The sequence below is a fragment of the Durio zibethinus genome, chromosome 2, assembly GCF_047325235.1.
Source record: "Durio zibethinus cultivar Kanyao isolate XHJ-2024 chromosome 2, ASM4732523v1, whole genome shotgun sequence".
NCBI lineage: Eukaryota > Viridiplantae > Streptophyta > Magnoliopsida > Malvales > Malvaceae > Durio > Durio zibethinus.
The window spans coordinates 36,655,963-36,799,064 of NC_143163.1; the positions used below are offsets into that span (position 1 = coordinate 36,655,963).

The window sequence follows — 143,102 nt, forward strand, 5'->3', positions numbered from 1 at the left end:
CCAAAAGAAAAAAAAAATTCCTGGAATATCAATTTAATGAAGGGTAAAGAAAAGCTTTTTAAAGTAAAAAATGTAAAAAATAACAATAAAAATTCAGTTTAGCATTTGCATTTCTAGAAGACATTCTTTCCTTTAACTTAAGATGTAGAATATGCTATTCTCTCAGTCTACATTTATGCATTCACTGACAGAAGAAAAGAACACCAGGAAAGAGAAAAAAATTTATAGATGCAATTTTTTTAATGCTTTTTGGCTTCTTTCATTCTTTCTATTTTCCTTATATTCTTTTGCATTATAGGCTTAAATGGGGTTGTGCTTTTCATGAACAGGTGTTGAAGTGAAAACACTATGCAAACTAGACCTGTTGTAAGGCAAGTAGGCTTAAAAGGCACAGATATTCCCTGTTACTACTGGTCATAAGAGCCGCGTTGTGTGTGGAAACTAGCTATACAAACCAAGTCACCTTCCATGAACTGGTTGGAATTTAAAAAGTTGGAACCCAAAACCAACATTGCACTCAAGCTCATAAAGAAAAGCTGGCAAAAGAAAAATATCAGGAAGAGAGACGTAGAGAGAAATTAAGATGTGTGGGTTCTCTAGTGTACCTTGAGGAAATCAGATTCTTCCACTGAATATTTTAAAGAGTTGAGGTTGTAAAGATCATGTGGCAGAGAGAAGGTTGTGGATTGAGCCTGCTGAGAGTGAGACTGGGTGTGCTCCCATAGGAAAGCACCATTACTTTCCTTTATTCCCTTATGCACAGCCATGGTCTGCAGATAATCATCAAAAGAGTACGGATTTGAGACTGTCTCACATATTCCTTGGCTGCATTGCAGATTCTGATCAGAGCTTGATCTTCTGGTGTCGATTCTAGCTCTAAGGGAGGATTAAAAAAGAAAGAAATGAAATCAAACAAAAAGAATTTTAGAGGAAAAAGAAAAAGTAGTAGCTGAAAAGAAAAGATCATGCAATACAATCTTTTTTTGTTTGTTTCTTGCACTACACTCTCAACTTTTTTTATATATTTGTAAAGTCTGTACCCATGAGGGATAAAGCTAAGCTGACCTTTTTGAAGAAAGTGGACCGTAGATCAAATGGGAATCTGATTCTTCAATGGTTTTTGAAGTTGAGTTAAAACCCATATCATTTACTTCATCAACACATCCATCATGGTTCTCAAAAGATTGTCTTCTGCGATGGGTTGAGCTCCTTTCTGTCATTGAGAACCCCACCACACCAACACAGAAAGCAACCAAAGATACATGTTAGCTAGAGGAAACCAAAAGTTCAAAGTAATAATAATGAAAAAGAAAGAGTCAATGAAGTTTGGGTTTCAATCTTGGTTTATGATAACATGCATGCATTATTTATTCATGTTTAAGAAAAAAAGGGTAAAAAGGATGTTGCCATTTTTCATGGTTTGATTTGATTCAGAAAACATTTAGAAACAGCTACAGTCAAGGAATTGGGGTTATGGGTTTCATCAGACATTCCAATAGTAGACGATTTGCAAGTAAACAAGTTAATAGCTGTTCTCATCTGTTTTGGTATCAAGTGAATAAGAGAGAAAGAAGATAATAAATGAAGTGATACATCTACTCTTTACCAAAAAATATATAGGTGTGGGAGTATGATCTTTAATATTTAACACCAAAAGGCAAACCATTAGAAGAAAGTACCATGGAACGTCAGTCTTTAATGCAAAAACACACATACTGATGAATAATAAACAGCTCAATAGTTAAAAATTGAAAATTGAAAAAGCTATTAAAACAACAGACGCTTTTAAAAGGAGATTTAGAAATACTTGTGATAGTGCATATTGGAAAGGAGACAAAAAAGAGCTCTTGATACCTTGTCTGCCGAGATCACTTCTCATGCTCCGATACATCTGGTTAGAAGGAAAGGGAAACCCATGTGAACAAAACGATCAAGCGACAAAGAAAGATAATATTTAAAAACAGTTTTAAAGAAAATAGAGATTTGAAGGATAAGGCATCAAGACAAGGGAAGATCATAAACAAATCAAAACGATAGAAAAAGTGGGGAAAAAGAAAAGGAAATATCAACCTGAAGATGGCTTTTTACATGTGAAATGGTGAGTCCTTTCACATCCATCAGTTGAAGAACAAGTTTTGGCGTAGCTTCTGGCAGACAAGTCGAAGCCAACGGAAAAATAAAAAAGGCCATTAATTAGCTCAAAGACCAAAAGATACAAGCTGAAGAAGACAAAGAAAAAGGTAGAGAAAAGAAACAACAAAAGAAAAACTTACTGTCTTGACCACCAAGCCTTTCGATGGCATTAACAAAACAGTGATGAAGTTCAGGCGTCCATCTTAAACGAGGCACTTTTGATCTTATATACTGCCTCACTGTACCACTCCTCCCACAACTACCCATTTCCTCCTTTCTTTCAACCTCCTCCAAAATTCTTTCTTTCTTAGATTATCAGAAAAAAAACCTCAAATGGGTACCCCAAAGTCACTCCTTTTTGCCCAAAGGTATTATCCTTTCAGAACTTTCACTAAGATTCTCCCCAAAGAAATACGATCACTTGCAATAAACAAAGAAAGACTAAACAAAACTTAAAACAAAGGGACCTATCTTTCAGGGTTTTGTGCTATTTATTTTTTTTGAACTCGTGGTTCTTTCACGATTGTTGAAATTGTCTTTAGGCACAAACCAGCGATAAAACACAAGAAACAAATATAAAGAGACCAACCAAGGGAAAGAGAAAGAGGGAAAAGAGAGATCACAAGACAAGGAACAGACGAAGCTGTAAATTCCTTAAGGAGCACTGATAATACCTGCCTACTGTTGGCTTTGTTCTGTTTCTATACTCTATAATCTCTGCACACTTTTCAGAGATAAAAATCGAAAGACCGAAAGAAAAAGACTTTCAAACCCCAAAAATTAAACAAAAAATGAAAATCCCATCACGAGTTTCTGATCTGCCTTCCCTTAAATCATTACCCCTACCCAACTGCCTTACTTTGACCTTTGCCTCCTTCTCTCTCTCTCTCGCTGAATATATCAAGAGCTATCAGCTATAATTTCATACAATAACACAAAATATTTATATATTATTCTTTTTATTGTAGTACTGCCAACGTCGTCATGATCACAAAAAGGCCCCATGAAAATATACATATATAATTTTCTCTTCTTGCTTTTTTTTCTTGGGACAGATTTTATTTTTCCACAGCAAGGGAGAGGGACACGGTTTAGGACACCCCTTTGACTGTGCTGCCATTAAGGAAAGCTAGTACCATTTTTTCTGGCATACTTGCTTTAAAATGACGGTTTTACCCTCTTTTAAGACAGACATTAAGGTTTTATTTGAGTACGTCTGACCATTTCAGTTGGTATATGTTTTATATATATAATATAACCATTTTTATATTATAATTTATATTATAAAATATTAAATATATTTTTATTTTTATTTAATTTATATATAATTTTTGTTAAAATTTTAAATTATATTATTTTTATATTTTTATCATATCATTTTTAATAATAAACGCCTCTAAAATTATCATGTTTGTACCCTTAATAAGATTTAACTTGAAGTCCAAAGTGATTGGATTATGAATAGTAGTAAATAGTAATTTCCTTATGGGTTATGCCCTTAAATGGTAGGCAATAGGCTAAAAATAGTAAGAACAGTGGTGCTAGTCCTGGAGAGGGAAGACCAGAATTATTTAACCTAACCGTGGAAAAAAAACATAAAAATCCCCGATACCAAAAACAACGATGAGAGCTTAGGGTTTTTTTTTTTTTCCTTTTGATTGATGAGAAATTTAATAATACTAAAAAAACATTTATTTTGATAAAATATTAAGGTCAATGCAGAATACAGCATGTATTAATAAGGTTTTTTTTTTTTTCTTGGATGACACGTGCAGTTTCCGCATTTTTCAACTCACCATCTTAACTAGAGGCGCGTGGTGTATACTTGGCAATGGTAAATCAAAATACAAAATTTTTTGTTTATATAATCAACGATATCTCTAAACTTTGTTCAATTTAATTTTTTTAACAATTTTAAAAATACATTTCTTTGACATTAATTTATTGCATTTTTAAATTTTATTCCCAATGCTTTTTATATAAAAATAAATTCTTAATTAACAGAAAAATATGACTTCTCTAATTATCATTAATAATATTAAATACAAAAATTTATTGACAAATCAAAAAATTAATTTAAAGTATATACTCAACTTGGATTAATTTTGAATACATGTAAAGCTGAATAAGTGATATGTGAGTTTTTAGGGTAATTAATCAAATAGAAATTTTTTATTCAAAACATGAAAGTAATATGTTTTATAATTAAACATCCATGGGATTTATTTATTCCGATTTGCATGACTAAAAGAAATGCACCATCTATAATTTAATATGTAATTCAATCTCCAAAATTTAAAAAATGTTCAATCGATTTCATTCTTTTAACATATAATTAATAATTGAAAATAATTAAAAAGATGTGGACTCAAGTGTTGTGAATGACACTTAATTTTTTATAATAAAAGATATAAAATTGAGCACCATAAAAAAAAATCGAATAAAACTTTTTAAATCAGTTAATATATTTACTTACTAATGAGCCAAATACTGAACAAAAAATTTCGGTTATCTTACAAATAAGTGGTTAATTCAATTTATTAATATCATTTTTTATATAAAAAAATATTAAAAATTTTGTTGACGGTCATTTATTGAAGTAATTTTGAATATATAATTTACAATCATCTATTTAAATTATCATATACGATATATCTATTTTGATTTTGATAATTGAATAATTTATCTATATTAAAATTTTTTTTCATTAAAAAAAATTCGGTTACCTTATTGCGAAAAAAAATCTTAATGTACCAAATAATTTTTTTAACCAAAAAGGAAAATAATAAAAAAAAATGCATGTATCTATTTATCAAAATACAACTTAAAGAGGAGCAACATTTCCAGGAACCTTGTGATACATTGAAAAGAGTGCTAAATTTTTAGTTAATAATCAAGATCTAAATTATAAACAATTGTAATTATATATAAAAAAAAAAAAGACAATACTAGGCAATTTATCATTATAACTCTAAAAATAATATAACTACATAGGCATAACCCAAATTGAGTTAGGCTTGTAGATAATTTTTTTTTTTAAATTTGAATTCGATATATTATTTAATTAATAAATATTTTTTTTATTTATTTTAAAATATTAAATAATAATAATTTAACTTTTAATATTAAAAAAATTAATTCTTTAAAATGGGCAAAGTTTTAGACAAATTTTAAGAATCAATTGTACTTGATTTGATTTATTGATATATCTAAATAAAACTATTATAATCTCTTCAATATCGATGGATTTAATTTTTTATTTTAAAATTGATTTTATAGTGTTGATGAAGTCTTATCTTAATGATAAATAAGAGGTTTTAGTCAACAATGATATAATTTGTCGCTAATTTTAAATATAAAAAATTAAATCTTAGAAGTTTCAAACCATGTGGAATTTGAATAAATCCATATTTCTTTGTATAAACTTGATAAAAAAGTGCTAAATTGTAAATAGAATGTAAATATTTAAAAAAAAAAAATGGAAATGGACAAAGTCAACAATAGAGACAAATTTGACGTGAAAGCCCAAAGAAGACAAATGTCGTGGATGGTAGGAAAGATCTATACCGTCAATTTTCCAAATAGCGTTGCAAAGGAACCGGATCTCGAAGAAAAAATCAACGGTGATGGAGTGAGAGAGAGGAACACGTAAGTGGGAGCAGCTGATAAATAGGTTTCCGTATATGGAATTTTGGGAATAAGGAAAATTTAGATTGAGAATTGAGTCCCTCATTTATCAAATCAATCACGTTATTTCCAGTACTTTACTTTTCCTTGTGGAGCCGGTGCCGACTATTGGACAAACAGCAACATTTCCTATACCATTGTAATTCACCAATTTTTTTCCCTTTTTCTTTTTATATTAATTCACCAAAAATTTAATAATAATCGAAAATACCCTCCTCATATTATAAAAAATAGCATCCTTCAAGAATATTAGATAATTTTTTTCTAATGTAATATGTTTAGCATATTCATAAATCCTAAAGCATCCTTTACTTTTCTTATATTTGATATTAGCTTTTTGTTAATACATTGAAATTAGCTATCAATTATTGAATTTAATATAAAAATATTTTATAAATAATAAATTAACTAACCTTAAATATGCTCTTAAAATCTCGTCAATAAAACTCATACTTAAATTTCAAACGATTTAAGTTAATATAAAGAGTAATATAATTATTTATTCCTAAATGTTTTGAAAATATTTTTATATTTATTAATATAGTAGTAGAAAAAGTACTCTATTTCATCTAAACTTCAAACGGCTTGGTTTTAATCATATTAATGGTTCCAAATTATTGATTAATAAGGAATCAAAGTCAATATACTATTGAATCACGAATTATTATAGTTCTTAAATATGATTTTTTTTAATTTATTCAAAAATAATTCACGGAATTATTTTTAAAAAATGATGTGTAAAATGTAATAATTAAGATTAAGAAGATTCGATTAATAATTTGAGACAATATATATATATTTATTCGAGAGAGATCGTAGTTTAAAAATATGAAAAAAAATTTTAAATATTAAATATTAAATTTTATTTTTTAAAATAATTATATAAATTAATTAAAATTTTTTAAGATCTTATGTCAAAATAATTTATCTTGAATTAATCAAATTCTCTACTCACTTAACGTGTGTCAATGGTACTTGAGAGGATAAGTAATTCAAATTGATTAGGACAACATTATCAACATCAATTAAAAAAATTCCACGAAATTGATCAATTAATTCAAGCTTTAACTCACGAGTTTATCTAACAGGATTGACAATAAAATTATGCTTGCATAAAACCTATCTCAAATGATGTCTCGATTCAGACAATTCACACCTAAAAAATTTTTTCTGCCACAATGAACTCAATCTATGTGCAATTTAATCCTATCATCAAACAAATCCATTAACCAAGCCGACAAAAAATCAAATCCCTGTTTCGTTGACACTTATATTTAACATTTTTATCACTAATAAATATATGATTTATTAATAAAATATTAAAAATTTAACTTTGACAATTTCAAAAAAAAAAAAAAGACATTTCGGCTGTTGAGCTACTTAGCTGGAAATTAGTAGCTTGTTTTCTTCCTTCTAAGAGCCGGTTAGGGTTAAAAGTATAGTATATTCTTATGATGTATAAACATATCATAATTAATGTTTTATATGATATTATAATGTAAAAAAAAAAAAAAACGCCTTGCAATATTTTCAGACAGAAAATAATGTGGAATGTGTATTAGATAAAAAATAAATAAAAGATTTTGTTAACAAATTGTTTAAGAGTATTTTTTTTAAGATTATTATATTAGATAAATTTTTATCAATATATTAAATTTTATCAAATTAACTATCAATTATTATATTAAAAATAAAAATTTAAATAGAAAAAAAATTTTGATAAAAAAAATTTAAAAATAGATAAATTATTCAAAATTTTAAATAAAAATAAGATTATCGTATTTAATAATTTAAAATAAATAGTTACAAATTATATATTTAAGATGATCATAAATATAATTTAAACTTAAAATCTATTAATTAAAAAGATTAATTTTAATTAATTATTTATTAATAAATAAAGAAATATTAATCAATGTCTAATGACATTTGTTAAAATACTGCATTAAATACAAAATATTTGTTAATAGTACTTTGCCTACCATCCATTAAATACAAATATTTTTTTGAAATAATAAAGCAAGTAATTGAGAAGGGGAAGTTAATTTGTGAGAGCTGGGGCTGTCTGGGGGTGGGAGGACAAAACGCATTTACTAAATAAGCAGCTAAAACTGGCCCTACTGGCTACCCACAAGCCGAAGCCAAGGTACAATATGTCCCTCATCATGACCCGGACTGAGAGAATATCCATATATTTTCTGCATTCTTTCTGATTCTGCAACCCAAACCAAGAACGAATTATCATCACACTGTGCTGCACCCTTTCCCCCATTCTCTCTCCTCTCTTCTTCAATATATTTTCCTTGGGATACGCGCTACCTCCTGTCATGTACGTCCACGCGCATTCATAGTTCTTTATTCCTTTCTTTGCTTAGCAGTAGCTGCAAATACTTACAAAAGGGTTTCAACTGCAAGTCTGCTATCGCTTTTGTTTTTCGTTCATAGTAATTGCTTTGCTTCTCCTCTGAGCTTCAGCCCTAGGCTGGCTCTGTTTTCCTACACTTCGCCATGATTAGATGACTTAAGCTACGGCCCACGCCATGGCACACTTCCTCTCAGCTTTCATTCTATATATTCATGTAATTCGAATTACATTTTGCAGATTCGTTTTATAATTAAAAAAAATTCTTTTCAATGCTTTGGTAAGAAATAATCATTGGTGTTCATGACCTAAATTACGAATTTTATTTTAAATTGTTGTTTGTAAATAAAAAAATTATATATAGTAAATTTTAAATTATTTTATAAAAATTAAATTAAATTTCGAGATCAAATTACAGTTTCAACATGGAAGAAGTTTTTTTTTTTTTTTAAACAGAGTGATACATGTAAAATTGTCCCTCTTTATGAAGCTTTGAATCGAACGAATCTTTCTAAATTAAGTTCTCTTCGTCCATATATCATGTTGAGAATTTTTGTTAAAAGTAGTACTGTGTTTATTATTCCACTTTGATTACGGCTTGAGTTTTTAATGGCTTTATATTTATGTTGGCTTTTAAAATATAATTAATATCAGGAATGATACTTGAAGTAAATTGGTACTTCAACTGGGTTGTTTAATTTTAAATTTTTTTAATATAATTTATAAATTATAAATTTATTAATTAATATGATATTTAAATGATCATTTATTATTCATATATTATTATTTAAAATTAATAATATTAAAAATAAATATTATATTAATTAATAAATTTATAATTTAAATATTATATTAAATATTTTATTATAATTTATGAATCATTTATAAAATAATTATTTTAAGATATAATTTATTATTGTATCTCATTGTTTTGTTGTTTGTGACTTTTTATCACGTGATAAGTCTATTTGTTTTCGTTGTTTCGTTAGTATTGAATCTAGTCGTGTTAAATCTCAAAAATTTTGTTAAAATTTAAGCTGAAAATTTTCATTTATTTTTGTTAGATTTTGTTTATATAAAAAATATCATACAATCTAAAAATATACAAAAAAAATTATGAGTGTTTAAATTTAAATTTAAACTCATTAAATATTACTTATTTATAATGATTATATGAATTAATTAAATTAAATTTTAGATTAATTCATAATAAATTTTACAATAAATATTTAATAATTTTTTTCTTATTAACTTATTGGAACAGTAACTTGTTCTTATTAAACTATTGATAACAATGGAAAGAAAATTAAATTTGATTTATCAAGTTTTATGTCTTCTTTTTTTTCAAAAGTTTGTGATTAAAGGCTGAAATCTTTCCCTCCTAAAAGTTTTTTCGATGCATTAATGAAAAAGAGTTAAATTTTAGAAACATAAGAAAAGAAAATGAATTAAAAATATTTATGACATTGAGAAATAGTAATCTAATTATAGTAATAGAAAATATCCTAAAAATCTATACATGAAAAAGAAAAGTTAAATAGATTTGATAATTAATATATTTATAGTGTATTTATTTTATATAAAATTATTTTATCATAATTTTTATTAACACGTTAAATATAAAATAATTTTATAATTTTTATCAAAATTATATACAAAATTTACTAAAATTTAAATAATATCAACTTTATATTTTTTTATTTCATTTTTATTTTATATTTAAAATTATTGAATTAAAAAAAAAAGGGTTGGGATGTCAATTTACAGCCAAAGTCATTGCTTCTCCACTTGTGAAGGAGAAAGAGGGAAGAAAACTAAAGCCACTTTATTGTTTGACTTTTGGTAGCCCCTTAAATAAATAATAAAAACACCAATCCAAAGTATTATTATTGTTTTTGTAGTACTCTCATCAGGGACATGATACCATACAAAAAGGACAAATGGATGATCTGCAGTCCACGTGTCATGATCTGGCCAATTGCTAGCCTGCCTGGAATCTGCATCTTTAAATTGTTTACGTGTCATTTTTGTTGAGACAGAAAGGCACCAATAAGAACCTTTAATACAATTGTATTTTTTAAGATCATTATTATATGCACACTATTATTAATATTTTAAAAATTCACAAATAAATTTTAAAAAATTAATATATATTTTTAGTATATAGTAAATTTCTTTAGTTTAATACTAAAATATATTAAATTTTAATAAAAATAAAAATAATTGATATATTATCAAAAATAATTTTTAATTTCACAATGAAAATTAAGAGTTTAATTATTTTTTATTTTTTAAATATATTATAAAAAAATATGTATCAAATTGAAAAGCATATATTAAATGTTGTGCAACTTTCACAGTCCCAACACAAAGAAACAAAAGAAAAATCAAAACGAGAATCACAATTGGTTGTGGTGAGCAATGATGAAGATTTAACTTCACAGAGAAAGCAAAGAATGAATCAGAAAGAGAAGACAAAAGTATTATAAATGAAAATAAGAGTATTTATTTGAGCAATTGCAGTCCTTTCTCTTCACCTTAATTTCACAAGCCCCGGCACCGTAAGAAACAGAAATACCAGTACTACCAATTCCAAATATCAATGAAGAAAACTTAAAAAAAAAAAAAAAGTAAACAGGTAATTGGCTTGCAGAAGGAATAATTATTATGACAGGGGAAAGAAAAAAAATTGGCAGAATCGTATCTGCAGAAAGAATGATGGAAATTCCTGCCAGAAATGGAGTGATTTCAATTTTGGCCGAAAGGGTTCTCAGGAAAGGTCCAAAGAAACCCACCAAATAAAAACAACCCCCAATTTATTATCGATCTGGGCATCGAAAACTGCATGTATAATGTCAAAAAAAAAAAAAAAAAGCAATGAAGAGTTGGGGATTGGGATTGGGGGGTGGGGCTTCGAGGCCGCCGGGTAGTTTTGGCGTGTGTTGCAGCACAAACGGTTGTACATTGCATTTCTGTTTGGTTTTGCCTCGAAGAATGTGTTGAGGAAAGAAACTCTGTTTACCCGATTAAAAATTTGTTTTTTTTATGAAATATGGGGGAATGAAATATCAGAACGTTTTGTGTTGGCTGCTACTGAATCTATTGACTGATGAGTGATGACCCCATATAATAAATAATACTGTGCTTTTGCATTCTCTTTGAAATTTTTTTTTTTTAATTTGAAGATATAATACTTTCTTAATGCATTTAAAATTTTATTTTGAAAGTACTTTTTATGTTATAAAAATAGAATTTTGACTGATAAAATTTTTAATTTTTAGATTAAATTTTAAATATAATAATTGAATTATTTTTTACAAATTTCAATTTTTAAGTAATTAATTGGTCACCATACTGCAATATTTTTATTTTTTTATTTTTTTCATTTCTTTTCACATTTGAGTTAAGCATGTAAATTTGTTAAATGGGAAGAACGTGTTAGAATTAAATAATTTTTATCATATTAAAATTTTAAAATGATTAATACGTTTATTTTTATTTTAAAAATATTTATGAAAAGTCTAGTCAAATCGGCGAGCTAGAGGAAGCAACGTGACGTAGACTACGTGTTTTCTCCAAATATCCATAACAATTTTGGTCATGTTGCAGCCATAGTCCAATCTCGTCAATCATTTCATCAAACTTTGTGAAAACAATTTCTAACACGGGAAAAATATTTTTCACTTTTAGTTTTAAATCTTTAAAATTTATTACTTCACTGGGAAATATTATCAAATGATTAAAACGTTAATTCTTATGTTAACGGAATGCGATATCCAGATAACGTTACATGACATGTTATATAGAAAAGCAATAATACTTCTCAGCATAAACTTTTTTAATTTTCAATTCTAAACATTTACAAATTATTATTTTAATCTTAAATATTATCATATGATTATATTGTTAATTCGTTACTAACCAAACAAATCTACTAAATAATGCACACGGAAAAATAACAATAACCAAGTCACATTACGTTGCATGCATATCATTTACTTAAGTTAAAATTTTCACTTATATCTATAAAATAAAAAGCCAGTGTATAAGATGAGTATGTTTAGTAGTGTTCTATTGTACATTTATCTTCTCTCACTAATAATATTGTTTGGGATCACAAAAATCAAAATAAATAATACTTTACAAATTAAAAGTACTTTGAAAACTTAAAATCATTTATTTATGATGTTTGGTTCGCAAAATCTTAATTTTCAAGAAAAAGTGTGGTATTTGAAAATTTTTGATATCTTGAGTTGTGCTTAATTTTTAGGACATTTTATAATTAGATTTACTTATTTAATTAGAGAATTTTGATTTGTTAATTCATGTATAATTACTATAATTAGGGATAGTAGTCTTATCTATACCCGATAGATTTCAACTTAACCTGACCCGACCTCTTTAGACCATTTTTTTTTAAATCGAATTTTGGGTCAAAGTTAGATTTTAGGCAAACCCACTCTCGACACGACTCGGTATATATATAAAAAATTTTAAATTATTTATTTAATTTAATATTTATATATATTTAATTTTTTATTTACATAAAAAAATATTTCATTAATTTTGGATCAGATTAAGTACGATTTTACATAATATCAAGTTGATTCAGGTTCGAATCTAAGAAAAATAAAAAAAATCATCTTGTTGGATTTGAGTATTATAAATATAAATGTTGGGTCGGGTTTGGAGTGAGCAAAAACCCTTCTTGATTTGATCCGTTGCTATCCTTAACTATAATATCATTGATAAGTTGTAGGCAACTTTTCATTTTGTTTTAATAAAAAAACTCAAACGACAAATGATATCTTTAACAAAAATTTTTTTAATTTTTTAATTAAATATATCCAATTATGGCATTTAACTAAACATTAAGTCGTAATTACTATATTAAAATATTTAAAAAATCAATTATGGTGTTTGAAAAAGCTAAACATCTTATATATTGTTATAAATATGTTGAAAAAAAGTATTAAATAAGACGTTTGTTCAAAAAAAAAACACCCTATTTATATTTATAAAAGATTATGGAAGATTATCTATCAAATATGGAGTTTGTAAAAAGAAAATGTCTTATTTGAATGAGTTTTGTAAATATGTTAGAAAAAGTATCAAATAAGGTATTTGTAAAAAAAAAAAATGAGCCTTATTTGATTAGGTCAAATAAGACGTCTGTTCAAAGAAACGTTTTATTTGATACTTTGATAAACAATTTTTAAAAAGTATCAAACAAGGTATTTATTCAAATAAAACACTTTAATTAATATAATTGAAGGCAATTTTTCTTTGAAACGTTTTAAATGATATTACCATATATTAAAATTGAATTAAAAATAAGATTTTTTTTTTGAGTTAAAATTGAATTCTAACTTACTTTTTAAAAAGGTAAAATAAATTTTTTATTTAGGTTAAATTTAAAAATAAGGTAACTTTATTCTTAAAATCTTAAAATATCATAAAAAAAGGTAAATTTTGTATTCCATGATTTTGGGTACTATTAAAATTTTGATACTTTTTTTCGTAATTAGATTATTTTGAACCAAACATAAAACAATAAATATCCGACGTTAAAATTTAAAAAAAAAATTATGAATTTATTCAAACCAAAGACTATTAAATTAAGCCAATTTCTTAATTGACTCAACTTCTTGTCAATGTCTCAAGAGAATCTTTTAGAACTAACAAAGATTAAGAATAAAAAACGTAATCATATAGCCTACGTATTCTTGATATTTTTCCTATTTACATTGATAATATGCTTTCTTTTTTTTTTTTAATTTGGAAAGTTTCACCATTACCATCCCCTTATTTCTGCCAAAAAAAAAAAGGAGAAAATTTCACATGCAAAAATGGTGGTTTGTCATTGCAGATTATGCAGTTGTTGAGAGTTGAAGATAGCCGACAGGCCATAAAATTAAGTGCAGACTCACCCAATTCTAAGAATCTCAAGTTCCCAAAGGTGCCAAAGTTTGAATATCTTTGCAACCTACTGACAACTGTTAAGTAGGCCGGTGAGAAATTAATAAGAGCAATACTAATTAATTTAATCCTATAATAATTTAAAGTGTTAGAAAAAATACATGCATCAGGCAATTCACCTTCTTTAGTTATACAATCTTACCTAACGAACTGAAATTTATTGAGCTGTCACTGCATATCAATATCAAGTCATCTGCAGTGTGGTATAATCACGAACTATTCACTCTTAATAGATGACAACAAATAAATTATTTAAAATTTAAATCTTAATATATGTTAAAAAAAAAAAAAAACATAGATGGAAAGTCGAAACTTCTAGTTGATGGTGTCACTCTAGGTCAAGTTTATGGAAAACATATTGTTTTAGACTTTAGCCCTTTAAATGTCTCAATAAAATGTTAAGGTTCACAAAATATTGTTTTAATCAAAGTCTACCAAATATGATAAAGAGTACATATATATATATATATATTACTCTTTATCATATAGTGTATATGATATTGTCTCAACCTAATTGCCTTTTTCTAATTTTTTTTTTTCTTAAACTAGGAATGTTGGTGTCCATGAAATTCCTATCTAGTAGATTTCCTGCTAACCTAATATAAATATCAAATGTCTCTCTTACATTCATTTATGAAGTCCTAATGAGTTGAAGACCATATTATTTATTAGGTCTTCTATCTTGTTTAAGCAATAGTAAGGCATATCTCGTTTAGGTAAATCTTTTTTAACTATATCTTTATTTCATATTTTCCGGCTACCTCATTGCATATATAATTTGATAACTTAACAAGTTTTTATTTTTTTTAAATATCTATCTTTAACCTTCGATTTTAATTTACTTAACTCATAAAATTACGTAAATAAATCCTCTCGAATTCGTTACTTCAAAGAATTTAACTAATATACATGATAAATGAGTTAATATTCAATTGGCACTTACAAGCTTATGTTTGATCTAACTATTATTAATTTTTTGAAGTAGAGATTCAATAATCAAATTATTTTTTCCCATTACGACTTGATGAGCTTTAATGATAGAACACTTTTTTTCTTCAAAAGCGTTTATTATAACCATGTGCAAAGGTTTTAAAGGAACCGCCGCCATAACACGCTGCAAAGCAAAAGATACTGATTAAGGAGAAAAATAAAAGCCCTACTAATTTATTTTATTCTACATTTATTGTGGAGAGCATATTAATGAGCATAAATACAAGGGTAAAAAAGACTTTTAAATAAAAATTTAATAATCATTTAAATTTTAAATATTTTATTATAATCAATTAAAGATTAAATTTTTTATTTTGAATCAATTCAATTCTTAAATATTTATTTTTATCTAATTTAATCCTTAAATATATTTTTTTATTCAATTAAACTCTAGATTATATGAAAACAATTAAATTTATATTTTAAAAAATTTAATTAATGAAAATAAATATTTAAAAATTAAATTAATTCACAAAAAATAGAGACTTTGATGATTATTAAATTTTAGTTCAAAATTTTTTTTGACTCGTTTGTCATGAATATAATCATGTAATTCATAAATAAATAAACAAATAAATAATCAGAGATATATATTTTTAGGGTTTGGTCTAAAAAAAGAAAGAAAACCCTTAACACATATATCCTACTGTAAGAAAGCTTACCTTTTCCTTTTGTCTACAACACCGCTATTTGAGGAAGTTGTGCGAAATGGACTTCTTCACCTACTTTTTTCCCAAAATTTATTTTTAAGCTTTTTCTTTAAAGGCTTCGACATCCCACGTACCCACGTGACCTTTTATGAATAATATGACCTGCTTCGCTAGTAAGGTTTGACATTCACTTGCTAAGCCATTTTTGTCAAAAAGATGGGTCATCTACAAAGCAAAAAAGGCAGTCACCCTCCATTATTTCCCCATTTCTACCTCGACTCAAGGTTTACCTAAAACATTTCAATAATCCTTGAAAGTGACAATGGAATTATGTCCCTTCTGCATATTCTTACACCTTTTTTAATACAGTGTATTCTCATATTTTATCGAAATTAAAATTTTTTGAATGATTTTAAAAACGTATTTTTTTCGTATTAGTTTGCAATGAAAATTTTACTCTTATGATGTTTTTTATATGAATTGAATCTTGATTAATAAAAAATTATTATCTTATGAATTAATTTTTTAAATTAATTATGGGTAAATTCTTACCATTTTCAAGCCTCTTATATAATTAATTTTTTATTTGTTTTGGTTTAGTCATTACATTATTTCTCATAACTTTAGTCAAATTAGGAAGTTAAGGAAAAAGGCAAGTAAATTTGACCAAATCTCTAATTTCTTATGTTTTGACCCTTAGGCAATTCCTTCAAACCCTCCGCATGATATCGTATTTTATAATCCTATTGGTTCGACTCAACCATTATTGTTCTTTCACGCATAATAATTTCACAATTAAAAACTAAAGCTTTGAAATATATGTATATATATATATATATATATATATTTTTTTTTTTTTTAACTTGGAGGAATTTACAATTTAGCTTTGACTGTTAGGTGTTTATTTATTATTATTTGTTTGTCTTTATTTGCATGGAAGCGTGAAGAAGAATTGGGAAAATATTAGTATATTTGCATATGTTTATTCTGATAAATCTAGGGAATGAACAATGATTGAAGAAGGGTTCCCACCATCTTGACTTTTTCTACCTCCAGGCACTGGATTAGGTAAAGTTTGAATAATTGTGTTACTTTTATTGATTGAAGTGCCTTTTTGGTCATGCATATCATGAGTAAAGTTTTGCCAAGTTTTTGGTTTTTACATTACTTACTGTTTTGAAGAATTCTTCAGGCTTCAGCTGCACTGCCATGAATATATTAATTCATGGTTAGGACCATAATACACACACACATAAATATATATGTTTTTGGGGTTTTTGAGGTAGAGTTGTGTTGTAGCTAGCTGGTGAGCATATGTTGTAATTTCATGTCAAGATTCATGATCAAAATGCTTAGAATTTAACATTGGTCATCAAGCATTAATTACATTGGACATTTTTTCTGTTATTTCTTATCCAAAAAAGTGACTTTTTGAACATTCCTTTCAAATAAATATTGATTATCACTCTCAATTACAAAAAGATGAAGACATTCTTGATCATTAGCAAAAATCAAAGTAATATCATCAGCACATAAAAAGCCAGAAAGTGCTTTTGAAATTTCTGGGTTTGATTTCAATTTAAACACTTTATTATGAGAATGAGAAATGGCACAAGGTTGTCATCCACCATGAGAAAGATTTACCTAGCTAGAGAATGATATGGGAAATGAACTTGATTTTTGCCAACCCCCCCGCCCCACTTTTTTCAACATGAAAAAAGCAATGAATTTGACCAGTGAAAATGCATCTTTATATATATATATATATATATATATATATTACCGCCACATTAATTAAACACATGTTTTCATACATGTACACGTCTAATCGTTTTTATGTATAGAAAATTTTGTGCAGCACTTTCTTATTTGAAGTTTGAAAAGTAAATACTTAATTGAAAATCAAAACCAATGTACTGATGACTGTGGTTTGCATGACTAACATGCATATTTGATCATTTTAAAATATTTTTAGTCTAATAATTATTGATTGCATGACTTAAGTAATAAGATCGGTGATCAAATTGTAACTTTTTGTATTACACTAACGACAAAATTTTTTTTGAAAAAATTATAGTAATCACTGAAATTAAAAATTCGTATATTATATTAGAGATAATGTAATTACATAGATCCATATTTCTATAAGTCGAATTACATACATAAAATAGTGCGTCGATTATTCGAGCAAATCAAGAAAAAAATATAATAAGGTATTTGTACATTCCCAAATGGAGTAGGGAAAATATGATGATTGAAGAAAATAGGACCCATCTCCTTTGACTTTTCATCCTTGAAGACTGGAATTGTTTTAATTAATTAATATAAATAATTAATACAAGTAAAGATTGTTTGGTGTGTGTTGAATTTGATTTGTTTTCTAACCTCTTTTCATGCACGTAACCAGCCGTAAAAACCAAACAACCTGATTAATTATAAGTTTGGTTCTAGAAAATATCCACAAAAATCAAAGTGTTAGGTTATGTTTTCATTTTTGAAGGTTCCACATTGTTTCTCCAAAGCTAAAACTTCCAATCAATGCAAATTGAAATTCTCTTTATTATATATAAAATTCCTTACCATATGCGTGTTCCATACTTCCAAAATGCACATGTTCATGAATTGAATCAGATTCGATTGACTATTAAAATCTTTTATCCAAGATTTTTATTATTGTTAAAAAATATTAAATTTATATAAAAATTATTTATCAAATAGTGATTAAATCGAATCGAATTTAAATTTTAAAAATTATATTTAAAATTTTCATTCGATCTTGAACAGGTATATTATAAAATCCTTAACTTTATTTTATTTAAAAAGCATATTCATGGAATTTGACTTCTCTCTAATCCAACCTTGATGTTTATATTCTAACATTCCCTCCACAATTTTGTCTATTGTCACTTTTTAGCTAGCTGTTCTATTTTTTTTCCCTTTGGCATTGTCTAGAGATTACTTTTTGCTTCTTATTCAAAGATGTAACCCATTTTTCACGCTTGGGGGTGAACAATTTTCTGGATCACCCAATATTCACCTAACCATTAATGATTTTCCATGGACTTTACACAAATTTTAATGCATCATATATCATTTTCAAGCAATGCATCAGTCACCCTATAGGCTATTGTAGGATTCAATCTCTATATTTATGCCAATTCAACTTGAGTTTTTAAACTCAAAATTAACTTTAATTTAGTAGGAAAAAAAGATATGTTGACAAGTTTCAAATTGAATTTTAAGTAGAGAATATATATATTTATATAAATAATGAATGTATCAAATGCATAATTATGGTGGGCTGATGTTGGCATTTTTTCCTCAAAAGGAAAAGCATTTTGGAAAAAGGGGGATTCGGAAAGGTGGGCGATTAGGTAATAATGAGGCAATTTTAAAATAATATAAAGTTTGTTGATTTTTGTATTATATGCTAATAGTTACATAAACTATTAGTAAAAGATTAAAATTTTAATTTTAATAATTAAAATTTAAAATTTGATAAAATAAAAATGAATGTTGGGTGCATTAATACTCAGGTTCGAATCTTCCACCATCTCTTGTTGATAAAAAATCCTTAAGTTTGAAAAATTTATAGATAAAAGTTTAATGAATCCGTAAATGTTAATTAAGTGGATGATTTATTTTAACTTTAAAGATAAGATAATTTTTTATAATCTTAAATTTTTTTGGCATAAAAATAAAATTAAAAAATTTATATTACGGCTTGAATAATAATATAATCATTATGGAGTTTATTCTCAAGGGTATACAAAGCTAACTTTAGAAAAAACCAATATCTTTGTCGTCAAAAAAGTCGTGAGAAGTGACTTTACCAAATCTTCTTCACCCATTGCCATTTTTAAGCAAGAATTAGGATGATAATCAGACCAAAAGCGAACAAGGGAAAACAAATCACGTGTGGTGTGTCATTGAATACCATATACTTTGTGTGATATTATTTTCAATTTTCAACATTTCTCGAATACCAAAAAATATATATATAATAATAATAAGGTTGAATTTGAAGAAATCAGAAACTTTCACATTTGTCCTTTAGTTTTAGGATCGCCTCGTTGGAAGTCCGGAAATAAAAAATTGTTCTAATAAATAGTAATAATAATAAGAAGAATTAACAGTAAAATTGTAGCCATTCAACTGTTTGTCTGCCGACCTATCATGCAATAATGAAAGACATCAGTATTGGTTCCAAATTGAACAGTGGGCTAGATTGTAGGCATTCTATGAATGCGTGGCTTTTTCCTGCAACTTGCTTCTTAAATTATTCATTCCTTGAAAGAAAAGGGAGAATAAAAATGTGTTGAATTGATCGAAGTTCTAGCATTGTATTTAATTTAATTGACACGTTGTGCACTTTTCTTCCAAGGGGTACATCAAAGAGATGACACTTTTAAATTCTACAATTGTTTTCAATTGATTTACTCAATTATTTTTAAAAAATAATATTTAAAATTTAAATTCAAACATCTATAATATTTTTTCATATTATTAAATTGTAACATTTTTTGTATAAAAAATAAAAGAGAGACATCAAACGTTGGAATTTCAACCCCATCTTGGAAAATTTGAGATGGAACAAGTTGAGGTTTATAAGATTAAAAAATTACTTAACTTAAAATCTTTAAAGTACAAATGTAAGACATATATTTTTTTATATTTAAAATTATCAAAATTTAAATACTAATTACTAAAATTAAAAGTTTAACATTCTATATTAACATCGGGAAAAATGGTAATCATGGAGAGCAAGATGGTTAAATGCTAAAACTAGTCAAAATAGTCCTAGAAAACGCCCAGCCTTCATTGTTAGAAAACAATTGCCCAGTTTCCTCAAAGGGCCTCCAATCCACAAGCTACTAGCTAGTCATGAACGACCTAAAAAAATGATAATGAATTGGTGAAACGACAAATGCCCAATGTAGTTAAAGCTCCAAAGCCCAAAACCAGAAACAGTTTTGAAAATAAAACAAGAAACCAGACAAGGAACAGGGACGACCAAAAGAAGTAGAAAACAGTTGGCTACGTATCTGCTGGGTATCAGACTTTACCGACCCTCAAGACCCTAGCCTGTAGATAGAAGCGTCGAATTATTAACCAAATACTTGATTAGGTGATTTTAACTTCATTATCATTTCTTTGTCCATAACTCCAAAGTTCAGAGATGTCTAGTCGATCATAAGTCTCTTAACAAGATTAGACAAATTCGGGTTACCTTCCAGCATTCAAATGGCCTCAGCCCTCGTTAACAAACATTTCATTATCCTCTTATAGATTCCCTCTTACTTGGTCTAATGGTTGAGTCATAAACTTCCAGATTAGAGCCCCTATGCCCCTATTGATCTTTACCTTTAACAGGCACCTCAACTTCGCAGACCTTGTTCATTTTCTGCAATACAGAGCAGAACATATAAATTTGATGAACATGGTGACTGGGACCTAAACTGACCATGGTTATCGGCGAGTTCCTAAATATAAAAACGACTTGAAATACATTATCTCATATTTCTCATTTAAAACATGTAAGGTTCGTTATGCAGTTGCATTGAATATCTGTTGCAATTAACTTCAATTTGAGGCACATTTACCAAGTTGGTCAGTTGAGACCATCTTTACAAAATATGTGAAAAAAATCAACTTTGATGAGCACCTTTATTCCTAAACAAGGTTGAAGAGCTGATGAAAGAACAGAAACGAAATAGCATCATCCTTAACATTAATCCAGGACAAATAGTTTCAAATTTCCCTCAACGGTGACAAACATCAAACATCCGCCAAAGCAGTTTAAACCTTCCTGCCACATTTAAAACCAGGTATCATAAGCAGAACTCATGGAGAATGATATAGAAAACCATGAAATCAAAGAGCAATATGAAAACTAAAACCAAAAACCATATTAATCCAAAATCAAAAGATAATATCAGTGGAATGCATAACTAGCAACTAAATCTCAAGAAGATTAAGCCAACAAAATTCATCTAGACAGGATATAACACAATTGCAGTGCTTCCTTTGTCTCTTTATTCTTCTATATGAAACAACTATAGTGTCTTTTTCTTCGTAAAATCTTCTAGAAAAATGATTCTCAAATTTGGATAATCCATCTTGTTGCCTATGTATATGCATTGCACGCTAGAGTTTGCTCAGAGAATCTTTATTCTAATGGATATTAATGATGGTAACAATTGTGAGTATGGTATGACTGCGGGGAATTGTCTGTATGAACCACTAAAATAGCATGGCCAACACATCACACGCTTGTTCTCACCAAACCCAACATACCACAATACTACAATGTCTTCCATATTTTTCTCTTAACATAGCATTCACATTGTGGCTTTAATGAAACCGCAAAGCCAACTAATAGACCGCACCAGCTTCTCTGCTTAGAAAATAAGGGGCTGATGCAGCCTTTCAAGAGCATGAAGCTATAATCAAAACTTACATGACAGTCCCTTAGCATGGATGGAATACTTGGTATTTTTTTTTTTTGGTACATAGAATACTTGGTATTTGATACAACATTTCTAGCCATCATTAGCAATGGACTGGAAATTGGAGAATATGATGTTAAAAATGTGGGTAAGAAAGGAATTTCAACTTAATTACTGAGGCGCACTTGTGTATCCCTTGTAGCACATGAGGATCAAATTCCATAGTTCTCTAGCCGCCAAGCAATGACAGAACTACTGATGGCAAGCCCAACACCATTCTTTTTTACATGTACGGAAATTGATTAAAACTAATATTTCAACAAAAAGTATTTAAAACAGTGTTTTTATAATAAAAAGGAAGGGTTAAATATGAAAAGTGTCTAGAACTCCTTTTTCACTTGAATCAATCACTAAAAATGCTCAATGCTCAAAAAAACCAGAAGGCAAAAGAAAAAAAAGGAAAACTCTTTACGACTTAATGACCATTCCTTAAAAGATGCATGTGTATGTATCTCAGGATCCTAAAATAATCATCTGTCAAATCGTAATCAAACCATTATCAGATTCAGAGTAACCTGAGTAACTCTCAAAATCAACTAGGTACAGATTTCAGTGGCTCAGAATCCTCAATTTCTTCATTTTACCTTAACCCCCTACTGCACCCGATTGTGAAACCTTATTATTCCAATAGCTTCCCATCTATTCTATTTTCAAAACCTTAAGCAACCACTATAAAGTATTACCAGTTTCCATATGACACATCACCTCCTACTAAACCTTGTGCTTCATTTGTTATACCTTTCAGCAAGGTGTTTTATTTAGGAATTAACACGACTAAAAATGGTAGATCTAACACATTTGACTCTTTTTAATGCTTGTACCTATGAGTACTATAATGAGGAATGCGAAAAACAAAATAGATGAGTTTCACAAATGTCCAGTTATTAAGCTCCTAAAAGATCATATTTTGTTCCTTCCATTAAGTTTAAGATGTTTTTGATCTTTGAGAATTTTAAAAGATCATATTTTGCTCCTTCCATTAAGATTATTTTACTAATCAATTATTTTCTATAAAGATTCTTGTCAAGAAAAGGTTTCATCCTCTAAACATCGAAATTAAAGTACTTTAAAATGTTGACCAAGCATTTCCATCAGCTTAGAGGTTCAAGTCAGCACAATGTACTACAAATGATACCTAGTCCAAGCTCTTTACCATGTTTTTTTCCAGCTCAAAACACAAGGCTGCAACTTCATCAGGAACTTGAATTTAAAACAGCAACATCATTGAATTCACCAGCTCAGGCCTCCTGATATCTCACTTAAATTTTGAATTATACCAATACTACTTGAGGGAAAAAACCAAGAACAATCAAACTAGATGATAAAACAGAACTCAATTTAAGTAACTTGGGTGTTCTACTTTTATAAATCTGCATGTATAGCCACAATCAACATAGTTCCATTGGCTAAACCTACTAATTCATTGACATAAAAGAAAAGTACCTAAATATAAAAGCCAACTATTTTTGCATTCAAAACTACTTTCACTAGTCAAGATAACCCAAAAAAGTCCTTAAGGTAACTGAAAAAAGCACCACGTATATGTCCGATTGTTTGCAAAACATAATATGCAATCTCATTAATCAAGATTCAAAAAACACTTGCGAACATTAGCCATCAAAGGACTATTAATAGGCTTAATCAAACCCATTTTTTGAGGATGTACATCAGCGTGAAGTCCACAATGTGTGTTTTTCTCAATCTCGCTACAAGAACCCCCATGTTGTGGATAACACCAGAATATTCTAAACCGTTAAGCAACAACAACCTAATACCATTTCCAAAATCTTCTAAATGAAATGCTAAATCGAACACATTTCTATGGACTAATGGAACCTGAAGCAAAAACCTAGCAATAGGGGTACATTCCAGTTTCCCCTTTGTTCCCAATCAAATACCACAGGAACCAAACAAAATAAACCCCAAAATTACTGCACCCTGCTGTTAACAGACCAAAGAAAAAGAAGTTCCTTATTCGAAGACAGGAAACCAGCAAAAGCCTTAAAAGTATTGACAATGGACTGCCAGATTTTCAAGAAATGCATTAATTTCACATACAACAAGAAAAAAGAAAACGGTAATCGCTTCAATTCGATACTAACACCAAACAGGAAATTTCTGTTGAACATTTAGCAGCAAACACTTTATTAAAACAAAGCCCTAAAAACAGTTAATAAGATAAAAAAATCCCCCGATCATTCAATAGCCATCAGGTCAATTGAAAAACCCAACAAACAAAACTTAAACTAGCTAAAAACCGATAAATTTTCTAACTTTAAAACACTTAATCTAAAATCAAAGAACCCATCAACAGATAATGCAGAAAAACATCAATCGAAAAAAATCCATTGACTAAAATCATCCAAACCCCCCCCCCCCCCAAAAAAAAAAAGAAGAAATGAAAATTTGACTGACCATGGAGGTAGCTTAAGCATTAGCAGTTTTGGGAATGAGAGGAATAGAGCCGCCTTGTTTCCCAGCCTGTTTCAGCTTGGCCTCTTCCTCACGAATCTTCTGCATCTGCAGCATCCGCTCCATGACGAGCTCGTACTCGCACTTCTCGTAGGAGTGGCGTTCGATCTCGCATTTCCAAGGTAAGTAAAACTCCGCTTGGCGACACTTGTTGAGTGGGATGAGAAGGTGGGCGCATTGGTCTCGGTATGGGATGGGGACCTTGTTCTCCACCATCTCTTCCTGGGTTGCTATCATCTTCTTCGATGAACCCTCCACTTCCATTTTTTCTCTCTTTGCTTTGATTGGAGTAAAAAATGTTGGTTAGGAATGAAAATGCTTTGTCGGGGCTTTTTTTTTGGCTTTTCTCGGACTCTCCGGGCTTGGTCGAATGACTTCGGCTCTCGTGTTCTAATTCTTTTACATTTGCAATGCTTTTGTTCTTTTGGTGTTACTAGGGGTGTAAATGATACATTAGTACTCGCAAGCTACTCGGGTTCGATTCGAAAAAAACTCGAATTCGATTCGATTATTGTCGAGTCGAGCTCGAGCTCGAGTAGCTCGACTTACCGATCGAGCCGAATTCGAGTATTCTTATATCTGACTCGAGTAGCTCGCGAGCCTAATCGAGCTTTTATATTTAAATATATTTTTATTTTTTTTAATTAATAAAATATTTCGAATCCGAGTTCGAGTTCGAGTTCGAGCATGAATAATCGAACTCTTGTCGAGTATACGAATCGAGCTTATTTTTACATATTAATCGAGCTTAATCGAGCGAGCTCGAGTAGCTCGAATTCGATCACGAATCGAGCTCGAGCTTGAAAAATAAAACTCGATCGAGCTCGAGCCGAGTATCGAGCCCGGAGTTGTGAGTCGAGCTCGAGCTCGAGCTTCTCACTACTCGGCTCGGCTCGGCTCGTTTACAGCCCTAGGTGTTACTATGAATGGTGCGCGGTAAAGCAGTAATTTTAGATGCGCTAACTTTCTATCCTTGCCATTTAGGATAAATTAACCACTCATTTGTTTTTAACCAAGACTCCGCTTGTTTGGGGAAAAATAATTTTTGTATTTTTAGATATTTATCTGACAAAAAATTAATTAGTTAAAAAAATGATTTATTAATTAATGAAAAATAATGTTATTTTTTAAAAAATTGTTTTAGAATTTTGAAAAAAAAAAGATATTTTTCGAAAAAAAATGTTTATGAGTAAAATTATTGATCAATGATTTTGAGCATAATTTTACTTATTAATAAATAATATTATAATCTATTAATAAATAATATTATATTAATTAATAAATATTATTAATAAATATATTTTAATATATTACTAAATAATATGAAGAATAATAAATAGTTTTATTTTAATTATTTTTTATATTACCATAATATTTTAATATTAAATATTATTATTAAAATATAATTATTTTTTAGTATTAATAATTTTAATAATAAATAATTTCAATATACTTTAATAATAAATATTTTTTAATATTTTAATAATTATATTAATATTATTTTAAAAAATTTTAGAAAACAACCAAATAATAAAAAATATTTTTCATTAATTCATTCAAACAACATAAATTTTTTTTCAATTCAAAAAATATAAATATTTCAAAAATTATTTTTCAAAAATGATTTTCCACAAAACAAATAAAATTTAAATTTAAAAAACACTATCTAAAAAAAATATGTCTAACTCTTGCTAATTAAAAAAAAATGTTTACAATGTCGGAGCATTTGATTAAGTTATTAATGTATTTTTTCATATTAGATAGCAAGATTCGAATCATCTTTCTTCATTGTCCCTTCAATTAGAGATTGAATGAAAAAAATCCATTAAACCACTAAACCTTAAGGCAATTAATTGTTAGTTTGAGATAGTTAATTGTCCTATTTAACGTAAAATTAAAATATAAGTAGATAATAAATTGTTTTAGTATAAAATTAAAATATAAAATATTTTTTATTTATGACAATAATTCGTCATATTTAATTTTATTGTTACAACCAAATAAATATTATCATTATTAATTTTAATTTCATCATTTTAAACTTAATTTTATCGTTATAATATCTAATCTAATCTCTCAATTTAAAAAATTTGATCCTTAAAAATTTGGAGTAGATAAATTACTTAATCTCACAGGTAAGTTGCTCCAACTCTAAGATAGAGCTTAGATGTTGGGATAGGTCTCTCCATTACCATACTTCATTCCATACTTGCTCAAATTACAATACCTTGTTCTACACCATATGAAGTGAGAAGGTAGTTGGTTGTTAAAAGGTTGGTTACAATGACAAAATGAAATGCACATTTACACATGTTTTAAAAGAAGATTCTATCAACAAAGCATTACCAGCTTCTACTTTGGAAGTAGTTGTTGAGAATGTAAAGAGTGCCTAAGGTTAAAAAACAAACACCCTTTCAAAGAGCCCGTTTAAGTTAGCATTAACAAAAGTTCATGAGATTTGAGTTGTTCATATATATAACATGTTTGGTTACAACCAAGTTTCTGTGTATGTAATGGACCAAGGAGTTGATAAGCATGATGTTGTGCAGAATTCATCTGCAAAGCGGTTGGTCCCAACGGGTCTTTTTTTTTTTTTTTTTTTAGTTTAACTCAGAAAATTTGAACAAATTTAAGCCAAATTGACATTTACTGCATCATTATTCTATTCCAAATTAAGTAAATCCGGAATGAATTCTTTGATTCGCAGGATGATTGGCAAAGTTGCAGTCATAACTGGTGGTGCAAGAGGAATTGGAGCTGCCACAGCAAAATTATTTGCTGAAAATGGAGCTTATGTTGTCATTGCTGACATATTGGATGAACTAGGGGCCATGCTTGCTGACTCCATTGGAGGTCGCTACATTCATTGCGATGTAGCCAAGGAAGATGATGTGGAATCAGCTATCCAACTTGCCCTAACATGGAAAGGGAAACTAGACATACTGTTCAGCAATGCTGGCTTTGGCGGTCCTTCAGGCAGCATAACCAGCCTTGACATGGAGCAAGTGAAACATCTGATCTCAGTCAATCTGCTTGGGAATGTGCACGGAATCAAGCATGCATCGCGAGCAATGTTGAAATGCCGTACAAAAGGTTCCATCATATGCACGTCAAGCTCTGCGGCCGTCATGGGAGGGCTAGCATCTCACCCTTACTCCTTGTCAAAAGCCGGTATCATTGGATTGATGAGAACTGCTGCGTGTGAGTTAGGCTTGCATGGAATTCGTGTGAATTGCGTTTCTCCTCATGGTGTCCCAACAGATATGCTTGTTAGTGGTTATAGAATTTTCCGGGGGAATGAAACAACGCCTGAGCAAGTGAGTAAACTTGTTGGTGAAGAGGGCAGCTTATTACGTGGGAGAGCTGCAACTGTAGAAGATGTAGCGCAAGCTGTACTGTTCCTTGCCTCTGATGATGCTGGATTCATAACAGCACATAATCTTGTTCTTGACGGGGGATATACTTCTGCTTGCAACACACTGAGTTTCATCTACCAATAGCAGAGAATTGGGAAAGGGAAAAATGCAGCACACAAGTTGCAACTTATGTCATACTTCAACTCTTAAAACTATCTAGTAAACAAGCAAGAATGCCCACACCAGTAATCAAACCATAATAGTTGTACTACATCTATATTAACTTTGAGAATCGACACAGAAAAGAAAAGCAAGATTTATTACTTTAAGAAGTCTTTTCATCCTATAATACAAACAGTTTGTTCCAATATGGAAGGATGGCTTCTAATTGAAAAGCAAGCAGTACTCGTGTACAATACGTGGGAATCTGCCCAGAGTACGAAGTAAGATTAATGCTTTCAGACGCAATTCATTTAATCCAATAAGATACAAACAGTTGCTTTTGAGGCGGAAATATTGAAATGTATGCAGTTTCCATGTACAATAACATTTCAGCTGAATTTCTCTCCATAAGAGAAGGAACCTTAAGTGGACTTCTTCTGCTTGTACTTCATAGCGCAGACAGTGTACACTAACATGTTTAAGAAGCTGAGACCAGCCAAGAGCCAGAAGAAATAGTCGAGATGACCCTTATTCAGGTTATCTGGTATCCAACCAGTCTGCCCACCCTTTGTTGTGAAGTAAGTTACAAGAGTCAGAATAAAAGAACTCAGGTAATTCCCCAAAGATGTAGTTAGAAGTGAAAGTGCACTACATAAACTTCGCATGGCATCAGGAGACTGATCATAGAAGAACTCAAGCTGTCCAATAAATGTGCAGACCTCTGCAGCACCCAACAAGAAATATTGAGGTATTTGCCACAAAATGCTAAGTGGTACAGCAACCGATTTATCAACCAACCCTAGCTCTTTTGCAAGCTGCAGTCTCCTGATCTCCACCACAGCAGCAGCTGACATACATAGGACAGAAATAAAGAGACCAATTCCCATACGCTGCAACTCTGAGAAGCCCCTCTCCTTGCCTGTGAACTTCCTTGCAATTGGGACAATGATCCTATCATAGATGGGAACCCAAAAAATGACACTGATAACATCAAAAGTTGAGAGAGAAGCAGGAGGAATAGTGAAAGAACCAATTGAAGTGTCCATCATCATCCCTTGTTCCACAAACATAGTTGACATTTGGGCATATACAGCAGAGAAGACAATTCCAGTAGCCCATATGGGAAACATGCGGATCAAGATTTTCAATTCCTCCACTTGTGTTACAGTGCAAAGCCTCCATGGGTTTGAGAAGTCCCCACTTTTGATCTCAGCATCAGTGACTATGGCAGCTTTATCTAGGCACCTGCAACAAGATGGATTTAGCAAAACTAGCAATGAAAGAAACTATATGGCTGTTAGGACTTTATGTCTGTTGAAAAAAAGAAACAGGGATTTCAAGACATGTTTTGTTTGAAACTTCAATGAACCTAAATAAGTAACCAACACGTCCACAGATTAAAGTCGCTTAAATCAGTTATAATTTCCAAAATATATCAGATGAAACTTTCACTGTAATAAGTGTATCAGCAAGTCAAGAATAACTTCTAGAAGATAATCAGAACATGCACTACAGTGGATTTATTTTGTTAAAAAATGTGGGGCTACAAGAAAAGAAAATTAGAACTAGAATTAAGAAAAAGGAATCAATGCATCAAGCAGCAGCCGAGCTAAATATTATCCATCATAATTCCACTAGTTCTCCTCACCTTTCCCTGGATAAATATGCATGGGTAAAACCATCCTTTTATACCATGTTTTTTATATAGTGAGTTTGTTCCTTAACAATTCAAGTTATCAATTATCACAATATGTATAATATAAGCTGAACATGCAGAATTTAACATATGAGAGAAAGCTCCTCTGTAGCAGAGGCTTCCAATATCATTCGGCACGAAATGGTAAAAGTGAAAGGAAAAGATAGAGAAGAAACACGAGATTATTAAGGATATTAACTCCCATGGACATTGAAGACTACACAAGGTGTTTGGAAGAGTCATCAAATTGATATCAGGATATTTCTGCAGAGATAATCAATCAGTGTTTCAATACCTAAATTGGTTACTTATCATCCATTAAGGATTCCCTTATTACATTAGTTTTGTCTAAACAGATAGAAAATAAATCAATCTCAATAATTTCATTGGATTTCAAAAAAAATAATAATAATGAATTTTTTCTTCAGTAAAACATGAGGAGAAATTGATATGAATCATTCAGAACTTAGAAAATTCATTCAGGAAATGTAGAAGAGATTTACTTCAACTCATCACTGTGCTCCAGTTTCCGACTTCCTTCAATGGCAGAGCATTTGTCACCTGTTTCATACAGGAGACTACTGTCTTCGGGTACCTTCAGATTCCATTTATGAAATGATGCAACCAAAACCTGACACATTCTTGTAATAGGGCTTCCTCCAGGTCTTTGAAATCTATAGAGAGGTGTGCCTAAGAAAAAACTAGCAATAGCAAGGCCCATAAACAATGCTGGAATGCCAAATCCAAGACCCCATCCAGCATTGTCCTGAATCCACACCAGAAGACTGCTTGATATCAGAGCGCCAATGTTGATAGAAAAATAGAACCAGTTGAAAAAGGACCCCTTCTTCACCCTTTCTTTGCGATCAGTATCATCAAACTGATCTGCCCCAAATGATGAGACACACGGTTTGATTCCACCAGTCCCTAATGCAATCAGATACAGACCGAAGAAAAATACTGCATACTGAGCTGGAGTAGCTGAGGGACATATAGAACCCACACATTCAGCAGGTTTCAGTGCAGGAATTGAAGCTGAGAGGGTCAATGTACACATTCCCTATATTAAATACTAACTGTGTTATTCAATGCATCCCAAAACGAATAACTCAATATAAGAAACAAAATTCATTAGTCAAGAGTATGATCATGATCGCAAATTGATGTTCTCATGTAGCCAAAAAGCAAATGCTCTACCACGTGCAGTGATGGAAGAGACAAAAAAAAACAAGTTATGAATTCCTTCAAATATGTTACAAATCCTCTGAAATTTTCTGTAAAAATGGTAATTAAATCTTTGAAAAGAAGCCAAAAAGTTTTCTCCATGAATTAAACACTGAAGATACTCACCAGGAAACTACTAGCAATAAAACAGGAGAATTATGAATTTGAATTGCATGTGATGAAAGCTCAAGGAAAAAACTAGGGTTAACAGTATAATGTAAGTTGTGAAATACACAATGTCAAAGGAACAGTGACCAAAAGCTCTATTGCAGCTGGCTCAACTTCATAATAACTACTTGAACATAATAAAGCAACAATTACACTATCACATCATATAGATTAATCTAGATATATAACTAATTGCATAAAATTAATAAGCATCAAAAGCAGAAAAGTTAGTGATTTGATTAAATTATATTACAATGAAGTAAATGGTGGAGAAAGCGGCGATTGTCCAATATCTTCCCCAATAAGCATCTGCTAAGATAGCTCCAATGAGAGGTGTAAGGTAGCAAGTTCCTTGCCAAGTGGTCACATTTCTTGCAGCTGATACATTTCCTTCGTGCAGTTTCTTGGTCAGGTAAGTCACAAGATTAGTTGCTATCCCATAATAAGCTAATCGTTCACAGCATTCATTACCTATAATTCCATATTAGAAATTGTCAGAAACAACATAAGCTTACTCAAATAAAACCCATTTAAAAGAAAAAAAAATTTAAAGATAAGAAAAGATAAATTTATAATTCACCCAAAATGAAAGGGCATGCTTTCCAGTTTCCAGTATTCTGCTTCAAAACAGGATTTCCATGATAATCAACAGAGCCATCCCCGGTGTAAGGTCCACTGCTTTCATCCTGGTAATACAAGATATTAAAACATTAATACCAACATAAATTCCAAGACAAAGATTTTAACAGGAAACGAAAACAAACCCAGAATTTTGTTCAATGTTAAGGTGTATGTGACCAAATTATCAAAAGTCTAAAACAACCAAAAATTAAAGATCAAGGGAAGACAGAGAAGCCTGAAAAACAGGAGAAAAAGATAAGAGTAAAAACCTGAACAAGTCCAGCTTCCAAAAGCGATCTTTCTTCGTCGGCAGATCCCATGATTGTTTTGTCACTGAATCAATCAAAGTCTAAAGATTCAAAACACCCAAAACAGATAGGAGACCAGACAAGATTCTAAAGATTAGGATACCAGACAAGATGTACCTATGGAAAAATAGATGAATTGGGTAAAGAAATCTTGATGGCTGATGTAAAACATTGTGGGTTCCACGCTTAAAATGCGTACAAGGATTTACCTTCTAAGATCGGTAACGTCGGTCAAACACTTTTGGTTTTCTTTGATTCGAGAAACCAGAGGAAAGTTAGTTGGGCCCATACCAGAAATATCACTGCTAGATCCACGGGCCTTTAACCCAATCTCAACAATTTCTTCGTCTTGGGTTGAGATGTTCAAGGCCTGAGCCCTACTTTTATGACGAGCCACCTCTATTCTAAATTTCCAATGAAGGAATAAAAAAAAAAAAAAAAAAAAAAAACCTAGCTAACAACTATTGGATATGTATCCCACTACCACCTCCTAAACATAAAGTACAATATGTTTTATATAATTTTAAAATTATTTTAAAGTTTATTTAATTTCACAAATAAATTTATACGATTTTAACGTGTCTAATTAATAATTGAATAATTAATTTTTAAAATTTTTTTGGTACATTAATATTTTAAATTCTTTAAATAAACATAAGTTATCTTTTAAATTTATTATCGATGTACGGAATTGTTCCATATAAACCTATTATTATCATCAAATAAAATTAAATATCTTTAAACTCTAAATTTAATACAATTAATTTATATAATTATTGATATTTAATAATTTTGAAATTCAAATTTTAATACATATAATTATTTTTCTCTATTATCCAACAACGGCATATTTTATAAAAAAACTAAATATCTTTTATTTTTATGGCAAAATATCTTTTATAAAGTCAATTATAATTAAACAAAATAGGTTTGACATTAAGATGGTTAGATGGTCGGTTTTATTAATTCAATCAAAAGGTTATAAAAACTAAATTAACTAAATTTGCAAATTGATAACCCGAACCAATTAAAAAACCACAACAATTGATTAATAGAATTTAGTCAATAATTGGTTAATTGAATTTAGTAGGTTAATTTGCTCAATTAATTTGGTTACCGAATTATCGAAAGTAAATGTTGGTAGGTGTTACCTTTAGCTAATTTATTCTTTCTATTTTATATTTAAAAATAAAAAATAAAACTTTAATTTAGGTAATTCACATTATTTGATTATGGGACTTCATAAACCAACTTCCAAAATAACTATAAATCAAATAATTAACCAAACTGTTGTAATTAAGTTTAATTGTAGTTAATTTGAGTTTAGCCTATCCACGCCTTTTTTTCTTTTACTTTTTTTTAATCTATCCTTAACCAAAAGTAGATGTTCTTGAACACTTCAAAAAATAATAAATAAAAATTATTTTAAAAAATTTGCTAAAACACCTTAAAATACATTCTTTTTATAGATAAAATTGATAAATCAATTATCAATCATATATATTACAAGTAAATATTCTTGAAAAAAATTTTGAATTTATTAAGTTGGGGGCATATAATAGTCAAAAGGATATAGTGATCTTTCCTACTCCTTCAATATTCAGTAGACAATTAGGAGAATCTTGGTCATTTATGCCGACTTGGCATGTTAGGTAAGTCTGATATCTCCAATGTCATTTTAGCTCAGCCCTATCCTAATTATCTCATTTTTGTCCCCATCAGTTCATCTATAAATATAGAGACTCAGGCACTATGAAGCGAGATTCATCTAACTCATACATTTCTCTCATTCCTACTTTTTAACCTCTTTTTCGGCCTGATCCTTATTAATTTAAGCATCAAAATGCAAACGCAAGAACACTCCCTGCCTTAGCCTCTAACTGTTCTTTTTTTTACCTTTATAGGAATACCTTCAAGTTAGAGCTTGGCACCAACATTTGGCGTGCTAGGTAAGGGCTCTAGCGTTTTCACATCAATCGAGTACAAAACAATGTCACCGAAAAAAAGAACCCAAAAGGAAGGAGAGACAGCTGCCCCTGCTAGAACAAAAACTCACCAAAGCTAGCATTTTGTTTGCCGCCTCAACTATAGGTGAGGCCAATCATGGAGCAATTTCAAACCCTGACCAAGCAAAAACAAGCTTTCAAACAGATGTTGCAAACTATAATCCCACTATAAGTCTCCAAAGTGCCAGACTTAGTCACACCAAACGAAAAAACTGTTATCAAGCAACTAAGCTACAAAGAGGTGGAAGCCACATTGGCCTTCAAAGAAGAAAAACACACCAATCCAACTCCTTACTGCCCCAGCCACAATTTTATAGATACCACAACCCAAAAATCTAAACAAACAGACCATGAACTTCAACCAAATAGAGATTTAGAAGCTCAGTTACAGGCCATGAGGAAGGAACTAAAAATGAAACCAGTAACATTTGAGGATGAGCTTAAGTTCCTAGAGACCTCACCCTTTATAAAAGAGATTGACAAAGCCATACCTCTCAAGAGATTTAAAATGCCAATCTTAGAGACATATGATGGTATTTTTGACCCTTTTGATTATTTGAAACTTTATAAAACTAACATAATGATACAAAGGGCAGACGAGGCTCTAATGTGCAAAGGTCTAGTCACTACTTTGAAAGGTGCAACTTGGTCTTGGTATAGCAGTTTGGAGCTAATGTTGATCACTACTTTCAATGAGCTCAGCCACTCATTCTTGTCCTAATTCGTGAATAGCTAAAGAGCTAAGAAAAAAACTCTAAGCTTGATGTCAATTCATCAAGGGCAAAATGAAAATTTAAAAAACTATATCACACGTTTTAACGTGAAAGCTTTACAGGTTAAGGACCTAGAATAAATGACCTATTGACTAGTGAACTCAATGATAATGAGTACCACTTAAAGTTGATATTGTCACTAGAGCCACCAAAAACTCTAGTCAACGTCTTACTAATAGTAGAGAAATATATCAACGTTGGAGCTACAATGAAAATAAACTAAGATGAGAGAGGTTCATCCTCCCTCATCAGTCATAAAAAAGGTAAAAAATTTTTACGATTCTCTCCCAAAAAAGAGACAACACAAGGCTAGAAGTCTTTATAAAGAAAGAAGTTACATTGCACTGAATACCTCCCGATAGAGGATTTTGATACAAATTGAAAGAAATCCCATCCTCAGATGGCTTAAGCCACTAAGACATAATACAAAATGGATTTAACCAAAAGATACGCTTTCCACTTAAATGTCAGCCATAATACAAAATACTATGTTAACTTGAAAAATGAGATTAAAGTTCTGATTAAGCGAGGTCAGCTGAAAAGTTTTGTCAGACAAAAAAAAATAAGATCAGTTTAGAAGAGACTATAAAAATGATCATATAATGCCCACTTGAGACAGAGAAAGAAGATTAGATTAAAAAAGAAGGGATGCCCAAGAAGAAGAGTTAAATAATAAAAAAAAAGTCAAGATGATAATAGTAGGCTAATTATCAGAATGATTAACATTATCATAGAAAGTAGCTCTACCTCGATAAAAAAAAAGTTTAACCCAGGCTTGTAATGGCAATAAGCACCTCGACTAAAAAATAAAAAGACTAAAGAGATGAGTCGATCTCATTCAACTCAAAAAATTTAAAGGGGATTCAACACCTACATGATGATGTCATAATGATCACAACCTTGGTATACAACTATGTGATCAAAAGAATCCTATTTGACAATGGAAGTTCGATCGATGTTATGTACTATGGCTATTTCAAGAAAATAAAAATCAGTAAATATCAGTTAAAATCGATCACTACAACACTAGTTGGATTTAAAAATGAATAGATGCCAATAAGATGAACCATCAAGCTCCGGATCTCCTTAGGAATAGAGCCAACAATGATTAACTCAGTTGTATTTATGATAGTAAATATCATATCTGTCTACAACATGATATTAGAACGACCTAGTAAGTCTGTTATATGGCTCATAGGTTCAGCTTCCTACTTAAAAGTGAAATTCTCGATGCCTGTAGGGGTTTAAAAAGTTTAAAAAATCCAGTCCACAACATGATAATGTTATATTACAATGATGAAGGTTAGGACTAAAAAGCAGATAGACAATTCCATGGATATCGAGGTGGAAAGTAAAAAGGAACCGACGAAAAAAACTAGTAAAAAGTAAGAGACTATTGATTTGAGCACAGAACGTAAGGTTGACCTAACAGAAACATGTTCTTAAGTCGCTCTGGGCTCTTAAGCTTTGCAAAAGTTCAATTTTGTTCTATTTTTAAAATTTTTTGAGATAATAATAAAAGTGATCAAGCTCTTAAGCTGGCACAAAAAATTAATATTACTTGGACCGAGCTAACACGTCGATTAAAATATAACATTAAATGAAGAATAACTTCATTTTTACTAATACATTCAATCATCACGTCGGGACCTATTTTCACAAAAAATGATCCTGACCTAATGGAACGAAAAGAGATAATTGATCAAAGATCAAACTCAGATGAAAACTAACTCGAGCCGGTTGAAGACCTCATGATAATTTTATTTTAAAATAATACTCTTAAAAAATACATGCAGATCGAATCCAAGCTCCAGCATAAGGATCAATTAATTCAACTTATAAAAGATAATATCGAGCTATTTGCCTAGACATTATTCGATATGCCCGAGATTGATACTGAGGTAATGGTCCATAGGCTACATAATAATCTCGAAGTCAAACTAGTTTGGCAAAAAAAAAACTTTTTACCCTTGAAAGACAATAAGCCATCGAGAAAAAGGTTGACAAATTATTACGAACTAGCTTTATCAATGAGGTTTACTACCCTGAGTGGATAGCCAATGTGGTTATGGTAAAAAAACACAGCAAAAAATGAAAAATGTGCATAGACTTTATTGACTTGAATAAGGCTTGTCTAAAGGATAGCTTCCTCTTTCTTAGTGTAAATCAGCTAGTGGATGATAGTGTCGAGCATTACCTATTTAGCTTCATGGATGTTTATTCTGACTACAATCAGATCAAAATATTGAAAGAAGATAAGGATAAAATAACTTTTATTATTGAAAAAGACCTATACTACTACAAGGTCATGCTTTTCGGATTGAAGAATGTAAGAGTAACTTACTAAAGATTGGTGAATAAGGTATTCAAAGACTAGATCAATCACAATATAGAGGTATATATAGACGACATGATAGTTAAGAGTAAAAGTTTGATTGAGCATCTGAAAGACCTTAGAAAAACCTTTAACATTCTGAGAAAGTAAAATATGAGAGTTAACCTGAGCAAATGTGCTTTTAATGTTACATTGAGCAAGTTTTTTGGCTACATGATCAATCAAAAGAGGATACAGGCAAACCTTAAGAAGGTTCAGACAATCTTAGAAATGAAAATGTTGACTTTGGTAAAATAGGTGCAAAGGTTAATAGATAGAATAACTGTGCTCAGTCGATTCATGTTTAGATCAATAGAATGATGTTTACCATTCTTCAAAACTCTCAAAAATATTTTTGACTTTAGATGGACTCCTTAATGCTAAAATGCTTTCGATGAACTTAAAGAGTTTTTATCCTTCTTATCTGTCTTATCAAAATTAAAGACTAATAAAATATTATACTTGTACTTGATCAACACAGATCAAGCTGTCAGCTCGATCTTAATTTTAAAAAAAAGAAAAAATAATGATCGATTTATTTTGTAAGTAAAGTATTGATAGAGCCTAAAGTTAATTACAATAATATAGAGAAATTAGTATATGCCATGGTCACTTCGATTAGAAAACTCAAGTCATACTTTCAAGCCCACACGATCTATGTCTTAATTGATCAGCCATTGAGGCAAGTCTTATAAAAGCCTGAAATATCAAAAAGGCTAATCAAATAGGTAGTAGAGCTCAACAAATTTGATTTATACTTTTTACCTAGATTGGCATTTAAAACACAAATACTGGTAGACTTTATAGGAAAAAGCACCTTGATACAATTAAAAAGACATCTTGAGAAAAGAAAAAAATTTTAGACAAAAATGATTGCAAGCTCTATGTTAACAGATCCATTACAAGCTAAGGCAAAGAAACTAGCCTTATTCTGATTAGTTTGGAAGGGTTACAATACTCATACACTTTGAGATTCAAGTTTAGAGCATCTAATAACGAAATAAAATATAAAAAATTAATAGTTGCCTAAGGTTGGCAACCGAGCTAAATGTTTAACACATAACTATTTATAGTGACTTCTAATTGGTGTTTGATCAAGGTAAATGGGAAGTTCGAAGCTCAAAAATGTGTAATTTAAAAGTATCTCGATAGAGAATAGCTGGTTTCATAAAAATTGAGGTAAAAAATTCAATAGCAAACTCTTTATCTAAGTTGGCTTCAAGAGCAGCAATGGAAAGCTTGGACCAAGTTTTAATAGAGCAACTAGTGCATAAAAGTATTGAAGATAAGCTCATGAGAGAGGTTACAGAAAAAGAAATATGGATGACGCTAATTAGAGCATACTTGACTACAGGAATGCTATCTAATGAAAGAGTTCAAGCTAAAGCACTGTAAAAAAGGCCTTTCGATACACAATGATTGAATGAAAACTATACAATAGATCTTTCAGTCTACCCTATTTGAGATGTGTTGATAAAAATGAGGTAAAATATGCCCTAAAAAATCTATGAAAAAATATGTAAAAATCACCTCAGACCTCAATCTTTAGCTTATAAAGTTTTGAGGCAGGGCTATTATTATCCCACTATTAAGAGGGATGCTACCAAACTGGTGAAGAAATGATACAAATGTCAAAAGTTTGCCTATATGCAATATCTCCCCTTAACTAAGCTCATTCTTATCATCAACCCATGGCTATTCATGTAATGAAATATGGATATCCTTAGATAATTCACCTCTATCATAGGTCAGAGAAGATTTGCCTTAGTGACAGTAGATTACTTCATAAAATGGTTAGAAGCTAAGGCTCTAGCCACTACCATAGAAACGTAAGTTAAAAAGTTTATATGAAAAAACATAGTTTGCATATTCGAGCTACCTCGGTCCATAATAATAGACAATAGTAAATAATTTGATAATCAAAGGTTTAGAAAATAGTGCTTAAATCTTCACATTAATCTCAGGTTCACGTCAGTTACCCACTTTCAGTCCAATGGTAGGTCGAAGCTACAAATAAGACAATATTAAAAGCTTTAAAAAAAAAAACTCAATGCAGCAAAATGAAAATGGTTCGATGAGCTATTAGAAGTTCTATGGGCCTTAAAAACAACCACAAAAGTCCCTACAAGTGAAACACTATTTCACTTGACATTTGAAATAGAAGTCATAGTGCTGGTTGAAATCGACCTGTGAAGTTTAAAAGTTGAATTGGCATCAAAAGAAAAAAAAATAAAGAGGCGATTAAGACCAACCTAAACCTCATTGAGAACAAAGTGACATAGCTCTGACTCGAGTTATAGCTTACTAGCAAAAGGTAGTTAGTTATTATAATAAGAGGGTTCAACGTAAATATATTAGTAAGGGTAACATGGTATTTAAAAAAGTTAAAGTTTCAAGAGAAGATGATCGAGGTGACAAGTTGACCTCAGTATGGGAAGGACCATATATTATTAAGGAGGTCATCCATGATGCAACCTATAAATTACAAAATCTAAATGACAATGTTGTCCTAAAGACATGAAATGCAAATATTCTAAAGGTCTATTATCAGTAGCTTGGTATAAACTGAGCTCACACTTGTACTATTTTATGAATGGTATTACCACCCAAATATGTGAAATATAAATAAACTCGATTACCAATAGATTAGAGCAAACTAAGCTTGCACTTATATTATTTTGTCCTAAAGATATAAAACATCACAAGATTGATTCTAACCGTGCTCACACTTTATGTATTTTTTTACGCGAACATATGAATTGAATTATCTTTAGTAAGCTCGTGTATAAATGATCTGAAGTCATTTGAAAAAATCTGACCTAAAATTCATAGTTACGTTAATTTGATCTAAAATAACTATGCAAGTCTACAGTCTAATAATATGCCTTTGGATCAGTAAACTATTTTCAAACTAACATAAATAAAAAAGAAACGATAGTAAAACTAAGTTAAATCTTAAAAAAAATTTCTTTTTTATTCCAATGTAACTAAGTTTATTAGTTTGAGTATAAGAGGTCTTCACAAAAACTTGACCTCAAAGTTAAAAAGTTTTATTAAATTCATTCATCAGTGGTAGCAATAGCAGTGGGAAGAGTACCCTCATCAATAGCAGTTGAAGGAATGCTCTTGTCAGCAGTAACGAGAGGCATGACCTCAGCTTTAACGACCTTTGCTTCTTCTTTCTCTATCCTTATGATGGCCTCTAACTTTTTTTTCAAGGTCTGATCTTTATTTTCTTTCTCTTTTTTTTTTCATCATTTTTTTTATCCTATTCAAGCTTATTCAAAATAGGCATTGATCTTATAATGTTGATATCAATATTAAAAATGTCGAGATTAAGAGAGGAGAATTTAAATTGCACCTTTTTTTAAACTAGCTAAAAGGCACCAAGAACATTCTTCTTAAAAAACTCTACCTTAACCTAGAGACACTCATCGGAGGCTTTATACTCCTCCACAGCCTTGATCTGTAGCTCTTTCTCTCTTTTGTCTCAAACCTCTAGCTTAGACCTCAGCTTTATAATTTTAGCCTGAGCATCATTTAGTTTCAGTTCGGCTTATTCTTTCATCGATTCAGTAGAAGCCTTATCTACTGAGACAACCTTCAACTTTACTGTCAGGTCATTTATTTTTCTTTTTAGCTCTTTTTTCTTCTTGTAGGATATAATAAGGCTTGATCTAACGCTACCCAATGCTTTTGACCTTTTCTTATGCTCATCAAGAAGTGCAACGATATCTTTCTCAGCTTTCAACATATGTTTTGTTGTAAAATAAGCATAATAGAAGGCTGACTATTGTTCTCCAGGGCTGAAGTGAAAATTTCTTCTAAACTGTACGAAAAGATCTTAAACTTAAAGAGATAAAAACAAAAATAATAAAAAAAAATCAAGCTGAGATCAAGAGATACTAACCAAAATGAGGAACTATAACTTTGTAGAACTTTTTAGCAACATCGGGGTTAAAAATAGGGTCATCTGTCAGAGTAAACTCTAACCTAACGATTATTCTTTTTGAGCTAGGTCTTAACACCTTAACTTCAGGGTTCTCAAGAGAAGTGGATAACACTTCTACTCGTAGTTTTTTGGCTAGAGAATCGCATTGACGATGATGTAGAAGATAGGTTCCTACCTACCTTAGCCTTTAATTTTTAACTTGAAAGAACGCAGGGTATAACCACACTGACTACTTTGTCTCCCCTACGCGATGAGACCCCAAGCTAGATTTTTTTTTCCTTTTTTGGGCTTTGGGGATGTTGATATAAGGTGACATTGAAATCTTCCCCAACTTCAGCTATATCTACAAAAACTGAGCTAATAGTTAGATGCAAAATCAACTTAAAACAAAACCTAAAGAGGTTTTCTCAAACTTACCCTAATACTTTGTACTGTTTATTACTTCTAGAGAGGTAAGTCCATGAGCATCAATAATAAGTTTCCTCTACATGTAAAATCTAAAATTTTATCTTGATCTGATAGATCAAAGATAGAAAGGACCATCAATGCATTTATAAAAAAATTAGATGTACTTTTTATTTCCCAAGCTTCAACCTTAGGCTCACCATCTTTATTGGCTTTTTATTTTTCAAAGCATAGGAAGAGTAGCTTCCAATTCTTTATTAAACTCAAACAATTGGTGAGAATCTTTTTATTTGGTTGAGTTATGATAAAAAATCACCTACTATCACTAGAATATTTTTTAAGAGAAAAGAAATCCCTGAATAGAAAAAAAAAAGGAAGAATATCTAAATGTTGACAAAGAATAATAAAAAAGACTATATGCCAAAAGAATTTGGGGTGAGCTGAGTAATGGTTAAGTTGTAATAATTAAAAATTGAAATGAATAAATGGTGAAGTGAAAACCTTAGATTGACTATGAACGAATCTTAATATATATATAGCTCTAGTCTATTAATGACTCGGTTCGAAGAATTCAACATTATTATACTGTACCCTTTTCTAGGAAAAAAATGGTACCCAGAGCTCGAACATGAAAAGCTGAGTACATGTTGGGATAATCTTTGAGATTTTTTATCTTTTAGCTTACTCATCACGTCTTTAGGGATCAAGTTAAGGTCACACGAAGTATATACAAGGACCTCAATGAGTTTGTCCTACTCTATAAGATTCTCTTCCTCATTATCATTTTTTTTATTGAGGTACTTCATTCCTCTTGTCCCTCATCAAAACCTTTATCGTCATAAGAATTTGACTCTTGGGTGAGAGATAGATCCTAAGAAAGAATAATGAATAAAAGTAGCTTGATCCTAGAAAAAAAAGATGAAGTAAAGACCCCTTAAGAGAGGATGTCAAAAAAAGTAGATTAATGAGAGAGAGTAGAAGTGGTACAAGGTGAAGAAAATTAAACCCCAGAATGAGAAATCCCTAAAGAAGAAAAAAAATCGACTATAGAAAATGGACTGAATTGAAAGATAAAAAAAGTAAGGAGATTTTAAAGTTTGAAATTGATCTAAACACACAACTCTTCAGTGTTCAAAACTCGCTCGCTTATTACAAGCATTCTCTTCATTATGTCGCTACCTTTCCTTAGACATCGAATTAAACCAATAGATTGTCTTCGTGTAGTTGCAGCTTTCAATAACAAGAAAGATCAGGTCATTATCCTGCTGCTTTTATTGACCTTCCTTTAGCTTTACCTTACAGCTCTCAGCCTTTTCAAAACTCATACTATAATACATAGTTAAAAATACGTATTGCAACGAGTATAGAAAAAACTTGAAAAACAAGAAAGCTATAGAGATAAAAAATTTTAGGTCAGATCGAGAGCAAAGAAAGTGAAAGATAAAAAGCTAAAGCCTTATCAATCTTTTTATATAGATGCACTTCAGCCCAGATAGACGATATGATCCTCACCATGTGTCAGAGCATGGGTGGATAGACATATTTTCGTCTTCCTACTTTAAATCGCCCGTTCAAACCATTTCTCTTTTCATTTAATGCTATCAGATTAGCCTAATCGGATGAACTCCATATTGATCCAGTCGAATCGAATAATTGTCATGGGGAAACCAAGAGTCCGATTCACTCTCAAAGTTTAAAACGAAGGCTCAAGTTTAAATTTTTGAAATAAAACACAAGTCTCACCACAGCCTTATGAACTCCAACTATAATCTCGTATCACCCTAGATAATTATCACCTCAGTAACCTTTAAATCGATTATGCACTCATCTTGAAATACATGCGTAAGATCATATAACTATCAGGTTGAACTGTAACTCAAAGATTATCATTGTTTAGAGTTGACCTCCCCTTATAACGTCGACCTTCGATGAAATACACAAACACTTACCCCACACGGGGGATGTCAATAACAAATTTGACAATCTGATGCTCAGACTGCTTAATGGGGGGACAAAGTGTTAAGGGCATATAATGGTCAAAAGGGTATAGTGATCTTTTTTCTTCATTCAATATTTAGCATACAATTAGGGATATCTTGGTCATTTATGCCGACCTAATATGTCAGGTTGGTCTAACACCTTTAGTGCCACCTCAGCTTGGTCCTATCTTAATTGTCCCCATTTTTATCCCCTTTAGTTCACTTGTAAATATAGAGACTTAGGCACTATAAAGTCGGTTCATCTAACTCATATTTTTCTTTCTTTTCTACTTTTTCAAATCCTTTCCAACCTAATCCTTATTGACTTGCGCATCGAAATGTAAATGTAAGGAACACCCCCTGTCTTTGCCCCTTAACCATCTTTTTTTTTTCCTTTAAAAAAATATTTTCAGGTCGAAGTTCGTCACTAACACATTATTTACTTAATTTATTTGAAAAGGACATTATATATTTAAAATTTTTTAAACTCTTAATTTTAATAATCTAATTAATATATATTTATCTAAATTACTTGTAATTTTTAAGAATCTGATTATCACGATTCTCGTACGAACTACTTGTATAATTCAAGACTACAGGTGATCCAATGCAAACCCTTAATCTGTATTTTCTTGAAATATTTTATTTTTTTTATTTTCATCATTTTTATTATGAATTACTTTTTTCATTTCAAATTATTTGAGTGCTATTGATTTTTATGGGATTGAAAAAAATTGATTTTAATATTAAAATTTTATTTTTTAATAAAATTAAAATTTCATGATCTTTAACGTAAAAAAATTATAAATATAATTTTAAATATAAAAAAGTAAAAATTTTAAATGTTTAAAAAATATAAAATTTTGAGACATTTTTAAAAAATGAAAAAAATAAAAAAGAGACGTGGGAATAGAATAAGGGGAGACTGCAATAACGCAAAATTGCGGGTTGCGGTCCAAAAATAGAATAAAAGGGAACCAGATTCGCCGCGTCCTAAGTATCAACTTCAACGCAAGGACGGTCCATGGACAGACAGCTGCCGGGTTCCTTTCATGTTTTTCCACCTTCCTAACGTTGATGTAGTAGCCCCTTTAACTTGAAACCGCGTTTTTGACTTTGCTCCACACCTTTTCTCCCTAAATACAACGGGCTGTAATCCTAAATAACGCCTTCAATTACGCTAAGCAAAACTTTACCTCTTTTTTCTAAAACCAAAAAAAAAAAAAAAGTTGAAACCTGGGTAGCATCAGATTCTTTAGTTTACCACTCCAACGACCTTCCATTTGTTTTCATTTTCTTTGGCACTACTCTTTCAACATGTAAAAGAGATTTTCTTTTATATATCTTGAGATGCTTGCATGGGGAGCTGAATTTATTATCTTAATTTGATCAAGCTATACTACTTTTTGAGATTTGAGAATTTCTTGCTTCACAAAAAGATTAGACATTGTCATAATTCATTTCTTGTCTTGCAAGATATTCTCAATAAAACAATCACGGCATTTATATTCTAATTTTGATTTTATTATTGAGTTAATTGAATTGATAAAAATTAAATATTTTATTTGTAAAATTTAAAATTGATTTTCGTTACTAATAATTATCTCGATGAACGAACCGTAAATTTTGATCGTGGAATAAAATAGTTTTCTTTCAACTATGTTTTTTAACCCAAAAAAACTATTCCTATTTCTATTTATCAATTCAAGGGGGAAAATGGTATTTTGAAACAAGAGAAAAGGTTTGTATATACATTTCCATGGTTTAACATGGAGGGACTTTTTGTAGTTCACTCATAATTAAAAAGGTTCAAAATTTTGAAATTTAATCTTGGTATGGAAGATTAATTTAACAATATTATAATAAATATAAATGGAGTTCCAACTTTGGTGAATCTTGTAGTATAATCATCATTCTTGTTAACGTTTGATGGTAAGGAAACCATGTTCTTTTGTCTAGAAAGAAGGAAGAAAATTAAAAGGTACAAATTTGAACGTGCTAAAGAGAGGGCAGTGGTGTGGATAAAGTGGGGTTGAATCATGGTTACGACTAAAAACTAACTGTCATCAAAATTTATGTTTTAATCACACTGCAAGTTCTACATAAATCATAAAAAAAAAAAAATTAAGAAAGCTAATAAGTTTATGATTTAAATTTCAATACGTGTAAGTTACAAATTTTTTTATCCTAAATTATAGTTTTACGTATATCAATTATCAAGCTAAATTCGAATATATTCTTAAGTTTTTACTTTAATTTTTAAAAATTTCTTTCCCAAAAGAAGCCAGAAACTATTTCCTATAGATATAAAAATGGTATTCTGGAAGGTGGAAGGCATTGTCAAAAGGTTAAAATTCCTTAATTGCATAATTCTGTCGGATTCTTCATGGTGTCTTATTTTATTACTATTATTATTAATCTATTCGTCACTAATTGCTATACTTTGGATTACTTTTTTTGGTGACTAAAAAAATATTTTTTTCGTTCTTTTTCTTTTTGTCTTCAAAGTCACAAATCACAATTGTTCCTATAATTTTGGAATACAAATATATTAATTTTGTCAAAATTTTACACGGAGACTTTGTGACCCTTTTGGAGTTGAGATTTTTCACTTGTTCACGGCATAACTATATTTTTATTGATTAAATCAATTTTTAAATTAATTTAAAGACTCATTTATATAAATTATGAGATTGATTTCGATGAAATTAAAAATAACAATAATAATAAAATTAGTTAATATAATAATGAGATTAATATAAGTTTTTGAGATAAATATTTGAATATAAAAAGTAACGGGGATGGGAATAATAATAAAAAATAACATAAAGGGTATTAAGTTAAAATTTTATGTAAAAAAGTTAAAATTATTTAGTATTTATAAATTAATAAGTAATTTAAAAGTTATTTAAAATATTTTTATGTTAAATAATAATTTATTGGTAAATAATTAAAATTTAATAAAAATAATAATATATCAAAAAAAATTTTTATTATATTAAATTAACAAAATTATTTTATATTTTTAAATAAAAATAAAATGAAAAAATTAAATTAAATTATAAATATACGTTTGTCTCTTTAATATAATGGAAAAGAAAAAAAAAAAAAAAAGATAAAAGCAGCCGAACGTTTACCCACTGAAACTAAAAACTCACATGAATAAAAGTTAATTTTTGCGCTGCACTTTAGACATCCAAAATGAAATTCAATGCATTTTGCACAATGTCACCTCACTCGGGTGCGTTTAAAACCAAATGCACCCTTAATTACCGGTCCAACTGACTTTTTGTTTTCCCCAAAAACTTTCTTCAATTTTAAGTTAGGGCGTGTTACGTTGAATGTTGACTAAAGAAAAAACATAAATTGTTCGTTCATATTTTTCAAAACTTTTGGCTTTGGACTACATGTTCAATGCCCTTGGGGAGCTATTTTTTGACTGGTTCAAGAGCCACACCCGGTTAAAAGAAATGATAGCATGAGCATGTGTAGTAGATCCTGTTTGGATGTCAGTTTCTTTTTATTTTTTAATGCATCTTTTAATCTTACCCTCCAGCCCCAAATTTGGCCTAATTGATCATCATTATTTCGCCCAGTTAGGAGCATAATTAAGCCATGTTGCATAGATTTGGAGAACAAACTAACCTAGCTAGGCTTAATAATTCATTATAAAAGAATTTAATGACTGTAATAAAAAAAATTTTAATTTTGTGTTTTATTTAGACTTGAAATAACATTCAACAAATTCAAAATCCTCTTAAAATTTTAATGGCAACTAGATTATTAGATTCGTTAGATTTGATGCGAAAAAATCTATTTAGATTGACTCGAAAAAAAATTACTAAACGAGAGCTAAAATTCTCTTTACACTACAAAAAAACTTAATTTATTATTGGGCTACAAGTTAATTCTCCTTTAGGTTAAAATAAGAAAAAACTTCTGAATTTTATTATCTTGTTAAGACAAATTTTTATAATTTTATTATACTCAAATAAATTATTAAATTTTAATCTGTATTCAAATAAATTTTTGTCATTTTAATTTGTATTTAAATAAATTTTTAACAAAAATTAATATTTTGTTTAAAATAAAAATATACTTGAGTACAAATCAAAAAATAAAATTTTATTTGAGTATAATAAAAATATAAAAATTTAGGAGCATTAAAGGATAATATTATGTAAATGACCTTTTAGGCCAAATATGGAATTTTAATACTAAAGTTAAACATAATTCTCCTCTAGTAAGGATTTTTTTTTTCTTTTAAGGAATATAAAAATAAAATACAATGAGACGACATGATCCAACCAAACGATGCTTTGGGGGGCAAAGAAGCCTCGTGCCATGGGCAGGAAAGTTCCTATACGTGGGAATCTGGGAATTAGCAAACCGAACGGTGGGCTGGAAATGGAACCTCCTTTTCCATGTATTCCTACTTTGGTTATTTCAAAACGTTTCAGTGGGTGGCTACCCAACGAGCGGAAACATCCTCCTGTCAGGGGTTCATATATAGGACCCCACCAGCGTTTAAACCACGCTGCGATGGCTTCGTTTGACTTCTGACCGATGCTAATCATGTATTGCCATGTGTTCTTTTTGCAACCAAAATACCCAAAAGGGTATTTTGTCATTCGTCAAATTCCGAACTTCTTTTCTTTGTGACCAATAATTGAAAACTTAACAGGGTCAAAATTGTGAAAATGCTGCTTTCTGTTTTGGAGAAATGGCCAAATGGGACAGAGTCTTTGCATACTGATTCCGCGATGCTTAGACATCCCTATAAATACCATTTGCCTCTCAATGCCTCCTTCACCAAGCAACAACAGCTTTAGCTTTACACAAGCTTCTTTGATCTCTCTGTTATTTTTTGAAGTACATTTCATTTATTTTTTTCGTGTTTTAATTTCTTAAGACATCAAACATGGTGCTATCTAAGATAGCTTCTCAAACTGATGTCTCAATTCACTCTACTTTTGCCTCTCGATATGTCCGAAACTCACTTCCCAGGTAATTAATCCCATGATATCCAACTTTGAATCCATGGATGCATAGCATAATATATGGCACTTTAAAAGGTCATTGATTTCATGGTGAAAAGTTTGGCTGATTTGTATGGAAAATATTGCAGGTTCAAGATGCCAGAGAACTCAATACCAAAAGAGGCTGCATATCAGATCATCAACGATGAGCTGATGCTTGATGGGAACCCAAGGTTGAACCTTGCCTCTTTTGTTACTACCTGGATGGAGCCTGAATGTGATAAGCTTATAATGGATGCCATTAACAAGAACTACGTTGACATGGATGAGTACCCTGTCACCACTGAGCTTCAGGTATATGTCTCTCTTCTTCTTCATCTTTTCATTTCCCCCCTTGTTTTTAGCAAATTTCTTTCAGCTTTTCTTGTAAGTACTTGGAATTCAATTTGTATTACAAACAACAACAAAGACCCAAAACAAGTTTTGGTTTTTTCCGCAATATATCAAGAAAAAATGAAGCAGCACTTGAATGGTCTTTGCCTTTTTGGTCGCAGTGTAAATCCAGTTGTAATGAACCAAAATAATTCTGGGAACAGAATTAATAAGTTTTACCGTTATAATTTATAAATGAAACATACTCCTGATAAAAAATTCAGTTTACTAAACGGTGAAAGTGTACTTTTGATGTAGAACCGTTGTGTGAACATGATAGCACATCTCTTCAATGCACCACTTGGAGACTCCGAGGCCGCTGTTGGAGTGGGAACAGTTGGGTCATCCGAGGCAATCATGTTGGCTGGCCTTGCTTTCAAGAGAAAGTGGCAAAACAAGCGTAAGGCTGAAGGCAAACCCTATGACAAACCCAATATCGTGACTGGAGCCAATGTTCAGGTGTGCTGGGAGAAATTTGCAAGGTACTTTGAAGTAGAATTGAAGGAAGTGAAGCTGAGGGAAGGATACTATGTGATGGACCCTGCCCAAGCTGTGGAAATGGTAGATGAAAACACCATCTGTGTAGCTGCTATATTGGGTTCCACCCTCAATGGAGAATTTGAAGATGTCAAGCTTCTAAATGATCTCTTGGTAGAAAAGAACAAGGAAACTGGGTGGGTACATATCGATTTTGAAGTAACATAAACTTCAATAATTTGAAATATCAAGTGCTAAATTTAATATATCTCCACTTATCTTTTCTGCAGATGGGATACCCCAATTCATGTTGATGCAGCTAGTGGTGGGTTTATTGCACCATTCTTGTACCCAGAACTTGAGTGGGACTTCAGGCTTCCCCTCGTGAAGAGCATTAATGTTAGTGGCCATAAATATGGTCTTGTCTATGCTGGCATTGGTTGGGTTATCTGGAGGAGCAAGGAAGACTTGCCTGAAGAACTTATTTTTCACATCAACTACCTTGGAGCTGATCAACCCACTTTCACTCTCAATTTCTCCAAAGGTGAATATTCCAATCCAATTTCCTTGATTCTCAAACTGTCGACACTTTTTTCCCCATTTACAATATATAGCAAAACCAACAATAAACTTGTGTATTTGTTGTCTGCAGGTTCTAGCCAAGTTATTGCTCAGTACTACCAACTAATCCGTTTGGGATGTGAGGTGAGAACCTAGTTATGGCTTTTAAGTATAAGAACGATCATTTCCAATATAAAATCTATTTAACCCAATTCAATTCAGTATGTGTTACTTTCAACATACCCATTAATGTGATGCAATGATGTTTTAACTACAGGGATACAGAAATGTCATGGAGAACTGTCATGAAAACGCTATGGTCCTGAAAGAAGGATTGGAGAAAACAGGGCGCTTTAACATTGTGTCAAAGGACAATGGGGTTCCTCTGGTGGCCTTTTCTCTCAAGGACAACAAGCGCCATGATGAGTTCGAGATATCTGAGATGTTGCGCCGGTATGGTTGGATTGTGCCTGCCTACACCATGCCAGCAGATGCTCAGCATATCACTGTGCTCCGTGTTGTCATCAGGGAAGACTTCTCCCGCACCTTAGCTGAGCGCCTTGTGCTTGACATCCAAAAGGTGCTCCATGAGCTGGATACGCTCCCTGCAAAGGTCAATGCCAAACTGGCTGTGGCTGTAGAAGAGAATGGCAAAAATGGCACAGTTAAGAAGACTGCCCTTGAGACCCAGAGGGAAATCACTGCTTACTGGAAGAAATATGTCAGTGACAGAAAAATTAACCAAACCCAAATTTGTTAGAACTTATTATAACACCCATACACACAATTTTCATCCCAACTTTTTTATTTTTGTTTTTTGCTTTGCCTTGTTTTTCCCCCATTATTTTTCAAGCTTCAGCATTTGAGCCAAGTGGCTAATGACTACCATTGAGTCCCTTTAAGCTAAACTACTAATGTAATCTATTGTTTTGTTTTGTAATTCTGAACCTCAGTGAGAGGTTTGACTTCAATACAATGAATCTGATTTAAGAAATTATGCAATTGATGGCTTACTTTTTTTTTAAAAAAAATGTTCCCTTTTTCTGTATATCATCCATCAAAATAATGCAGACAATCCTGCTAGCCTGCTACACAGTACACAGGGAGCTGCCAATGCTAATACAGCAGACCAAGAATAAAAACAGAGAAAATTACATAAAGATGAAAGGAGAAAACATGCAATCTAAAAATATAAGGTAGTGCAATATAGTATAAATTGGAGTAACCATAGTCTTCTTCTTTCTTAAGCATGGGATCTGAGGTAGAGTGGAATGGTGGATCTTCTGCATCTTTGATACACATTTAACAAGAATAACTGCCTCGCTTACAAAGTTGAAAAACCTAGAACTTAGTAATGACCACCATTAAAATTGGAACTGTCAATCCGACATCAAAAACTCACAACGCCACATAGGGGAGATAAGATAAACCCCCACAAAATGTGCGGTAAATGCATATAACCCCAAATTAAAAGATCAGACACAGTTAATCATATAAAGAAAGCTCATACTCTTGTTTATCCTCCCACCAAAAACCACCAAAGGAGATTATATATGAATGTTTAACAATGAACATCATGTAAACAAAAACTCTTAGCAAATAAGTAAACCCCCCCAAAAAATGTAGGACATTGAATATCATACCAATACTATAGTAGAGGATTAGCATCAATGCAACCATCCAGCTCTTGAACTTTCCAACACATAAATTCGATAGAATCCAAACGTCTTAAATAATAAAAAAATTCTTGAACTTTATCACTTTATTTAGATAAATTCATATATTTTTATTATTTTCAAAGAAATTTTTAACCTTTAATTTAAATTCAAATAAGGCCTTAACCTTTAATTTGTATAAAAAAAACCCTTAATTTTTAATTTATAAATAAATAAGCTCTTAACATAAACCAATCTTTCGTTTAAAGTAAATGTTTATATGGATATAAATTAAAATTTAAGGATTTATTTAGGTACAATAAAAATATAAAGACTTATTTAAGAAAAATAAAATAGTCTAGGGGCTTTTTTATTTTTAGTGTTTTAGCCAATCCAAAACTACATTATTTTATATCAAATGCCACCACAAGCATCCTGAGCTGAAAAGCCAAGTTTATGATTTATCTTCTCTTCTTGCTCCCTCTTCTTTGCATTGCTTAGCTTGGTACTTTTTATGGGGAGATGCAAGTCATAGACTTGGTCAATTGGTGAGCACAAGTACACATCTTAGCATATAAAAATATCCCAAGAGAAAATTAAAAAATTTTGAGATTCAAGTATCATAACATTTTCCTTCAATTATTAGTTCTAAATAGCACAGGCTTATCACAGCTCATCATTACTTCTTGTTAACAGCAAAACATTTTTAATTCTGTCATAAAGTGAAAGATTACAAGAATAAAGTAATGTAGGAAAAAAATAATAAACATAAAATTTAATTTAATTAGTTTATACATTTATATAAAATTTAAATTTCATCACCTGCATCTTTATCTCTACATTTATATCTCATTGTTGTTTAAGAGTGACGTATATGTGAGAGGAGTGACATTGTCACCACAACATACCACACACTTTATTTTTAATAGCTACTAAAATATCATAAAAAAAAAAAGAGAAAATTGAATTTAATATAATCCTTTATTATATGTTACACCATGCTTACATCACCACTTCAGTTGAACTGAAATGACCAATAAACATCGTTAACTCTCTGCCACTTTAAAGGTTTCAATTGTTCATGTTGATCAATGAATTATATTCAACCCGAGGTTTATTTTAGTTATTTTATACAATTATTTTTGAAAGTGATATTCCCTAATTTTGTGATTTAAATTTTAATATCCCTATTTTTTCGTATCCCTAAATTATGTTGTAAATATATATAAATATAAATATATATATATATATATATATTAACTTGGGGTACTACCAGCATTGTGAATGCCAATCTCATTTATTAATCTTTAATTCATAATTAATAAATCTATGCCATGTATACATTCCTTTATTTGCAACATACTTGATACATCTAATCTATAGATGATAGTGGAGCAAATTATTGAATGTGTCCAAGTATGCCAAAAAGTTAACTAAACGAAATTTTCGATACTCAAAAGTCTGAATGTTCACACTAATTTTTCATGCCACCTACCACAAGGTAATATAAAGAAGCGAACATGCCAGAAAATGACGATGGAAAGAGCATTCTATTTATGAACCAAAATCTGTGAATGTAGCAATCCTTTTAGTGGGAACATTCAAATATGGTTCAAAATCATTACATCTTGAATAAACTGGGGAAGAAGAAGAAGAAAAAGAAACCACAAAAGTCTTCCACGTTTCCCCCAACCGCCCCACTAAGCTCAAATCCAACCAGCCCACAATCATTTTTTTTTTTCATTTAATATATGTTGCAATGCCTGTATATATGTATCCATTGTTTCAATTGTCAGCATATTCAGTATTGAAAAGTGTGAATTTGCAGCAGGGATGGCTTTCAGCTTGAAACCTTATTTCCCTGTTGCTTTGTTTGTGTTTTATATAAGTTCCATGGTGTTCATTAAGTATGTTGAAGGAGCTGGAGAGTGTGGGAAGACCCCAATTAGTTCTGCTGCTGCAAGCTTAAGCCCATGCTTAGGTGCGGCTGGGAATGCAAAGGCAAAAGTTACACCTGCTTGCTGCTCCAAGGTTGGTGCCTTACTCAAGACTTCTCCAAGGTGCCTTTGTGCTATTTTGTTGTCACCATTGGCTAAGCAGGCGGGAATCAAACCTGGAATTGCCATTGGCATTCCCAAACGATGCAACATCAAGAACAGACAAGCTGGGAAAAAATGTGGAAGTAAGTAACCCCTCTTTTGGTCTTTATAGCTTTATGATCTTCAGTTTGGGTAAACTTTGTGTTACTAATTGGATATTAATAAACTCATCATAAGATGTTTGGGGCTAGCTGAAGAGTGGGGATGAGAATGTTTGTGGCCTTAATCATTCCAATAAATATTGAGGCTAACTAGTACAAAATTTGTGCACTTTTTCAGGGTATACAGTCCCATGAGAAACCAACCATGTTCGAGAAGAGAAGCATGGGTGAACTTGGTTCATACTTGTGTGTTAGCAGAGAGAGTTAATAAATAAAGTACTTCTGCATGGTTACTGCTGATTGATCCATTAAGCCAGTTGTTGATGTCTTTTAATGTAATCTTGAGAAGTAATTGCGTTTCATTATTACTTGAGCAAGTGTTGTTTTTATGCTCACTTTATATTAAATCAGTACTTCAAAAAATAAATTTCTCGCTCTCATACATGCATAGATTTTGCTCTCATTTCATAACTAATAAATCTTAAGTTTTACATTGAAGACTTTCAAGTTGAACTTTAAATTCTAAAAATTAAATGTTTCCTTACGAACTTTATATAAAATAACTGTGTTAATAATGACAAATTATAATTGTTAAATTGTACATGAACCTTCATATATGTTAATCCTAACTAAAGAAACAATTTGGATACCCACAAAGGCTTCAGCTGAATTGAAAAAAAGATGAGCTCCTTTTTCTTGTTAATTCATCTACTTTAATTTTTGCAAAGAGTATTTCACGAATAAAACTTTGAATGTATCAATTTGATATAAAACAATACATCTTAATTTAAAATTATGTGAAAATAAAATTAAATTAAGATGAAATTAAAAATAGCCTTGATCGCATTAAAAAAGTAATTTAGACAAAAATAAACAATATGAATAATAGATTTTTCTTCCATCATGTGTTGGGCTAAAAGGCTCCAATTCAATCACACCAGCGGAAACGAAATCAAACAATAAATCAAACAAACAAGAGACAATAATTTAACGTGGTTCGGTCTAACTGACCTACATCCACGAATGAGAAATAAGATCCACTAGTTGTAGAGAATTACAAACATACATCAAATCATTAACCTCATTCAACAATCAATACTCATAAGACACTCTCAATCTTCTCTAGTCCTATAGAGTATTCTCAACCCGAACAAACACAAACCCAAACCCTTGTGCACTCTTTCAACATAACCAAATACATACCCATATGCTCCCATACATCATACCTATGTGGACCCTCTCAGTCTCCTCTAGTCCACTCACAAACAAACATACACACCCATAAGACATAGAGTCTCAATACTCCTATACGGTTCTATCCCATAAAACCCTACAACTCTCTTACATCTTTTTCTCATATCAAACCCTGTAGAGACTTCACCTATTTATAACCATACAAACTTGCCCATTAAGAATCCCTCTCCTCTTAGAATTCTTTGCTTGTAAGTCAAACTTACCTATTAAGAATCCATTTCCTTTTAGAATTCTTCTCTTGCAAGTCAAACTTACCTATTAAGAATCCTCTTTCTCTTAAAATTCTTTTTTTGCAAGTTTTCTTGTCCATCAAGCAATATCTGACAAATCCCAAACAAATCTCTAACAAATCTCAAACAAATTTCTTATGAGATTTGAGTCAATATTCCCAACATCATGCTCTTCAATCGCATTCATATCCATACTGTAGGAGCGACTCCCTTCATCTAGTGACTATTGATACCGCTACTATTTCAAACTTTACCCAACAAGCAACAACTCTTTCTAAAGAAATCCTTTGTTTTATATTATTATTATTATTAAGTAAAAAAATATAATAATAATAATTCTTATTAGTGAAAGATTGGATTTGTTATTCCATATTTGCTTTTCGTGATAAAATAGTAATTGAAGTGGAGGGTTTCTTCAAACAATAAAGAATTAGCTTAATTATTCAATTAAATGATATTGAATATGTTTTTCATTTTTTCTTGAGAGGCAAGTGAGCTATTTTCTTCATAAAATTGTACTCAATTTCATATGTGATAATTTTACTAAGATCTCTTCTTTAATTGGGTAAAGAATTCGCATGAATCAAATTTTTTGAATAATATATCAAGAAAGAACTGTATTTGATTAAATAATGTATAATTAGTAAAAAGAGATTGATTTTTTAATAAGATATGGGATGCATCATCTCATGTAATGTGATTTGAGAGGAACAAACGAGGTAACATCAAATTCAACCCACATCAATCAAAACACAAATTAAATGTTAGAATATGCCTCACTCATATTTTCCCTAGCTTAGAGGACCATCACCATATTTTGGGCCTTCGACACTTTTGTTTTTCTTCCCCTTTTTATTCCCTTCACCTCATTCTTTTTCTCTTTGAAAACCCTTATTAAAATGCAATCGAAGAATATTCTCAAAACTATTAGATTATAAACTTTTTTTTCATCGGTTGTATGGACTCAACAATCATTACATTCCTCTATAGAAACAATTCTTACAAATTAACTTAGCTGGTAATAGGAATATTTCTTTGGTAAAAAAAGTTATAGTTTGGAGATAATAATATAAATTACATGTGTTAAAATTTGAATTTTAAATTTATTAAATTATATAAATTAAATAAAAAATATTTTTTATACATAAAAAATGATAACAGACGATAAAATTTAAATTTAAAATTTTTAAAATTTATATTTTATAAATAATTATATTAATAAATTGAGTTCAAAATATTTTGCTTTTGGGCAAATGAGTACATTCATTGTAATTAAGTGGTGATTCTTTTCCTATAAATTTAGTGAAGAATTCAGTGGATGGGATAAGTTGTTTAATTCGCTATGATCTGAATTCAAATTCAGCAGTCTCATAAAGACATAAGTAGCTGTTAGTTGTCCTAACAAAATAATTATTGCAATGTCTGTTTCATATTATAAATCAGTGCTTTAAAGCCAGGTGTCAATTATTAACCCCCACAACAGTTGAATACTTTTTAACTAAAACTAATTAAAAGGGTGTAATCCAGCTGTCAATGGGCCATTACCTTTCAATTGTGTTTGATTAATGCATTAGACAAAATTTCCAACTCAGGCCCATTTCCACCGTCTCATCAGAAATCAATATTTTTTGCAACACAAAACAATTCTTTTTTTTTTTTTTTTATAAAAAAAATATTTTAATTTCTTTTAAACTTTTTTTAAGAATTTTCTTATTTATATATTTAGAGAATTACGTGAAAGACATTAAATTCCAATCCTATAATTGATAATTACTTTTAAAAAATTTTGTTGCAATTTTAATTTATTATATTTATACTTATAATTAAAATTTCTTCGTCATTTTGAGAGAAAAATAGCTAATCCTAGGAGGAAAAATCATTGTCATATAACCATACTAAATAAAAAAAATTTTCGTTATTTTTTTCAAAAAATTTAAATGGATAAAAAGTAAAATAACTATGTAGTTTTCTTTTTTTTAAATAAATAACTATAATATTTAAATTCCAACATCATAGAAGCTTTTTCCACCTTCATATCAAACATCAATCAGAAATTCCACACACAAAATACAATGTGGGCAACACACATTTAGACAAAGTTTTTGGACCATCCAATTCCAAACTCCATGAAAGAAAATAAAAAGGTTTGGACCCACTTTTCTCCCACATCGATGCTTCACCTTCTGCTGCTTCTTTTTACTTGATGCTGAAATGCTACATGTTACCAATGGGCCCCACAAGCATGCCAAGAAGTGGACCCTACATTCATCCATTGGATCTATTGGGGAAAAAAAAAAACAACTATAGTGATTTTAGTAAGAGAGCCAAAGATATAAATAAACTTTAAACTTAACATGAGAGGTCCAAAATTAAAGAAAAATATTTAAATGATGTTTTTTAAATAAAATTTATAAATTTTTTTATTAAAATAATTAATTAAAATTTAAAATTGATAAATTGAAAGTTCATGATGTATAAATAAAGTGTATAAATTTTAAAAAATTTTAGTAAATTATGATATTTTTTTAGATAATCATTTGTAGTAAAAATTTTGATAAAATTTTTATTAATGAATAAGTACGGATTAAATTTGAGTTATAAATGATAGTTTTCATTTTTTATATATATTATTGATCTTCTCTTTGAATGCTATTAAACTATAGATTTTGATTTTTTAGTAAAATTTTGATTGAATCATATTTATTTAGAAATTTTATGAACTTTATCTAAAGAATTTCATTTAAGTATTTTATCCAAAATCAAGTATGATAATTTGTGTTCTATCGTATTTATTTTATATTAAATATGTATAAAATATAAAATTATTGATTATAATTTTTATTGACATATCAAATATAAAATAATTTTTTTATTTTTATTAAAATTTTAAATTATATAATTTTTAAATTATATTATTATATCATGTTTAAAATAATAAATTTACGGGCAAAATGTTGAAAATGTGCTAGGCAAAAATAAAAGGAAAAGTTCCCAAAAGGAGAAACGGTTGGTAACCGTATCAGAAGGAAGGGAAAAAAGAAAAAGCTGAAATTTGAATTATGTCTAGCCCTGTTTTTTGTCCCTTTTTTTTTAATCTCAAACAATCCCTTTGCTTTTACATGAAAAACAACAGCATATGATATCATAACTTTTGCAATTATTTAGTCCCCCATATACCAAACCCCACATATAAATCCCAATCCCAAGCAAGGCACAAGAACAGAAACCCAAAAAATTAAAAAATTAAAAAAAATTGAAAAAAAGTTTGATCCCATAATAATATTTTTTCCATATCCCAAGAAACACAAACTTTTGTCTCTCCATTGCCGTTGACTGACTCTCTGCTTCCTTCTACAACCATGTAATTTTCACCCTCCCCACTTTTTTTTCAAAAGCTCAACCCAATGAAACAATTACTGTAGGTTGAATCATTTTTTTTTCATGATTTTTAGGTATTTATAAGACACATCAACCCGAACAAACATGGGTGAGTTTCACTCTATGGCTTACACTATCAGCAGTCTCCATAGCCCTTCCCTAGGTTGGGATCTTCAAAACCTTGGAGTTCTCAACGCGGACATGTCTTTAGGTACATAACTCTTTCTCTCTTTATTGTCTTTGAGTTCTTTCACTGTTGTTGTCCGGGATTTTTTTTTTTTCTTGGATATGGGTTTGAAGTCTGGTTTTAGTTTAAAAGGGGCTTAACCCCATTTTGTTCTTCTGCATGTGAATGCAGTTATGGATGCAACTGCCCCATTCTTTCCACATCTAGACTCTGATCTCTCTTCTGGGTACCTGGAAGATGCCTTACTTGAATTCAGTGAACGGTACAAAAGAAGACGCCTGTTGTACAGTGATCATGATCAACCCAATGGCTTAAATGATCTTGCAATGGTAATTTTGGACTGTTTTCTTCTTCTTTTTTCAAATAAATAATGTTCTGAACTTGGCTAGCTTTATCAAACCATTTCAAAGAAATACCGACTGGTTTCACCGTTACTATTATTCAGAGCTACTGGAATTCTAGCTACAACTGGGGCCTTTCTGAGAATTTCAGCTGCATGAGCCAATTAACAAGCATTAATGGAGTTTCAGGTAATGACTTAACTATTCTTTTGCTCTTTTACTTACATCGTTACATATAAAATTATATACTCTAAACCCATCTAATCATTTAAAATCATTTAATAATGTTCTAGCATGTTTAATTTTGTGTTTTTTTTTTCTTTTAATTACCATATACTTTAGAAGAACCAATGAGCACATCTGTGAGCAGTGAAGAAGCAAACATTGTTACAGAGATAAAAACACCAGAAGAAGCAATATCATGCAGCCCTGAGGCTCTTGATGCATCATCCTCTTCTTACAAAGGATCAGTCAAGTCCAAATCCTTTTTTAACAAAGACAACCAATTTTCCACTGACCCCATATCTTCTTCTGGTAAATTCTCTTCCAATAATACAAATGAAATCCTTAGTATTTTATATGTTGTTGTTATTGTAGCTAAGTAACATTGAGTTTTTGATATGTTTAAGGAAGTGATGATAAGAAGAAGAAAAGGGTGATAACAAGGGTTGTGTATCCATTTGCATTAGTGAAGCCTGGAGGGATTGAAGGCGACATGACCCTAAACGACATTAATGAAAGGATTCTAATGCCACCAACAAGGCCAGTAAGGCACCCAGTGGGGGACTTTGCTTACAGGCCATGCGTATCTGCTGATGGTCCTGGCCTTTCTGGAAAAGCTGTGGTGGCCCTTACCAAAATACACACTCAAGGGAGAGGCACGATTACTATTATTAGAACCAAAGGTTAAGGAATTTTAGTCAATTGAATTCTGATACTGTTTGCTTTTACTTCAGCATAGCTCATGCTTTTGTTTGAAAATTGTATAGGAGGAAGGATGAATGAATCATGCATGAATGTAATATAATCCACTTTTTACACATTATGGTTACTATTATTTGTTGGATTTTGATGCTTAAATTAGTTTTCTACTTTTATGAGAAATCGATTTGATCTTTGAATCAAATGGAACGTGAAGGCGAAGCAATTAAAAAAGAAGGGTTAAAAAAGGACAAGAAGGAAAAAGAAATGGAATATAGAAGAAAAAAGAGAAGAAAAAGGAAAAGCCATCCAAAATTATTGTTTCCAATTTTTGATTGACAAAGACACCAGCCAAAGCCAATGCTAGCTTTCCCTGTATCATTATGAACCTTGACCAGGTTTGAAGGCAAGTGTGCTTGGCCAGATTCAGCTTCGGTTCAAAATCATCCAACATGCCAAGAAATCAAACCTACTTATTTCCGTAGGCCTGAGAACATTGACCTGAGAAAGGTCGAAGCTTGGTTATAAATTAGATAATAATAGAAACAAGATAAGAACAGCATCTTTGCTACTTGTTAAATTGAGGATATATTCTTATGTTCTTTTAGGCCTTTTAGTTTTATACAAAGAACTTCAAGCAATCAGTAGATAGAATGAGTGAGTCCATTGTTGTCCTTGCCTTATTAATGACACAGAAAAGCATATAAATCCAAGAGTCATCCAATGATGTCAAAATTCTGGATCTCTGAAAGCTGCTATAATATTGCCATGTCGTGTAAGGCATGCATGTCCCTAGCTTGCATCAATTCGGGCTGTAATAAGTTGTAAATTCAAAGGTATTTTTCATTTTTCTGACTGTGAAACTCCGTATGCTTCTTGTTGCTGAATCTGCCCGAATTGTTTATGATAATGGAGAAGGAAATAACATAGCTGCAACAACGTCAAAAATGGTGTTAGGTACGTAGTGGCAAACATTAGTACAGCAATTATATCTTCTGCTTGATCCTGCTACTGTGCCACTGATCTAAATTTTGCTGTTTCCATTGTGAATAAACTAAACAATTACTACTACTAGAATTTTAGGGATACTGGGAAAATGGGTATCTTATAAAATTCATGAAATGCTCCAATCATTGGTCTAATGTCACTGTGGTTGTTTAACTTTAGCTCAAATTCTTCAATATCTACTGCCTACTGGGCAAGGGATTGTCTTCTTTTCCTTAGGTCAACACCAACCTATTTGAAACTTCACTTGTCCCCAGACAAGAACATGAAACATGGGTCCCAAAATGAAACCTAAAATGTTCCTACCCTCTCTTTGCTGTGACCTGCACCTTAAATCACCACCATTGAATACCTTGGACTTTTGCATGTGGGGAATTTCAGACAAATCCAACGGTGGTTATGGGAGGCAGAGCAACTAATGAGAATGAGAGAAGTCCTTTCTCACAGCTGTAAGGCAAAAAGTCCCACCTACGTGGTTGGAGAAAAAAAATGCTATCAGGCGTGACAAGGAAATGGAAAATAATGGAGATTTAGGGTTTTGTCTCTTTACAACATGCATGATTATAATTTTTTGTTTAGGTGAAGAAGCTTTTGACTTTTTAGGTCATACAGACAGGATACCTATCTCATTACAGTATCAGATTAGACAGACCCCATTCAGATTTTTCATAATTATTTTATTAATTTGAACTTTTAAACGTTTAACTAATTTACAGAAAAAAAAAATTATGATATTCTCATTGTTTAAAATAAAGTTAACTGGTCACTGTATCAGCATATTAAAAAATGGGATCTACGAAGAAAAAAGAAATGGATTGAACATTTACAAGAATTTCATGGATTTATCAGCTATCACTTTGTTATGGCATCTAGACAATTTTATTCATTCTTTTTTTTTCCTTTGATCAGGAAAAAATTTATTTTACTCTTCGTGATTTATATTAATTACACCTTTTACTCTTTCTTTTTTTTTTTGTTCTTTATTTGACAAAAGGGAAAAATATAAATGGAAAAGAAAATCCTAGGTAGACGTGAGAATATTTCTTGCTTTTGCCTTTTTCTTTTTTCCAAATCCCAAATTGTGATAGTTGGATTCTTTTCTGAGTTTTTTATTCAAAAAAAAGAATAAAATATTATTAATTTTATTAACTCCTACTGATTTATTTTTTTTGTTTAATTTCGTAGGGTGAATGACGTCATAAAAAAACCTGGTGACGTAAGATCCAACATTGAAAGGCCAGGCATGCATGAGCGCTAGTGAGTGAACTGACGACCCATTTTCGTATGATCATTGGCATCTTTTTTCCTTTTATAATAATTTAAAAACAAAAGTTAAAAGGGCTTTTATAAGCTAATTGACATGTAAATTATCGTTGGAAATTAATAAAATTAAAAAAAATATGGAGAGTATGCCAATTTTCGAGTCTAACTATACTTCTATATCCAAAAAGAAAGCATAGTCAAAGCTCCTCCACACACACAAAAACACTAAAAGCAACATAAATGAGATGACATAAAGGATCAAGTAGATGGGATACGAAAGAAATAGAGAAAGGTTATGTTTTTTTTATATAATTAAAAGTTTAAATGAGGGAATTTTTTTTATATAAGAGTTTGCAATTTGAAAATAAAAATTATAAATATTAAAATTCAAATTTTAAATTTATTTATCTTTTAAAAATAATTATATAAATCAACTGAATAATTTAAATTCAAATGTTATTTCATTTTAAAATCAGGTTATATCGTAAGTCTCAATAAATTTACATTAAATTTATAAATTATTCATTAGAAAAGATTGTTGACTGTTGAAATTGAATATTAATCTTATAAGCAAAATATTTATTTTTTTACCAACTCAAACAATTTATTAACAAATATTACATCTTTAAATAAATATGAAATTTTGATAAATTTTAAATTTTATATAACTGATTGAGCTAGACAAGGCAATGTAGCTCTATACTACAAACCTCACTCTCATTTGTAGTACTCCAACTCAAACTCTTCAAAAGAATTTCGAAGTTTTAACTATAGAGATATATAATATGGGAATCTAAAAATTTATTTTTTGCAGATTATTTTAATGTTTATATTTAATATATTATTAATATATAAATTTTATATATTAATAATGAATTAAATGATATCATCTATTAATCAAATAATACCATTTCATTAATGAATTTTTTTTTAAATAATATTAATTTTTATATATTTATTTTAAAAATTGATATTTACTCATTAATGAAATAATATCATTTGAGTTACTATCAGTATATAAAATTTATACATTATAATGTATCAAAAATAAATTTCTTTTAATCATTAAAATTATTTAAGATTAAATTTTAATCATTAAAATTATTTAAGATTAAATTTTAATCATTAAAATTAAGTTTAGTATTCTACAGACATTTGCCTCTTTTGAATATTTTGTAAAATTTCATGTAGTGTCAAGACTGTTGATTATATATTTTAAAAAATTAGTTATTGGATGGGCTTTAATAGGAGAAGGGTTTGCTCAAAATTTTAGTGAAAGCCCAACATAGTCCATAATAAGACCAACATCATAGGCTCAATTTCTTTTTACACTCCATTTATTAAGGTTACGATCCAAAAGCAGCAAGAAAAAAAATTACTTGTAAAATTTAGTTAAGAATTTTTTTTGTCAATAATTTTTTTATAATTTATAAATTTAATATAATATTTTTTGAAACTTACGATTTGTCATGATCTCGATTTGAAGAATCCTCTTTTACCCTAAACTTTTGTGGACCAAAATGAGAAAAAAAAAAGTTGGGATTGAGTTAATGTCAATTCACAATTGTATTTGTTAATTCAGTTTAAATTTTTTAAATGTGCCTTTACATTTGTGGTTACTCTTAAGTCTTACTTAATTAGGTTTTCATTAGAAAAAAAAAAGGAAAAAAATATAATTTTTAATTGATAAAATCTAAATTTTTATAAAGAAAAAAAAGTGAATAAGCATTCCAGCTGTTATTGATATCAATATGGATTGTGGAGGAGCTATAAATTCAACACTAATCCAATTCTACTAACAATTTCCCTTAATTGGTCAAGTCCTATGTATAACTTGTATGAGTTTGTTCCAATTCTATGTTGATTTGTTCAATTTATAATTTCCTAAATTAATTTATAGAAAATTGGAACTAGTAAAATGTTTATTCGTTTGCATTCATTTGAGCTAAAACAAGGTTTTCAAGGGTTAGGGTTAGCAAATTTTTTGGGAATAGATTTTTAGGTTTTTATTTTTTTTATTAGGGGGGAATGGCCCACCTTACGTGGCATAAAAAAATCAATGTCAACGTCACTTAAATCTTGCATAGAATGAAATTGTCAAATTAAAAAAAAAAAAAGGTTTAGTCACGTCACCAAAATTAATGTCACGCTAAAGTAGAGTTGACAATGTTATTAATTAGACTAACGTTATCAATTCGGATTGTGACTGGCTGAGACGAAAAGTAAAGGGAAAATTAAAAAAATGGAGAAAAAAATTGGAAGAAAATCAATAGGTCGGTTGGTCAATGATTAAGATTAATTTAATATATGGATAGATGCACATTTACAAAATTAAAAATACTACTTAAATAAATAAATAATCCTCTGTTTTCTTTCTGTTAATTTTAATTATTTAACGTGTGCATGGAATGAACAAATAGAATTCTCAAATAAATAATTCCTTTTTAAAAAAAATCCCAAATAATTAGTGCTGTTATCTTTGTTCACCAAAGCCCGGTCAAGCTCTAGTTATTGACCCTTGGTCAAAGCTCGACTTGTTCAAACGAAATCCCAGTCAATGGTCAAAAGATTCAATAAATTCAACTTCAAGTGCACATGCACTTATTTATCCAATTAAATTATGCCACCTTGCAACTTGACCCAATCATTCTTCTCCTAAGATACAAAATATTGCGGCTGTCGCACCCGATTGCAACCCCATACGATTTGCGTGCAGCACGCTTAGGTTTTTTTTAATTCCATTTTAAATTTTTAAAAAGTACAACTTTTTGAGTTGATTAATCAAGGAATGTGAATCTTATAATATTATTTTTTAGTATAATACAGAGATCACAGTTTATAATAAAGATTTATAATAAATAAATTTTAAATTTGTTAAATATTATTTTATTGTTTGAGTTTTCGAATCACGTTATAATAATATTTTCACATTAACATTTTTATTTTCATTATTATTATATTATTATTGCACAATTTTTTTTTTTTTCATGTGAAATTTTATTATTTCACATTAACATCATTACACGGTTGGAGCTTTCATGATAATATTTTAGAATTATAAAGTACTGTGGGCGAAGCGGAGGCTGCTCCCTCTGTTCTTGCAGCTATTTGACTTAATTTTTTTAATCAAAATCAAACGGAGTCCATTAAAAAAAAATCAGAACCAAGTTACAACCATTTGAACAACAGAGCAAAAGGAAGGAGAAAAAACTTCCAATGGCATCCAGCTCTGCTTATCCCCTGATCGAAACTATAACCTAGAACACACAAAAACTAATTAAACAGTAACAAAATTCCTCAAAATCTCCATTAAGTTGTACAACATTGAATTCGAGGGGCTCAAATACGAATGGAAAGACTGTTTTCTTTCTATAAAAGGAGCCATTATTGACATTTGAAAGAACTATCAGAAATAAAGAATATAAATTGATCAGAAGAATGGACTTTTCAGCTTGTAAAGCTTCCTCGGGAAGTTGGAAAGAAACCCATTTTCCATCTCTTCTGATCTTCACCCTTTGTTGAAAAATCATGACCTTCTTGTTTACTCTGCTAAAAAGAAGAGCTACGGAAGCTAAAACTAAGAAAAGGGTAGATGTTAATAAAAAAAAACTGTCGTGAAGCGAAGAATTCAAGAAGGAAACACCATGGAATTCGTATTTCTACTTTCTGAAGTATTGGGTTCATTGCAGCAGAAACAGGAAGAGAATAAAAGTCTGAGGACTCTCTTGAGGACTTGGCCACGCAAAGGAATCCAACGAGGGGCTTCGGCACTTGCTGCTGCACCACGTAGGGGATAAAGTCCAACCCTCGTGGCTGTGGCCGCTCTACAATGGTTAGTGGACGCAGCCATAATGAAAAGTGGGGGTGTTAAAAGTTAAAACTAGGAAAAGTGAGGAAGCAGTGCAGGAGCTTGGAAGGATCGAATGGTTGGAATTTTGTGGGAACAAACACAAATATATAGGAGCGAGGCCAAACCTAGTAAAGCGTGTAACCCAAGTGAATGTAACCGCGCTTATAATTTGTGAGATGTAGACTCATTCTTCACAGTTGAAACTTTGATCCAAACCCATCTATTTTCCTCAAATTCCCCTACTTCAACACCTTTAATAGCTTAAAGGTTCCAAGGCTATGACCAAGAGGACTACTTCCAATTGAACAGGTCCTCTCCTTTTCCCATCGAATTCCCAAATTTCCAAGCCAATCACAGGCTGATTTACACTGCTCGTTGGGACAAGTAAACCAAGGATACGTACCTTTAATTAATTTTGTGCAGGTTTCATACCCATATCATCCAACAGCAGCCCAACATGCCATTTTGAAGAGGTGATTTATCTTATCATGCCTGGCAACCACTAGCTTACTTTGGACCCTGCATTTCTCTCTTTTCCTTTTTTTTTTCCCCATTGTACATAAGGAAATCCAACAATCCCCCGGTTTTTTTTTTTTTTTTTAAGGTTCACATGGACAATATTGTTTCTATTAAACGTGATATTATTTTACATTTGTTATATATTTAATTTTTTATGATTTTATATTTAAATTAAAAATTTTATTTATTAAAAATTAATTTTAAATTAAATACTTATCACTTCCATCATTCTTCATAAAAATTAAAAAGAATTATTAAAAATCTATGTTCTACTCTGTTCACATCCAATTTTGGGATATTAAAAGAAGATTCATTTATATAATTAATCTAAACATATATAAGATATAATTTGATATTTGAGTTTATCAAAAATTGAACTTTGACTTAAGATTGTTTCATTTTTGAATTGAATGTTTATTTTCTAAATGTTACAAATTAAGTTTAAAAGGTGAGCATTTTATTTATGATTATACAACTTTCACTTTATAAATATTCATTTTGGATGGCTACAAAAAAAAAAAAGAAAAAGAAAGAGATAAGGCATTCAATTTAAGACAGGAATGAATGATTTTGAAGAGAAATATTCATTCGAACTTTGAATCTTAATCACATATAATAGGTAAGAATGAGAATATTTCACTTATAATTCTCTTTTATTATAATCTTACAATTAATCAATCACAAAAAAAAAAATTATATAAATCTATAACTTAAAAATATGAGCTTTACATAATTTTTTATGAATCCTACAAACTTTTAAATTTTAATTGATTAATTATATTACAATAATTATAAATGATATGCTCTCATTGTTATCATATATAATTTTCTTAGGAGAAATAAGAAGTATTGGGGTGCATGAACATCCATGCAAAATATTAACCTCCACCGTCTCATCAACATCGGCTTCTTATTGGAAGAAATTTTAGTTTAAATTCTTTTTTATTTTATAATTTATATTTATTATTAGTAAAAAAATAAAAATATTTTTTAAAAACTTCGAATAAAACAATTTTCTTATATATATTCTAATTAATTAAAAATTTTAAATAACTAGAGTCAAAATTTAAAATTTTTGACAAAAGAAAAATCAATAAGCAAAAAATTGATAGGTTCACACTTGTATATAACAAGTAGGGGAACATTTTCCTTCGGGAAGTAAAATCAATAGGAATTTATAAAAGCGACAGGTGCGAGTTTCGTTTCTTTACGATGTTTTTCGCTAACTAAAATCATTTTTAATGGAACTAATAATATAAAATACAACACGAATATAATATGAATAAAAGATAAAAAAATAATTCGATTTAAAATTTTAATAATAATTATAAATAGATTTAATAAAATAAAAAATATATATTTCATATTTTTGTGTTAATATGAATTATGATATATAATTTTTATGTAACATACAACATAAATACATGAATTTTAATATTTTACATAACACAAATACACCAAATCGCTAAATCTAATTTTTAGTCTGCTAGCTAGAGGCAGAAGCCAGATATCTTATTCTATTGCACATGAAGACACTTAGCAGCATTCTATGATGATGCAACAGTGCAGAAAGAAATCACACCGCGAGGACATAGACAAACCTTCAAGAAGCGTGGCGGAAAGATAATCTGCTAGGTGAATCAATACTTACCAGGATTTCATCATCCTAAGCAACAGATTCATCACTAGAATCATCATTTACATAACCCTCTTTTGTGTCTGAATCCTTCACCTGTTCTGGGGGAATCCGTCCTGTAAATTTTCTTGCTTCAAGATTCTTCCTTAGAGTAGCAGCTCCTTCTGATCTCACAGAAACAAGTGGATGGCCAGGATATGAAAGAACTCCTGGATATGACAGGCTGTGTGCTGGCTGAGATAGATTCATCCTTGATAAACTTCGGCTACGCCATTGCACATCAACCTTGCCATTGTAACAACAAAAATGCAGTTAGATCCAAAAAGAAAATCCTATAATATTAAGAAAGGAAACAGACTTCTGCCTGCTAGATATTTTGACTTAGAAGCAATCAATTCATCCACTTGACAATTGACATACCATGCCGCCGAAGATGCTTAATTGCATTGCTCTTGCAGACAATCTGTTGGGTTGTTGATCTGTTGCTCCATGATTTTGTGTATGTTGTCTTGCGTTGTAGAAATGTTCAGGCCAACTCATAAGACCTCCATGTTCTCTACTTACAGGTCTATGTGCACGGTTAAATGAGGATGAACTTCTCCGCAGAACAGTATCAGCTTCATGCATTAGAATATAAAAAAAAATTACTCTAGCTCGTCTCAACTTGATAAATTATGCTTCCTCTTGCCTCAGATTGATACCGGGATCGCTGATGAGAAACACTGCCTGTTGTAACACCTGGTTTCATTAAAAATCATCAGTCATACTTGGTTTTCTTTGCTGCAAAAGGAGTATATAAAACTTGAATTTATGAAACTGCAATTAAGTTCCATTTGGCCCAATTAATCTCACACAGGGGGGTTATATTCTGATGCTAATAAAAATTTCCATCATTAAATTCACTAAATGTCAAAGATGAATTAGATGATTCAACCTGGGCCATATTTTTAAGCATCACTCAACAATATACTTCCATTTCTCTGCATTCAAACGTCTGTGTAGTTCATTCTTTTATCACAGAACTCAAAATGGGTATTTGAAATTTAGGAATTTGTTTGTTTTCATATACAGAACATTTATTATTTTATTCATATTGAATCAGAGTGCTTGATAAATAATGTGTGATCTCCTTGATTCTGTTTATATCCCATTGCCAGCATCACTTTAGCAAATCTCCCAAACCAAGCTCAAGGGAACTATTTAAGGCCATATAAAGCCTTTTTTAACCTGCATACTTTGTTTGCTTCTAGATGACCTCCAAATCCCGGTGAAACCTTCATATATATTTCTTCTTCCAAATCACCATGTAAAAAAGCATTCTTTACATCAAATTGTTGAAGCTGCCAATTGTAATTTGCAACCAATGATAACAAAATCTTAACTGTATTCATCTTGGCAACTGGAGCAAAAGTTTCATGGTAATCCACTCCATAGGTTTGAGTATAGAATAAACATTTCATGATATCTTTTACATATTTTGCAATTTGCATTCTATAAGTGCGGTTAATTTGTGTGTCCAAGACGGCAATTGTGATCTATCAGTTATTCTATAAAATGGTCCTTGGTCAGAGCTTTAATTGGGATGCAATTATTGAATTTCTGGCCAAAGTCTCACTTGGAGCATAGGTATCATTCATTTTCCTTGAACAACTGTGACAGATGATTCCTGGTTTTAAGACCCTCTTATTGGTTTCAGTGTAGGCATCGGTATTGCTTTCAGGATGGCATCTGTTTTATGACTTGGGTTTATTTTCAATGATACAGTGATTGAGATTGCATTGACACTTGCTGTGAGCTACATTTTTTACTTCACTTTATGTTTCTCTCCTAACTTTTGGACACCCATTTGAAATCTCTTTTTAATTAGCATTTCAATTGCATACCCATTACTGCAACCTATTAGAAAACTATTAATGATAACTCAAGATTTAGCTCTTCAATCGGAATTATCATTAATAGTTTTCTAATAGGTTGCAGTAATGGGTATGTAATTGAAATGCTAATTAAAAAGAGTTTTCAAATGGGTGTCCAAAAGTTAGGAGAGAAACATACAGTGAAGTAAAAAATGTAGCTCACAGCAAGTGTCAATGCAATCTCAATCACTGTATCATTGAAAATAAACCCAAGCCATAAAACAGATGCCATCCCGAAAGCAATACCGATGCCTACACTGAAACCAAGAAGAGGGTCTTAAAATCACGTAATCATCTGTCACAGTTGTTCAAGGAAAATGAATGATACTTACGCTCCAAGTGAGACTTTGGCCAGAAATTCAATAATTGCATCCCAATTAAAGCTCTGACCAAAGACCATTTTATAGAATAACTGATAGACCACAATCGCTGTCCTGGACACACAAATTAACCGCACTTATAGAATGCAAATTGCAAAATATGTAAAAGATATCATGAAATGACATTCAAAGATTTGATTTATTTCAGCAACATGTTGGCTTCAAATAATCTGAAACAACAAGTAATACGTGGAGTGTTTTATACAGCATAATATGAAAAGATCAAAAAATAAGTTTCTTAGTAAGGAAAATACCCATCATTCATCAAGGATTCTCCTTCAATTATAGTGCTCAGTTTTTTGCTTGCACCAAGCTCCTTCAACAAAGCCACAACAGCCACAGGATCAGTAGCACTCAGAAGGCCCCCAAGCAACAGTGATATTTTCCAATTCCACTCATATGGAAAAGTGAGCTGCAAGGCAAATATAGCTACAGTAGCACATATAATATTTTTTGTAAATGAAAAAAATTTGTTTTGCAATATAAATAACATTTGCATAATTAATTATATATTTTTTGATGAATATAACTTAAATACTATTTAGATAAATTATTTATCATAATTGACACACACACACACACACATATATATATATATATAAATATATTAATTTAATAAAATTTTACTTACAAAATTCTTAAAAATAAATATAATATGTGAAAAAATATAATAAAAATTAACATTTTTAATTTTATTATTTACTTTTAATATGTTTAATTTTATCATTTACTTTTAATAAACAAATATATTTGATTTTTATTCATTATAATTTGAAAATTAAAAAATTATTCTTTTCTCACATACAATAAAAAAAAAAGAATGTAGATGATTATTTATTTTATTACTTCATTTTTTTTTTGTGTTAAAAAGCAGTTAAATCATTTAAGTATTGCAAGTTCAATATCTCATTATCCCTATAAGATCAGCTTGCATCAATCTAAACAAATTGTTATGAGAAATTAGAAGTTTAGCAATTTCAAACTCTCTAAAAGTAATTTATTTTATTTTTTACAAACTCGAAAATATATATATAAATATATATATATATATATATTATAATGATATTGCTTAGCACTCAAAGTGTTAATGTTCAATTATTAGATAAATAATGAAAATTTTCATGTATGAACCATAAGGGCAATATGATCACAAAGATTTTTGTTGGGGCAAAATTTTAAAATTTCAAAACTTTTGATTTTTTTTTATAATAAACCCAAAAGATTTTATGAACTCAGTCCGTCCCTGAGTTGATACACTTTTGGTGGCAAAAGGAATTAAAAATTAAATGAAACCTGTATCAAGCTGCAAAAACCCAGTTTGATTTGTAGAGAAGAAGGTTCATGATCGACTTCAAATAAACAAAGAAATTAAAAAGAAACCCATCAAAGTTCAGCTGATAATTCTACTTCTCCAGCCCTGATAATTTATGATTAAAAAAGAAGAAAATGAAAGTAGGAAGAGGTCGAACCGAGAGCGCCAAGGCCAATGCCAATGATGAGCAATGCGACCGACAGTATAAGGAACTCGGGTGCCACGGAGAAGATGTCTGGAAGCAATTCCCAACACCAAAGATAACCGCATCAACTGGGTCCGAATCCGATGATGAACTTGAAAACCCACTTTCATCTAACATTCTTAATGGAAACACGTACAGATTCTCCTCCACTTCCTCTATTTGATTACAGTTCAGATCATCTATTACCGCATACTTGTAATCTTTACTTATGCTAATAGAAAATTTCAGATAAGGTCAAAAACCACTTCCAAGATAGATTAATAGTTAGCAGCTTTGTTTTTTCTCTCACGTCTTTTATTATTTTTATTTTAATAAAATAAATTCGAATCCATTTCTCGGAACATGAAAATGGACAAAAAAAAACGTATGCCCAAAGATTATGGTTTTTTTTCTTTCGTTTTTATTATTTTTTTTACTTTTGTTTTGGGCGTTTTTATCATTTGGTTGGTTTTGGATAAGATTGAAAGAATCCTGTCTAATCGATTTTGATCTGTTACAATTTGTTAGGGTATTTATTTCTTAATTAAAATCGAGGTGAATTTTTTTAAATTAAAATCAAGTTAAATTGTTTTGTATATCTATTTTAAATTTTATAAAAATTATATATTTATTATTTATTTAATTTTATATGTGTCATGTATTAATAAAATTATTATTTAATATATCAATTTTAGAGATTAATTTAATCAAAAAACCATATTTATAAATAATTTAAATATAATTTATCATAATTACACTAAATTAAAATCATTAAATTAAATGTTAACTATCCCTTAAATTAATTGACATGTTATTAAAATTAACACTTAAAGATTACAAAAAGTTTTAGCTCATAATATATTTTTCAATTAAATATGTAATTGAATAGGGAGTTTAAAAATAGATTAAAAATTTCAAAAAAAATTATTAAATTAATTTTAAGTTGAGTCAAAATTGATTATCAAAAATAATAATATTAAAACAAAGTTAGATAAAATTATGAAGGAGTTAAGTAAAAAATTATTAAATTAATTTCAAGTTAAGTCAAGATTAATTATCAAAAATAATAATTTGATATTAAAATAAAATTAGATAAATTTATTAAAGCATTAAATCAAAATCAAAACAAGCATAAACTTATTCGTTGTCCTTTTACTAAAGATTAAAATTATAATAATAACCTAATAGAAGAGTAAACTTCACCAAAGATCGCTGAAAACCCATATCCCATCTAACTCATCCAACTTTAATTTGTATAATTGAAGCCATCAAATTTATTATTTTTACCAAAAGTAGTCGCTCTAATTAGTTTTACCCAAATTATTAAAAAAATGATGTCGTACGTTAGATACCACGTAATTTGCCGCATAAACTACTTAAAATTTTTTTTCTTTTTCCTCTAATTTTTTAACTTCCATTAAGGGTGAAAAAAAGTCAAAAAAAAATAAAAATCAATTCGAAATTATAGTATTTGAATTGTTTTTTTTTATTCAATGCCATCAAAATTGAATATTAAATATATATATATTATATTCGAATCAAACTTCAAATTAAAATGTAAAAAATAAAAAAAATTTAAATCAAATTATATATTTTTATTAATTTATATATATTTGTAAAATTTTTATAAAATAAAAATAATTATTTTATATATAAATCTATTTAAATATATTAAAATTATATTAAAATAATATATAAAAAAATTTAATCATTTTAAAACCGATAAACTAAATTGAATTAGTACAATTGAGTTTGGATCGGATCAATTTCAGAACAAAATCAATTTAGATTTGAATCGAATTTTAAAAATTTATAATACCATACATTATCCAAAAAAATCAAATCAAATTCAATTAAATCCGAACAATTATTATCCTTAGCTTTCACCATCTACCACGACCTAAAGTTGGCTAAATGCTTAATTTAAGATGTAACATTTAAGTATTTTTTCAATTAAGAATATCATTTTTTATTTAATTTAATATAGGATTAAACGTTTTTAAATTAATTCAAAATATGATTATACAATGGCGGTGCAATACATTCGTCGTTAACGGTTAGATTTTGCTGTTAAAATTTATTTTTTTATCATAAAAAACTTAATTACTTAAAAATAATAATAAAAAAAATTTCATGCATATCTTCTTTGTTTGCTTTCTTTTTCTTTTTCTTTTCCTTTCTTTTATCACATGATAGAGAAAACATGTTTAAGATTAGAGAGTTAGGCCAATTAAACCTTTTTAAGATTCAATCTAGTAGCTATGTTTCAAGGATAAGAAAAACCCAAATTAAACCTTTTTAAGATTGAACCTAAGAGCCACGATAAGAAAAACCCAACAATGGCACCATCATTTGATTACAGGCAAAAAGCATCCATAAAGGATCCCAATAATTATCAAAATGGAAAATCCAAACTGGTTAATGATCGAGCTAGAAGGTCCATTTAAAGACAATTTCTTTGTCGACAACGCCCCAATTGGAGGGTGAGAAAAAATAATGGCAAAAACGCAAAGCAACTTCCTTAGGTCTCCCTTAAAAGCTCACCATATTACTAGTTGCTTAACCTTAATTGCCTTTAAATTGATCAGTCTCGATTTAGCAATCTATTGCTTGCGTATAATTATTTTTGTAAAAAATCTTAAAATCATTTTTCTTTTGTATTTTGATACATATGATAGGCATAAAAGGGAATGAGAGAAGATTATAGCTAGGGTTTGAAGTTTGAAGTTTGAAATGAGCTAATGGCTAGGTTTTCTCTATTTGAATTTTTAAGTTGAATGTTTATGGGCAACCTCTTTATTCTGCAAAATTATTCTATGAAATTAAGGGCCAAAATAACTTTTCACTTTTGGTTTTTAGTTTTTAATTTTTAATTTTTGGTTATTTGCAATATATTTTTTATTTTTAAGTTATTAAATATTATTTAAAATATACTTTTATGTTAAAAATATAATTTTATCCTCGTTTCTAGTCACATAGTCTGTTTCACTCTATTTCAAGGTGTGTGTAGAGCATTACTGTGACGAAATTTTATTTTGAATTAATCTTAAAATATTTAATTTTACATTAAATTAAATTAAAAATAATATCCTTAATTAAAAAAACACTCAAATATTACATTTTAAATTAAGTATTTAGCCACCCAAAATCTATGCCCATCTACCATTACCCAAAGCTAATGCTCGTTTACTTACTACCCAACCCTTATACTACCCGTCACCACCTTAAAATCCAGTCCCCATACACAACCACCTATCATCATCAGCCTAGAGCAACCTACCATCCTATTGACAAACCTACAACCACCATTAAACACAATCCTTGAGCCCACTTGAACTAGCCCAACCCCATGCTAGCAACCTGCCATAATCAAACAACCTAAAAGTTGAATACCCAAATCATAACCCAAAAATTCCACCAATTTTCAATAACAAACACAAACATTAACACAAAATAATACAAAAATCAACATCATCTCTAAAAAAGAAACAACACAAGAATAATAGAAATTAAAATCACAACAGAAAAAAAAAAAAAAAGGAAGCTAAGGTTTTAAGTATTAGATTTTTTGAGAAAATCAAATTAGCAAGAGAAAATAGGAAAAAAAAAAAAAAGAAAGGATAGGTTGCTCTAGTCGGTGGCAGGAAAAGGAGCTGTAGCCTTAAGGTTTTAGATTACATTTAGGTCAATCTAACACTTTTTGCAAGAATTCAAACCGAAGACATTAAAGAAAAGGTTGAAAGTGGTTTGGAAAATGACGGTGGTCGAAAATTAATGTGGTGGTGGCCAAATTTTTCTGGGAGAAGATATTAAGAGACAATAAAATAGAGAGAGGAAAAAGTAAAATGAATAATTTTTTTCATTTATAAGTATAAAAATTTTATTTTGTCCAAAAAAATTTTTTGAAATCAAAGTAGCCATTCGGTAATAAATTAGATTTTGATTGAGGCCAAAATGAATAAAACCCATAATTTTAATTTTAATGTCATTTTAACTTGGATTTAAATTTTAATTTTTGTCTCTAACTTTATTTTGGATTGTAATTTTAATGATGATTTTTAGTCAACAGTCAAAGGATAAAATTAAAAAAAGAATCAGATGAACAAAAAGAATGGAAAGTTTGGAAATCATTTGATTTTACAATGAGAAATCAAAAGCTTATTATTGGATTGAATGATTTTTGAAATTTTTTTCTAATATTTTTTTAAATCACAAAAAATCAAATCATCACAGATTCAATTGAATTAATTAAAATAAATTAAATTCCTATATAAACTCATTCCAACACACAGCAAAGGGGGGAGAGTAATAATAATAAAAAATAAAAAAAAAAGAGAGAAGGATGAGTGGAAATTGTAATGGTTTGATTTTAGGGAATTTTGGAATTAGATATTGGGGACAGAATTCAGGGGTGAGTAAAAAAAAATTATTAGGATTCTTTTTCTTGATTTCAGAGTCATTTCAGAGTCCTTAGTTTTTGGGATTGTCTTTGGTAATCTATTATGAGGTTTTAGAAAAAGGGAGGGCCTTAACAACTGACTACCAGAGGAAAATCAAGGATTAAAATAGTTGAGTTGGCCTTGGCTTCTCACTAGCTCGTGGAGTAAGTTTGAAATTTGCTTTACATTATTTTTTAGCCCATTTCATTTGCCCGTACGTGGATATTTATATACCTATTTAATTATCTTAGATTATATTGGGCTTTTGCCCAATTTGTTTGGTAACTTTTATTTTTAGTTTTTTTTATATACCTATTTTTTTATGCATATTTAAAATAATTTTTTTTAACAAATTTATAAAATCTTATCAAATTATTAGAAAATTTAAATATTAAAATAAAATTTTATCAACATATTAAAAGATAATTTTATTTTTAAAATAAAATTTTATCAACATATTGAAGAATCTTATGAATTTTTAATAAAAATTAAATTAAAAAAAATAAAAATATTTTTCAAAAAGTTTTGTCAATAACCCTATAATTTTTAACAAAAATTAAGTTTCGAAAAAAAAGAAGAAAAAATAGTTTCTACAAAATCTTAACAACATATTATAAGATAATTTTGACAAAAAATTTTATCAACATATTGAAAGATATTTATAAAAATAAATTATTTTTATAAAAATTAGATTTTGAATCTTCGATTATGAAATTACTAAATGCGTTGTAAATAGTAATTTTTATGTAAATTTTTAGATGAAAAAATCTCTTTTAAATTTTGCCAACATATTGAAGAATTAGATAATAATTTTCAATGCAAATGTTTTAATTCTTGCTATCATAAATAAAAGTTTTTTACAAAAATTAAATAAATCTGATGATGAAATTTCTTCCAAACATGACAAATAATCTAATTGAATATTTCCAAAATGATAAAAATATTATTAAATTATTATCAACTTATTGAAATAATTTATGAAAAATTTTTAATGTTAAATTATTTGATAAATTTTAAATATGCTTGAAGGTTTTGATAACTTAAAATTAAACTATTACCATTATTTGGATGAGCATTATGAGCATGTTATAATTTTTTTTACGTATAATCATATTTTTGAATTTAATTATAATTTCAGATATAAAAATCTATCATTTAAATATATATAAGTTAATCTTGAATTTTTTTTTAAATAAGACAAATTCAATCAAGTGATTAATTGCATTTAAATATAAAAGATTGATGATAACATTATAAATCGATGTTTAACTATATGTCTATAAATTTATATATTATGATAATAAAGATTTAATTAGTTGATATAGAAATTGATATCGATGCTGATATGGCAGCCATGTAAAATTTTTTGGTCATATTTTGGATTGAATTTGTCGTGGTGACTTTTTTGTACAAAGAATAAAATACGGCGACTTCAACTATACAAATTAAATTTTGGTGAGTTACATGCGATGTGTGTGAAAGTTGAGTAACCCCTGAAATTTATTCCGTACAATTTTAAGAAAAAATATATTTTCTCCACGTTTCTTATTAATTTTGGTAAAATTTTATTTACTTTTTATTTTAAAATTTATTTATATAATAAATATTTTAATAATTGCATTTAAGTAAATTTTAAATTTACTTTATTGGATTAAACAAAAGGATAATAACTGAATTGTATATCTAAAAATAATTTAGTAAAATTTTTTGGTATTTTATATGCAAAATATTTATATAAAGTGTAATATACTTGCTTTTCTTAAAACTATTCCCTGCAATGCTTTAGTTAATTTTGAATGAGTTCATCTAGATTTACATTTTATCAATACTCGTAACTTATCAATAATGAAGTAATTTGTTAATAAAATATTATTAAACTTTTAATTTTAATAATTAAAATTCAAACTCTCTTTCAAATAAAATTTTAAAAAATTAACGTATGAAATAATATATATATATATATATATAACATTCATAATTATTTTTTACGTTTTTAAATCTAAATTTTTTTCCCTCGTATACTTAGAGCGAATTTATTGGGTTACAAAATTTAAAATTCTTGTCTGCAGAGTATATTTATAAAAATTAATAAATTAATTGTTAAAAATATATATCAAATTTGTCTAATTTTATTTATGACATTTGATAAAATTCATCTTTCATATGAAATAATAATTTTTTAAAAACAATATATATATATATATATTAACTATTGCTTATTGTACAAAGTTAATGATAGTTATACTATTTTTTGCCAATAAAAAGGGATCAAAGTTTGAATTTTGAACTTTGTAAAATATATTGAATTAAGGAGGCGTTTGATTTACAGATTCTTAAATTTTGAAAGAAAAATGATTTTGGAAAAAGTAATATTGAAGAAAAATGTAAAATTTTTGTATTTATTTAGAGGAATATAAGATTACCTAATAAAACTTTTTATTATATTATTTTTAATAATACATGAATAATACATAATATTTATAATATATGACACGTAAGCAACACGTTATTTTTGTTGATATTAAATAATTTTGAAAAATAATTTATTTTTCATATTTTTAACAAAAATTACATTTTTATTTTAAAATATTATTTTTTTAATTATGAAAAATATATTTTTTTGAAATTTTAACAAAAATTACTTTTTTTATTTTAAAAACATCATTTTTATTGAATTAAAATTTTTTTATATTTTCAATAAAAATCATATTTTTAATCGTAGCTTTTGTTAAGAATTTTAGTAACACTATGTATTTGCTTAAAATATCAAAAAGACTATTTTTTTACATAAAAATGTAATATTGGTTGAAATTATGAAAATTTGAAAAATAAATTTTCTAATAATATATCAATAAGCAACATATAAAAAATAAAATTTAATTTTTTCATAATATATTTTTAACAAAGATCACATTTTTAATCTTAAAAATGTAATTTTTGTTAAAAATATCATAAAGATCACATTTTAATTTAAAAAACGTGATCTCTACTTAAATATATTAAAAAATTATTTTCATATTATTTTATAAAAAATTATTATATTTTTAAGATAAATAATATTATTATATAATTTCAAAATACAATTAAGTAATTAAGTGAGGATAAATATGAAAAAAATTTACTTTTTTTTATGAAGTTTAAAAAAATCTCATGGAAAGAGGAATTTATATTTTCTTGCTTTCCCCTTTTGAATATTATTAAAAATCTTAAAAATCATTAAATTCACATTCCGTGAATTAAATTAAAAAAAATTAAATTACAATAAAAAAGATTCCATCAAATAATCTTTTTTTTTTCTTAACCAAACTCCTCTACGTGTAAAAGAATTAAATTTGATTTATTTATATATTTTTTAACTCATATCAAAATGGCAAGATAATTGAACATAAATTTAGTATTTGCATTTAAAAAGTTTTTTGCTTTTTCCAGCAACTTTTCATTGACTGACAATTACTAGCACGCCATAAATAAAGATATGATGTACTTGTGATACGCCCTTTTTTCTTTTGCTTTTTTGTTCATTCAAATTCATTTTTTTATTTTATAATATTTAGTGTGGTTAATAATAACCATTGAAAATCAATATTATAAAATTTTAAAAATTCAAAATAAAATAACTAAAATTTTTTCTCCTTATTTTAAATATAAAATAACTATTTTTTTCAATATTATAAAAAATTAAAATTATACATATGAATTCATGAGTGCATTTTTCATATATTAGTGGTGAAATTTTTTAATTTTATAAGTGAAGTTAAAAAATTATTATATTTTTTAAAATTAATTTTTAAAATTTTTTAATATATCTATAATATATGTCATCTTGTTAATCTCTTTTGTAAAATCTAAAATTTTTAATGGATTGAATAAAATAGTTTTTCATAAATTCAAAAGACTTAAATTATACAAAATCCCACTTTTTAATGATACGTTTATTTTTTAAATATATTTTACATGTCATTTTATTAAATTTATTTATGAAATTTAAAAAATTTACTAATTATAAATAAAATAAATTTTCAAAGTATATTTTTTAAAAATTTAAATATTAATTTTAATAAAATTAAATCAGTATAAAATTTTTATTAAAATTTTTAATTATAATTATAATAATATTTATTTATTATTTTTATTTTATGGCAACCGATCTCATTGCTTGGAGCGTAAAATTTTCATCGTTGTTTGGACTTTAATTATATTTTATTTACAAAACGACGATGACGCCGTCCCAAAATTTTAAAACATTGATTGCTTTCGAGTAATCTGAACCTCTTTTTTTTTTTTTAATTAAAAAAAATCACTATCAAAATCGAATCAAGTTAATAGTTTTATCTTCTTAAAAAGAAAAAAAAATATTTTTTTTCCACTTGAACCAGTTGATATTATAAATAATTTTTAACATCTTTGTTTGGTGGCGTATCAAAGTAGCTAAGGTTCATAGATACTGTTCCTTTGGTGTAAGCTCAATACAAAGCCACCGAATCATGTTTTAAGATTTCATCATTTCCTTTTCAAAGAATAAATGCCAAATACCAATCTTGGCCTTTTTTACTTTACATTATAAAATTTTCTTTGACCGACAAATTATTTTTGTTGTGATGATAGTTTTATTTACATCAACATATTGTATATGGAAGCCATTTAAAAAAAATTGTGTGGCATGAAACCTCCCCTTTTTAATCTTATTTGTGTTACAAAGATGAAAAAAACGGTTTCAATACATTTAAGCATTTAGCTTAATGATAAATACATGTATTCTTTACGTAACCAGTTGAGTTCAAAATCTTATCTTCCAAAATTGTACCACCTCATTTGTAGAGAAATATTTTCACTGATTTCGGTTCGTCCGTCCCATCCTTTATTAGATATGTTTTTATATATGCATATAATTTGTATTTAATACAGTATTAATATATAAATTTTGTATATTATTAATTAATTAAATAATAATATTTTGTTAATAAGGTAAATTATATGATTTTTTATTAATAAGTAATTTTTTTTAATATTAATTTTTTATATATTTATTGTAAAGATTAATATTTATTGATTAATTAAATGACATTATTTGATCAATTGATAATATATAAATTTTATAATAAAAGATCTCGAAATTTTAAATCATGGGTGAATTTGATTCAATTTTATATTTATTCAATTGAAATATATTTTTAATTTAAAAATAAAATTCTAAATTTTTTTTTAAAATTCATGATACAAAAATTAGAGGTAACTAATAAATATAATAACTAAATGGATATGTAATAACATTATAATTCGCATTGTGGAGTTTTTTTTTTTTTTTTTTTTAAATGTAAATGGTGGAGCTTTTTTTTTTTTTTGGTATTAAGAGGACATTATTTGAAGATGGGGAAGAAATTGAAATGTCAAGATTAGAATAATAAATCTATTGAATAATAATTTTGGAGTTTGGATTGCATATATATATATTTATATATATATGTAAAAAACTTAAATGAAATATTTTATGTAAAATTGGTAAATTTTTTTAATATAAATGATTTAATTAAGACTTTGATAGAAAATTTAAATTGATAGGTTGACAATTTTTAATGAAAAAAATAATAATATATTAAAAAATTATTGAAAATAATATTTATAATTTAAATTTGATGAATATTTATTTAATAATAGAATTTTTATTAAAATTTTAACTAAAAATGACTATATATTTTATGAAATAACTAAAAATAATTATCTAAAAAATATATAAAAATTTATTAAAATTTTATACATTTAATTTACATAACAAAATTTATTAATTTTAATTTTTAATTTAATTTAATATTTTTAATAAAAAATTTCACAAACCTACCCCAAAAAATTTTATGGCGCAGTTAAATTTTAGAAATTTTGACTTCATATGACTTTTGTTATTTTCTGTTGTCCAATATGAGTTTAGATTGGGTTTGGACGCTGATTTTTACTGGGTTTGTGTCTTTTGTTGGACTTTTGCCTACCCCTTGTCCACTTCTTGTCCTTTTAGGGCCTTTGTTTTCTCTATTCTAGTTAATGAATAAAAAAACCCAAAAAAGAAAAAGGATAAAAGGTTTTTAATTTTATATATTTAGTTCATTCATATTTTTTTCTACACTCCAAAATTTCACACTTTCTCTCTCCCTTCCTCTCCTCATCCAACCTTCCCACCCACAATGAAAAACATCGGCAATTGTCCGGCGTTTCTAATCCTCGGAGTTTTAGTCCTCTGTTGTCTTTCCCATGTTAGATCCGACGCCTCCGATCACCGTTACAAAGACGGAGAAGCTGTCCCTCTCTACGCCAATAAAGTAGGCCCTTTCCACAACCCCAGGTAACCCTATCATTCCCCCTTCGCTTTCACTAGATCTGATTTTGGATCCGAACTTATTCATCTTTCCGATCCCGACTCATAAGACCGCGTTTGCAACAGTAAACTCAAATCTAATTACATTTAACACCTTTCTTTTTTATTTATTCTTAAAATTAACATGTTTTAATTTGGTTGTTTTGTTTGATTCCAGTGAAACCTATCGTTACTTTGATCTGCCCTTCTGTTCTCCAGGTTCTTTTTTTCATTTTAATTTTAATTTTTTAAAATTTAGATTTAATGAAATGTATTGATTTTTCGATGGAATTTAGATCATGTAAAGGAGAAGAAAGAAGCATTAGGTGAGGTTTTGAATGGAGATCGACTCGTTAGTGCTCCTTATAAACTGAATTTTAGAGAGGAAAAAGATTCTTCTGTTGTCTGTAAGAAGAAGCTTTCCAAAGATGAGGTTGCCTTTTTTCGAAAGGCGGTTGACAAGGATTATTATTTTCAAATGTACTATGATGATTTGCCTATATGGGGTTTTATTGGAAAAGTTGATAAGGAAGGAAAAGCTGATCCCAGCGAGTACAAGTATTTCCTTTACAAGCATATCCAGTTTGATATTCTTTATAACAAGGATCGTGTTATTGAGATTAGTGCAAAGATGGATCCTCATTCCCTCGTGGATTTGACTGAGGATAAGGAAGTTGATGCTGAGTTTATGTATACTGCCAAATGGAAGGAAACTGATACTCCTTTCGAGAAGAGGATGGATAAGTACTCCATGTCTTCTTCTTTGCCTCATCATTTGGAGATTCATTGGTTTTCGATTATCAACTCTTGTGTGACGGTTCTCCTTTTGACCGGTTTCCTTGCAACAATTCTCATGCGGGTCTTGAAGAATGATTTCATTAAGTGAGATCCATTAAATCTATTTGTATATATTTCTCATACTTTTAGTTCCATTTTGATTGCTGGCTGCAATAAATATCTGTTTCTTTTATGAAAGGTATGGTCAAGATGAAGAAGCGGCTGATGACCAAGAAGAGACTGGATGGAAGTATATTCATGGAGATGTATTCCGGTTCCCAAAGTACAAATCTTTGTTTGCTGCTGCTCTTGGATCTGGAACACAGCTGTTCACTTTGTAAGGATCCCACTTATTCTGTTTTTATGTTTTTTTTCTTTTAGATTTGTGAAATTACAGTTATTGCATTGTGATCTATATGTCAATTATTGATTCTCCTCTCTCTAATTTCTTTTGAACCCTTGTGTTTTTATCAGAACGGTTTTCATTTTTATGCTTGCATTGGTTGGTGTGTTTTATCCGTACAACCGAGGAGCTTTGTTTACTGCCCTGGTGGTAATATATGCACTCACGTCAGGAATTGCAGGATATACAGCAACTTCTTTCTACTGTCAGCTTGAAGGAAAAAACTGGGTATGTTTAGATGGATTTTGTCTTCTAGCATGAGATGATAATGATTCTTCTAATAGTTAGTCTTCTAAGTGGACTAATTTATGTATATGATTTCTTGGATTCACAGGTTAGGAATCTGTTATTGACTGGCTGCCTTTTCTGTGGGCCCTTGTTTCTCACATTCTGCTTCCTTAACACAGTTGCTATTGTGTACAGTGCAACTGCCGCACTGCCTTTTGGAACTATTGTAGTAATAGTCCTCATATGGACACTAGTGACATCTCCATTGCTTGTTCTGGGTGGTATTGCTGGCAAAAATAGCAAGGTTGAGTTCCAAGCTCCTTGCCGCACCACAAAGTATCCTCGAGAGATTCCACCGTTGCCTTGGTACAGGAGTGCCATTCCTCAGATGGCAATGGCTGGATTTCTTCCATTTAGTGCTATCTACATTGAGCTTTACTACATATTTGCCAGTGTCTGGGGCCACAGGATCTATACCATATACAGCATCTTGTTTATTGTCTTTATCATCCTTCTCATTGTCACTGCTTTTATAACTGTGGCTTTGACATATTTCCAACTTGCTGCTGAAGATCATGAATGGTGGTGGAGGTACATAAGTTATCTAATTCTGCATTCATCTCTCCATTGCCTTTTGCCGTAAACTTTTGAAATAATATAAAATTTGGAATTTCTTAAACTTTTGAAATAATATGAAATTTGGAATTTCTTACTATATCTCACTTCTCCCCTACTGCTTCCAGTTTGTGGTTCATGACAAGTAAATTCTCTTGCGTTTTGAGGACAATTGTATGTAGTTTAAGAATTGTCAAAAGAATTTGGCTTTAGTTGACTTTATGTTTTCTGTAAAGGGAAATTGAATGCCTGAGTTTTCCTGAGAATTTTTTTTTCATCTTGTGTTTATTTAGAATGAATAAAAAGAATGAAGAGACTTTTATAGTTTTTAATGGCACTAGGTTATCTGCAGGTTAGTTGATATGTATTTCTGCTAAATTAAAGGAATATTTTCGCTTGTTTTGGATTATCTATTTGCTAAAATTAGCAGGGATTTTTGTAATCAGATTTGTGGTAGCTTGGGGTTTGTTCATTGGTTCTTTACCTTATCATTTTTAGGTTGTTTAATCTGTTCGATTAGAAAATTTTTCATATTCAGTTGAAATTTAGATAAAGGATTTGTTAGCTGATAATACTTTGAATGACATTAAGGGTTAAATTGTTTCATTTTACTGATCTGGGTCCTTAATTTGTCGCAGGTCTTTCCTCTGTGGTGGATCAACTGGTCTCTTTATCTATGCCTACTGCTTGTACTATTACCATGCCCGATCAGATATGTCTGGTTTTATGCAAACATCGTTCTTCTTTGGTTACATGGCCTGCATCTGCTATGGATTCTTCCTCATGCTTGGCACAGTGGGATTCCGTGCCTCGCTACTCTTTGTTCGTCACATATACAGGTCTATCAAGTGCGAGTAGTGGGCTTAGTTGTCCTTGCCGTGTCCATGAATTCTGTCATAGAAAAGTCTATGATTTTTGTTGGAAATCAGCTCGAAGAGTGCCATGGTTTGACTATGCCTAATGGGAGATCTGCGAGATCTGGCATGTGGGTGGCATAGCCATTGGAGAGCTTTTAGGCATCGTGTTTATTAATATTTGGTTTGTATGTAACCAGGAGACAGATTTGTGTAGGATGCTATTATTTTTATACCTCTTAACCTAAAAAAAAGAACCTTCGTTTGATTATGTTTATGTTATAGCTCCGCCTCGAGGCCTTTAAGGGCGCTCAATAAATACGGAGGGAGCTACCTTTGCGCTGAGGAAGGCGACTGAGCATGTCCAATTGTTACAAGCTCGATAACCAATCAAATATTTCAACGTTCTCCTTCATTCTATCTTTGTCGAGGCCCTTTGTAATCACACTAGTCCCTTGCTCATAAACCCATCTTAGCGAAATCTGCTATATGTAGATATGTTAACAACAAAAGTACTGCTGCTGCTGCAGAAAGATGCATGAAAAATTAAGACGGTCTATTTCAATGATTCGAAAGATGAGGAAAAGGAACAAGGGACTTAGCCCAAATGGCTCATTGACCTTGGTTTTCAGCAAGGTTGAAATATCCATAATCTTGGGGTTTGAACCTTGCAAAATTTTCTGCCCTAATTTTTCCTAGGCTTTGACCTCTTATGTATTGAAAAAAAAAAGAAAAAAAAGAAAGGAAAAGGAAACTTGGGCAGCTCTTTTCCCTTTAGCCTCGGCACTCTTTTAAAACATCAGAGTCGAGAATCCTGTTATCTCCCCGTATTTGTGCCATTTGAGGCCAGAGGGGAATGGGCAGAAACAAGAATGCACTTGGCCTTGCAGAACTTCATCAGCTCCATCCGCAGCCCAAGTGGGTTCATCCCCACCTTTAAACAAAGCAAAAACGTACATATTCTAAATCGTTCTTACTGGTAATTATATACATCCATATATATATATATTATTGGTGTTGATATTACTAACTGGTTCTGTCTTGCTTAGACAAAAGTCGTGTTTCATTATCCATAACCATAAACATCTAACCTAAGATCCCACTCAATAGGGGACTAGAAAAAAGCCTCTCAGGCCAATGGACTGCTTTGTTTCTTTCTTCCATGGTTGTTTACAGGGTCGCATCATCATAGATTTGACTAAACCTCTATTCTAGATGAGTGCAATACCTCATAGACACATGGTTCAATTCCTTCATTCTGGCGTGAGGTGGAGAGATGCTAGAAATTAGAACATATTTGAACTCTCACTTATCAATTCAACTATATAGTTTTGTTTAGAAGGCTGTTTCTTATTTTAATAAAGTATTAATCAAGAGTCTTTTTTGTTTATAGTTTCAATCCGAGAAACTCCCTTTAGTATTTTTCCTTTCAAGTTCGCACATTATAGAGCATATTCAACATTAAATCCTAGTGGTCAGCTATTACTCTGAAGCTTTTAAGATCAGTGATTCTATAATTGGTAAAATGCCAGAAAATAGACATTGAACAGTGAGTCTCATCTGTCAAATGCAGTTGGCATTGAACTAAACACATTCAATACCAACTGTATGAGTCTTTGGCAATGGCCACAATGCCATGGAGGTTGTTTATTGCTTCTTCGACACACAATAATAATATGCCATTACCTTAATAATACAATTCAACAGATGAAAATAGAAGAAGAGATTACAGCATGCTTACCTGATTGACGGCTGGAGGGGTTTTGCTCAAGGAAAGGATTTTTTCAAGCTTTTTGGGGGAGAAGTTAGAGACGCCAATGGCTTTGGTGAGCCTGAGAAGTTGACGCTCTTCCATGGCACTCCAAACTGACTTGATATCAATGGGAAATACTTCTTTCGGAATTGGAACCCGACTCACCTCTTTCCTGAACTTTAATGGGCAGTGTATCAGATAAAGATCAAGATATTCTAGCTGAAGATTCCTGCCAAACACAAAATTATAAAGAGTGAACAACAAAAGGGTGATCTTCAATTTTGAGTTTGCAAATGTAGATTGTTACTTGAGACTCATTTTAATCGCGGGGATGACTAAGTCTTGTTCAGCAAAGGTGCACCATAGCTTGGAAGTGATAAAGAGTTCATCACGGGACTTGATGAGGCCAATGTTCAAGGCCTCAGCAATTGCTTCTCCAAGTGGCTGCTTTGACTCGTATATGAATTGAAGCTGTAGGCGATAGCCAGCTTTGATTGCCTCAAGAATCGCTGATTTTATGGTTTCTGCATCTGCTGGCGGATAGGATGCTGTGCCCATGCCAATCACTGGCATGCCCAGGCCACAGGAGCCAAATGAAACCTCTGGAACTTTAATCTCCATAATTTTGGCTTATGATTAGACTTTGATGTTTAATGATTGGAATCAGCACCTAAATATGATAATTTACACCATTAGGCCTATTTAGGTGCATTAATTACACCATTGATTTTGCATTAATTATGATAATTTAGGTTTTATATAATTACATTCACAATCATACAGTTTCGATAACATTAAATAATTATTGTTTGATATAGAAACAAACTAATTAAGTAAATTAACCTACAAATTAAAGCAACACACATGTAATACATCTAGAGAACATCCAACATAAAGATGCATAGTGGCGTAAGAACTTAGATATGGTGTGAAGAATTCTCAATAATATTGGACCGACTGTTCATGTCAAATATCCTCAGCGTCAAGCTCAAGCAGCCAATCATGAGGTCCAAAAACAGATGCAAATGTAATTCCTTTGCGTTGAGGAAGCTGACTTATCTTGTTGGACTCCTCTTCAGTTAATGACCAGTTAAAGATGTCCAGGTTCTGTCTCATTCTCTCCTTGTTGAAGCTTTTTGGTACAGAGCTCACCCCCTGCTCATATAGCCATCTCAAGGAAATCTGCCAAACCATGCTCCAATTCATTTTCCCTTTCTTTCATTTATATTAATTTTATAAATATTGCATGCATGTTGTTTGAATAATAATGTAATTAAAACCCACCTGAGCAGTGGTTTTTCCTTTAGCCTTGGCAATGTCTTGAAGCACATCACACTCCAAAACTCTGTTGTCTCCCCATTTAGTATTGGATGCACCCAATGGTGAGTAAGCTATGACATGAATACCCTTTGCCTTGCAAAACTCCCTCAATTTCTTTTGCTGCCAAAGTGGATTCATCTCCACCTGAAAAAAGAATGGGCAATTACAATTGGAATCTCATCAAAATGATTAATTGTTGAGGCCATATTTACTCACTTGATTAACAGCAGGAGGAATATTGGCAGTGGATAGGAGCTTCTCAAGGTGCTTAGAAGAGAAATTGCTGACTCCAATGGCCTTTGTGAGGCCAAGGTTCTTGCATTCTTCCATTCCTTCCCAGACTGATTTGATGTCTAAGGGAAATATATGCTCCTTTTTGACAGGCATTTGATGTACCTCTTCACTCAGTTTCAATGGCCAATGTATAAGGTACATATCAAGATAGTCCAATTGAAGATTCCTGAGTATACAACAAAAAGACCAAGTGTATATAATGCAATTTTTTTGAGCAACACACTATCTCAAAAGATGCAGGTAATTAACTTAATTCAGTTTGTTTGAATTTAATGTCAAAACAACTTTCCACCAAACAGGCAAGCTAATTAAAGCAAAAACCTATGAGTTCTTTATATGTATATATGTAAACTGTAATTTAAAGGTAAGAAAAATTATTACAAATATTAAAATTAATTTGAATAAAAATTTTCTAGATATCATCTTTTAAAAATAATTTATAAATTAATTGGACTAAATCTTGAATCCATGAGCTCGTCTTCATGTTTTGAGTATTAATAAATGATGAATTATTACTAAATAAATATCAGCATTGACCTGATATATTATTTCAAAAAAAAAAAAAAAACTTATAAGTTGTTGGATGTCCAAGAGCCTAATTAGGGTTGTGCTTATACTTATGTCAGCAGAGTGTTTGGTCGAAAATATTATTTAATTTAAAATTTATATTAATATAAAAACATTTTTAATATTTATAAATTGGATGATTACGTCCATATTGGGTTTAAAAAAGTATCTTCCCCAGTATAGGCGAGGCTCGGCCTGAACCCAGTTCATGGATCCCTTTACTTAGTCAAGGATGGTCAAATTACTGAAGAAAATTATGAAGCTAAGCTATTAAAATTAGCCTGTTGCGCAGTTCTATATATGCTTAATTCACCATGTTTCTAAATAGAATTAGAACAAAACTGCAAATTTCTAACCTATGATCATTTGGAAAGCAACGGTACCTGAGGCTCATTTTGATTTCAGGCACGATGAGTTCCTTCTCAGCAGAGCTGCACCACAGCTTGGAGCAAATATAGAGTTCTTCTCTAGACTTTATAAGACCAAGACGCAGCGCCTCGGCAATTGCTTCCCCTAGAGGCTGCTCCGTTCGGTACATAGAGGCCGTGTCAAAGTGGCGGTAACCTGCCCTGATCGCTTCGATGATCGCAGCCTTCGTCGCTTCATGACCAGCAGGTGGGGATGACGAAGTTCCCATGCCGATGACTGGAATGGTAATTAAGTCATCGCCAGAGCTTAGAGCGACTCCAGGTACTACAGTTGCCATTCGTTATCACTTCTTCTTTGTACTTCAGTCTATTGAATATTTGCACTTACACAATCACACCAAAGCATCATTTTATAGTCAGTTTTAATTCGAATTTCATAAAATAAAGACTGGTAAATGTTCCATCACTGTATTGACTAAATTTTATCCAATTAACAGTATAGATGAGGGGAACCTAATTTGAAGTTCTAGAAGGCATTTAGCTTGCCGTTTAAGGATTGCTGATTGACCTTAATCCAAGGGCTAAGTATTTTATACACTTCTTTTTCATACTCTTGCATTTCTACACCTGATTTTTAATTTTACATGTCACCGTCTCCCTGTCATATTTTATTTTCATTTTTTTTGTCTTTTTTATTTCATTAAAAAGCCCCACCTAACTCTTCGTTCAATAATTTAATATTAGAATTACTATTTTATACATTAATTATAGAATTTTAAATTTTACAAACCGCATTATTCATTTATTAATTTAACAAAAAATTGTTAAAATATGTTCTGAAGTAGATGAACAAGTATCAATTTTTTCAAGTTATAAAATTAAAAAACTTTATTATATTCTTAGTCTAATATTGATCTTACACAGACTGGAAGCGGTTATTTTCAATGTCGATTGCTTGTAAAGATCATACTCTAAAAGCTTGTTGATAAGAAAATTCAAAGATGAAGATTGAAAATTAAATGGTCAAGGAACTTAGGCTAAGCGAATAAATGGGTAAGTGCAAATGGTCAAGGAACTTAACCACTACATGCAAGCACACATTAACTTATTCAATTCAACAAGGGCAATTGTTAAAAAATGCCTAGTGGCACTGGTTAACGTTATATATATATAAGGAAATAATTAAACATGTAATAATGAATTATCTATTCTTGATTGGTTAAATTATTTTAAGGAATGAAACGTGTAATAGTTGCTAAAAATGTATTAAAAATAATGAATTAAATATAAATCTTTAATTAGTATGTAAAAGAATAATATTAAAAAAAACAATGCATTAATTAGTTTGGTAGTATTGATAAGATTTTTGCCTGGCTCTGGCTATTAGTATCTGGTCAAGGATATTGACAGCTATGGTAGACTTAGAAGTTAGAGCCAAAATGCAGGAAACCAATCATCCAGAGTTCTCTAACGTTTCACATCAAAGCATACCAACTTTTCCTCCCGTTTCAGGTGATCAGAAAGGCATTCCCCGTTTAGGCTTGGGAACAGCGTCCGAGGGCCCTCTTGGTGCCTCCGTCGAAATCGTGAAAGAAGCCATTCTCCAAGCAATCAAACATGGCTACCGTCACTTTGATACGGCTCCTATTTACCAAACCGAGAAGCTTTTAGGCGAAGCAATATCAGATGCTCTTCGACTAGGGTTAATCAAATCCCGAGATGAACTGTTTATCACTTCCAAGCTATGGTGCAGCGATGCGCACCATGACCGTGTCCTCCCAGCACTCCAACAAACACTCAAGTATTGACATTCCAAGCACCTGCTTTAATACTTGGTTCACTCGATTGATTTTTTATAATTTGTTTTTAAATAAATGATAAAAATATCGATTAAACAGAGTCTTAATTTTTATTATTTTTAATGGGATTGTAATTTCCACAGTAATCTGAAGCTGGAGTACCTTGATTTGTATCTTATTCACTGGCCTGTGAGCGTGAGGTCAGGTGATCAATATGAGTTGCCTATTAAGAAGGAAGACATTGTTCCTATAGATCCAAAATCTGTATGGGAAGCAATGGAGCAGTGTGAAGAGCTTGGCCTAACAAAATCGATAGGAGTAAGCAACTTTTCATGCAAGAAACTCCAAACTATCCTTTCCACCGCCAAAATCCCACCTGTGGTGAACCAAGTGAGCCACTTTTCGACTTTTTATTTTGTTTCATTTGCTTGATGTTTTAATTAAAATGGTGATTAAGACATTAATTGTTTTTAACAACTCTCTGTACATGGATGATAAATGATGGATATATTTGTGTTATTGTATGGTATGAAAGGTGGAGATGAACCCAATGTGGCAGCAAAAGAAACTGAGAAAGTTCTGCGAGGAGAAGGGAATACGTATCATGGCTTACTCTCCTTTGGGGGCAGCAAATCGGGTCATGGAATGTGAGCTACTCAAAGAAATTGCCCAAGCCAAGGGAAAATCAATTGCTCAGGTAGTATATATAAACCCCAAACACAATCTCCTTTCTTTTTTTTTTTCAATTTTTTTTTTTCAATTTATTTAAGTTCACAAGTGTAATGTGTGTATGTAAAATTAAAAAAAAAAAAAAGAAATAGCTTCATGACTTAGTTACAAAATGCCACCTCCTTTAAGCTTATTTCATCTCCACCAATTGATGTGTGGAAAGGAATTAATCAAAATAAACTTAGGATATCTATAAACTTGAATATTTGGTTCAATGATAAAATTAGAATTTTTGAATTAGGCTTCCTTTCATTACTATTTTGTTTATTACTTCCGACATATTAATCACTACCATTCACACGCGTAGAATTTATCCATGAATTATGAAGTTTAATTATAAATAATGATTAGAACTATATTAAGAAAATAGACAAAAGGAAACATAGAGGAGCCAACCCCTCTTCCCCCCATTGAAAAAAAAATAGACAAGCATACAAGTTTGCTCAGTTTAAAAACGTCTAATTAATAAGCAGATGTTTAATTTGCGAAATGACATGATCAGGTTTGTTTGAGATGGGCATACGAAGAAGGAGTATGTGTACTTGTAAAGAGCTTCAATAAGGAAAGGATGAAAGAGAACCTTGATATTTTTAATTGGAAGCTGAGCCCTGAGGAGTCACACAAAATAAGCCTACTTCCACAGCGCAAAGGATTTACAGGTGAGGGATTTATCTCAGATGATGGTCCTTACAAGTCTCTTGAACAGCTTTGGGATGGAGAGATTTGATTATCTTGGATTGGAAATAAACGAATTGGATATTTAGTTCCTAGTTGGTTAGTATCCAATATGAAGAATGAGAATTATTATTCTTAGGAAACTTCACAGTTATCCAAGTTCTTGAGGCAACTTATCAGGTTTACAATTTACAAAACTTGGAAATTATGGAATCTGTTGGTATCAATAAATGGATTTTTATGCAACTTGAATTGTCTCTAGAGTCGAATATATTCTATAATCTTTGTTTGACAGACCACTTGTTGAGTATAATATCTCGAGAGTGAAGTTTATCCTACTCATTTTTTTATATTCAAGGTTGTCAAGATTTGGATTTTGATTACTGAACTCCAGAGTTCACTATAACACCAAATTACGCAACTGTTAGCCTACTCATTTTGCTACTAAACCTAGTATTTTCAAATTAGTGTGCTTCCTATCTATAAGCTCTTGTAATTTGCATAAGCAAAAAATAAGCAAAGAGTTGCAAAATTAGATACAACAAAATTCTTAAAAAACTGAGCAATAAATATTACAAGCCTTATCTTCTTACATTAACCATAATCAAATAAACAATAACTTATTTTTCAAGCACTGTTACTGCTTCCATTGGCTGATCCAGGCATCAGCTCTCTTAGCAAGGCCACCACCTGCAGCATATTAGGCCTTTTGGAAGGGAGGTCATCCACGCACTGCAATGTTATCTCCAAGTACCTCATCATCTCTTTAACTTCTTCTGCTTCTGCTTCATCAGTTCCTTTAGTCGCTAACAGTATTTCTGGGTCTATCACTTCCATTTGTTTCTGTTCTCTCACCTTCATTTTTACCCACCCCACCAAGTTGGTGTCCCCAAAATCCTCTTTATCGGTTGGACGCTTTCCAGTCAAGAGTTCCAGAAGGACAACTCCAAATGAATAGACATCACCCTTTGCTGTGCATCGGAAACTTTGGTAGTATTCTGGTGGGACATAACCGGGTGTGCCTGCAAGTGTGCTCACACTTAAATGAGTGTCAAGGGCACTTATGAGCCTTGCCATCCCAAAATCTGAAACCCTGGCTTCCAATTCATGGTCTAATAGCACATTGCTTGACTTCATATCTCTATGTATAATATGGGGAATGCAGTTGTGGTGGAGGAAACAGAGTCCTTTGGCTGCACCCCTGGCAATCTTTTTCCTTTCCTCCCATGTTAGAATCCGTCGATCTCTTTCCTTTGCTCTTCCATGGAGCATTTCTTCAAGACTACCATACTCCATATACTCATACACAAGCAGCCTTTCCTCCCCGACCATGCAATAACCCAACAAAGGTACAAGATTCCTGTGCTTTATCTTCCCCAAAGTTTCCATTTCAGCCATGAATTCTCGATCACCCTGGCAGCTCAATCGAATAAGCTTCTTGATTGCAACACTTGAACCGTCCTTCAATGTGGCTTTAAAAACTTCTCCAAACCCACCGCAACCTATGAGGCTTGCTGCTGAGAAACCATTTGTAGCCTCAATGAGTGTGGAAAACTTGAGTTTCCTTAGCTGCCTTTGAAATGTTGCAACATTGATGCTCAACGGTTCTTTCTCTTTGTCAATCTTCCATGTGGTAGCCGCATGAGCTGCTTGCAACCTATTAAGCATCTTGACCTCCTCTGCTTCTTTACGCCTTGCACGCATAGCAATTGCCCATACAATCAAAATGCATATAGATGCAATAGAAATAAGAATTCCAAGGACAATGCTATTAGCCCATGAAACAGCAGCAGGCTTCCTACTTCCTTTGCTACCACCCAATTCTGAATTGGCAACAGCTTGGTTGTTTCCGTTCCTGCATTCAGGCAATGGAACTCCACAAAGTCCTGGATTATTGGCATACTGGGTTGCTGGAAGTGTACTGAGCTGACCCCTTTGTGGAATTGGCCCTGTTAATTCATTATTGGACAAGTCAATCTGCACCAGGAACGATAGGTTTGAGAATGACTCTGGGATTTGGCCCTGCAACCTGTTATGTGATGCATCAAATACACCTAAATTCCTGAGCTGGCCGAGAGTGGAGGGAATCTCTCCAGAAAGCTGGTTATGTGCTAATTCAAGAACTTGCAAAGCCACCATTTCCCCTATTTCTTCTGGGATTTTCCCACGAAGCTCATTGTAAGAAAGATCCAGATACTCCAATGTCTGGTATTGTGTGAAAAGACTCAACACTGCTCCAGAGTACATTCTTGTAAAATCGCAACTTTTCAAGTTCGGGATCTGCAACAGTCTTTCAGGCCTGATTCCAGCAAACTCTAACAGTCCTCCAACTCCTTTGCAGGAATTTCCGACGTTCCTTACAAACACCAGAGTGTTCCCAGCAACAACTCCACTCAGCGATTTTGCCCCAAGCTGCCGGCCAAGTCTCGCTGGGATTTCTCCTGTGAGCTTGTTGCTATTTAAATCTAACCATACCAAGCTGGTGCAATTTCCTAGTTCTCCTGGTATCTCACCATTCAAACTATTGTTTGCAAGCTGCAGAACAGCTAATCTTGACAAAAGGCCAAATTCTTGAGGGATTGAACCGGTGAGTTCATTGCTTGTGAGAGATATCCATTCAAGATTACCGCAGTTGAATAACTCCACAGGAATCTCACCACTAAGACGATTGTTATTAAGGATAAGATCTTTTAGGTTCCTGCATTTTCCCAATTCTTTTGGGATTCTTCCTTCCAAGTCATTATACCATGCTATCAGCTGCTCAAGATTCTCAAGCGCCCCAAACTCTGTTGGAATTGAGCCATTGAGATAGTTTAAACTAAAATCTACTGTCCTCAGATGGGGACATTGTGACAGTTGGGGTGGGATTTGTCCCGTAATGAGATTGTCTGGAATCCTCAGCTCTTCAAGTGCAGCAGCTCCTGGGCATATATCGGGTGGGATGATTCCAGAGAATTTATTGGAACTCAAATCCACAATTCTCAAGCGCTTACAGTCTGAAATGGAAGAGGGGAATGATCCAGAGATGATGTTATTACTCAACAACAAGGCCTCTAATGCGCTAAAACTCTTAAGGATAGAATCTGGAAAGGGACCTGTTATGTTGTTATTAGATAAATCAAGAGCTTGCAGATAAGAACAGGAAGAGAATGAAAAGGGAACTGGGCCTGAAAAGTTGTTGTAAGAAAGCTTAAGCTCTAAAAGTGAGCCACATGCATTTCCCAACTCAGAAGGAATCCAACCGGTGAGATGGTTATGAGAAAGATCCAATCTTTGTAAGCTACTAAGCTCCCCAAAAGAGCTTGGGATCTCCCCAGTGAGAGAATTGAATGAAAAATTCAATGTTGTGAGTTTTGTGCAATTCGAAAGATAGACAGGAATGGAATCCATAATATGGTTTACTGACAAATCTAAGAGCAACAAGGAATTGCAAGAATTCTCAAATTTCAAGCCTGAAATAGATCCTGTTATGTTGTTATAGGAGAGATCAAGAAACTGCAACTTATCGGGATCTGATAAAAGGTTATCAGGTAAAGGCCCTGTTAAATTGTTATGGGAAAAATTCACGTATTCCAGATTTGGAAGCTTGGAGAAAATGTTGTCAGGCACTAGACCAACAAGTCCAGAGCCAGACAAGTCAAGGCGCTTCAATCCATATGGGAGTAGAAGCAAAGTAGTTGAATTTACAGTAAACATATTTGAAGACAAACTCAAAACAGATAACATATCTAGAGAAGCCAAAGGATTAAAAAAGATAGTCCCTGAAAGATTACAATGACTAAGATCAAGTTGAATGACTCTTCCTGAAGAGCATGAAACTCCATACCAGGCGCATGGATTCCTTTCAAGCTTCCACCATGACAAAACTCCATTTGGGTCCTGTTCAATCATCTTCTTGAACGCAAGAAGGGCTACTGCATCGGTTTTGATCGATGGAACAACTACTTGTCCCGTCGCAGAAACAGAAGTATACACAGTAAAGACAAGTGTTAGAGCCAGATGATAGAAAAGCTGAAATGGTTTACTCTCCATTGAAGAAACAAATTTTCAAGAACACAGTTGAGAGAGAGAAATTAAAGTTACAAAGAGTTCAAAGCAAGAGAGATGGAAAGGGATAGTGCAATGTTTGGAAGAGAGAGAGGGAGTGGTGAATATGATGAGAAATTGTTGTTGATGCAAAGCAGAAGAGAAGCTTTAGAAATAGAAGTTGCTTTTATAATGTTATTTTTCATGAAATGGGAAAAAGGAAGGGAACATGGGAAAGGAATAAGAAAAGAAAGGGAATTTTCAGATAGAAATTGGTGGTGGAATGTGAGATATGTGCATTGTACTCATACGGTTCATTTCATTCATAGTTTTCTAGTACAAGAAATCGTAGAGAGCAAAAAATATGGAAATATAGAAAGACAGAATTTGCTATGAATGCATCGATTTGGACTTTTGGTCAAAAGCAAAAGGACCCACAGACAAGCTCTAACTAAGATCGGCTCCTTTAAAGGAAAAAAAAATCTTTGATTTGGACTATGGGTTGTTGATCCAAGAGTCACTGTCTCTTGTCAGAGAGGCGTGGGAGAATGTTTCCTTGTTTCATCTTTGAGAATATATCAGATGAAGATACAGTGTAATTGACTTTTTAACATTACAGATCTCAGTCCCCTGTCAGGCTCACGATGTTTGTTACTCGTATAAGGATCTAGTTTTGATGCAATCCAGCTGACTATTGTGTTTATCTAGTCCAATCCTTCTTCCAACTGCCTGAAAATTTTTATTTCAGTGGCATCAACAGATCTTCAACCTGGACAAAATCCAATCTTTAGATCAATGTAACTGATTTCTTGCTTTTGTTAATCTTGATCTGAGCATTTGATAGAAGTTATTCCTTTGTTTGCTTGTCTCAATCTTTTTACCATTTTTATGCCACTTTCAGTTTCAATTACAGTTCCAACATCACTTCCCTAATTTACAGGTTTGCTACATGAAAGTTTTTCACTTTCTTTTTTTATTTTTATTTTTTATAAAAATAGATCACAATCTAACAATAAAAAATATATATTGCAGATGCTATTAAAAATTATTATATAAATTAATTGATTTAAACTCAAAATAAATTATGCTCATTTTTAGTTCTATAATTAGTTGACTAATTTTTTTAAAAAATCTATACTTGTTCACTTTCTAATTAATGCCATGTAAAGTTTCAACTATTTAAGATACTCGAGCAGCACTTAAAGCTTACCTTCTTGGATCTAATTCTCCAATGGGATCTATTTGAAGTGTGTTAACAAAAATCGAAGTTACATCCAGCATATTTGCTGTTATCACAAAATAAGCATCGATCCCTATTTGTGATGGCTAAATAGTAGTAATACAAATTTCAAAGCTATAAAAAAACATTATTTATTATTTATTTTTAAAAAAATTTGAATCATTCAATTTTTTAAATAATATACATAATATTTTTATCGAATTAAATATTTGAATGAATAATCAATTATAAGATTATATGATTTGACACATTCGTATTTTCCTTTTGAAATTCGAAGAGGGTATCAACAAAATAATCAACCAAAGTCAGCAAACTTTTACTTTACAGAAAAAAAATATTTTGATAATCCTTTTTATATCCATTAGATTAAGCAATTTGGAGGCTCATTGGTATTTATCCTCTTTTGCTAAAAGGAGTGGACTCTGTGATAATGGAATCAAATACAGCAAAGTACTTGAAAAGTTAAGCTAAAAAACTTGCATAGAAATTTATTTTATGCTGTATTAAAAATTAATGAAGGAAAATCATATCTGATTTGGGCCCCATTAGATAAAATTTGAAGGGAATATATGGGTATTGTCCAATTGGGAGAAACGTCAGTTTAACAAGTTTATTACTCACTGAAAAGATTTAATAATATATTAATTGTGAGAGAATAGAAATGAAGACCCACAAACAGACAACAATCAAGTAGGTCTTGTGGTTAATGGGATATTGGCATGGGAAGTGATGATGCCCCCCCCCCATTGGGTCCTTCTCTCTGCTTTTTCTTGCTTACCAAGTAGTGTTGTCTGGCTTAGCCCTCCCCATACACTATAATCTTCAATATTCACCCCTTACAGCCCTTTGGATTCAAAATTCCATTTTTCTCACCATTAAAGTTGAACTTTTTAGCTGGTCAAGGGACCACCTTTTTCTTTTGTTTTTTCTTGTAGAATCTTATTGTATATAGCAATCCTCACCAATTCTTCATCCTTACCACCCTTTAGTTGAGTGATCCAAATAATAAATGTTGGTGACCAAAATAACACAAAAATAATTTGAAAAATAAATACCAATTCTTCAAAACCTGGGGCTTTGTAAGAAAGAAAAAGAAAAACCCCTAGAACAAGATTGTTGCCATAAAGGGACTAACATAGTGGTCACAAAAATTGAGCTGTAGCCTCTTTTCAATCCTGCAGTAAATGTAAATGTGATAGAACTACATGGAGTGCAAACCTAAAAGGTCCAAAAAAAGGGCGACAAACTGGTAAAACTGTGGTTTGACTACCATAAACATTATAATTTGATAGCATAGCTTCTAGCATCGTTAATGAAGAAACCGCAGACATGGATTCATTTCAATCAATCATCATTTGCCTAATGATCACTAACATTTGATAAAATTTTGGGTATTTTGAACCCGACTGGTCAAACGAAACTTTATATAAATTGGATCTTGATCAAATTCATTACTTATCTAATCTTAAAATTAGGATACTACTATCAGTAACGGATATGGGAGACAAGCTTGATAACCTCTGGGGGTAAATTCCGCATGCATGAAACACCCATGCCATAAATATTCAAATGGCATCTTCCTCGTCATGATAATATCTCGCCCGCACACGCACACACGTCAATACGAATTTTCTTTCCTCGGCACGCCAATGGTAGTGGCACTTGAATGAAAGAAGGAATCCAGTCACTCCAAAGGATGGACACCTCTGCTCATGATAATGGTAGATTGGATTTTGACCGCTAGGAAAAGTTGTGTTAATACTACAAACTATTTTGATAGAATACTGTATGTTATCATTAGGTTTATTATTATTCGTGTTGAAAATATTGCCCTTTGCATATAATTATTGTTCATGGGGCCCCATCCTAGTCTATAGTACTAGACACTAGTTTGTTCTTCATCTTCATCAATTTTTTCCAAATCTTGTCATAAAATCCAAGCTGTTTTGAGGAGCGAGAGTGGTTTGACCCCCTAAGGGTGAGCATTATTTTAATCCTCTTTGTGCGGTCCTCTGAAAAGATTTGTAAATTACGGGCTCTTTTAATTTTTCTCGCCGAAGCCTTGAAAAGGCACGTAGCAGAATTTTATTGCAACAACAAGGAGCAATACGACATGCAGTTACATATAATAGGATCGGCCGTGACCTTGGGCAGCCAAATAGCAGACTAGTCTACACCCCTAAAGTAAGGACATACGGTCATGGTTACAAAAACCAAAATGAAATTAACTATTCAAATGAGTGGAGATGTTGTCATAGTATTTAGGATATCCCAAATTTACAAAACTTGCAAAAGGATATTATAGTTTGACAACGTAGCTCAATGAAATTGGAGTACAATATGTTTTGATTTCGTGTTATTTTTGTTTTAGGTAGGCTAAGCTGGTGTTATAAGTGTAATTTCACCGATTTAATCCTTCAATTAAAAAAATATTACTCGACAATGTTCAAAGAAAAAAATCATTTAAAAAATCTATTCATGGATTCAGAACTCCCTAATAAAATTTTAAATTATATTAATTTATTAATCTCATTTGATAAAATTCCTCGCTTTATCATTGCCTTGGATTGATGGGTTGAATTCGAATTTTTTTATCCTGAATTGAACTTGATAAAAAAAAATAATTTATAGCTTTGTAACCTTCACAAATTTTATTTCTGATACAGTAATTTTGGTCTTTCATAAAATGGTTAAAGTTACAACTCATGAACGTGCTCAACATTTATCATTGAATTGGTCCTACATAGATATTATTGGGAAGGCAATCCCAATTAAAACTTTTTTTTTTTTTTTTGGTTCAAGCTATCTCTTAAGCTGCTTACCCTTGACGGTTCTTCACATTTTAAACTACCAGTCAAAAAGTCAATAAAAATGACTAAATCAGACGGTAATAATAATGAAAAACAAAAGCAAATTCAACTATTAGCTAAATGATAAAATTGCTTTTCAATAATTCAAAGGAAAAAAGAATAGATTTTCATTTTATTTTTCCATAGATTTGGGGGAGAGATACAGATAAAGGTATGTGAAATGGGGTGTGACTTTTTATGAAAAAAAAAAAAAAATGAGGGTTAGAAATATAAGGGAAGTGAAGACCAAATTGTCGTCAATTGCACGCCAAAGGGACCAAAAAAACCTTTATATCACTTCCCACTTATATGATTTTTATCACAGAATCCAAATGATTGGTGATGACCCCAATATACTACATTCATTTTTATTTTTTTTACTCTCTCATCCCGATATTTTCTCTCCTTTTCTAAGCTTTGAATCTTTTGCCAAGAAAATTTGGGCATCGTTGGTCTTTTCAAATGATGAAAGATGCTTGGTAGGACTTTTTCTTTCTCCTTTATTTTTTAGATTGAAGTTTGTTTTTTCAAAGCCCCAAGTGTTGGTAAAGTTTTTTTTTAGGGAAAAATTATTTTTTAATTTTATTTAATATTTTTTATTAGTTCAAATAAATTTATTTATGCTAAATTTAATGAATTTATAAAAAATTATTTTCTCATAATTTTTAATAAATTTAAAATCAAACAAAAAATATTATAAAATTTTAAAATAAAATAAGAGAAATAATCTTACATTTGAAAAAGAAAGAAAGACAGATAGTTAAGTTTATTTAAAATAAAAAAATAAGTTTGTTCAAAACGAATAGTTTCAATTGTTTAAAAATATATAGTTTTTGTTTATTCAAAAAAGACATCATACTTGTAAAAAAAATATACTTATCTATTTATAAAATGCTCTTCTAATTGTTTTGAAAATACATAAAAAATAATTTTTGAAACTCTTTCTCTTTCTTCAAAATTTAGATTTCTTTTATAAAAGTTTTGTTGTAGAAACCTATATAGAAATTCAGTAATCTTGTAATACATCGATAATTGCTTGGTAGACTGATTTCGTCAGTGCAAAATGTAGTTAGTCACTGAGCTTCATTGTATCATCAGGGTTTATTGTTTGTACCCCTTTTGTGCACTACTAAGTAAAAAATATGGTGGGAGCAAATAAAACTTTAAGGAAAATGGCACTGTTACACACTTTGAAGCCTTTCTTCAAAATTTTAGATTTACTATAAGCAGTAATTTCAGATTTTCAGTGTTTGCTCTAACAATCTTAAAGTTTTAATCGATTCAATAATGGTTACATTGAAGCAATGCTTAGGGAATTGGCTTATAGTTTTGTCAAATTGGATCATTTTGATGGTGGTAATTTTTGAAGATGATAGAAGAAGATGCATTTATTATTTTCAACCTTAAAGGTTATGTATGTTTTGATTACTCCTAGGCTAAAAGAAAATGAAATAGAAAAATCTATTACTACAATAAGAGAAAAGCAGAAATGTGATAATATAGACTATATGTGTAAAGGTCATATTCTGAATGGTTTATCTAATAGCCTTTTTGATATATATCAAAATGAGGCTATTATAAAAGAGTTATAGGACAAATTGGAGATCAGGTATATGATCGAGGATGCAACAAGTAAGAAATTTTTCATTAGTCATTTCAATAATTATCATATGGTTAATGGATATTCTGTGATTGAACAATTATGAGAAATTAAAAAAAAACTTAATCAGTTTAAACAATATAATATAAGTATGGATAAAATAAATATTGTGTCCTTTTTAATAAACAAACTTTCTCCATCATGGAATGACTTTAAAAAAAGTTTGAAACATAAAAAAGAGGAAATTACTCTTAAAGCTTTGGTTAATCACCTTCAAATTGAAGAGGAATATAGAAAGTAAGAACATAATTTCAATTCTAATGATGCCAAAGTTTATATTTTGGAGGAAAAATAGACTACAAAGCCTAACAAAAAAAAGTTCAAGTTTAAGTAGATTGCTAATGAGCCTAAATTCAAGAAGAATAAGAAAGGCTGATGTTACCATTGTGGTAAGCCAAGACATTTTAAGAAAGAATATCGGTTGCTATAGAATAAAAATGATTACTTAAAAGAGGATACTTTTAAAAATTTTGTCGCCATGATTTCTGAGATCAACATGCTTGAAAATGATAAATCTTGGTGGGTTGATTCTGGGGTAACAAAACATGTGTGCAAAGACAAAAGCATGTTCACAACATTTAAACCAAATGAATATGACAGTGTCATCTACATGAAAAATTCTTCCACAGCAACAATCAAAGGCAAAGGGACCATTGACCTTCAATTCACTTCTGAAAAAATTCTAACTTTGAATGATATTTGTTATGTACCAAAAGTTAGAAAGAACTTAGTGTCTGAAAGTCTATTGAACAAGTTTGGTTTTACTTGTATTTGAGGTAGATAAATTTATTCTATCTAAGAGAGAAATTTTTATTGGGAAAGAGAATACGTATGAGGAAATGTTTAAACTCAATATTATTAATAAAAAAAGAATGTTGTTTTTGTTTATATGGTTGAATCTTCATGTTTATGGCATTATAACTTAGGTCATTTAAATTATAAAAAATTGCATGATATGAGTAAGCTTTTGTTAATTCTCAAATTTAGTTAAGACATTAATAAATGTAATACATACATGTTGACTAAGATTACCATAAATTATTTTCCTAAGCTTAAAAGAAATACAAAGTTACTTGAGTTAATTTACAATGATGTTTATGATATGAATAACAATCCTTCATTATCTGAAAAAAAATATTTTGTCATATTTATAGAAGATTGTACTAGATATTATTATGTTTATCTGTTATATTCCAAAAAATGAAGTACTTGATAAGTTTAAAATATATAAATCTGAAGTTAAACTTTAGTGTGAATCTTTTATCAAGTGTTTAAGGTCGGATATGGGTGAAAATATTATAGTCTAAGTTACTTTGAATTCACAGGAATAATCTACAAAGTTACTACTCTTTATAACCACAACAGAATGATATAACTGAAAGGAAAAACATAGTCTTAACAGAAATGGTAAATGCAATGTTATAATATTCTGGTTTTGGACAAAGATTTTGGGGTGAAGCTCTATTAATAGCTTTTTATATATTAAATAGAATTCCTAACAAAGAAATAAAAATAACCCTATATGAGCAATGAAAGAAAAGAAAACCAAATTTTAATTATTTAAAGGTTTTGAAATTTAGAGATGTAGTTAAAATTTTAGAACCCAAAAGAAAAAAGTTAGGTGAAAGAGGAATATAATGCATATTTATAGGATATGTATAAAATAGTAAAGCATATAGGTTCATGGTTGTTGAACCAAATGATTCGATTTTAGTTAACACTGTTATTGAATCAAGAAAAGCTATTTTTTATGAAAATAAATTTAAATATATTTCAAGACAACTACAAGCAATTCATCTTACAAGTGAAAAAAAAAGTTTCAAATCTATTGGAACAAATTGAAATTAGTGATGAATCTTGTCAAGAAATAAAGACAAGCAAAAGAGTTAGAAAGGCAAAAGCTTTTGGATCAGATTTCTTTATGTTCCTTATGAAAAGGATTGATAAAAGCATAAACAATAAAATTTCTTATTGTTTTAATGCAGAGTCTGATCCTATTATATAAAGAAATTTTTGTTAAATAAATTTTCAATGAAAGATATGGGTGTAGCGAATGTTATTCTTAAAATTAGAATAATTCGGAATGATAGTGGCATAACCTTAGGATAATCGCATTATATTAAAAAAATACTTAAAAGTTTAATTTTTTCGATTGTATTTCAATATCTACACCCATGGATTCTCAATTGAAATTAGTATATAATACTAGTAAAACAATCAATCAATTACAATATGCAAGAGTAATTGGTTGTCTGATGTATGCAATGATTGTATAAGGCCAAACATAGCATTTGTTATTGGAAAGTTGAGTAAGTACATAAGTAATCTAAGTAACTTGCATTGTCAAGCAATTAAAAGAGTATTTTGATATTTGAAAAAAGAAATCAATTATGGATTGTGTTATAGTGGATATCCTTAAGTTATACAATGATATTCTAATGTTAGTTGTATTACTAATATGAAAGATCATGCTTTTACAAGCAGGTGAAACTTTACACTCAGGGGGGTATCATTTTTTGGAGTTCCAATAAACCAACATGCATAACGGATTCCACCATGACAGTTGAGTTTATTGCATTAGCTGTAACAGCTAAAAAAATTGAATGGATAAGAAATTTATTATATAAAGTACCTTTATGGCATAAACCAATTTTCTCAATTTCTATCCGATGTGATAGTGAAGCAACTTTAGCGATGGCATATAGCCAAGTATATAATAGAAAGTCTAAACATATTGGATTAAGACATAGTTATGTTCAACAATTAATTTTAAATGGAGTGACCACTATAAATTATGCGAGGTCAAGTGAAAACTTGACGAATCTTTTAACCAAGAATCTTACTAAAGAATTGGTAAAAAAGACGTCAATAGGGATGAGACTCAAGTTCATAAAGTAAAGTCACTCATGATAAAAACTCAACTCAACACTTGGTATAATATCAAGTCTTGAGGTCAATAAAATAAAACATATCATCTATATGTGACTACTAGCATTATAGTAATGTTTAATGCCATCTTAGTAAAGTGTTAGGTACCCATAATGGTAAAGGAATGATAAGTAATATATTCTTAATAAACCCATTACATAATAAGTTAGAGTGTTATAATTATAGGAACACTTTGGATGAAAGCTACCTATGTGACTATAAAGTGTGATTGCTTCTAGGAGCTTCAGAGCTTGGCTCTAACAGCACTAATGAAAAGAAGATATAGACACATGACTATAAATGTGTTACCAGATACCAAGCATTCGTTAGGTGTTGAAATTATTGTGTGAGACAAGTTCGGTTAATCAAAAGGAATAGCTGGTTCAAAATATAATCTACTATGTGATTTCGGTTAATTTTAATTTGTTTTCACTAAGTAAAGGTTCAAATCGGAAGACTCTTTTATTTATGCAATTAATTTATAAGGTTATCATAAACTTGGATTATTTTGAAAATGATAAAGGATTGTTAAAGATTTTCAAAATAAAATATGAGAAATAATCCCACATTGAAAAAAAAAAAAGACATATAGTTAAGTCTGTTAAAAATAAAGAGATACGTTTGTTCAAAATAAATAGTTTCAACTGTTTAAAAACAGACAATTTTTAAAAACAGACAATTTTTCACTATTCAAAATAAATAGTTATGTTTATAGGAAATTACACTTATCTGTTTATAAAAGACTCTTTTGGTTTCTTAAAAATACATAGAAAATAATTCTTGAAACTTCCCTCTTTCTTCGAATTTCATATTTTTTTTATAAAAGTTTTGTTATAGAAAACTTATATAGAAGTCCAGTGATATTATGATACACCGGTGATTATGCAATGAATTGATTTCATCAATGCAAAATGCATTTAGTTAATGGGCTTCATTTTATTCTCAAGATTTATTACTTATAATCATTTTGCATGCTTACTAAGTAAATAATATGGTGATGGGCAAATAAAACCTTAAGAAAAGTGACTCCATTACATGTTTTAAAGCCTTTCTTCTAAATTTCAGATTTACTAAAAATAATAATTTCATATTTTTAATATTTGCTCTAACTAAAAATACATTCTCTTTAATATTTAAGTCAATCATCGGATGATTACTTTAAATATCCATTTTGATTAAAAATGATGACTTAAACTGTTAAAAATAAGATCTGAGAAGAAATCCAAACTTATTGATATATATTTGTATTATTTGATTTTGTTTCTATTAATATAATATTTTATAATACTCTGTAATTATATAATCAGTTATAATATTAAAATTATTATATTCTAATTAAAATAATATTTAAGATTACAATTCAAACAAAATATTAAAAATTATGATATTGTAATTAAAATAATATTTAAAATTATACTAAAATACAAAACCATAAGTAATTTTTTCCTTAATAAATAAAAATCTTCTGTATAAGATTTTTTGAAGTGAGTGAATCGCTACTTTTTTTTTTTTTAACCGTTTTTCATGCTCTCCCTAAAGTTGACTCAGTAAAGGCAGGTCATAATTATCCTCCCCATCCCTATAAAAGTAACAGTGCTCACCATTCTTGTGAATGCCAATTGCAAAGGAAGTATTTCGAAAGCCTTCACCACAATCACAAAGATGGGGACAACCGGGTGGGGAGAAGCCTTATGATTGCATTTCCACATGCCATAGCCCCACTGCTTAAAGTAAAGTAGAAAAAAGCATCATTAACTTGCTTTAATTGCAGTAAATTAAAACTTAAGAATACCCTGCGGGGCCATGGCCAGCTCGGGAAAAAAAAAGGTAAATTGCCTTTCTTTTGAGGGGATTTAAAGATAAAATGGTTGTGTGAGTTTGGGAATTGTAATCTCATCCACGCCCAAATAAAATCTCTCACCACCCAAATTTGTTATGGATAACTAGTTTTACTTCTCATATTATTGTTGTCATTTTGTTTTTTTTTTTTAATAAATAAAAAAATTATAAATATTAAAATTTGAATATCAAATTTTTATGTGATATTTAAATTTATTTTATTGTTTCTTTGAATTCTTGTATTATAAAGTATTGGTCTTATAATTTAAATTCCATGACAAAATCTTATTATGATTAATTATAATCACAAAATCTTAATGAATTTCTTACCAATTACATTTTTGTCTTAATATAAAATCTTCGCAAATTGATTTTAGTTTATCTTAAAGTGATTACTAATCTGCAATGATAGCCATTCTTTTATTTGGGAAAGAAGGGATTGAATTCCTGCTTTTTTTATATATTTTTTTTAAAAACCTACTGTTTCTAAACCTCAATATGTAACAATTATGTAGCACCAAAAAATGAAGATCAAATAAAAATATACACCCACAAGATTATATATGGGCTAATAAGGGCTGAAGTTGGGCCTCAGTTTAGAGCTACGTTTGGGTTGGTTACATATCTGTACTAACCTTAATCTATTGAAAAAGGCCTAATGCCTCACGTATAGTCAGCCCCTAAACAAATGTCGCTCGAACGTCCTCTACTAGACCAATTACATTACACCCTCCACCCAAGTGAATCATCAATATTTAATTTTCTCGAAACGTAATACTTGGATCCTCAACAAGCTTCTCCAAACAGGAATCGGAGCCGCCAGCAATGACACAGGGATATGGCCATTCTATAAAATAGTGTCTAACGGCATTTAGCACATGTTGGCAAAAGTCATAGACGGTAAAATATTCTTCAGGGTCCATTATATGATAATCCCTTAAAAGTGGTGTGGCACCACCCCGAAGACTCTTCCTTGGTGACACCGTTAGTTAGCATGTGCACCCCTTTGAAAACTGGGATCTTATCCGGGTTGATGAGTTCTCCATGAAAATGAGAAGCAAGGTGAATTGAAAGTTTAGATTTCCGGTTGCTGCTGCACCCATCATGAAAATACCCTTGGTTCTTGTTCTTTTCGTGTTGAGCAAAGCCAATGGTATTCGTAGTTTTTCACTGCCATAAGAGTTGAAGAAGGTTGATATAAATAAACAAAGCTTCAAAAAAATTAGAAAAAACAAATCACATGACATTTCTTGTTTTCATTTAACTTGCATATAAAAGTACTATGGATTTTGTGTATTTCAATTACTCTTTTGCTTATACATTTCTTGACTATTTAACTGGATATGATAAAAATGATGATAATAACTATGAACAAATGTTAATAACTAAATCTATTGTTGTTTAAAATATTCAGCGTAAAAACAAAATGAAAATTCAAGCATATGCCTAGGCCTATATATTATGATTTTGAAACCCATTTCTTTAGAAGAATCATAGACTTCTAATAGGCAGCAAATTCTTTATAGGACATGAAATTATAACAAACAGAGTTACTAATTAGAAAAAGTGTTTGTGGCGTGCCATACCAGTTGTCACGATTGTGCATCTTGAGAAAGATTTTACTGTCCATGACTTTTGCCAACATATGATAAAAACCATCATCCACAATATTTCGAAGAATAGACACATCCCAGTCATGACTGCCATGGCAGATCAAATTCTAATTTAGAAAAACAAAATGCGGGAGAACCTAATACTGAAATTCGAGAATATTTGATGGCTACTTCATTTGAGAATTGTTGATCTCGTTGAAGAAGTTCGAGGGATGTTTGTTTTCAAGGCTGAATGTACTCGAGGAATTAGGGATGCTATCAGGCTTCAGATGAGAAAACTGAGAGTAATATAAAGGTTGATGATACTACGAAAAAACAATATGCTCATTGATGCTGTTGAAGATATTAAAATTCACACTCAATTGATTCTCAACTTCAAAAGATCCGACGCCTAACGAATGAGCTTGGATCGAAAATGCATGGAATAGATGCAACATCCATGCATGATCAGAAATATCTGAAAAAAGCTAAGGATGCATGGAAGGAGGAGGTGCAAAAGAAAAGTCTAGGAATGGTGGGTGAATTTCTGATGTAGAAATGAACAATTTCTCCGATATATATATAATAAGTCCGTGCATGTCATAGCATGCGCATGAAATTGTTTTTTAAAGAAGTAAATCTGCCACTATGAAAAAGAAATAAACGTCCATACACGATTAATTTCAATTAATAATAAATAGGTTTGCAATATATGCGGTTGTTAATTAGAATAAGGGAAAAGTTATTTTTCTCTCATTTTATTTATTAAATTTAAGGAGCTATATATGTCCCTTGTAATTACATAAAAAAAGAAAAGCAAAGTTAATTTCATGCATTTTCCAATTAATCTTCATCTTTTTTCTTCAAATTTTAAAGTTATACGTTTTAGCAAACAGTTGCAATTTTAAGAACAAAGAGATTGAATGTTTAATCCCCCATAAAACCAACAAAGTTAACTCTTGGAATGCATAATTGATCCTTTGTACTTATCCAACTATAGAATTCCCAATAATTGATCCATTTGTTTGCATCCATTTTGTTCTTTTTGAATAAACAAGACATGATCAACTAGAAATATTAGGCTCGTATTCTTAATATTAATTTTTAGTTTATTTTTCGTTCTTGAATTATTACAAAATTCCAATTGATTTTGTCATTAAACAACATGGAGGCAAATTTGTCAATAAATCTTCTGTATGGATTATTAAGAATCATATTCTATATACGATTTATTACCAAAAAAATAAAATCTATAAATGACTATCTTTTATTTGACCTAAAATTCTGATAAATTTCGAGTAAGTCTTTAAATTACTTTCCAATTTATAAAATATATAAAATGTTTTTCCAAATAATTTACCAAAATCACCGAAATATCATATAATTGCTTGAATCTACCAAATATTTGGATTCTATATCCAGCAGATATATAACCGAAAAATTATTAGTTTTTTTTTAATGTGGTATTTAAATAATTATACATTACATACATGTTTTTAATAATATGGCATACTAAAATCTCTTATTACCGTTTGTGAAATTAAAATTTTATATTAATAATATATCAAATATTAACTCATTACTAAAAGAGAATTTATCAAATACATCCAAAGTAAAATTTTTTTTATTCTGCAAGCGAGATTAAAAGAGTAACACATACATCTTAAAGTATATTTAAAATAAAAATGTGACATGTATTAATATCTTAACACCACTTGTTGAATTCAAAATTTAGATTAAAATGTATCAAATACTAACTCTTACTGAAATGTAAAGTTTAATTCAACTCTTACGGTATTTATTATTTTGAATATAAAATTTCATGCTAATTTCGTTTAGAGGTATTCATGAGCCAGGCCAAATCAAGTTTAGGCTGAGTTTATAATTGGTATTAAAAGTTTGTATGCTTGCTCTATCTTGATCCAACCCGAAATTTTGAATCTCAAAATTTTTTAAAGTCCAGCTCAAATTAAAAAATAAATCTCAAGCCCACCAATTAAATTTAATTTATATAATAAAATATTAAAAAAATAATTAAATTAAGTTTAATGAGATTATATTCAATTCACTTATATATATAAAATAAAAATAAAAATTATATATGTAAATAAAAAATAAAGATAATATAAAAGTAAGAATTAAGTTTAATAAAATATATATAATTTTTATTTTTAATTTTTATAGATATGTGAATTAATTTATATATAATTCACATATATATATAAATTAATTTATATCTAATTTACACATATATAAATAAAAATTTTATATATTTGTGAATTCAAACCAAAACAAATCGGGTTTGAGCTTTAAATTTTTTGTTCAAGACTCAACCTAAAATTTAAATGAGTTTAAAAATTATGTCTAAACTTGTTCAATAAATTTTAATTTTTTGTCAAAATCCTTCAAAATTTAGACGGATCTTTGAGTTTGAGCAAGTAGCTTGGTCCTTGAATAGGTGTGGAGTAACTTAATTTTGAAATTAAGATTAAATGCATTCTATTTTGAAAGAAATATTTCAAAATGGTCATATATATATATTTGTATTCTCATAATGGTCCAATTAAACTCATACTTTTTTGTTTAAAGTTACATTAATAATTAAACTCATAATCAAATATTTTATTAATATAATTAACTAAATAATTAAACTTACACACAGTAAAACTTGAACATAGAACTTTAAGATTTTAGGACCTTCTCCTTATCACTAGACCAAGGTCTTATCGGCAACTCATAACTAAGCATACCTTATTTGTTCAAAACATAAAGAAACTAAGTAGTATATGTAACCACATGATCAATTATTGGTATTTTTATAGTTGGTAAGTAAAAAGGATAATTATACATTTCAAGAGTAACTTGTTTTTTTTTTTTTTCTTTACGGGGATTAAACACTCAATCACTTTCTTCTTAAAATTGCAACTGTTGGTTAAAACATCAAAACTAATTTAAAATTAAAGAAAATGGAAGATTATTGGGGAAATTACATGAAATTAACCCTTTTTTTAAAGGTAAATAAAAACTATTGCAGTTTTGCATGGCAATTCACATTTGAGGCAAATTTTGATTAGGCAATTAGAAGGGACATTGTTGCTCCTTCAAATATTTCATAAATGAAACGAGAAAATTCAGTTTTCCCTTGTTGAAGTTAACGCTCAAGTATATTGCGAACTTATTTATTATTAATTGAAATTAATTATGCATGTATACTTATTTTTTATTGGCGTTTTTACTTTCTTTAAAAACAATTTCATGTTCATAGTATGACGGTCGCAAACTTATTATATATAAAGGAGAAATCGTTTATTTCTAGGTCCGAAATCCACACACTATTCCAGACATTTTTGTTCAACACCAGCTCCTTCCGTGCATCGTCAGCTTGTTTTCACTTTTCCACTTCTAGTCTTTGATTTCTCCTTCCATAAACTCTGCACAAGATATATATATATAGTGAAGTAAACATATGGTGAAGTATTTGTTATAACGTCTAGATCCGTAGACCTATTGCTAGATATTGGCTTGAAGAGTCGTCATCAATCTTTTTTGTTTAGGTGCGATTGGCCACCTGATTGAATTTGTCTATTTTTAAAGAAAAATCTTAAGTTTGACTTTGGTATATTTGTAAGGTAGATTTAATGTCTGCGAAATCAGAACTAGGTCCGGGAGTGCGGTTACACGTGAAAAAGGTTATAGCACCTCCATAACGTCCATCGAAAGATGGTTTCAGCTCGATTTTGTGTTATCCATTAGCCTTAAAAACTTTATCAAGCAGTTAATTATTGAAAATTATTCTTTGACTCAAATACTTTTGGCAGAAAATTAAAAAATTCTCTCACCTCAAGAGTATGTAAGAAAATTATTGTTTCTTTCGCAGAGACTCCGTCATCAGATTATTTGACATTTTTTTTAAAAGGGAAAGAAAAAATGAATAACGCTTTAAGCTTTTGATGGAAGTCTTTTTATCTTATTGTTTTATAAAAAAAAAAAACCTCATGCTTTTATTCAAGGAAAATTGATACTTTCAACTTTTCTTTAAAACATTTTGACATTTCTATTTTTTTGGAGAATTGATACTTTCAACTTTTTCTCAAAAATATTTTTTTAAAAAAATTCATTTTTAAAGAAAATTTTAGCTTTTCCTCAAAAAAATCCTTTTTTAAAAATTTTATTTCAAGAAAAATTGATACTTTCAACTTTTCTTTAAAATATTTCTTTTTTGATGATTTTATCTTGAAGAAAATTTAATATTTTCAACTTTTCCTCAAAGATATATATTTTTTTTTTTATTCTAAAAAAAAATTGATACTTTTAACTTTTCCTTAAAAACGCTTTTTGAAAATTTTATTTTTAAGAAAAATTGATACTTTCAACTTTTCCTCAAGATATTTTTTAGAATTGAAAATTTTATTTTCGAGAAAATTGATACTTTCAACTTTTCCTCAAAAATGTTTTTAAAAATTTCGTTTTTAAGGAAAATTGACACTTTTAATTTTTTCTCAAAATATTTTTTATAATTGAAATTTTTATTTTTAAGAAAAATTGATACTTTCAACTTTTTCTCAAGAATATTTCTTTTTTTTTTGCAAATTTTATTTTAAGAAAAATTGATACCTTCAACTTTTCCTTAAAAAAATTTTTTTAGAATTTTTATTTAGGAAAAATCATTGAAGATTTAAGTATGTTTAATTAAATAAAATCGGTTGGAATGGCTTGGAGGTGGCTCAACTTGATGGCTCAGCAACGGCTAGGTGAAAGGGTTGACAGGTCCGTATGCAGTGGGTCAGGTTGGATCTTGACAAAACACGTGGATCTTATCACTTTCAGCTTCCTGAAACGTCATCGTTTTTAGCTGATATAAAAGGCTTGAAATTTTATTTTTTCCTCAGATGGTTTTTTCTCTTCCTCTCTCTACCCTTTTGCCTCTCTCTTTAGGTGATTTTTAATTGTCGTTTTCTGTCAACTGTTGCTGAAAAGTTCATCGATTTCTAGGTTTTATCACCGAAAATTGGATTTTTTTACCAAAAATATGCTAAAAAACTTAAATTTTCGTCAAAAAATTCATCGAATTCTGGAAATTTCCAGAAAATTTCCAAAAAAATGCAAAAAATCCCAAAAAAAAATTAATTTCCCAATCGAAACACTGACTTTTCAGAAACTTTCTATTGCAAACTCACTCCAAAATCTTTAATTCTGATTGCCTCTTATTTTTCACCGCCTTTTCCCTGTGTTATTTGTTATGTGATTGCTGTGGTTTATATAGGGCTAGTTCCAGATTGAATGGAGGTTTTAAAATCAAAATCCCTCTACTTAATATGTTATCCTTAGTTTAAAATGGGATCTTTTTATCCAGTTTTGAAATTCAAGTCTTGATAGAGTTTCACTAGAACTGAAACTCTACCCTTACTTATTATTATTTTTTATTCCTATCGAGAAAATAGATTTGGGAAGTGGGTATCTACAGTTACTCCTCTTTGAACAATTTTTATGAAACAAAAATTATGCAAAGATGTAGACACCCATCACGACCTTATTTGAAAGACAACACTTTGACATAGATTGGATGAGTCTGAAATGGAATGACCCGAAAATGGATTCGACATAAGCCAAAATCCAATATAAAATAACCCAAACTAAATCGTAATATAAAATGAATAACTATGACTGAACTAAATAAAGATCTAGCATAGGTCGAAATCCAAAACAAAATGACCTGGATTGAATCGAAGTTTGAAATAAACAACTTGGACTGAATCAAAGAAGGATCTAGCATAGGTTGAAATCTAAAAATAAAATGACTTGGATTGAACCAAAGTCTGAAATAAATAAGTTGGACTGAGCTGAAGAAGAATCTAGCATAGGTCGAAACCCAAAAATAAAATGACCTGGATTGAACCGAAGTTTGAAATACACAATTTGGATTGAGCTGAAGAATGATCTGGCATAAGTCAAAATCCAAAACAAAATGACTTGGACTGAATCAAAGTCTGAAATGAATAATTTAGACTAAGAAAGATTTGACAAAAGTCAAAAAAAGATTTGGCATAGGTCAAAATCTGAAAATAGAATGACTTTGATTGAACCGAAGCTCAAAATGAATAATCTAGACTATTAGTGCAAGTTGTATTCGAAACAACTGCCATTTCATTCTTGACAACTTCAATCATTTGTGGGGTCTGAACACCTCATTGTAAAAGCAAATGACATGTACACCTGAAGTGTTATGAAATGCCAATTTCCTGAAATGCCTACATGAAATGTTGAGAGATATTAGGCCTATCTAATTATGGTAAAAATATCCTGAAGCTCTTTACTATTCTCATTTTTGCTTCAGTGATAAACCCTTTAACTTCTAAACATATTTGGTTAAGGAATCAAACTATCATTGTATTTTAGCTTCGGCCAAACCGAGATCAATATTTCACTAAGTTTCCATTGCTCTCATTTTGCTTACCTATGCTGCTCTTGGCTTTCCAAAGTAATGAAGAGAATTTTCATATCATTGTTTATTCATTCATTATCATTTCGATAAAACGACAAATGTAAAGCAAATGCACATTTCTTTTGACCTAGGTAAAAAGGTAAAAAAAAAAGAAATGAAAAAAATAAAAAAGGTCAATGTTGACATCAAAAAAGAATGGATTTTATTGATTGAATGGGACTGAGTTACAAAGATGGGCTAAAGTGGGTTGTCAAATAATCGTGATTAAAGTAACCTAGATTTCTTTTCCCAAAACCATCCACCTAGAATTCTTGATCTTGTTGACTTTATCAAATCACACTTGCTCCTTGTGCCATGAAAGTAATATCTTAAACCTCTATGCTGCCTTTTCGGACCTTCAACTTAGATATGCTCAAATTGCTCGTTGTGGAATTTTTAATTCGACCCTTCCCTTTTTGAAACTCAAACCAACTTTTACGGGTTTTCAATTTGAGCTCTTTTTTTTTGTTAAAAAAAATACTTCTTCACGGTGTCTGAATTTATTGGATTGGGTAAATCTTCTTCATCTATTTTTGTCAGGATTAAAGCTCCTTCTGAGAACGCCTTCTTGACAACATACGGATCTTTCCAATTTGGAGTCTATTTTCTTCTATTGTCATGTTGACTTAAGAGAATTATTTTCAGAACCAACTCCCCCTTATGAAAACATCGAGGTCAAATTTTTCTATCATGCGCCTGTATCATTCTTTTTTGGTATAACTGCCTATGACATAGTGCTGTCAATCTTTTTTTCTCAATAAAATTTAATTGCTCGTAACGTTTTTGAATTTATTCAGCTTCTTCCAAATCAACTTCCTTTAAGATTTTTAAAGAGCGAATTTTTACTTCTACAGGTAGCAGTGCTTTCATCCCATAGACTAAAAAAAATGGAGTTACCCCAATAGAAGTAAGTACTGATGTCCGATAAGCGTGCAAAGTAGAAAGTAACTTCTCATGCCAATCTTTATAGGTCTCAGTCATTTTTTTAAGAATTTTTTTAATATTCTTGTTTGCTGCTTTTACTACTTCATTCATTTTTAGACGGTAAGATACTGAGTTGTGATGCTTGATTTTAAACTGGACACATATCTCTTTCATCATCTTACTATTAAGATTCTTGGTATTATCTGAGATAATTCTTTTCAGGAGTCTATATCTACATATTACCTCTTTCTTAATGAACTTATACGCCACCGATCAGGTCACACTAGCATATGATTTAGCTTCAACCCATTTTGTGAAATAGTCAATCATTACAAAAATGAACCTATGTCCATTTAAAGTCTTCGGTGCGATGGGTCTGATAACATCTATGCCCCATATTGAAAATGGTCATGGAGGTGCTATGACATGTAAAGCATTTGGAGAGGCATGTATTTTATCTGCATAGATTTGGCACTTATGACATTTTCTAGCATAATTTATATAGTCATTTTTCATGGTCGACCAGTAATACCCTGCTCTCATAATTTATCTTGCCATCATGTAGCCACTTGTATGAGTTTCACAACTCCCACCATGAACTTCTTCCATGATCTTTTGTGCCTTTATTGCATTCACACATCTCAAGAGAACTAGATCTCGATTCCTTTTATACAAGATATTTTCATCAAGAAAGAAACTTATGGTTAATCTCATAATAATCTTCTTGTCATTTTTAGTAGCATGCTCTGGGTATTGTTGATTCTTCAGATACTATAAAATGTCTTGATACCAAGGTTTTTCATCTACCTCTTTTTTGACATTTAAACAATGAGCTAGAAATTCTTTCACATCAAGCTTTATAGGCTGAATTTCAATATCTATCTTCACCTTGATCATAGCTGTCAATGTGGCTAGGACATCAGCAATTTGATTATCTTCTCTACGTAGATGTTCAAATTGAATCTTCTCAAATTGTTTGACCAAGACAGCGATATACTTATGATATTTTATCAGCTTTGCATACTTTATCTCTCATTCTCTTATTAACTGGTAAATAACCAATGCTGAGTTTCTATAGACTTCTAGTACTTTGTTTTTTTTTCAATTGCAGCTTATAAGCCCATAACACAGGCTTTGTATTCAGCTATATTATTAGTGCAATTGAAGTTTAACCTTGCTATGATAGGGATATAATTTCCTTTTGGAGATATCAAGATTGCTCCAATTTCATGTCCTAAAGCATTTATAGCTCTGTCAAAATACATCTTCCAAGACTGCTCAGTAGACTCTTCCTTATTAACTTGGGAAACAATCATCAATTTTTCATCTGAAAAATTAAGCTTTATTGGCTCATAATAAATAGTAGATGGCTTGCTCTTTTCTGCTTGTTTCATCTTGTTGCCCCAACACGCATTCCATAGAGCCTTCATTCACAGTTAAATATAGAATCAATGATTTTTTTAGAATAGGTAGTACTAGTACAGATGGATTTGACAGATACTCTTTGACCTTATCGAAAGCTTTCTGACATTCATCATCCCATTTGTCGAAGCTATGTTTACGAAAGAGTTTGAAAATAGGATCACATTTAAGAGTGAGCTGAGAAATGAATTGAGATATATAATTCAAGCTTCCCAAAAAATCTCGTACCTTTTTTGGAGTGTATAGAGGTAATAAATTTTGGATAGCTCGGATCTTGTCAGGATCTACTTTTATTTCTCTTTCACTAACTACAAAACCGAATAGCTTTCCTGACATAGCCTTAAATGTGTATTTTGATGGGTTTAATTTTAGTTGAAATATTCTCAACCTCTCGAATAATCTCTTGAGGTTGGCAACATGATCTTCTCATTCTCTAGACTTTACAATCATGTCATCCATGTATACTTTTATTTTTTTATGCATCATGTCGTGAAAGAGAGTTACCATAGCTCTTTGGTAAGTGGTCCCAGCATTTTTCAACCCGAAAGGCATTACTTTGTAACAAAAAGTTCTCCACATAGTGATGAATGTAGTTTTCTCTATGTCATCCTTAGCCATCCTAATTTGATTATACCCCGAGAATCCATTCATAAAAGAAAATATGGAGTGTTTGGTCGTATTGTCTACTAGGATATCAATGTGAGGTAAGAAAAAGTTATCATTTAGGCTTGCCCTGTTCAAATCTCGATAGTCGACATATATTCAAACTTTTTCATCTTTTCTCGGTACTGAAACTATGTTCGCTACCCAATCTGGGTACTTAGTCACCTCTAAAAAACCTGTATTAAACTATTTCTTCACTTTTTTTTTTATCTTCAATAATATTTCAGGCTTCATTCGTCTCAATTTTTACTACACCGATTTACACTCTGGCTTTAAAGGTAGCTTATACTCCACTATTTCAGTACTAAGTCCAGGCATATCTTGGTAGGACTATGCAAAGGCGTTCACATATTCACAAAGTAATTTTTTTAATCTTTGCCTATCATTCAAGGGTAATGACATACCCATTTTAACTTTTTTTTTATTAATATCATCTCTCAGATTTATTAGTTCAGTACTTTCCTAGTGAGGTTCAATTAGTTTCTTCTCTTGTTCTACTAATTTCACTAGGTCAGAAGGTAAAGTGTCATCATCTGAGTTCTCTTCATGATCAAGTTCACCAATATAGATTAAATTTTTTAAATCAAACCCTGGGTTACTATCATGATTATCTTAATATTTATTATCTGGATACTTAAGAGTAAGTATGAAAAGAGAAATGTCGGTAAGATATATGGCATGAAAAATTAAAGAATGAACAAAAAAAATGCAAATGCATCACATCGATCTTTTTATTGAAATAAATGAATAACCCATACAAAAGAAAATAAACCTAGTACTCTTAGGCAGAAGTATAGAAATTTCATTCTCTACATTATTTTTTGAAAGACTCAAGAACAATAGGCAGCTCAATGATCTCCCAATTCTTCAGCTCTAAGCCTTATGAGGTTGGATGCACTAGTAACTTTTTATCTTTACTTTCAATCACCTCCTCTTTCATCAGAAAAGGGTTCTTCCAACCCCATATCCTAGTTATTATCTTCAAGATAAATACATCCTCCTGATCGAAAAGTATCATACAGATAAAGAATAATCATCTTTTCTGACCTTAGCTTCTGTCCTCTAAATTTGAATATTCTTTTCTCTTTCTTACTTTCAATCAGCCTCTCCTTATCCACTTTGGTTTGCTTATATCCTAAGCTAAATCTCTTCTGGTTGTTAATCACAGCTAGTAATTTTTGAACCTCTTGCTATTTCTTTTTTAACCCTTTTTCAGGATGCCACCCTTTTCCCAATTGTCTGCTTAACAACCATCTTGATAGTGGCTAACAGTTGTGGTGTATACAGTCTAGATTTTTATCAACATAAGTTGCATAACCAGCTTAAAAGATCTATAAGAACACTCTACAGCCTTATCTACAGTTTCTACATATGGAGTATTCACTAGCTGGGTCACTAGTAGATGTTCTTCTCCTGACACACTCACTAGCTTTCCCTTAACAATGAATTTTATTTTCTAGTGTAGCCAGGATAAGACAGCATCCACCATGTGTATCCATGACCTCCCTAATAAACAGTTATACGATGGTGAAATATCCATCACTTGAAACTTGACATTGAAATTACACGACCTAATTTGTAGCTGTATTTTAATATCTCTTATCACCTCTCGCTTAGCTCCATCAAAAGCTCTAACAACCATATGACTGGTTCTCATGTAAGACATGTCAACAGGTAGCCTAGCCAGAGTGGATATAGGCATCAAATTAATCGCAAAGCTGTTGTCAATAAGAACCTTAGCCATTGTATGGGTTTTACATCTAACTATAATATACAGAGCTTTAGTATTTTCTCTCTCTTCTGAAGGGATCTCATCATCATTAAAAGTGATGTGTTTGAGGCCATCAGATTCTCTATAAGGTTATCTATGTATTTCATAGATACATTATGGAATACATATGCCTGATTTAAAACCTTTAATAAGGTATTACGGTAAGGCACTAAATTTAACAACAATGATAGAAATGAGATCCTAGCTGGTATTTTGTTCAGCTGTTCCACCAAACTGTACTCACTATGTTTGATTAACTTCAGGAACTCATAAGCTTTTTTTTCAGAAATGGGTTTCTGATACTCCTATCTTGGCACTACCATAGGGTCTTTCTTATTGCCTTTTTTTTCTTTAACTTTTGCTTTCTCTTTTCTCACTTTTTGTACCATTTTTAGAGAATAACATCTTTCATTCCTAGTCATGCCACCTATTTTAGTTATATTTATCGTATCAGAATTGCTTGATATATCTCTTTCATTTGACCCCATCGTTACAATCTCACAATTGTATTTTTATGGTACTGCCTTGTTATTTTGATATGGGAAATGACTAGGGATCTTGAAAGTTATAACTGGTTTAGAGGTAGGTTGGCTCTTTATTGGTTTTGGCCTCTTATAATATATTGTCACTGGTTTCGGGACAGGCTTTGAAACTTGCTTGGTGGTGGATACCTCTATATTTTTTGAACTTCCTTCATATTCGTAAAACTTAATTTGGAATGAATCTATCAATTGTTACAGAATTTGATGAAACTGATCACAGTTTTCAATCGCATGCCTTATAACTTCTTTATAGTATTTACATCTTTGGGATGAGTTGTACTCTCTATGATAAGTATATGGGTCCACTGGATATAGTATCTCTACTCCCAACAAGGCATCAAACACCTCGTCTAGAGGGGTTCTAATCTCATTTACCCTTTTTTTGATCCTACTAGTTTGATCCCTGTGTATGACATTAATTGTTACCCCAGTATGAATTGGCAAAGGGTTACCATTGACATTAGGTACCCCTTTTTCTTCAAACTTATCAGACATTTTTTTTATCAAGTTTTACACCTTGTGTTTCAAAGAGATGTAGTTCTCCATGGAATGGCTTGTAACCCTATAGTGATAATCACAATGAGCATTTGGGTCATACCATTTGAAAAAAGGTGGTTTCACGAGATCTATAAAAATATGAGCTACTAAATTTTTCTCCACAAACTGTGAGAATAAGTCTGCATAAGACATGGGGATTTGGTCAAATGTGACATTTTCTTAGTTGTTTTACGGCCCTCTTGAATTACTTGGCTGGTATTTTGTTTAGGGATAAATCTTGCTTGAGGTATGGTAGATGAATTGTATATATGTACGAGTGGTTGTGGTTGAAGGGTTGGTTAGTAGACTTGCTGGTATGATGGTTGATATAGGTAGTGGGTAGTGGTAACTTGGGCTAGATAAATAAGGTGGTTATAAAAAAGAACATAACCTCTGAATTGTTAGCTCTCACAACTCATAGCATGAGTTTCTCTTTCTTTCTTCTTAGATGGGCCACTCTTCTTTGCATCGGTTGTCTCTCTTTCATCTAACTTTCCCTTCTTAATGGCATTTTTAATCATCTCACATGATATAACCATATCGGTAAAATTCTTCATAGCGTTTCCTATTAATCTTTCATAATAGGGAGACTTAAGAGAATTGACAAAAAGCATCATTACCTCTTTTTCTGTGAGAGGTGGTTGGACTTGATAAGTAACATCTCTCCATCTCTGAGCATATTGCTTGAAACTTTCTGTGATTTTTTTTCCATACTTTGTAAGGAGAGCCAGTCAGGTGTTAAGTCCATAATGTGTCTATATTGGGTTACAAATGCTTTTGCCAAGTCATTCCATGACCAGATACGGGCTTGATCTAATTACACATACCACCTTACCGTGGAGCCTGTAAGGCTATCTTGAAAAACATGCATCAATAATTTTTCGTTATGAGTATAGGTCGTTATTTTATGGCAATACATGGTAACATGAGTTAACAGGTATTCAGTCCCATCAAACTTTTCAAATTCAGGGACTTTAAACTTCGGTGGGATGACTACATCTGAAACTAAACATAATTGGGCTGCATCCGTAGTGCCAAAATAATCCATACCCTCAATGGCTCGAACTCTCTCTTTTAAAATATTTATTTTCTGTTGGAAGCTTGACTCTTCAATTACCTTAGAGGTTTTTACTTTCAACCTTTCATTCTTCTTAAAGTCATCAAAATTAGGAACTTCAACTGGGTCTATTGTTTTTACCCTAAAAGTGGGGTTAGTGCAACTACGATAAGGTACTTCAGGATAAGTGTAAGCATATGCCCCAAAAAATGGTATGTGTGGGACCTATGTCTCTTAAGAAGATTAACCTTGGTTTGGACCGAACCCGAGAAGGTATAAATGATCCACAATATCTTACCTTTCACTCGAATTAGGGGTTTTTTCTACTGTCTTACCCTTGTCTAGTTTTTTCAACATTCCATCAACTTCGTCAATTCCTTCTTTATCTCTTCTTGAGCTTTCTCGATCTTGTCCATACGAGTATTTTGTTCCTATTTCATTTGTCTAGCTCACAATCAAGTATTATATAGGCAACATGCAGGTTGGCTCGAATTTATCGACGGTCGAGCTATCATTGAACCTTTAATACCATATCTCAGAATTAACAAGTTTATATGACTATCTCATAAAAATCGAAGATGATTATTTTGTTAAATGAAATGAATGAGAATGCAATGAATGAAAATGCATGCATGTAAAGAACATTTAGCTTAAGACAGTGTTCAACCAAAAGATTTCATTTATTCCAAAGAAATTTTATTTACATAGAATTTATCATCCTAGAGTTATAACCATAAAATCTTTTGTTTTGCTCATACTGGTCTTTTGCTTCCTCAATGAAATTCAATAGGCGTTATCCATGTTTCCTTACTAGGGCCACCACTTGCTTTAATGCTTATGCCTCTTCGACCATTTCCCTTGCCTTACCTACCCTTTTGCAAATTTAGGTTGTCAAATGCTCGATATACCTCTGTCTTCTTAGGTTTTCCCTTTTATCACACCACACTTGGTATGATAATTCTCTATGCTCTTTAACCAATGCAACGATATAATCTTCTTGTTCATTTAACCTTTGTCTCAATCTGCTTAAGTAGCTATTCAACATGTTATTTTTTATCTGTACTTGGGTACTTTCTTCTTCTAATCAGCATATTCCTGTTTCAATCGCTCATTCTCATCAGTCAGCTCAGCGATTGTTATTTCATTAGCCTTTACCCTCACACATAACCTTTTATGTTCTTAGTGTAGCTTTGCTAGGTCTTTAATAGCTGTATCACGTTTCCTAGCAATCTTGTAAACTTTGACTTCATGTTTTTCAGCTCTATCTTTTCATTGATCTTTCTCCTCTCGAAGCTTCTGAATCTCTTACTTTAGCCTATCCTTTTCGACCTCGAATTCTTTCCTTGTAAGTTCTAATTCTGATGGTGTTTCTTCGAGCATTTCTCCTGTTGGTGGTTGAAAACTCTCAAGAGTGAATACCACTTTCTTTCCTCATCTTACTTTTTAGGCCCCGTACCCATGAGTGACTTTATCAGTGAACGGCTCAAGATTCACCCTATAGGGATTTTTTCATGCTTTAATCACATCGTTCATCCTCTGAAAGGCTTTTGGCTTATTGTAAGAAAATTTTGACTGATGAAGCTTATGTGTCATGGGAATGAACTGTTCTACTCCAAATTATCTTCTAACTAGAAGTGACGCATAACTTGTTACTTCTCATAGGCTTAAAAGTAGGACCACAGTGTTACCTCCACACTGATATAGCATGGATTCACGATTCATCCATGGGATCAACCATCTTACCTTGAAACTTGTTAGCTTTTGTAAGAAAGCTATCCATTTTTTTTAGGCTTTTGTTCTGGCCACTCACTTTCATAGAATTCCTTAATTAGAGCTCAATTACAGAAATAAAGCTTTGAGAATGCACTTCTTTTACACTCAAAATGGCTTTTCATCTATAAATACAATAGTTGTATACAACCCATGAAATTTCCCCCATTCTGACGATAGTAACTCAAAAATCTAATAGTCTCTGCCAATATCACTGTTGATCATGCTTTCGAAGAAATCAATCACTGCTACTTCAATTTACCCTAAAACTTTTGAAAAGTTCATCATTTCGTATATGGCTAAGGCAAACACATCTAACCCACGCTCTTTGATGATATGTTGTACTAAAAAATCATGAAAGAACTTCCAAGGTAAGTAAACCTACTCTTGCTTCTTCTTTGTATGAGAATCTACAATCTTCTTGTTTATCCCTATCAAATGGGGCAGATTCTTACGAAATCTTGATTTGTGTTTTTTTATATATATCCTATTAGGAGCCTTAAGGTATAAACCCAATAAAGTCGAGTATTTTTCAATGGTTAATGTCATATCAATTTTATTGAAGATGAAACACTTGTATGAAAGATCTCAGAATTGCACTGTGGCTATAATTAGTTAATTCTTAACATTTATTGCAAAAAGATGTGCTATATGTTCATGTCTTTGGCAAAACTCTTATTGTCTTGATGGACTCATTTTCTTCCATATATTAGCCAAATCTTCTAGATTATTTTATTTGAGGAAGATGGATGTTTCTTGCACCAAGGTAGAAACATGACCAATAGGTAGACAGTCCCTTTCTTTTTACTGGATCTTTTTTTATTGAACCTTTACTTCATTGGGTGATTCATAAGGAGCTAATACAAATAAAGAGCAGACCAATCGTTCTATAGAGTTTATAAAAAACTCTTTGTTGAAGACTATCTGTCAAGCAAATGTTCTTTATGCACTTTATGATATGAGTATGAACATGTAAACAATGAATAAGAGAAGAGATTAGTACATCAGATAAAGGGAAACAAATTAATTAATTAATTAATTAATTAAAACATCACACATAATAAAAGGAATGAATCCTATGTTTTTGGTTAATTCTAATGGGAAGGAGATGGCTCTATCTATAGGTTAGGCATTTCTAAGGTCCACTATATGTGGTTCAAGGTTAAAGTCTAAAGGTTTTCAAATTGCTCCTTATATCATTATCTATTATAGACTAGTAAGGCACCCCAATCTTCACCCACTATAGGCTACAGGCAAAAAAAGTTCAATTTGAGTGAGAGTATTTCGCTAGCCACTACGGAGGCATTAAAATCTCACGAAAGCAATAGGTACTTTACTTCCTCCTAAAAGGATGGAGCTTTGGTATAGAGCTCATGTTATGCACATGCATATGAATTACAAAATTAACAAAGTAAATAAATATGAGTGAATAAAAAATCTATGCAAAAGGTTCAATTTTATTAGGGTTTTAAATAAAATAAATTTATTTGCTGGCCTGACTCTTGATTGCTTCCAAGTGAAGTCATCAAACTATCATAATATCTAGATCCGTTGATCTATCGTTAGACATTGACTTAAGAAGTCGCCACAAATCTTTTTTGTTTAGGTGCAATTGGCCACTTGACTGAATCTATCCATTTTTAAAGAGAAATTCTAAGTTTGACTTAGGTATCTTTGCAAGGTAGATTTAATGTCTACAAAACCAGAACTAGGTCTGGGAGTGCAGTTACGCGTGAGAAAGGTTATAACACTCCCACAATGCCCATCAAAAAATGGTATCAGCTCGATTTCGTGTTATCCATTAGCATTAAAAACTTTATCAAGTAGTTAATTATTGAAAATTATTCTTAATTGACTTCAATACTTTTGGCAAAAAATTAAAAAAATTCTTTCACCTCAAGAGTATGTAAGAAAACTATTGTTTCTCTCATAAAAGTTTCGTCGTCAGATTATTTGACATTTTTTTTTTAAAATGAAAAGAAAATAGGAATAATGCTTTAAGCTTTTGATAGAAGTCTTTTTATCTTATTGTTTTATATATATAAAAAAAAACCTCATGCTTTTATTCAAGGAAAATTGATACTTTCAACTTTTCATCAAAAATATTTTTTTTAAAAAATTCTTTTTTAAAGAAAATTTCAGTTTTTCCTTAAAAAATCCTTTTTTGAAAATTTTATTTCAATTAAAATTGATACTTTCAACTTTTCTTTAAAATATTTCTTTTTTGACGATTTTATTTTGAAGAAAATTTGATATTTTCAACTTTTCCTCAAAGATATTTTTTTTGAAAAAATTTTTATGTTTATTCTCAAAGAAAATTGATACTTTCAATTTTTCTTCAAAAATGCTCTTTGAAAATTTTATTTTTAAGAAAAATTGATACTTTCAACTTTTCCTCAAGATATTTTTTAGAATTGAAAATTTTATTTTCGAGGAAAATTGATACTTTTAACTTTTTCTCAAAAATGCTTTTCAAAATTTCATTTTAAGAAAATTGATACTTTCAATTTTTCCTCAAAATATTTTCTATAATTGAAAATTTTATTTTAAGAAAAATTGATACTTTCAACTTTTCCTCAAATATATATATATTTTTTAGAAATTTTATTTTAAGAAAAATTGATACCTTCAACTTTTCCTCAAAAAAAAAATTAAAATTTTTATTTAGGAAAAATCATTGAAGATTTAAGGATGTTTAATTAAATAAGTAAATTAGCTTAATTTAGTCAATAAATAAATAAGAAAAAAATAATAATAATCAATAAAAAAATAATAAAAAAAACCCTTTGGTGGCTCAGCTGAGCGGCTCAACAGGGACGTGGCCTCAGAAACAAAATCGGTTGGAATGGCTTGGAGACGGCTCGACTTGATGGATCAGCAACGGCTAGGTGAAAAGGTTGATGGGTCAGTGCGCAACGGGTCAGGTCGGATCTTGGCAAAACATGGGGATCCTATCACTTTCAACTCCCCAAAATGGCATTGTTTTTAGCTGATATAAAAGGCTTGAAATTTCATTTTTTTCTCAGATAGTTTCTTATCTTCCTCTCTCTACCCTTCTGCCTCTCTCTCTAGGCAATTTTTGATCATTGTTTTTCATCGACTGTCGTCGAAAAGTTCGTCGGTTTCTAGGTTTTATCACCGCAAACTAGATTTTTTGCCAGAAATACGTCGAAAAACTTAAATTTTCATCGAAAAATTCACCGGATTCTAAAAATTTCCAAAAAATTTCCAAAAGAATGCAAAAAAATCCTAAAAAAAAAAATTGATTCCCCAATCGAAACACTGACTTCCCAGAAACTTTATACTGCAAACTTACTCCAAAATCTTTAATTACGATTGCCTCTTATTTTTCACCGCCCTTTTCCTATGTTATTTGTTTTGTGATTACTGGGGTTTATATAGGGCTAGTTCCAGATTGAATGAGGGTTTAAAAATCAAAATCTCTCTACCTAATCTGTTATCCTTGGTTTAAAACGGGATCTTTTTATCCAGTTTTGAAATTCAAGTCTTGATAGAATTTCACTAAAACTGAAACTCTACCCTTACTTATTATTATTTTTTATTCCTACCAAGAAAACAAATTTGGGAAGTGGGTGTCTTCAGTACTTATGAATTTTTTAAAGCTAAATAAAAAAAATGATGAGCAAATCCCAAAAATATATATGTATATCATGGAGATGATAATATTTTTCAAAATAAAAAAAATGATCGAGATATTATAATGGAAGATCTAATCATCATATTCTTATATGTAAATAAAATGGAGTAAAAATGAAAATGAAAATATGCCATGCAATATTAGGGAGACTAACCTCTAAGCTTTAATCATTCAAGAAAGCTATGTCATATAGATCTACAATATGGATATGTATATATAGGCCTTGCTACAAATTTTTTTTGTAGCTGACAACAAATTGTCATAAATGAAAAGGATTCAAAAGGAAACCCATTTAAAGGAAACCCTTTTAAAGAGCTAAGTAATTTCGATTCATAAATTACTTTTTTCCTTTTTTTTCAATGTTTTTTAAAATTTCACGAAATCCGATCAAGATCATATGTTTAGTAAGAAATAGTATTATCCAATTTTAAAAAAAAAAAAAAAAATCCTTTCATAAATCATGTACTTAAAAAAAAAAAAGATTAGAGCTCATTCTCTATTATGATAATATGATTTAATTTCTTATCAACATTATCAAGGTTTAAATTTTGAAACATATCAGAGAACGTTAAAAATTGAAGAAATCTTTTATGACATTTCAGACTTTGTAAGATTTAAGAAAGCTAATGTCGATGGCATATTTGGTAGAATATGTATGTAATACTAAATATTTTTAGAATTTTTTTCCCTAATATGCACTCTTGATATATCTATGGTAATCGTGTAAAAAAAAAACAATATATATGACTAACCAGACTTTGTAAGAAATCTAAGGTGTCATACGCATGTAATAGTAAAAACTTTAGAAATTAATTAACATGAAATTGTCATTAAATTTTGTGAATGTGTATATACTGTCTATTGCCTAAAATCAAGCGTCTATGAGTTTGTGTTTTGGAGTTAAACTATATAAACAATATGTGAAATCAATTATTGATTTTTTTAATACATTACTTTTACAAAAAAAAAAAAAAAAAAAAGCAAAGAAGTGTGTAAAATTTTTTGGATCCCTTTAATTGGATTTTTTTAAGTAAAAAATAAAAAATAATTGAAAATACAGATAAATAATAAAAAATAAAATGTACCATTCAAGCAAAATCTTAATAAGTATCTATACAATGTAATCCTGTTTTGTACTTGATCGCTCACGTGTATGAGAAGAAATCCATTTACATTAACGTAAGTTTTATTTTATTTTTTTATTTTTAAATTAAAATTATAAAAAGTTTATATTTAATATAATATCAATATATAAATTTTATATACTAGAAATAAATCAGATAATATCAATTAATTAATGAGATTTTTTTTACAAAAAAATTAAGCTTGGTGTATTTATATTAATGATTAATAAAAATTTATATTAAATCATTACCGAAATGTAATAACCTAATTCTCTAATAATATATAAAATATAAACTCCATTGTCAAAGTATGAAATTGAATTTATATGGTTATGGGTCCAAAGTTGAAAGGCTCTTATTTTATTAGGCCCAAACCTGGAGTTTTGCTGCTCTGGACAAAGCAAAGCCCAAAGTTTTAGGCCCATTGATTCCCTCTTAAAGCAGAATTGTCCATAACAATTGCTATTAAAAAACCTTTTACTGGATTTATCATACTAATTACTACCATCAACGAAATGTGCTCTTTTTTTTTTTTTTTTTTCTTTAAATCTGTGATGGGAACCAGAAAGAGAAACAAAGTAAAATGAAATAGTTTTAACGTGCGTTATGAATGTCACTTTTCATTTCTTAAATTAATTTCTTTATTTTGCAATATTTTCCAAAGTTATCGAATAATTTCTTAATTATTAGCTTTTCATTTTATTAATTAATCGATTCACATTCATTCTTTCATTATATTTTTAAAATATTCCTACAAAATATTTCTATCAAATAATGATAGCGTTGTTTGAAATAGTCTGCCAAACATAATAACCATGTCACGTGTAATATGAGGATATGATTTTTTTTTTCAAAAGTGTTTATAATCTTGTATAGGGATTTTGACATACCAATTACTATATATGGTAAGATGAATTATGTTTCATTGAATAACATAGCTCTATTTAGAACATACACATATTATTTCTTTGACAAAAAAAGAATAACTTAGCTAATCATTTTTTTTAATTATCTTTATTAAATTTTAGGGCAAGACGTTATAGAAAATTTGTAAAATAAATCTCAATTAAAAATTAGTTGCATCTTAGTATCAATCCTTACATGTTAATAAAATTCATTCAGATCATATTTGCAAAAATCCAAAAAATTCTTAGCAATGCCAATATTTTATTTAAATAAATATTTTAAACTACAAATGAATACATAGCTTCTTTTTCGTATACGTTGCTTTCCTTTTGATTTTAAAAGATCTAAAATAAAATTATTTTACCTTTAAAAAAATTATGATAAATTAATTTGTTACCATTCACAAATTGTTGATTAAATTTTGTGTACAAGTATTGCTTTGAATTAATTTTGTAATTAAAAATTTCAAGAATTTTACCTAAAAAAATCTCGTGTATCCCATCACTTACAATGAAGAAGGGACGTCCAATAAGGGCGAGGATGTCATTTTCCCGTTGGTGTGTGGAAAAGTCAATTGCCTATTCTAAAAGTAGGGCTTTTCCGTCACCTCCCATTCCTACATTACATGTGGGAAAGATTTTATATGCTATCAACCAAAGATTAAGACATGAAGGAGACAATTAAACCAACTTTTATGCAAAACATATGCTTCTCTTCTATATTTTTATTAACAGTACAAGTATTTTAGTTTATTAAGTTTTCACCTTTTCTCCTCCTTTTGCCTCTTTCCAACTTCCCCATCCTGCCCCAAGGAATATTTTACAATAAAATGAAGGCTAAAGTATAAAAAAAAAATTAATTAAAATTAAATAATAATTCAAATTTTTATCGTTTTATTACAATCAATTGTGTTCTCAAATATTTATTTTTATTCAATTGAATCATTATTGGATGAAAATTAATTAACTGCTAATATCCATTTTCATCCAATCAAATGTTCAATTGGAGTAAAAATAAATATTTGATAATTCAATTAAATGAAAACAAATATTTGAGAGCTCAATTGATTATAATAAAATAATAAGGGTTTGGATAATTATTCTTTTAATTCAATAATTTTTTTTTATATTTAAGCCAAAAAAAATGTGAAAGCCTCAATTTCTTGTTTTTTTTTTTTTTTTTTTTGCATTCATTTACACTCCATTCATTTATGTCCTATAATATAAACATTTTTATTTGTTTTTTTTGTTGCTTGTCTAAAAAATGTAATTTTTTTTTTAAGTTTTTATAAAGCAAAATGAAAATTAATGGAAAGGAAAGTTATTATTGACAAAAAAATGATTAAAATACAATACCAATCCCAATAAAAATATATATAAAAATAAAATCTTTCATTTTATTTTTTAAAATTATTGTGTTTTTATTTTTAATATTTAAAAAATATTATTTACTTTTGCATTCAAACATAGCTTTTGCTTTTTATTTGAAAAATGGTAAATGATTAACAAAATTAACAATCAAATAGCAAAAAGATGCTATGTGTAAATAAAAAAATAAAAACAGATATGGACTTTATATGTTAGCCTTATATATGGCATCAAAATCGATTTGTATTATCTTATAAAAAAAATCATTGTATTCTATGAATTTCAACTTTAATTGAAAAATTATTCTCTACTTCATTTTTAACTAATTTTTAAATCCAACATGATCAAGTAGTGCTTTAAATTTTTTATTCAAAATCCAATCGACCATCCGTCGGTCTCAATCTTGGGTAAGTCTAGCTGTGACAATGCAAATTAAGAGTACAACATTTTTTTTTTTTTGGCCTTTTTGGGGATATAAGTGTTTGAGCTGCTTAAAACCATGCCTTGAAGCAATTGAAAATAACGTAAGTGCCATTCATCGCTATCCAATGGACAAAAAAAGGAAACTGCATTAAAAGGTGGGGAAAGAGCAGCACGTGGTCCAAGAGCCAAGTCCTCCAAAGCACCCCCAAACCCGAAAACCAGAAAACAAAAGTGAGAAAAGGGAAACCTTTCGGTTCACCTTTTCCTTGGCTGGGTTAACCTTCATCTCTTCATCTTTGGCTTGGCTCAACTTGTGAAGGGAAAATAAAACAGATAGATAGTCATTTGTTATTGTATTTTTATTTTTTTTTTCAATTATAGTAGAAGAAAAGAAAAGAAAGGGAGTAGTTAGTTCTTTCTTCAACTGGTAGTCATTTATTTTTTGCTCAACAATTTAATGAAAAAGGCACTGTGTCCCTCGCTGCTAGCTGCGGACTCTGAACCTCTTCTGAATATGATAAAGTGAGTGAGAGAAAGTGTGTTTTTATGTGATTGTGTGTGTTGTTTATGTTTGAGAAGGACTCATGCCTGCATATAACCATTTCAACTGTGGCACTGAAAAACATGGTGTTTTTATAAGCATTTAAAAGGACACAAATGCACTGAAAATGACATTCCTTTTCCACTCTTTCTCTCTCTCTCTGGCTTCCATCCACACTCTTTCTTTCTTTCTTTTCTAACATTGAATTTGGGTTGAATATATGGATCAGCATCTTTGAATGCTTGTTCCTATTTTCTAGCCAAAATGGTCCCAAGAAATGTAATCCCAACCCAAAGACAGGAGTTTTCATAATCCATGTGTCATTCATTTATACTTTATCAACAAGACATGGTCCTTTTTAAACTTAGCATACATGCAGACCTTTCAAAATACAATGCTTAAAAATCTAACATGCAACCATTATTTTTTTGAACTCTTCTTTTTTCTTTTCATTATTTTAATGGTTGCAACGAAAAGGAAAGCAACATCAACTGGTTGAAATAAGAAAAATAAAAGATGGAACAATGATACTAACATCCAACACCCTTGTTTTTCTGTAATAAACTTACAATTTTTGGAATCCCGTCTTTCTGTTTTACCTTTTTATGATTACACTTTTTTTCCCTTTGTTGAAGCATAAGGAAAACCAATAAAAAAGAAAACAATGAAATTGCATTTCAACTAACGGTCACAAACCAAAAGAACAGAACATTACTGTTGAATTCAAAGAGTTACATGTACCTGATCAGGTTTTAAAGTCGCAAGCCTAATAATCTAGGATTATTCAATATGAGTCATATGTAATATAGCCAGGCTAGTATAACTCTTTTGGGAATAATAATCTAAAGGACAATCTACTCTGCCACTTAATTTTATGATGGAATTCAGCAGTGGAATCCCATAATTCCGTGTAATAAAATCGGTGGGGAACACTTTCTTCTTCATGCCAAGTGCCAACTCCGATGCTAAAAATTCTAGTACAGCCATGTTTAAAACATTCACATGGAATCCTTGCAGGTATAGCATTGCACTGAGAGACTGAGAGTATCCCAACGCGTGATCATTTTTTCATCTCAGAATCTCATACAGATATTGCACTTCATTTCACTGCATTCCATTAAATTGCATCATCTACTTTTCTATTAAACAAATGAAGATATATTAAATCAATTCAAGAACTGCTTACAAAGACCTTTCTTTTCCCTTTTTTTATATCAAAACCACGATAATGGTCAGAAGAAGTGAATCACTTGACATAGCAAAGAAAAACTCAACATGCAGATCAAAAGCAAAGACATTTAAGGGCTAAAGATCGATCATTTCCACTGCATGATCAACTTGCCGTCACTCTCCTTCCCCTTCTGTTGTGGCTGAAGACATGTAACTCATAGCAAGTGAGGTCTCATCAGCTGGAACCACAGATGTTGATGTTTGGAATTGATGCTTGCAAGCTTGACAAGTGATATGCAAGATGGTAGCACTTATCTTCTTTGTCGCCTGATCTTTCAAAACTTGAGCTTTCTCGAGTTCACCTTGCGCTTGTTGCCTTATCCTCTGAGCACTTGCAAACTCAAGCTCAGCCATCTCAATCTGCCTTTTTGCTTCTTGTCTAGCCTTCTCAGCGTAAGCCTTCTCGGCCATGGCCAACTTTAGCTGCTCATTTGCAAACTCTTTCAACCTAGTAGCTTCCAATGCTGTTTCACTGACATTCTTTTCTCTACATGTATCCAAACTAAGCTTTTTTGCTTCATTCTTGTCACTGCCTTCACTTGACCCTATCGATAGCTTTAAATGAGTTGAGTAATTCTCATCTGAATTCCGCGATGAGTGAGTGCTTGATGATGGTAGAAGCTGAAGTTCAAGATTGTGTTGCACTTGGCGATGGTGGTCACAAGTAGACGCATGACTAATCAAGCAAACAGGTTCAGTTGATTTTGGCATTGGCAATCCAGGCAACAGGGCTATGCTAAAGTTTGCGTCGCTTGACGGAGTAGTGCTTGAAGCCGATCGGGAGGAGCAGGCAGGCTGCAGCGCCTGCAATTCAGGTTGAACTCGTCGAACAGTGCAAGCATCTTGGTGCTCAATGAAACTCTCCACCCTGAAACGACAAATAGCAAAAGAATGATTCAAAAATGATAATATTAATTAGATTATGTTAGATAAGGATTTGGATTGTTCCTGGTGTTTTTAATAATCAAGTTTGAGAAATCAAAGTCTAGTTCATGTAGGGTTAGCAAGGAACAAAGCAATATAAAATTGACTTAAGTATCTATAGTATGGATTATGTGACTAGGTTTACTATATTAAATTAAACAAAAGAAATGAACTGGGGTCTGAAGTCTTGTGTGTCTGCAAATGACTGTTTTGCATTACGGGAAATTAATTGGATTTTAATTAAGACAAACAAAAACCTGTTATTGGGAAAAGTAAAGGCACTGCCCTTAAAGTTTTATTGGCTGAGCCTAGATCACAAGCAAATGGAACCTTGAGGTCATTTTGTAGTGTGGAGGAAATCATTCTTGGATTTTGAATAATTTAGATTTGTTTTAGCTTTGGGAGAGGATCGTGAAAAACCCAACAAGAACAAGAGAATATATACTTAACAGTATGAAAGTTTAAAAAATCAAGAGTATGTGGTTTTGTTTCTTTAGGATAACTTTTATGGGTATTTTTAGGGTTTGAATGAGAAAGAAAAAGAAAAGCTACCATAATTACATATGATAGAAAAAAAGAAAGAAAGAAAAAACGAGTGGATTGTTTTTGAAAATCTAATGGAAAGCAAAGAGGAAAGAGAAAGGCCAATAAAGATAGTTGTTTTTGGGGTTTCAACGAGGGAAACTGACCTGGAAAAAACACGTCCACAGTCACAAGAATGGCCTCTGGTGCCACAAGTCTTGAGATGAGCCTTGTAATCAGACTGCACAGCATACCCTTTAGAGCACTTCTCGCAAACCCACTGTTTCTGATTGCTATGCTTCCTCCTAAAATGTTTCTTTATCCCAACCAGATCTCCCAGGGCGTGGCAAGGGTCGTGGTGCAAGCAGCTTGGCTCAGGACAAACAAATACCCTCTTCTTCACCTCTTGTGTTTCCCTTTTCAGCAACTTCCAAGGCACTTTGTGCCTTCTCCTATGCATTTGAAGGTTTTGGTCTCTTTGAAACCCTTGGTTGCAGATCTCACAAACATACCTGTCTGATTCCAGCAACGTTTTTGGAGATAAAGAAACCACCTCTGCATCTGGATCTATATCGATAAACATAAAAATTAAAATTAAAAAATCAATTGAATTAAGAAGAAAAAAAAGGGTATTAATTATATATGTTAAAGCTTTAGTTTACTACCTGGAGTGCCTGCTGGCTTTCTTTTTCTTTTCTGGGTGGCCCCATTTTCCAAAGGGGTGAGAGGATCAGAGTAGGAAGATGGAAGGGCGGAAACAGTAATGTTATCCAGCATATTTGTTGCTTTGGTAGACTATATGTTGGAGATCGTTGTGTTGGTGGATTGAGTTGAAGTGAAAACAAATCAATCAATCTTTTAGCTGTACAGGTAGTGGAGTTGGAATAGTGGGAGGTTGGAAGGAGGGGAATTCAGCTTTACTGATACCGCAAAGGAAATTGGCCCGGCAGAGAGAGAAAGATAGACAAAAGAGAGAGGAAGGGAACATGAAGAAGAAAAGCTATTGCTTTCTGCTATCAGCTTTCTTTTAAGCTTTAAGACCCTTTATTTTTTTTTTTTTTTTTGCTCTCTCTTTAGCTTTTTTATTTCTTGGTTTTGTTGTTTCATTGACCCCCACCTTGAGCAGGTAAGATTGAGCAAGTCTTGCTTATAAAGCTACCTCTCTACAGTGTTCCTTTGAGAGAGAGAGAGAGAGAAAAGAGCTGACTCAATGACAAATGGTCGAGAGAGTTTGAGCCCACGCACCACATAATAAACACAGGCATTTGGACAGAAACAAAAAAACATCCCCTCCACAAGAAAACAAACAGTCATTATTCATATCACAGTAATTTGCATGAATCTATATATATACTATACGCTGTGCAGGCCACACCTCTCTTCCACGTGACCTCATCCCCTTCCTCACGTGACCTTTTCTTTGCCTTTCCTTTTATGATAAAAGTTGAGAGAGGTAAATATGGGGTAAAAATGGATTATTTGTTTGATTAAGCAAAACTGTAACTAAAACCTGATTACTAGTGTTTTCTTTCATGGCAGCTTTTCTAAAGGTGAAGGAAGCAAGATTAGTCACTTTCAACATAAGCCTGTAATCATTTCTAGAAGGATTTTTACTTTCACTTTGTTTTTTTGGGGTTTTTGGTTGAATTTGGGTCTGCCCTTCATGATTCAAGCCGAACCCTGCCGCCCTCCTCCAACTTTCAAATTTGCAGTAAACAATTTGCCTTTCCCTCATTATAACAGCTCTTTTGTTCATTAAAGAAAAGAGAATAAAGATTGGAATCCTAATAATTCTAGTTGGCAGAAAGTTACTATTATATCACCCAGCTAATGAGTTCCAAAAATTATTGTTGCACATGTACCCACATTCATATTTTAGTGATTTTGCATATTAAAATATGGAAGATATATCAAGAAATTGGAAAAAGTCTTTGAATTGAAAGATACCCTTATTATGAAGTATATTTTTTTCCGAATATTCCAAATCAAAATAAAAATACAATGATAAAATTCAACTCAATTTAAGGACGTACATTTATGAAATTCGATATTTTTTAATCAAGATATATATAATTACAAATCTTTTTTTTTATAAAATCACAGTTATGCATGGAATTAGGAGGGAAAGATCACTTGAATAATAAAATATATATATCTGGTAAATGGAAGCTAGACAATTTACAGTTCACTTAATGTACTTGGTGTGGGGGTTTGGGAAGTGGGAGACATTGGTGATTGGACCAACCGTCACCATTCTCTCTTTGCTTGTAAGAACCTGGCTTTTCTTCATGTCAGTTTGGAACCATGCATGGTTCTAATCTTTTTTACTTGATTGATTTTGAGTACGCTGAGAAGTTACTACTTCAAATCTTACCAATGTTACTTTCATTTTTTTTTTTTTGGCAAAAATCACAATTTAAAAATAAAAAAATTATAATTTTAAATTTTAAATTTATTAAATATTATGAACGATATCAATTACAATCCGAATTTAATTTTGATTTCTTTTTGTTTGTTATAAGAAACAAAGCTACCAGGGATATCTATATATATTTATATAGGTGCCTTTGGGCCACTCTCAAATACCATCGGTTTTCTTTTAACGTCCAGAAGAACTATGAATGTATAACCTCACATTCAAAGATATCTTTTGCTACCAGATTAAATTAAATCCGAAATTGTAGTACCGCTCACCAATTTTAACTTTTTCCGTCGGCGTGATTTAGACAATTGTCCACAAAAAGGACCGGATTATCTAGCTACTCATCTTGAACAAAATAAAAATAAAAAATTTATTTTTTTAATTTAATTAATTAATCAAATCGATTAAATTTGATTAATCAAATAATTATTAAATTAATCAAACTAATCGAACATCCCTACTCATACGTTGAAACCATATAATCCTCAAGGCCTTGTAGTTTGCATCTGCCAACTGATATAATTGGACCAATGGTTGAATTTGAAAGATAATCTTTAAAAGACGCCAGCTTCTTCATTATCACTAAAGCATCTTCTTCCAATATTATTTTCCTACATCCCATTAGCAATTCTTTTATTTATTTCTTCACGAAAACTATTTATTTTGGTGATTTTTTTCTTAGCAAAGATGAATGCGAATCGAGTACCAAAATCAGGCAACAAACAACTGCTGCCATCTGGATTCACATTCATCTTTGCTGATTTTGTTGCCTGATTGTAGTTGAATCCAGTTTGATTATGAGCTGATTTCATTAATAAAATTTCTATTTTGGATTAAAAAGTTTCCTACCTCCCACCTGGTGTGCCACCTCCAAGCTTTAACTGCTGCCACACAGGTTTCCTTGGCCAATAATTATTACATGCAGCACTGCTTCAATATTAATTAATTTTGGATACAATTACTCCAATTTCTTAGGTACAGCTTGATAAACAAAGATAAATGACTTTCACTCTCCCTCTCCTTCTTTATCACGAAGAACCAATTGTACGGCATAAAATAATAAATAATGGCAGATACATAGCCATTTAATCAAGGGTTCGTGTTCATAATTAATACACTGTCACAGTGGATTTATATTTTGTGCTTGTATATATTTTTCTTATTGGGAATTCTATGCTTTTCAAAATATTTAGATAGAATTTTGTATCATTTTTAATATAATTATAGTAATTTAATTATTGAGGTGCTTTTGTTATTAAGATGATTTTATCACTCATTGATACGAAATCACTTTGTTCAGTTTAGAATTATTAATTTTTAAGAATTAAAGATTATTTTGTAAATTTTATTAAAAATTAAATATTATTTTATTTAAAAATACTAAAATAACCATACACAATATAATAACAAAACCAGTTAATGATTTCAATATTATTTAAAGAAATAATTTCTAAAATATTAGTAATATTTTATTTGCTTCATAATAAAATATCATTAAATTATTAAATTAAAAATATATTTATTGACAGTTAAACTAGTTTTTATAGTATAATATGTAGAAAAATGTTTTGAACCAAAAAAAAATGTAAAAAAAAAAAAATTGAATTAGAAGATAACATTAATTTATTAAAATCAAAAGATTATATTATATATAAATTAAAAAATTAAAAAAATCACACAAATTATTTTTAAACTTGTTATAATCAATATTAGTTCAAAAATATAAAATTTTAAAATATAAAATAATTACAATTAATTTTGAGAAGAAATAAATTTTGAATTCATATATTAAATGAATAATATTTATTGTTATTAATTTTATACACCACTTTACTTTAGTAATAAAAATTTTTCATCACTCATTTGGATGAGAATTAGATTATTCTCCAATAATCTAATCACTTTTAATTATAAAAAATTATTGTCATATAAGTCATTAAATGATTATCAAACATGATGATCCAATCACCATTCGCAAATTATCATATTTTTTGAGTGATTATCCCATATCAAATACTACATTGATGTCAACAATATTTTATTACTCAAACAGATAAAAGTCCTTAAATTTTAATTGGCTAAAATATTAAATGAGTCTTTAAAGTTTTTCATTTTTTTAGATAAGTTAATATAATTTTATTGTAATCAAACAAAATCTTAATTTTAAATTTGAATTCAAATAATTTTTCTTTTCAAATCGAAAATGAGCTTTTGTTACAGATAAAACAATCTAGTTGAATTTCTTTTAAAAAATTTTAAAAAATTAATGTAAGTATAATTAAAAATTATTAAATCATAATTAAAAATTAAAAAAAATTTTAAATACGATAAAAATATAAAAAATTTCCTTAAAAAAAATATAAAGTTCAAAAATTATCTTTCTTTTGTTATTGATGGGATGACAAAGAGTAGCACATTTTTTTTCATTTCAATGGAAGAATACCTGAGCAGTTTAAGTTTGACTAGAGTGGACCTCAAGGGTTATTATTCGCATGACTGGTGAATCAAATAATTAATAAAATACTTGAAAAAGTCAAAGAAAACTATTACTCGTACTAGAAGAAATAGTGGAAGGGATGGGGACATTGGCACACACCGGCGGAGAGGACGCAGGTGCCACAAAGAAAGCTAAACAATTAATATAGTAATATAATAATGAGTTTAATAATCAAAGAGAAAAAAAAAGTAGAGATGCTTATATACTTGTTGAGTTGGAAAGAATGGGAAGATTGATTCTCCACACATGCTGCACCTACAATAAAGCAAAGCATTGAGACAAAGGCAAAGGCAATCATCTCCCCCAAGTGTCCTGGATTCCAAATCTAATCATCTTTTTTTTTTTTTTGGTTTTTCCTAAAATTTCAATTTACTTGCTTTCAAATTAGTTTCAACTTTGAACCAAAGTTTAATTTAAATGGTTCGTTTAGTTTTTTAAGGAAATTAATTCCCACAATGAGATTGCAACTTCACTTTCCTAATGTCATTAACCTGGCTTGACAATCTAAAATACAATATAATAATATAATATAAATATAATATAAAAATAAAACATGAAAATAATATAATTTAAAATTATAACAATAATTATATATGTATTTAATAAAATAAAAATATATATTTTATATTTTCATAACGATATAAATATAACATGTAATTTTTGTGTAAAATATAATATAAATATATAAATTTTAATATTTTATGCAATAAAAATATGCAAATTATCAAATGTAAGTAAGATCTTTCCTTGTAAAAAAATATAGCTTTAACTTTTAAGTTTCCAAAAATCCTGTCCATGATCCCCTAATGAAGCAGCAGACCCAATTAAACTTTTTGGCCATAATTTTCAGAAATTGAGCCACAAATAATGCAACGAGAAAGAGAACTTCTAATTTTTCTGAAGTTATCAGTTGAAAACAAAAAATATTTTTTGGAGTAGCATGCTTATTATATATTAGTACCAGTATTTGTAAATTTATTCACAAATTGCGGATTCCGAGCATATGAATGATTACTATATATGAATTTTCTCATAGGAGGGCATTTTAGCAGTTAAAATCTGGTACTATGTCAACTTATGAGTTTCAAATTTGAATTTTGAGACCAGAATGATGAAAAATAAAGTTAATTCCAATTCTAATTTTTTCTAAATCAAAATTTATTAAACCAATCATAAGATTATGAAACTAATAATAGCTACTGAAAAGAAAGATCAGAGTTTTAGAACAAATCCAAATTAAACTACAGAGGTCGCCTTAATAAGAACAAGAAAAAACACCCTAACTGCTAGCTAGCTAGTATAGCAAAAAATGAGCAATAATTGCAATTCTCAACTCCACACATTCCATCAAATTGAATCTCTATATCTAAAATATATAATGAATGAGTTGAATTCAAATTACATATATATATATTATGTAGATATACACTTACACTTTATGTAGTGGAAATACTATTTTAAATTTTTTAATTTCTTTGTAAGTATTATAGTTGATTACATAGTAGATTAGATTTGAGATTGACTCACAAATCGGCTTTTCTTTGATTTTTTGCTTGGAATGCAAGCTACCAAACAAGCAATATTCAGTGCAATACATAATCCAAAGCAGATATGCATGTCCTTCAATAATTTCATGATGAGGATGAGCAGGTAATGGCCCCTTGTTATTGCACTGAAACCTGAATCCTTTGTCTGGTTTAGTTTTGTTGGTATCCAAAGAATTGGCACTAATATAAGATTTAAGAGACACTGAAACCGAAATATCACACAATATAAAGTAGAATCCAGGATCCCATGGCACGTTATCATCTCTTCAGACACCCCTTTAGCCCACTTTTAAGGCGTAGAGAAGAGTTTGTTTGTTTCTTTCACCCTTCATGGAACTTTCATTTTTGTATTCTTGGGATTTTTGTGCTTGGGCTGAGAGAAGGAAAGAAAGAAAGAAAGAGAGAGAAAGAGGTGAGGCTGGACAAGTTGTTTGGTGGGTACTGTCAGGTTCTGAAAAGCAAACGTGCCTTGGGTAATTATAAGAATACATGAGAAAAAAGTTACCCAAAAGTATAAAAAAGATGAAGAAAGTGGATTGAAAAAACTAAAGCAAAGATAAAGTAAGACAAAATTGTTATGGACTTAACTCAGTTCCCAGCCATAAAGTCAATAAAGTACTCCTCAAAAAGCTTGACCCGGAGACAAATATACCTATATTTAGGCCAGAATTTAACAGAAGCGTTACCAAATACACACCAGTTCCTTACCCTTTCCACCTTTCCTTGTCTACCTTTCCAGGATGCTCTGGTTTAACCACCGAGCCAATCTCATTACCTTATTTACCCTCTTCTTCATGGCTTGAGAATTCAGGCTCAAGATCAAGTACTGTCAACTTGTTCTAAGAGTGCAAACAATTTTTATTTGCCTAATTATATATGCAATTAAGTAAAGGGAAAAAGGTGACGGGACCATATTTTTGTACAGTAGGTTGTAGTTGTACAAAATGCAGATATTTGGATGTTGGTCCACACGAAATCCAAAAAAAAAAAAAG

The 143,102-nt window shown here is 30.3% G+C and overlaps 13 protein-coding genes and 1 pseudogene across 18 annotated transcripts in view; 6 read left to right on the forward strand and 8 right to left on the reverse strand.

Moving 5' to 3' along the window:
- The window catches only part of LOC111317538 (myb family transcription factor MOF1-like), a 4,084-nt gene extending 913 nt beyond the window's left edge, over positions 1–3,171 (reverse strand). Inside the window, exons 1-5 of the mRNA XM_022919971.2 lie at positions 2,274–3,171; positions 2,071–2,147; positions 1,855–1,891; positions 1,066–1,213; positions 606–876 (exon numbers count right to left, since the gene is read on the reverse strand). Of these exons, the coding sequence (XP_022775706.2) occupies positions 606–876; positions 1,066–1,213; positions 1,855–1,891; positions 2,071–2,147; positions 2,274–2,400 (660 nt within the window). The 5' untranslated portion in view covers positions 2,401–3,171. The remainder of the gene's footprint in view (positions 1–605; positions 877–1,065; positions 1,214–1,854; positions 1,892–2,070; positions 2,148–2,273) is intronic.
- An 18,118-nt stretch (positions 3,172–21,289) lies between these two features.
- Positions 21,290–25,173, reverse strand: LOC111318128 (NADH dehydrogenase [ubiquinone] 1 beta subcomplex subunit 7-like). Its single transcript, XM_022920796.2, has 2 exons — positions 24,726–25,173; positions 21,290–21,610 (listed from the first exon to the last, which is right to left on the reverse strand). The coding sequence occupies exon 1, from the start codon at positions 25,044–25,046 to the stop codon at positions 24,738–24,740; it is 309 nt and encodes a 102-aa protein (XP_022776531.1). The 5' UTR covers positions 25,047–25,173; the 3' UTR covers positions 21,290–21,610; positions 24,726–24,737.
- A 2,152-nt stretch (positions 25,174–27,325) lies between these two features.
- Positions 27,326–28,411, forward strand: ATA1 (TAPETUM 1). Its single transcript, XM_022920794.2, has one exon. The coding sequence runs from the start codon at positions 27,470–27,472 to the stop codon at positions 28,280–28,282; it is 813 nt and encodes a 270-aa protein (XP_022776529.1). The 5' UTR covers positions 27,326–27,469; the 3' UTR covers positions 28,283–28,411.
- Positions 28,412–28,438: 27 nt separating this feature from the next.
- On the reverse strand, positions 28,439–32,477 carry LOC111318126 (protein NRT1/ PTR FAMILY 8.3-like). The gene is made up of 6 exons (XM_022920793.2): positions 32,435–32,477; positions 32,279–32,342; positions 31,969–32,074; positions 31,642–31,859; positions 30,500–31,056; positions 28,439–29,545 (listed from the first exon to the last, which is right to left on the reverse strand). The coding sequence occupies exons 2-6, from the start codon at positions 32,327–32,329 to the stop codon at positions 28,723–28,725; spliced, it is 1,755 nt and encodes a 584-aa protein (XP_022776528.2). The 5' UTR covers positions 32,330–32,342; positions 32,435–32,477; the 3' UTR covers positions 28,439–28,722.
- A 16,132-nt stretch (positions 32,478–48,609) lies between these two features.
- LOC111318129 (glutamate decarboxylase 4-like) lies at positions 48,610–51,257 on the forward strand. 2 transcript variants are annotated; one of them, XM_022920797.2, is made up of 6 exons: positions 48,612–48,813; positions 48,935–49,139; positions 49,476–49,891; positions 49,985–50,238; positions 50,347–50,399; positions 50,533–51,257. In XM_022920797.2, the coding sequence occupies exons 1-6, from the start codon at positions 48,728–48,730 to the stop codon at positions 51,013–51,015; spliced, it is 1,497 nt and encodes a 498-aa protein (XP_022776532.1). In that variant the 5' UTR covers positions 48,612–48,727; the 3' UTR covers positions 51,016–51,257. The 2 variants fall into 2 exon arrangements, with proteins under 2 accessions (XP_089610874.1, XP_022776532.1); XM_089754748.1 differs by having other exon boundaries at positions 48,610–48,813; positions 49,985–50,399.
- A 2,188-nt stretch (positions 51,258–53,445) lies between these two features.
- On the forward strand, positions 53,446–54,550 carry LOC111317540 (Bifunctional inhibitor/lipid-transfer protein/seed storage 2S albumin superfamily protein). Its single transcript, XM_022919972.2, has 2 exons — positions 53,446–54,092; positions 54,289–54,550. The coding sequence occupies exons 1-2, from the start codon at positions 53,744–53,746 to the stop codon at positions 54,303–54,305; spliced, it is 366 nt and encodes a 121-aa protein (XP_022775707.2). The 5' UTR covers positions 53,446–53,743; the 3' UTR covers positions 54,306–54,550.
- Positions 54,551–58,913: 4,363 nt separating this feature from the next.
- LOC111317541 (uncharacterized) lies at positions 58,914–60,591 on the forward strand. Of its 2 annotated transcripts, XM_022919973.2 has the most exons (6): positions 58,914–58,955; positions 59,047–59,183; positions 59,331–59,488; positions 59,605–59,689; positions 59,843–60,034; positions 60,130–60,591. In XM_022919973.2, the coding sequence occupies exons 2-6, from the start codon at positions 59,078–59,080 to the stop codon at positions 60,408–60,410; spliced, it is 822 nt and encodes a 273-aa protein (XP_022775708.2). In that variant the 5' UTR covers positions 58,914–58,955; positions 59,047–59,077; the 3' UTR covers positions 60,411–60,591. The 2 variants fall into 2 exon arrangements, with proteins under 2 accessions (XP_022775708.2, XP_089599219.1); XM_089743093.1 differs by lacking the exon at positions 58,914–58,955 and having other exon boundaries at positions 58,970–59,183.
- A 7,900-nt stretch (positions 60,592–68,491) lies between these two features.
- On the reverse strand, positions 68,492–72,829 carry LOC149520177 (uncharacterized; annotated as a pseudogene). The gene is made up of 6 exons (XR_016333473.1): positions 72,457–72,829; positions 71,242–71,416; positions 70,940–71,041; positions 70,729–70,864; positions 69,115–69,363; positions 68,492–68,979 (listed from the first exon to the last, which is right to left on the reverse strand). The product of XR_016333473.1 is annotated as an uncharacterized LOC149520177 (transcript).
- Positions 72,830–83,017: 10,188 nt separating this feature from the next.
- LOC111318130 (transmembrane 9 superfamily member 3-like) lies at positions 83,018–86,413 on the forward strand. Its single transcript, XM_022920798.2, has 7 exons — positions 83,018–83,253; positions 83,444–83,484; positions 83,562–84,147; positions 84,242–84,379; positions 84,517–84,673; positions 84,780–85,264; positions 85,927–86,413. Exons 1-7 carry the CDS (start codon positions 83,096–83,098, stop codon positions 86,144–86,146), a joined length of 1,785 nt encoding a protein of 594 aa, XP_022776533.2. The 5' UTR covers positions 83,018–83,095; the 3' UTR covers positions 86,147–86,413.
- A 75-nt stretch (positions 86,414–86,488) lies between these two features.
- Positions 86,489–88,535, reverse strand: LOC111318132 (D-galacturonate reductase-like). 3 transcript variants are annotated; one of them, XM_089754766.1, is made up of 3 exons: positions 88,203–88,535; positions 87,884–88,124; positions 86,489–86,624 (listed from the first exon to the last, which is right to left on the reverse strand). In XM_089754766.1, the coding sequence occupies exons 1-3, from the start codon at positions 88,514–88,516 to the stop codon at positions 86,514–86,516; spliced, it is 666 nt and encodes a 221-aa protein (XP_089610892.1). In that variant the 5' UTR covers positions 88,517–88,535; the 3' UTR covers positions 86,489–86,513. The 3 variants fall into 3 exon arrangements, with proteins under 3 accessions (XP_089610892.1, XP_089610897.1, XP_089610889.1); XM_089754771.1 differs by having other exon boundaries at positions 86,489–86,666; XM_089754763.1 differs by having other exon boundaries at positions 86,489–87,076.
- Positions 88,536–88,684: 149 nt separating this feature from the next.
- LOC111318131 (D-galacturonate reductase-like) lies at positions 88,685–90,866 on the reverse strand. The gene is made up of 4 exons (XM_022920799.2): positions 90,460–90,866; positions 89,432–89,675; positions 89,180–89,359; positions 88,685–89,077 (listed from the first exon to the last, which is right to left on the reverse strand). Exons 1-4 carry the CDS (start codon positions 90,780–90,782, stop codon positions 88,862–88,864), a joined length of 963 nt encoding a protein of 320 aa, XP_022776534.2. The 5' UTR covers positions 90,783–90,866; the 3' UTR covers positions 88,685–88,861.
- Positions 90,867–91,824: 958 nt separating this feature from the next.
- LOC111318134 (deoxymugineic acid synthase 1-B-like) lies at positions 91,825–93,893 on the forward strand. The gene is made up of 4 exons (XM_022920801.2): positions 91,825–92,245; positions 92,387–92,633; positions 92,779–92,940; positions 93,475–93,893. The coding sequence occupies exons 1-4, from the start codon at positions 91,857–91,859 to the stop codon at positions 93,697–93,699; spliced, it is 1,023 nt and encodes a 340-aa protein (XP_022776536.2). The 5' UTR covers positions 91,825–91,856; the 3' UTR covers positions 93,700–93,893.
- A 231-nt stretch (positions 93,894–94,124) lies between these two features.
- On the reverse strand, positions 94,125–98,428 carry LOC111318133 (serine/threonine-protein kinase BRI1-like 2). The gene has a single exon (XM_022920800.2). The coding sequence runs from the start codon at positions 97,677–97,679 to the stop codon at positions 94,275–94,277; it is 3,405 nt and encodes a 1,134-aa protein (XP_022776535.2). The 5' UTR covers positions 97,680–98,428; the 3' UTR covers positions 94,125–94,274.
- Positions 98,429–134,079: 35,651 nt separating this feature from the next.
- On the reverse strand, positions 134,080–136,866 carry LOC111317542 (protein indeterminate-domain 16-like). Its single transcript, XM_022919974.2, has 3 exons — positions 136,309–136,866; positions 135,811–136,210; positions 134,080–135,065 (listed from the first exon to the last, which is right to left on the reverse strand). The coding sequence occupies exons 1-3, from the start codon at positions 136,418–136,420 to the stop codon at positions 134,312–134,314; spliced, it is 1,266 nt and encodes a 421-aa protein (XP_022775709.1). The 5' UTR covers positions 136,421–136,866; the 3' UTR covers positions 134,080–134,311.
- Positions 136,867–143,102: the final 6,236 nt, after the last annotated feature.

Coding starts and splice junctions, on each gene's coding strand:
- LOC111318128 (XM_022920796.2), bottom strand. CDS start 25,046: ATGGAAGTGGAGGGTTCATCGAAGAAGATGATAGCAACCCAGGAAGAG.
- ATA1 (XM_022920794.2), top strand. CDS start 27,470: ATGAATTCTTTGATTCGCAGGATGATTGGCAAAGTTGCAGTCATAACT.
- LOC111318126 (XM_022920793.2), bottom strand. CDS start 32,329: ATGGGATCTGCCGACGAAGAAAGATCGCTTTTGGAAGCTGGACTTGTT. Junction 32,075..32,278: donor TGGAAGCTGGACTTGTTCAG/GTTTTTACTCTT, acceptor TTGTATTACCAG/GATGAAAGCAGTGGACCTTA. Junction 29,546..30,499: donor GAGCACAGTGATGAGTTGAA/GTAAATCTCTTC, acceptor ATCTTGTTGCAG/GTGCCTAGATAAAGCTGCCA.
- LOC111318129 (XM_089754748.1), top strand. CDS start 48,728: ATGGTGCTATCTAAGATAGCTTCTCAAACTGATGTCTCAATTCACTCT. Junction 49,140..49,475: donor CTGTCACCACTGAGCTTCAG/GTATATGTCTCT, acceptor CTTTTGATGTAG/AACCGTTGTGTGAACATGAT. Junction 49,892..49,984: donor GAAAAGAACAAGGAAACTGG/GTGGGTACATAT, acceptor TCTTTTCTGCAG/ATGGGATACCCCAATTCATG.
- LOC111317540 (XM_022919972.2), top strand. CDS start 53,744: ATGGCTTTCAGCTTGAAACCTTATTTCCCTGTTGCTTTGTTTGTGTTT.
- LOC111317541 (XM_022919973.2), top strand. CDS start 59,078: ATGGGTGAGTTTCACTCTATGGCTTACACTATCAGCAGTCTCCATAGC. Junction 59,489..59,604: donor GCTTAAATGATCTTGCAATG/GTAATTTTGGAC, acceptor ACTATTATTCAG/AGCTACTGGAATTCTAGCTA. Junction 59,690..59,842: donor AAGCATTAATGGAGTTTCAG/GTAATGACTTAA, acceptor CATATACTTTAG/AAGAACCAATGAGCACATCT.
- LOC111318130 (XM_022920798.2), top strand. CDS start 83,096: ATGAAAAACATCGGCAATTGTCCGGCGTTTCTAATCCTCGGAGTTTTA. Junction 83,254..83,443: donor GGCCCTTTCCACAACCCCAG/GTAACCCTATCA, acceptor GTTTGATTCCAG/TGAAACCTATCGTTACTTTG. Junction 84,148..84,241: donor TTGAAGAATGATTTCATTAA/GTGAGATCCATT, acceptor CTTTTATGAAAG/GTATGGTCAAGATGAAGAAG.
- LOC111318132 (XM_089754763.1), bottom strand. CDS start 88,516: ATGGAGATTAAAGTTCCAGAGGTTTCATTTGGCTCCTGTGGCCTGGGC. Junction 88,125..88,202: donor GCGATTAAAATGAGTCTCAA/GTAACAATCTAC, acceptor TGTGTTTGGCAG/GAATCTTCAGCTAGAATATC. Junction 87,077..87,883: donor CCCCTCCAGCCGTCAATCAG/GTAAGCATGCTG, acceptor CTTTGTTTAAAG/GTGGGGATGAACCCACTTGG.
- LOC111318131 (XM_022920799.2), bottom strand. CDS start 90,782: ATGGCAACTGTAGTACCTGGAGTCGCTCTAAGCTCTGGCGATGACTTA. Junction 89,676..90,459: donor GAAATCAAAATGAGCCTCAG/GTACCGTTGCTT, acceptor TTGTATACTCAG/GAATCTTCAATTGGACTATC. Junction 89,360..89,431: donor TTCCTCCTGCTGTTAATCAA/GTGAGTAAATAT, acceptor TTCTTTTTTCAG/GTGGAGATGAATCCACTTTG.
- LOC111318134 (XM_022920801.2), top strand. CDS start 91,857: ATGGTAGACTTAGAAGTTAGAGCCAAAATGCAGGAAACCAATCATCCA. Junction 92,634..92,778: donor TCCCACCTGTGGTGAACCAA/GTGAGCCACTTT, acceptor ATGGTATGAAAG/GTGGAGATGAACCCAATGTG. Junction 92,941..93,474: donor AGGGAAAATCAATTGCTCAG/GTAGTATATATA, acceptor TGACATGATCAG/GTTTGTTTGAGATGGGCATA.
- LOC111318133 (XM_022920800.2), bottom strand. CDS start 97,679: ATGGAGAGTAAACCATTTCAGCTTTTCTATCATCTGGCTCTAACACTT.
- LOC111317542 (XM_022919974.2), bottom strand. CDS start 136,420: ATGCTGGATAACATTACTGTTTCCGCCCTTCCATCTTCCTACTCTGAT. Junction 136,211..136,308: donor AAAGCCAGCAGGCACTCCAG/GTAGTAAACTAA, acceptor TTATCGATATAG/ATCCAGATGCAGAGGTGGTT. Junction 135,066..135,810: donor TGTGGACGTGTTTTTTCCAG/GTCAGTTTCCCT, acceptor TTGTCGTTTCAG/GGTGGAGAGTTTCATTGAGC.